The sequence below is a fragment of the Arachis hypogaea genome, chromosome 11 (genome assembly GCF_003086295.3).
Source record: "Arachis hypogaea cultivar Tifrunner chromosome 11, arahy.Tifrunner.gnm2.J5K5, whole genome shotgun sequence".
NCBI lineage: Eukaryota > Viridiplantae > Streptophyta > Magnoliopsida > Fabales > Fabaceae > Arachis > Arachis hypogaea.
In genome coordinates this window covers 135395236-135539414 of record NC_092046.1, presented here as the reverse complement: position 1 = coordinate 135539414, position 144179 = coordinate 135395236, and the positions used below count along the sequence as shown (strand labels likewise).

At 37.2% G+C, this 144179-nt stretch overlaps 6 protein-coding genes and 1 pseudogene across 13 annotated transcripts; 3 read left to right on the top strand and 4 right to left on the bottom strand.

The window, feature by feature from the left end:
* Nucleotides 1-34262: 34262 nt before the first annotated feature.
* On the top strand, nucleotides 34263-36883 carry LOC112722795 (uncharacterized; annotated as a pseudogene).
* Nucleotides 36884-39503: 2620 nt separating this feature from the next.
* On the bottom strand, nucleotides 39504-51336 carry LOC112722794 (protein MICRORCHIDIA 6). 7 transcript variants are annotated; one of them, XM_072207498.1, is made up of 15 exons: nucleotides 51040-51336; nucleotides 50224-50947; nucleotides 49906-50143; nucleotides 49520-49598; nucleotides 48106-48234; nucleotides 44695-44793; nucleotides 44495-44599; nucleotides 44279-44419; nucleotides 43903-43995; nucleotides 42518-42569; nucleotides 42120-42231; nucleotides 41057-41201; nucleotides 40668-40747; nucleotides 40413-40455; nucleotides 39504-39954 (listed from the first exon to the last, which is right to left on the bottom strand). In XM_072207498.1, the coding sequence occupies exons 3-12, from the start codon at nucleotides 50127-50129 to the stop codon at nucleotides 41093-41095; spliced, it is 1143 nt and encodes a 380-aa protein (XP_072063599.1). In that variant the 5' UTR covers nucleotides 50130-50143; nucleotides 50224-50947; nucleotides 51040-51336; the 3' UTR covers nucleotides 39504-39954; nucleotides 40413-40455; nucleotides 40668-40747; nucleotides 41057-41092. The 7 variants fall into 7 exon arrangements, with proteins under 7 accessions (XP_072063599.1, XP_025629743.1, XP_072063600.1 ...); XM_025773958.3 differs by having other exon boundaries at nucleotides 39504-40455; XM_072207499.1 differs by lacking the exon at nucleotides 51040-51336 and having other exon boundaries at nucleotides 39504-40455; nucleotides 49906-49981; nucleotides 50057-50143; nucleotides 50224-50351.
* Nucleotides 51337-76191: 24855 nt separating this feature from the next.
* Nucleotides 76192-79499, bottom strand: LOC112722793 (serine/threonine-protein kinase D6PKL1). Its single transcript, XM_025773955.3, has 3 exons — nucleotides 79274-79499; nucleotides 77435-78456; nucleotides 76192-77237 (listed from the first exon to the last, which is right to left on the bottom strand). Exons 2-3 carry the CDS (start codon nucleotides 78367-78369, stop codon nucleotides 76358-76360), a joined length of 1815 nt encoding a protein of 604 aa, XP_025629740.1. The 5' UTR covers nucleotides 78370-78456; nucleotides 79274-79499; the 3' UTR covers nucleotides 76192-76357.
* Nucleotides 79500-92980: 13481 nt separating this feature from the next.
* LOC140176222 (uncharacterized) lies at nucleotides 92981-93508 on the bottom strand. The gene has a single exon (XM_072206147.1). The coding sequence runs from the start codon at nucleotides 93506-93508 to the stop codon at nucleotides 92981-92983; it is 528 nt and encodes a 175-aa protein (XP_072062248.1).
* A 209-nt stretch (nucleotides 93509-93717) lies between these two features.
* LOC112721880 (uncharacterized) lies at nucleotides 93718-96574 on the bottom strand. Its single transcript, XM_025772902.1, has 7 exons — nucleotides 96494-96574; nucleotides 96335-96387; nucleotides 96000-96253; nucleotides 95746-95929; nucleotides 95214-95629; nucleotides 94170-94637; nucleotides 93718-94052 (listed from the first exon to the last, which is right to left on the bottom strand). Exons 1-7 carry the CDS (start codon nucleotides 96572-96574, stop codon nucleotides 93718-93720), a joined length of 1791 nt encoding a protein of 596 aa, XP_025628687.1.
* A 12239-nt stretch (nucleotides 96575-108813) lies between these two features.
* Nucleotides 108814-112355, top strand: LOC112722792 (DEAD-box ATP-dependent RNA helicase 21). Of its 2 annotated transcripts, none has more exons than XM_025773954.3 (2): nucleotides 108814-111321; nucleotides 111829-112355. In XM_025773954.3, the coding sequence occupies exon 1, from the start codon at nucleotides 109040-109042 to the stop codon at nucleotides 111209-111211; it is 2172 nt and encodes a 723-aa protein (XP_025629739.1). In that variant the 5' UTR covers nucleotides 108814-109039; the 3' UTR covers nucleotides 111212-111321; nucleotides 111829-112355. The 2 variants fall into 2 exon arrangements, with proteins under 2 accessions (XP_025629739.1, XP_025629738.1); XM_025773953.3 differs by having other exon boundaries at nucleotides 111823-112355.
* A 24928-nt stretch (nucleotides 112356-137283) lies between these two features.
* LOC140176221 (uncharacterized) lies at nucleotides 137284-138678 on the top strand. Its single transcript, XM_072206146.1, has 2 exons — nucleotides 137284-137757; nucleotides 138046-138678. The coding sequence occupies exons 1-2, from the start codon at nucleotides 137284-137286 to the stop codon at nucleotides 138676-138678; spliced, it is 1107 nt and encodes a 368-aa protein (XP_072062247.1).
* The last annotated feature ends 5501 nt before the right edge of the window (nucleotides 138679-144179 follow it).

Genomic DNA, 144179 nt, shown 5'->3' with positions numbered 1-144179 from the left:
AGTACAACAGACAACAAAAGAAAAAATTAATTATTGATGCAAAGTACTACTTGTGGGATGAACCCTATCTCTTTAAGAGATGTGCGGATGGAATAATCCATAGGTGTGTGCCCAGAGAAGAAGTACAAAAGATCTTATGGCATTGCTATGGGTCACAATATGGAGGCCATTTCGGAGGTGAGCGAACAGCCACCAAGGTCCTCCAATGTGGCTTCTACTGGCCTACCCTCTATAGAGATTCCCGAGAGTTTGTATGTAACTGTGACAGTTGCCAGAGATCTGAAAATCTGCCTCATGGCTACGCCATGCCTCAACAAGAAATCTTGGAGATTGAGTTGTTTGATGTATGGGGTATTGACTTCATGGGGCCTTTGCCACCATCATACTCAAACACTTATATTCTGGTTGCAATCGACTATGTATCCAAATGGGTAGAGGCCATTGCCACACCCACTAATGATACTAAGACAGTGCTGAAGTTCCTTCAGAAACATATCTTCAGCAGGTTTGGTGTCCCTAGAGCCCTAATTAGTGATGGGGGCACTCACTTCTGTAACAAACAGCTTTACTCTGCTATGGTCTGGTATGGAATTAGTCACAAGGTGGCAACTCCATATCATCCACAGACAAACGGGCAAGCTGAAGTCTCTAATAGAGAACTAAAAAGAATCCTGGAACAGACAGTAAGCACCCGTAGACAGGATTGGGCAAGAAGCTTGGATGATGCTCTGTGGGCTTACAGAATAGCATTCAAGACTCCTATAGGGACCTCTCCATACCAGCTTGTGTATAGTAAGGCCTGCCATCTGCCCGTGGAACTGGAGCACAAAGCCTACTGGGCAACCAGATTCCTAAACTTTGATGCCAGATTAGCTGGAGAAAAAAGATTGCTCCAGCTGAATGAGCTAGAGGAATTCAGACTCACTGCTTTCGAAAATGCCAAGCTTTACAAAGAGAAAGCAAAAAGGTGGCATGACAGAAAGCTGTCATCTAGAGTCTTTGAACTAGGATAGAAGGTTCTGCTGTTTAACTCTAGGCTCAGGCTATTCCGCAGGAAACTGAAATCCCGGTGGAGGGGACCATATGTGATTACAAGTGTGTCACCATATGGCTATGTGGAGTTTCAAGACATTGATTCTAATAAGAAGTTCATTGTTAATAGACAGAGAATCAAGCATTATCTTGAAGGCAATGTTGAGCAAGAGTGCTCAAGGCTGAGGCTAGATTAAAAGCTCAGCAAGGTCAAGCTATTGACATTAAAGAAGCGCTTGTTGGGAGGCAACCCAATGTTATTTAATGATATCTATTTATTTTCCATTGCTATTTTATGTTTTCTTTAGGTTGATGATCATGTGAAGTCACAAAAACAACTAAAAAATCAAAAACAGAATGAAAAACAGCATTCAAAACAACTCACTCGGGAGGAAGAGCTTACTAGCGTTTAAATGCCAGTAAGAAGCATCAAACTGGCGTTTAACGCCAGAAAGAAGCATCAACCTGGCGTTAAACGCCAGAACAGAGCATGGAATTGGCGTTTAACGCCAGAAACAAGCAGCAATCTGGCGTTAAACGCCAGGATTGCACAGTAAGGGCGTTTTGTACGCCTAAAAAGAGCAGGGATGAAATCCTTGACCCCTCAGGATCTGTGGACCCCACAGGATCCTCATCTACCCCCCCTCTTTTTTCTTTTGCTCGCGGACGAGCAAACCTTTTTAGTTTGGTGTGGTAAAAGCATTGCTTTTTGTTTTTCCATAACCATTTATGGCACCTAAGGCCGGAGAAACCTCTAGAAAGAAGAAAAGGAAGGCAAAAGCTTCCACATCCGAGTCATGGGAGATAGAGAGATTCATTTCAAGGGTCCATAGCTCAGTAGTAGAGCATTTGACTGCACATCAAGAGATCCCACTCATGGACCTCAACAAGAGCATGAGGAATTTCCTCATCAAGAAATCCCTGAGATACCTCAAGGGATACATTTTCCTCCCCACAACTATTGGAGCAACTAAGGATAGGAGCACCAAAAGCACTAAGGATGGAGCAACAAAGGCAAGGAAGAGACATTGAGGAGCTCAAGCACTCCATAGGATCTTCAAGAGGAAGACGCCACCCACACTAAGGTGGACTCATTCCTTAATCTCCTTGTCTATTTATTTTCTGTTTTCGGTTTTTATGCTTATCATGTTTGTCTATGTTTGTGTCTTCATTACCTGATCACTAGTGTCTAAGTGTCTATGTCTTAAAGCTATGAATGTCCTATGAATCCATCACCTCTCTTAAATGAAAACTGTTCTAAAAACAAAAGAACAAGAAGTACATGGTTTCGAATTCATCCTTTAAATTAGTTTAATTATTTTGATGTGGTGACAATACTTTTTGTTTTTTGAATGAATGCTTGAACAATGCATATGTCTTTTGATATTGTTGCTTATGAATGTTAAATATGTTGGCTCTTGAAAGAATGATGAAAAGGAGAAATGTTATTGATAATCTGAAAAAATCATAAAATTGATTCTTGAAGCAAGAAAAAGCAGTGAATACAAAAGCTTGCGAAAAAAAAGGAAAAGAAAAGAAAAATAGCGAAAAAAAAGAGAGAAAGATAAATAAAAAGCAAGCAGAAAAAGCCAAAAGCTCTTTAAACCAAAAGGCAAGAGCAAAAAGCCAATAGCTCTTAAAACCAAAAGGCAAGGGTAAAAAGGATCCAAGGGTTTGAGCATTAGTGGATAGGAGGGCCTAAAGGAATAAAATCCTGGCCCAAGCGGTTAAACCAAGCTGTCCCTAACCATGTGCTTGTGGCGTGAAGGTGTCAAGCCAAAAGCTTGAGACTGAGTGGTTAAAGTCGAGGTCCAAAGCAAAAAAAAGAGTGTGCTTAAGAACCCTGGACACCTCTAATTGGGGACTTTAGCAAAGCTGAGTCACAATCTGAAAAGGTTCACCCAGTTATGTGTCTGTGGCATGTATGTATCTGGTGGTAATACTGGAAAACAAAGTGCTTAGGGCCACGGCCAAGACTCATGAAGTAGCTGTGTTCAAGAATCAACATACTGAACTAGGAGAATCAATAACACTATCGGAATTCTGAGTTCCTATAGATACCAATCATTCTGAACCTCAATGGATAAAGTGAGATGCCAAAACTATTCAAGAGGCAAAAAGCTACTAGTCCCGCTCATCTGATTGGAGCTAAGTTTTATTGATATTTTGGAATTTATAGTATATTCTCTTCTTTTTATCCTATTTGATTTTCAGTTGCTTGGGGACAAGCAACAATTTAAGTTTGGTGTTGTGATGAGCGGATAATTTATACGCTTTTTGGCATTGTTTTTACATAGTTTTTAGTATGATTTAGTTAGTTTTTAATATGTTTTTACTAGTTTTTATGTAAAATTCACATTTCTGGACTTTACTATGAGTTTGTGTGTTTTTTTGTGATTTCAAGTATTTTTTGGCTGAAATTGAGGGACCTGAGCAAAATTTGATTCAGAGGCTGAAAAAGGACTGCAGATGCTGTTGGATTCTGACCTCCTGCACTCGAAATGGATTTTCTGGAGCTACAGAAATCCAAATGGTGCGCTCTCAATTGCGTTGAAAAGTAAACATCCAGGGCTTTCCAGCAATATATAATAGTCCATACTTTGCCTAAGTTTAGACGACGCAAACTGGCGTTCAATGCCAGTTCTCTGCCCTATTCTGGTGTTAAACGCCAGAAACAGGTTACAAGTTGGAGTTAAACGCCCAAAACAGGTTACAACCTGGCGCTTAACTCCAGAAATAGCTTAGGCACGTGTAAAGCTTAAGTCTCAGCCCTAGCACACACCAAGTGGGCCCCGGAAGTGGACTTCTGCACTATCTATCATAGTTTACTCATTTTCTATAAACCTAGGTTACTAGTTTAGTATTTAAACAACTTTTAGAGATTTATTTTGTACCTCATGATATTTTTAGATCTGAACTTTGTACTCTTTGACGGCATGAGTCTCTAAACTCCATTGTTGGGGGTGAGGAGCTCTACTGTGTCTCGATGAATTAATGCAATTATTTATGTTTTCTATTTAAACACACTTGTTTCTATCTAAGATGTTCATTCACACTTCAATATGATGGATGTGATGATCCATGACACTCATCACCATTCTCAACCTATGAACGCGTGCCTGACAATCACCTCCGTTCTACCTTCGATTGAATGAGTATCTCTTGGATTCCTTAATCAGAATCTTCGTGGTATAAGCTAGAATCTATTGGCAGCATTCTTGAGAATCCGGAAAGTCTAAACCTTGTCTGTGGTATTCTGAGTAGGATTCAGGGATTGAATGACTGTGACGAGCTTCAAACTCACAAGGGTTGGGCGTAGTGACAGACGCAAAAGGATCAATGGATCCTATTCCAGCATGAGTGAGAACCGACAGATGATTAGCCGTGCGGTGACAGCGCACCTGGATCATTTTTACTGAGAGGACGGATGGTAGCCATTGACAACGGTGATCCACCAACACACAGCTTGCCATAGGAGGAACCTTGCGTGCGTGAAGAAGAAGATAGGGGGAAAGCAGAGATTCAGAAGACAAAGCATCTCCAAAACTCCAACATATTCTCCATTACTGCATAATAAGTATTATTTAATCCATGCTCTTTTATTCTTCGCAATTCAAACTGATAATTATAATTGATATCCTGACTAAGAGTTACAAGATAACCATAGATTGCTTCAAGCCAACAATTTCCGTGTGATTCGACCCTTACTCACGTAAGGTATTACTTGGATGACCCAGTGCACTTGCTGGTTAGTGGTACGAGATTGCAAAAGTGTGATTGTGATTTCGTGCACCAGCAAGCAATGACTATCTTGCAGATCCCAGTCAGGCGATTAGAAAAGATGATTGTTTGTTGAAAGCATAAACAAATAATAAAAGAAATAATAAAGAAGTGGTGTGAAATCAAGGGTGGAAAACAGTTAAGGTTGCAGAGATGCTCATCTTTCCGGATTAATACTTCTTACCATCTACTTTAACCATGACAGATTCTTTCTATGGCAAACTGTAAGTGATCGAACGCCACACTAATGGTCACTCAATCTCCTCTAATCCACATCAAATGCCACGCTAATGGTAATCCAATCTGAATGAGGGTGGAGCTCTGATAATTCAATCTCTGATGATCCTACTCAAAACGCCATAGACAAGGTCGAATCTTCCGGATCGGAGAATGATGCTCATGATTCTAGTTTATACCACAAAGGTCCTAATCATCCCAGATCCTGGCTGAACTGATGTCTCCAAGTCCCCAACAGAATTGTGAATCAGCCGTCTAGGAGATGTGTTCTCAAGCTTTAGTTCTGATGATCCCGCTAAGGACTCATCAGAACCCATGGAACAAGGGGTCATACGCTAGTTCCACCCTAGATTCATAGAGATTAAGAATGAGTCACACCTTAGAAATTGAATCAGACATAGATTAAAAGTAGAAAAGTAATAATATTATTCCATAGAGATGAACAGAGCTCCTAACCCTAACTTGGGAGGTTTAGTTGCTCATAGTTTACAGAATAACACAATGGAATTCGAAAGTGGGGGAGAATATCCTAAACAAGGTTGATTTTCTCCATAAATATCCTAATCTAATAATGAAAGGAATACAAAAATATGATAAGCTTCACTAGAGGTGCGAAAATCCACTTCTTGGTCTCACTTGGTGAGTGTTTGGGCTGAGCTTTAGGTGAATTCATGTGCTAGGACCCCGTTTGGGGCGTTGGTGCACGGATAGGGTGTTAGTTGGGCTTTCAACGCTCATTTTGGGCCCTCAATTCCGAAGCAAAGTATAAAATATTATATATTGTTAGAAATCCCAGGAAGTTAGCTTTCTAATGTCGTTAAGAGCGCATCATTTGGACCTCTGTAGCTCCAGAAATGCTTGTTCGAATGCGCGGAGGTCAGAATCTGACAGCCTCTACAGTCCTTTCTCTGTCTCTGAATCAGGCTTATCCAAAACTTGCCAGAATCACTCAAAAATCACCTAAAATCATATAAAAATCATAAAAACTCAAAGTAGCATCCAAAAAGTGATTTTTGCACTAAAACTTCCCAAAACTTAATAACACTTAACAAACATGACCAAAAACAATAAGAAAATAGCACTAAAAAGTGTATAAAATATATGCTCATTAAACACATTCCAGCTTCCACGATGGTCACCGCCCAGCGAACGCCACCTCAATCTAGCGGCTTGTGGTATCACAAAAACCATTCTATCGTCACAGGATGGTAGGGCATGATACTAATTAGTTAGCAAGGTCGAGCTTTGAGGGGAGTAATTATGGTGTTAGATGAATTCCAGAACAGGTGTTTTGGTGTTAGCTTTGAATGGTTTCAAAATTTGGTGTTCGGCTAGTTGTTGCTCTTTGGTTTTGAAGGAAAAAGATCCCAACAGTGATAATGATGCGATTTTGGTGACTAGTAAGAGTGAATCAAATTGAATCAATGCTAGATGGAAGAGAAAAATATGGTGAAAGCAAAACTGTTACAGCTCAATGCCACTTAAATGAATTATTGATTTCCAATATCTTGTAGTTCTTTTTCTTACTGTTTTCCTTTGTTTTCCCCCAATCAATTGCTTGTCATATGCTCTGTAAGAACTGCAAATTAATTAACCAATTAATTAACGTAAAATAATAATAATTTAATTATCCAAATTAGGTTCAAAATTTTAGAATATTAATTAAAAAATTTTAATATGATATTTGGACTCAATAGATTTTTCTGAGTTAGAAAATATAATTTTTGCAAAAAAATCGCGTAAAATCGCAAACCGACAGATGAACCGGCCGAACCGATTTAAGTCTATTCGATATTGAGTGAGAATAATAAAAACTGTAGAAAAATCTTAGAAAAACATTTTGAATTAAAAATCGGGCACTAATTTTAAAGGTTTGGCCCGAAATTAAGCCAAACAGGCAAAAAATGCTAACGGATTAGACCGGGCCCAAGTTGGGCTTAAGCCCAACATATATAACACATATTAATAAACCAAACCCAGCCACAAACATAACACATGCAGCTGAGTTGAGAAGGAGAGCAAACCCTCCATTGTTACTATTCACCATAAACTTTCCAAGCTCATAACTTGAGCTACGGAGCTCCGATAGCCGTACCGTTTGTGGCCACGCGATCACCACGAAGAGTTCTACAAAACCCATCCAAGAAATTGGTAAGAAAATTTCGATTTCCCTCTCTTCCTTTCCTTCCATAAATTTGAAAATGGGGTTTTGGTATTGAGTAGAATTTTATGATTTTGGGTCTTTAGGTACACTCTAACATTTGATTCCTATTGGGTTTTGACCCAATCAATATTGGGTAAGGTGAGTTTATTCTTAACCCTTGTGAAATTATGATTATGATGAACCCTAGGTTGATTTGGTTATGAATTATGTGCATATAGCTTGAAGTTGTGATTGTTGGTGATTGTTGGCATTTATTTGGAGCCTTGGATTGATTGTTGGTGCTTGGAATCTTTGTTGGAGGTTATTTGGTGATTTAATTCATATTGGGAATCGGGTAAGGTATGGTTTCGATTTTTTCTATGTAATATGTAATATTTCTGGATACTTAGGCTAGTAAACCTTAGGATAAGATTGAATTGGTTGTTGATGATTGTTGATGTATAATGATTGTGATGATTGTGATGATTTTAATGGATGATGATGTTGATTTATGATGGGGGTGGATAATGAAAATTATGAGGCTTGTGGATGTTGATAAATGTGAGAAAGGTAAAATGATGGTTTATGATGTTAAATTTTTTAGCTTTGAGTTTTATAAGTGGGATTTGGTGTGTGACATGGATGATAATATAGATTGCTAAGCTGTAAATTGATGAGAAGGTGTATGCAAATAAATTAGGTGCATTAGATCTATTTTGAATATGGAATAAGTAATTTTGGATTGAGAGTTTGGTAAAATTGAGGTTTAAAGATTTTTGGTAAAAATGGATTTTTGGTGAACTTTGACGGATCATATCTTAAGCTACAGATTTTGAAATTGAATGAATTTTATATCAAATTAAAGATAATTCAAAGAGCTTTAAAACGGTATAGATTTTGTAGAAAGCCAAATTTTGTAGAGAAAGATATGATCGTTAGAAGTTGGTGTCAAAAATCTGATTTCAGTGATGTTGCAGAAATTATGAATTTTGGCCTGTGTGTGCACGCACACTGCTGTGCGCGTACTCTAAACAGGGACTGTGTCTTGACTTGTGCGTACGCACACCTATGTGCGCACGCACACCCCGTTAAATTTGGAAAACGTGCGTACGCATAACCTTGTGCACATGCACACACAGGGGTATGCCTACTATTGAGAGCATTTGCACACTCTGGTGCGCACACACACCCTGCGAAATTTGCAAGTTGTGCGTACACATACTCATATGCATACGCATACTGCCTATTTTTCAATGAAAACCTTGTTTTTAACTGTTTTACCTTCCCGGCAGGCTTGTAAACTTCTGTAACACTTATCTAATATTCTTTAACTTGTTTTTAGGCTTTGAAACATAGAGAATACCATAATTAAGTTAATTAGGTAAATTCAGGTAAAAAATTTAGAAGACAGAGCCTTAGGATTCTGGAGTACTGAGGGTGGATTAGCTGAGTGAAGTGGTAGAGTACTGTAAAGACGATTAGTAGGATGGAATTGTGGAGTTGTGGATTTGAGATTACTTGAGACGAGTTTAGGACTCGGGGTGGAATGATGGCTTTACTGAAAATGATTTTTGAAAACCACTGAATTATTGTTTTATACTGCTATTGTTGAGACGCTATGCGCCAGGCAGGGATGGGGTTGGATCCCGCCTGTCGAGGTTGCGGCAGTGGCGTAAGGGCGGTGGTTAGTCCCGCTTACGTTGAGATGTGAGGTCCGTGGCAAAAGTATCCTGCTCGCATCCTTTCGGAATCACTAGAGTGTGTAGGTACAAAATCCTGGACGGTGTTCCGAGCACCATATCTTGGGGTTCCCAATATGATATCCGAAAGGCAACATCTCCATCGAGGTGTGTCGGGTTGGCAGTTGAACTGACGATGTGATATCACAACCAAATAGGACAAGCATTTATCATATGCATATTCTATCTGTTTGTTTTCTTTGCCGACTTGTATTATTTGCCTAAGTGTTTAACATGCCTAAATGCTTATTGAATTACTTGATATACATGCTTACACTTGTGCTTTACTTGCATTGTTATTAATTGTGTATTATACTTGGATTGAGGAGATTCGGAAGGTGGTGGCGATAGGATCGCATGGCGGTTAGGCTGGCGAAGGCCATGGGACGGCGAAGATTTGTTAGTTTAGAATTTCCTAAGTTAGATTACCCCTTTTTCATTGTGGTTTTAAAGTTATGTCTTAAAGTTTACTTATGTTTTAAGCCTGAATCTCATGATGGATATGAAGTTCTAGGATTGCCTCTGGTGTTCCAGAGTCTTATATCTTACATCACTGGGCACTGTTACCATACTGAGAACCTCCGGTTCTCATTTCATACTCTGTTGTTGCTTTTCAGATGCAGGACGCAACCCACCTCGGTGAGTTGCTTGATGGCGACAGAGTGGAGGATCTTTGCTATGTTTTGAAGTCTTTTGGGTTATTTTGCATTAGTTCTCTCACTTTTGTATTTATTTTGCCTTAGAGGCGTACTTTGAGAGGAAGTTTGTACAAGCTGTTTTACTTTCTAAACTCTGTATGTCTGTATATAACTAGTCGGCTTAAACTCTGCGGGATGCGGCTAGTACTTTATGACTATTCTACTTATATATCTACCTGTGTCATGATACTTTTTATCTATATCTTGTGCCTTGATTCGTGTAGCTTCGTGTGAACGTTTCGCGCTTTTAAAATTCTGTTTTTGAGATTATTTCTTCATCGTGCTTCTAGAATTATCATTCCTTTCTAAATATATTCATGTATAAGCGTTAGGATTGTCGTAACCTTTGATTAACCTTTGCTTTACGGCATGGGATAAGGCTTAAGGTAATTAGGGTGTTACATGCTCTAATAATATGATATTTCGTTGCATAAAAATAGCATGTCTATTGAAAAGTATTTGGGAATATAATCTGAAAGTTGAAGATGAAGAGAAAGGGAAAGGAAGAAGATACATTTTTGTTTTGGTTGGGTTTAGGTTTAATTTGTATTTTCTTGGGTTAATGGTTGTGCTATACATGATGCTTGGGCTTATGCTTCGATATGGTGCGGAAGGAGAGAGAAAATTTTACTGTGGTAACTTTACATTAATTAATGCTATTAGTGACTTTCAAATTTGAGTCAAATCTAAATACTGAATTCAAATCCATGACATGTGTATGCATTATAATGGTGGATCTATCGTAGTCATAGTAGTCACCACTATACATGACTAAATTTTTATAGTGGTATCTGAGATTGACGTCGTGCATCAAAATTGTCCCTGAGATTTTAATTGCACCAATTATATTTTTGAGATTGGAAAAATTGCACTATATTAGTCCCAGACCCGTTTTCCGTTAACGACGTGCTGACGTGGCTTGATGACGTGAACTTTGGTGACACGTGTCACCTCATGATTTGGCCACATATAACAAGATGATGACGTGTCGGTCAACGGCATATAGTATGCTAATGTAGATGGTTATATCACGTGTCACAATGCTATTTTCCATGTGTCACAATGTCTTTCAGAAAGCACGAATACAGGTGGTGGAGAGATGCTTTGCGAACAATGAAGAGTGTGGCTAAGAATTTGCGAACAATGAGAACTTCTGGAGTAGTACTCTTATTTTTTTTTCTACTTTATATCCTATCCTATTTATTTTAGTATTTGAATATATCTTGTTTGAGTATTTTATCTTTTGTTTCTTGTACATTGTACTTTATTCCACTTTATTGTGTTGAGTTTTTTTCGTAAATAAAAAGTCTTATAGTTTTTGGACTAAAGTTAAGTGTTTAATTAATCCAATATTATTAAAGCTAATTAGGCTGACACCACATGGTTTGAATGTTGCACACCAAAACTCAAATGGTTTTGACTCTTCAAGATTAGTATTGTACTAATATTATGAAGAGTGATTGACCAAAGCCAATGTGGTTGTTTTGTGTCTCGTGTTTTCTTCTCATAATTTAATATAAGATTAGGTGTGTTTAGGTTTGTGAAGAAACAGATGCCTTAACCCTCTATAATCAATTTTGATAGTAGAATAGAAAAACACATATAGAACACGACGATGATGGCACCTAATACTGTCCTGTGCATAAAGGAAGCAAATTAAAACTAGTTAGGAAAATAAAAAATTAAAAAGGCAAATAATCTTAAAGAATAAGAAAATTAAAAGAACGTAAGTGTAAAAAGTTAAGCTCGTTAGTCACATAATATTTTTTCGAATTGTGGTACATGCACACCACTTTCAACCACTATTTTTAGCTACTGTATTTATATACGTATACAATATAAAATTCAAAAATTAAAAATCAAAACCTCACTCTCAACCTTACTCTTACTCTTTACATGCATTGAAACAAACGTTCTTCTTTCTCCTTTCCACACTCTCATTCTCACTCTCACTCTCCGACGCGACTCCTTCATTCTCATTCTCAACGATGATTCTCCTTCTTTCTCTCTTCGGCTGCACCATTCTCCTTCCCTCTCTCTCCGGTGACACGATTCCCCTTCGCTCTCTTTCAGGCGCGGCTGCAATTCTCCTTCTTCTGTCTCGGGCGCGGTGCTCTTTGTCTTAGGCGCGAATTTTATCGACTGCATTTTTCTTGTTTGATTCTGCAAGGTAAATTTCTATTCCTTATTTAATTTTGCATTTTCCTTGTTTTATTTTATTAGCTTTTTCAACGGCATTTTTTTTCATTTTGAGCTTCTATCAGCTTTTTCGACTGCATTTTTCTTAGAGTAAACACCCAACCCGGTCCCTGTCCATTTCTAATTAGGACAACGCGATCCCTCACCAAAAAACTAACCCACGCCGGTCCCTGTCTATGCAAAAAATCACTCATCGCGCCCCCTCCCGTTTATCCCCCGTCCATAGTTGACGGAAAAAGCTGATGTGTCACTTACCGGCGCTGATCTGGCAGTTAGGCCAAAGTTAAGTGCCAAGGTGGATAAGTGGAAATGGACAGGGGTCGATTTGTCCCCCTGTCACATTAAAAAAACGGTGTCGTTGGTAGGTTAATAAGAAGCAAACGTCTCCTTCATCATTTCATTCCCCAACCTCTGCACAAAGTATTCATAGTCTAAAGAAGAAACCCTAGGGGACCATGGTTGGAAGTGGAGAACGTTGTGCATCCTCCAACCTGCGAGCTGGTGATAGTTGGAGTTATAGCATGAACTCTAATGAGAGTATTGTAGGTAGAAGGAAGAAGAGATGGGTCTCCCCAAAATGCTATTGCGGGTCTGATGCTGTTCTGTTCATGTCTGGGACCAAAAGTAATCCGAATAGGTTATTCTTACGGTACCCTAAATTCAAGGTATGTTCATGTAAAATTTTGTGTTGAATGTACAAAAATTCTATATTTAGTTCCAGGTCTGTTCATAGTTTTAACCTTTTTGTATCTGTCTATATGTAGACTGCAGAAGGATGTTGCTCATTTTTTGTATGGCTAGATGATTATGTCTCTTCCTTTAATGAGCATTTTTCGAAGACAACATCAAAAGGGGTATTGCAGAAGAACCAGCAGCGATTTGAAGGCCTTAGTGATGCGGTGGATGACAAAGTGGAAGAGTTAGAAATGAGGTTGATTGAATTAGAAAATCAATTGGGAAAGAGCAGGAAAAAAATGGGTGAAAGTAGATGCTTGGGGTTAGGTTATAGTATTTTTGCATTTTTAATTGGGGTGCCTATTTATTTAGGACAACTATGTATGCAACCTAATGAATAACTTTAGGGTATCTAAGAACTGTGTGGCAAGATGAGATTGAAAATGTAAACATTTTGGATGTAAGTTATATGAAGATGAATTATTATGATGAGTGTTTAAAGTTAGTTCCCTGGTCTTAATGCAAATTAGAGAAGCAAATATTTGTGCATGTAACATAGATTGAAGTAAACCTTGTAAAGCATAGCAAAAAGTACTATTATATTCATATTGTCAAGAAAGATGTAACTCATATGTTCACAGTGATAATATCAGTGCAGAGGCAAAATGACCCTAATCAAAACTTAGACATTTGTAAATACCAAAATACCAAAATAACAGCAAAACATTTGCTGACATAATTGTATCCTTCAAACTAAAGTATCAAAATACCAAAATAACAGTATCACATATCTCAGTATCACAAATCTAAATTCCTATTACAAGTGTCACCCCTGCTTAGGAGGCCGGTAGCCGGGTGTTGGCACAAATTTCAGAAGTCGTGATGCTGTAGTTGAAGTTGCAGCTGCCATCGTCTCTTCAGAAATCGCATCATGACTGGTTCCTGGAGTAGTCTTCCCAGCTATTGAGTCATTTGATTGGAGCTGTGAGCTGTGAGGCATCAAGTTTGGGGCTTGGGAAGGTTGAGATTTGAACCATAAGGTTGGTCACGGTGCTGGTATGGGTGGAGGCACGAAAGATGGAGCTGGAGGCCTAACAATCTGCTGTTTCTCCCTAACTGTTGGAGGGTTGTCATTGGAGTTTTTTCCTGCAGCCTGTAACAATGTATGTTTAGCAGCTATATGAATGAAAACTTTAAGGGATTGAGATTTAATAATTTGTTGGATGAAACAGGTTTTGTTTTTTTAAACAATAGGAAAAAAAATTACCTCCTCAGCTGGTGGTGCAGATTGCGAAACTGAAATTTCTTCTCTCTGATTTTTGGGTAGTTTCTTCTTAGCTTTTCTGGCTTTGCTCTGTGACAAAATTCAATTTATTATAGAAAGTAAGCAACAAAAGGCAATTCTCAAACACATTCATTGTACATAACACAGCCATTCTCAATCAAGCAACATTTAAACATAATCAGTACATAACACAGCATTTCTCAAGCAAGCAACAAATAAACATAATCAGTACATAACATAGCCATACTCAACCAAGCAACATATAAACCTAATCAGTACATAACACAGCCATTGTACCTCAATTCTCAAACATAGAGTAAAGAAGTTATTGTTTAGAACAAGTCAATTCTTAAAGCTAACACATTGTACCTGATCAGTGTTTGTGGCTGGAGCAGTGTTTGTTGCTGGATCAGTGCTTGTTGTTGGATCAGTTGATGATTTGTGAGTTGTTGTCTTCTTCTGTGCTCGTCTCTCCTTTTTAGTCATAGGCTTCCAGTTGGGATCTTGTGCTGCATTCGGACATGTCTTGTAGTAATGGCCTGTTTGGCCACACTTAGAGCAAGTAACAACAAATGTCTTCTTCGCCTTGGTGGTGCTCATCTCTCTCTCAACTGGATCGGCTCTTCTCTTCATCTTAGGTCTATGAGCAGCTCTCTTGATAATGGGAGGCAGTGGCCTTGGTGCATTAGTAGGTGTCCAGTACTCTTCACTGTTGACTGGTTTAATGCAATGTGAATAAGTTGCTCTGATGGCTTCCATAGTTAGCCACTTATGCACGAAATCCTCAGCCTTAAGACCCATTTTAGCTAGTGCTGCAACAGCATGTCTACAAGGCATTCCTATGTACAATAACGAATTGATGTAGAATCAGAAAAATCCAATGAAAATATAATGATAAACCAAAAATTATAACAACTAAATAATTATCCAATGACTATATAACCAGACTTACCAGTCAACTGCCATACATTGCATGTACATGTCCTCTTGTGAAGATTCACACCCACTTTATGGTTTTGAGAATGAACCTCAAAGAGGACTCTTTCCGAATCACCAGCCCATATAGCTCTCCATTTATGACTCTTAGGCTTGATAAATTGATCCAACTTCTTATGTTGGACTGGTGCAAGTGGTCCAATGTGAGCCTCTAACTTCTTCTTGTGCGTTGCCATCTTTCTCATTATGTAGCACCGCAGCCCTTCACACATGCTTAGAATAGGCTTTTCCCTATGCTCCACAATCTTTGCATTCCATACTTCACACATATTATTAGTTATGTTGTCCACTTTCGGCCCATGACTAAAGTACGCCTTACACCACACAGCCGGATCAAATTTTTGCATATACGCCTTACACCTCACCCTCTTCTTTTCATTCTTTAGATACATCACATCCTTCTCTTCATACACAAAGTAGTCCTTTAGTGCATTCTTAAAACTTTCCATTGTGATAAATGTTTGCCCCACCTTAAATTCAACTTCCCCATATTCTGTCTCCTCATTGAAAGCATCAAATGCAGTCCTGTTTTCATCATCGTCAGACACCGGACTGTTAAATGCTTCACTCTCATATTCATAAGGCTTTTCATAATCTGAGTCTAGCTCTTTCCCAACAATATCAGAACTTGATGCCATTGTATCCCCAGCCAGTCCATGTCTAGCCTCCACACCACCACCTACTTCAGGCCCATCAACTACTGCACCTTCTGCCCCAGTTTTTCCATCCCTCAGAATATGTTTTCTCCTCCTACCAGAATACCTCTTGGAAGCCCGTTTCTTAGCTGTCTTTGGAGAATAACATGGACCACCTTTACTTGGTCCAGGCTTATCCCTATTTTTTGTTGGGTCATCCTTGCTTAAATCCCTATTTGGGCCAGACTTAACCTCACCATCTGGTCCATCCTTCACCTCCCCAGCTGGACCCTGAGCTCTCTTCCTTGGTGACACCATTTTCTTCTTCTTTTTCTTCAATCTCTCCTTCCTTTTCTGTACCTCACTATCGTCACTGCTATGAGTCTCTTCATATTCTGGAGGAGGTGGCTTATATGGCTCGTCCTCAGTTGTTTCATACCCATCACCTAAGGAAGATGAGTCACTCATAATAATCTCCTCAGCTTGCATCTCCTCATCCACAACTTCTGGCACACTAACCGGGTGATCAAAGTAGATATGAATCTTGTTTGTCCCCTTGTTTTTAATCTTGTTAGACCTCATGTCATTTATCTCAGTATCACCCCTCATTACATGTAAGCCAGATTCCAAATCAGGTGCCATGCAATCAAACCAAAACATAGTCTTGTACTCCCTATAACCCAACTCCTTCAGTAACGTTTCAAAATCAACGAAGTTTACTAAATCAATGTCTAAAGGTGGCCACTTCTTGACTTTTCCATCAACATATTCTAATTTGCCCTGTGCATTCCTCTTAAAAATTCCTCCATGATGGAAAACAGGAACTACTTCAAGCTCATCCATCTGAAAATTATTTTTACTAATCAAAATCTAATTCATGACAGTTTAACATCACTGTGCCAATCATCTAAAATACTGACAATTAACATGAATAATTTAACAAATTAACTAATAACTTCAAAATCCATTCAGTATCACAACATTTATAATAATAAACAATCAGGCAACCCATTTCAACCTACTGAACACTAAGACACCCACATGCAATTTAAGAACAGATATTGGATTAGAATGATGTTTTTGATGCCCAGAATCATTACTAACCTGAATGCCGACTCAAGCTGCCTCCACTGCACGACGTCAGTCACTCCGTCAACTGCGGCGTTAGAGAAGTCCTCCGAGTGCAGCCTTGTCAGCACCAACAATTGCTACTTTCACCACTCTCTGTCCTATCGCGCGAAGAAGGTTGAGGGGTTTTGGTTATTCTGTAAATTTGAGTTAGGGCTTGGGGGGTTATGAAATGATGAAGGAGACGTTTGCTTCTTATTAACCTAGCAACGACGCCATTTTTTAATGTGACAGGGGGACAAATCGACCCCTGTCCATTTCCACTTATCCACCTTGGCACTTAACTTTGGCCTAACTGCCAGATCAGCGCCGGTAAGTGACACATAAGCTTTTTCCGTCAACTATGGACGGGGGATAAACGGGAGGGGGCGCGATGAGTGATTTTTTGCATAGACAGGGACCGGCGTGGGTTAGTTTTTTGGTGAGGGATCGCGTTGTCCTAATTAGAAATGGACAGGGACCGGGTTGGGTGTTTACTCTTTTTCTTCTTCATTTTGAACTTCTATAAATCAATTTGTGTTGTGCATAGTTTATACTAAAAATATTTAAGTTAGGGTTCTGAGTTGAAGTCTCAGTATGCTAATTTTAACAATTGATTATTAGTAGACTATTAATTGATTATAACTGGTCGTGATTGGGCTTGGAATGCTTATTCTGGACTGAGTGTGGTTAATTACATATCAATCGCGAAACGCAACTTGATCAGTAAAAAAATAGCTAGCGATAATAAGTAGGAATTTGAATTCCTTCAGACCGTCAACTGAACTTTCACTTCACTCGAAAAAGGAATTCTGCATTGAACTTAAGTTTAATTGTGATATGAGTTGGAGTATGTTTGATTATTATACTGAATGAGTTTGATTATGCTTAGTTTTTAAAAATTATATTATAGAATAATTGATATCTACAGCATGTTTGATTATAACTAAATTTTTATGATATGATTTTGAGTCTATTTGATTATGCTCAGCTTTTAAAATATGATATTACAACATGTTTGATTAAAGCATACTTGATATTTGATTATTGAGTTTTAGCTTTTTTTTTTTACTTTTTGAATTTGATTGGATTTTGGTTGTTTAATTTGCTAGTTTTGAAAAATGCGAAAGAAAACTGCACTAAAACGAGTAGAAAGAGAACCAGAAAATAGGAACACCAAAGAAAAAAAAAGATAAAATGTATCCAAAAAAACTTCGAAGGAGATGGAGTGAAGAAAGGTATTTTATCTTTATTTTTTTTATCTTTTATGCTAGATTTTTTTTTCATCTGATAAGGTATTTACATACTCTGATTTTATTATGCAGAGTGTATTACTAAATATTAGTTTATATAACGAAATGAATGCTACTTTAGCTAACACATACTGTATTTTAGTGTTTGATTATTATCTCTGAATTTCAGAGATAATAGCCACTGAAAGCAATGTTGAATTCAAATCTTTTATTTTGCCACTTTAGCTAACACATGCTGTAAGTGACGAATCCAAAGCATGATACATGGCTACCGCGTGTGCAGTAAAGAGAAGTGTGAGTTGCATGTGGTTTGTAAATGTCTTCATTGTCATAGATACATGACAATGGTTCTGATTCTTTTGTTTTTTCTAGGAAAGTGCCACTAATAGAAACTCTAATATGATCCTTTTTTTTCCTTGTCAATACAGTAATGGTAATTAATAAGAAGGAAAAATGGGGTATTCAGTATTCCACTATTTTCATTCTATATAACAACTATATAGTTTAATTACAATGTTAGTTATATAGATGTTACATTATTGCCTTATTCTTAAAACTTAGATTTGATTCTAGAACTTAAATTTGAGATTTTTGATTAAGAGACTGAAATATTTATTATTTTAACTAATTGCAAGTTGGTAATCTGAATTAAAACTGAGCACGCTACTACTTTATATCTATTATTTGATTCGAATATGATTAGTATTTTTATTAATATAGTGCTATGATTTAATTTGGTTGTTGAATTTGTTTGGTATGTATGGTTTGATTTGAATAACAGGATTATTGCCACAGATTAAGGAAGAAATCATCATGCAAATGCTCCTATGCCCACAAAATGATTGCTGAACTAATATTTTGGAGCTAGCAAAGGGTTATCAGTTCCCAAAGATTGCCAATAAAAAGGAAAGAAAGAAAAAGGAAAAGAAAGCTTTGGATACCCCGAAAGAGGAAAAAGCACCAAGACAAAAAAAACTAGGAACCTCCCAAGTTAGTCCATATGCAAATGTTGGGACGAGAACCTTAGAAAGAATAATTGGAGATGAAAGAAGAAAAGTCCGAGAAAAATTTAGGATACATCGAGGGGGAAAGAATTGATTATATAAATTTTCTATTGAATTTTTACTACTAAATTTGACTATCATGTTAGCAATTTTTTTAGGGTTAAGTACTTTTTTTGTCCTTAACGTCTGAGGCTAAAATCAAAATCGTCACTGACATTTTTTTGTTATTAAAATCATCCTCAACGTTATAAAACATTATAAAATCGTCCTTTTTTACTTCAATTTTATTTTTTTTTACCAAATTACCCTTAATAATTAATAAAAATAATATTAAAAACAAAAACAAAAACAAAACAACCCCCTAACGCCCCCTCCCCCGGTATCTCTTCATTTTCTTTCCTCCCTGTCCCCTTCCTCCAACCCCTTCTCCATCCCCTTCCAGAGACTCATTATTAGCTGAAGATGACCACTTTCCCTCCTCCATGGCCGGATTATCCATTTTCCGGTCACCACTCTCAATTGCTGCTACAGCGGCCTGCCTCACCCTTGCAAGGGACTGATTTGTTCCTCTCCTCCTAGATGGGCTCCGACCCATGATAGATCTAGTTGCTCCGTTGTCGGTTCGGGTTGCCGGAGACCTAGAATGCCGGCTGAGTCTGGTTCCTCGATAATTCGTTCCCCATTTAGTCCCTGCTCTGAACAAGCCTCACCGACCCACCATTCCTCTTCCCCGGAGACTGCTCTGACCTCCTGACTAGAGATTTCCCGACCATCCTAGCGGTGAAGTCATCGGAAAAGGAGTGATTTTTCTGTGTTCTGGCGGGTGATCTATTTACTATCTTTTGGCGCGTTTCTTCTTCGTTGAAGGTTGTATTGGAGACACTCTCGCTCATGCTACAAACTTCCTTAGAGAGTTGGGAGATCTCTTGGGATTTGGTGGTGCCCATTGTTGCAAATAATGCACCAGCATCGTCGTTCTCGTAATTCTTCATCATGTTGTTGTTCTCTGTATGGAAGGTTTTGGGTTTGCGGGGTTGGAATTTGGAGAAGGTTGGTGGTGGGTTCCATTTGGGTGTCTCTAAGAGGACTTCTTTGGAATTGGGGGTTCCAAAGAGGGGTAGAAAGAAGAAGATGGGGAGGAAAAAAAGTGAAGAGATACTGGGAGGTGTTTTGTTTTTGTTTTTTAATATTATTTTTATTAATTATTAAGGGTAATTTGGCAAAAAAGTTAAAATTTAAGTAGAAAAGGACGATTTTATAACGTTGAGGATGATTTTAATAACAAAAAAAGGTCAGGGACGATTTTGATTTTGGCCTCAAACCTTAGGGACGAATAAAGTACTTAACCCATTTTTTTACTACTGAATTTGATTATCATGTTTACTGAGTTTGATTATACTCAAGTTTAGTGCTATATTTGACTAATGAGTTTGATTATACATGTTTACTGAGTTTGATTATACTCAGGTTCAGTACTTGACTACTGAGTTTGATTATACATATTTACTGAGTTTGATTATACTCAGGTTCAATACTTGACTACTGAGTTTGATTATACATGTTTACTGAGTTTGATTATACTCAGGTTCAGTACTTGACTACTGAGTTTGATTATACATATTTATTGAGTTTGATTATTGTCAGGTTTGGTATTATATTTGACTACTAAGTTTGATTATACATGTTTACTGAGTTTGATTATACTCAGGTTCAATGCTTGACTATTGAGTTTGATTATATATGTTTACTAAAAACTTTTCTTAAAAAAAGTAAACTTCTTAATAGATAGGAGATCCAGCACCATCAAAGAACATTGAAAACTTAAGTTTGGGCAAAATCATACTTCTTGTTACGTAACATAAGAAGCTAGCAATAAACTAATTTTTATAAATAATGGAACATGATTTTATTAATTTTATAAATAATGAATTGAAATGACGCAAAACACCTCAAAGTGACCAAATCAACCCTAACCTTTGTTCACAATACCAAAATTGTTCAGTTTAGTGTTCAACTCAGAAAAAAGGATTATGTTCCTAAGCCAATAATAACTCAAAATCTCAGATAACTCAGAATGTGAGTGTAAATTCACTAACCACATGTAAAATCAAAATTAAAACTATTACAAAGAGAAAAAATGCAAGAGTTCCATTGAAATATGTAACAAATCTATTACAAAAAGAAATAAAACTATTATTCTTTCAAATGGTGGCTTTGTTGCATTGAGTTCAACAAGGATACAAAGCCATATGGTTGGTTAGAGGTAATGCTCAACTCCGAAGATAACTCCACAAGTGGCTAACAAAAATAGAAATCAATAAAGTGATAATAAAGCATTTTAGTAATAATAATAAAATTAATCAAATACTGACCTTGCCTGTGATCTCTCTTTCACATTCTTTGTATGCTTCTTCCTATCTTGTTCAACAATTTTTTCTACAGTAGATTGAAGCATTTTCTTATGTCTACTACCTTTTCGTGATACTTGTTGGGGGTTGTGAATCTCTAAATCATTTGCATTTTTATCTATCTCATTCGAATTTTGATCATCTATATTATCCATTGAAGAGGCCTTTGATTCTACCAACATAACCCACTTAGTACTTCTTATATTCTATGAAAAACCGACCCTCTTTGCATAATTGGTATAAAAAGTTTCATAATCTTTTACAAAGGAAAATGTCATTCTTATGCTTGGAACAACCGAAAGTATAGATAATCAAAAATTTAGAATCAAATCAGGTATAAAAATACTCTCAATTTTCTATGAATGAACAAGACAAATTAGTAGCTAGAGATGAATGGAATGAAAAGGCTATCATCAACAAAAATTGTTCTCCAACAACCAACATAAGCAACTTCAAATTATCCTATAAATATAATCAAATCTAAAATTTTTCGCATAATAAAACAATCAACTATTTGTAAATGTTGTGCACCATAGCCAATGTGTCTCATTAGGAACAATCAAGATCTGATTCATATTATAAGGTGCTTAATTTGTTGCAATTATGCCATAGACTAAAAGCGTTTTAACTAAGTGAATTTAATTAATTAATTAATTTTGGGAGAAAAATACTAATTAGAATTGAAAAAGAATTTTATTAAGAAGTTATTAACAATGTTAAAAGCACAAAATACGTTTACGTGTGCATATTTGCATAAGAGACTGAACATCTTTCTTTTTTTTTTCAATGGATAATAAAAAATTAAAATAAAATTAAAGTCATATGCATATGTAAAATTAAAATCAAATTCAATAGTTAAGCACTGAACCTGAGTATAATCAAACTTAGTAAACATGTATAATTAAATTTAGTAGTCAAACATAACATTGAACCTGAATATAATCAAATTCGATAAATATAATAATCAAACTCATTAATTAAATATAACACTAAACCCCCCACACATTCATAGAATCAGCATTATCATCTAATCTAAGCAAATTCAGAAATTTTAAACATGTAAACTACCAATTTGACTTCAATCCAAGAGCTAAACATTTTTCTCATTACACAAATTTATAATATAAATTTTTCAGGATGTAATCACACAATGTACATTATGTAAAAGGACCTAAATGGCATAATGAAGCCACATATTAGAAGCATATGCCAAATCAGAAGCATTTGCATAACTAGATAATCAACAAAATTAAAATCAAATCACGAATAAAACATGGATAATCAAAAAATTAAAATCAAATCAAGAATATAAAATTAACATATGAAGTAAATTAAACACAAACCTCATCATTCGATCTTGTGGATTCTATTGAATTAAAAGTTATAATCAAACCCTAAAATAACAAGAACAAAAAACGACGCTGAGAAGAGCTTTTGTGAACTGCGAATGGAATGAACCCTATGCATAGTGACTCACTTTCTCATGTATAATCATGCATATGCTTGAAAGTTGAAAATCTTTACTAGTTTTATTATTAGAAAACGATAAATAGATCCTTGACATATTATCTTAAAGACAAATATATAGGTTCTCAACTAATTAAAAATATAAAAATATATTTCACTTTTAAAATATGAGACGTTTAAGTCTTTCTGAAAAATCTACTTATTCTTATATATTTTGAATGAAAGAATTTAAATATCTTATATTTTAAAAAATAAAAAATATTTTTATATTTTTAATTAATAAAAAACTTATGCATTTTTAAATTATAAATCCATGACCTATTTATCTTTTTCTCTCATTATTATTCCCTTCATTGATAACTTGAAGAATTTTATCACGGCAATCAGACACAATATAATGGCAAATCCACGGTATGTCATGTTTTAAACATCGTAAGAGGAAATCTTAGTATTACGATGGTATAATGTGTTTGTACCAATGTAGTTGAAATTTTCTGATTTCGAAATTAATGGTACTCTTAGCTTGTTAAGTCAAATCATGCTCAAGTTTCTTGATTTATTTTCTGTGATCCAAAATTATTTCTTGATCCGTCCGTTACATATTCGGCGTAATAATTTGGCATTATGTGTCATAAGTCGACAAGTTGACGTTATAGTTCGGCAGTTCAAATAATCTCAACAGACATTTTAGAATCGAAACGTCCGATTAGATTTTATCACCCAATTACTACTCTTCAATTCAGACGATAAAACGAAAACATAATCGACCTGTCTATCTTCACTTATAAAAGGTATAGTCTTCTATCCCTAGAGGACACATTGAATTCTCAATACTAACTTAAGTTTCGGAGTGCCTTTGCAGGTACACTCCCCCCTGTTTTTTGTTCACACTCTGCACGATTGGACATCTCCCAAAGCGTGAAGTTCGGACTTTCTCAAGGCTTATAGATCGACACCGAAGATAACAACTCGGCGCCGACTCCCAGAAGCCGAGTCCCCTTCCAGGTATCCACACAGGAACAATTGGCGCCCACCATAGGCCCGAGAATATAATTCTTTCTCTATATCATCGGCCTCGACGTTCTCGCCTGGAGCCATGGCTGAGCAACTTCCACCCACACCATCTAAACTTCTTCAGATGGTGACTGAGTTACGGCAAGCCAACCAGTGCATGGCCGAAGAGAACCAAAGAATGGCAAATCAGATTGCTAATTTGAATAATACCCGAATCGAAAACAACAATGATCGACAAGAACGAACGGAAGAAGCCGAGCATCAGTCAGGACCGACGCACGTCTCTGAAACTGCTCGACAAGAAGAAGAGCAACCCGAGCACAATGAAGAAGCTCAGCCAGAAGATGAGGATGACAACCTAGAAAGCTCCCTTGGGCCATTCACGGCCGAGGTGATGAATTTTCTGTTACCCAGAAGGTTCACACTGCCGACCACACTAACCCCCTATGATGGGCTAGGTGATCCGAAGAAATACATTAAAAAGTTCACCTTCATAATGATAGTGAATGGTGTATCTGATAAAGTTTTATGTCGTTGTTTTTCATCTTACTTAGACGGTCCTGCACTTGATTGGTTTTGTTCTTTGCCTGCAGGTTCTATTTCTCGATTTCGAGACCTATCAAAGCCCTTTGAGGAGCATTTCGCTAGATCGGCCATCTATCTACATGACTCCGATTACTTGAACACAATCAAACAGGGCCATCATGAAAGCCTTAGAGACTACATGACGCGCTTCACAAAGATAGCCATGAGTATACCCGACCTCCATCCCGAGGTGGAACTGCACGCAATAAAAAGCGGACTCCGACTAGGAAAATTCCAGGAGACCATTGCCATAGCCAAACCTAAAATTATGGCCGAGTTCCGTGAAAAGGCAAAATGTCAGATTGACATCGAAGAGCTCTGACAAGCTCGAAAAGCAGAGAAACCACAATACAGAGACGATGACAAAACACGAGATAACAAGAAAAACTTCAAACCAACTCCCCGATATGATTCTTATTAGGGGTGCACATGGGCCGGGTGAAGCCGGGTTTGATGTGACCCAGATCCGACCCGAAATATACACCGGGTCTATTTATTAGATCCGAACCCGACCCTAGACCCGATGAAACCAATACACTTCCGGGCCACAATTATACCGGGTGAAAACCGGGCCGTTAACATTACATTACGTTGATACCTTCTTGTAAGCTAGCATGTAAAAATATCCAAATTTTCAAGACTCCAACCATTATTTAACATGGTAAAATTCACTTAGAAAAATATAACAAGAACCAACCCTTTTTTTAAATTAAATCATAACCACAATCAATACTAAAGCAAAACCACAATCAATACTAATATTGTCTAATAATACCAAATATTTAAATCAATACAAATAACACAATATTATGCATTAGTATAAAGTCTTATGCATTCTAAATATAAAACCTTAACTTATAGTCTTATAATGACTAATAACACAAAATATTAAGGTTTACAATACTTAAATTCCACATAAGAATAGTCATGATCCATCACTAATAACACAAAATATTAATTGTGTATGATGATCGGGCTACCGGGCCGACTTCGGGTGACCCGAGCTATGGCCTGGACCCGACCCGAAATAATGACCGGGTCTATTTTTGAAACCCTTACCCGGCCCTAAACCCGATGAAATCACACCAAATTAGCCCCTAAAGTGTTCGGGACCGGGCCGGGCCTTCGGACCGGGCCGGGTCTGTGCACCCCTAATTCTTATACTCAGTTTAACACCAAGCGCGACGACATCATCAAGGAGATCTTGAATTCAAAGTTGATCAATCCACCAAGAAAATCCGGCAGCTACCCAGATTCAAAAAGCGCAGACAGATCAAAATATTATTCTTTTCATCAAAAGCACGGACATACTACTGACGAGTGTGTCATCGCCAAAGACCTTTTGGAGTGGTTAGCTTGACAAGGTCATCTCGACAAGTATATCGGCGGCCACATACAACAACGCGCACCTCCCCCTGGTGACCAAAGCTCGGCAACACAGCATGGCCGAGATAAAGATCGACCGAACACCAATCCTCCCGACCAACCAAGACGTATTATTAACTGTATTTCTGGAGGTTTTGCAGGTGGATGGGGTCACAAGCTCGGCAAGAAAGCGGTCTTACCGAGCTATGCTTTCCATAGAAGCCGATCAACATCAACAGCAGACACCTACACGCTTTCCTTAGATAAGATTCCAGACATTCGACCATAATACTAATGTAACAAATCTAGACGACCCGGTCGTGATTTCCCTGCAGCTTGGAGATCTCCTAATCAAAAAGGTTTTACTAGACCCTGGGAGTAGTGCTGATGTTCTCTTTTACTCCACATTTCAGAAAATGAAACTGAGCAGCAACATCCTCCAACCTTCCACTGGAGACCTGGTTGGTTTCTCAGGTGAGAGAGTCTCGGTTATGGGCTCTGTGTGGTTACAAACCACACTCGGTGAGGTTCCCTTATCAAAAACTTCAGATATTCAATACTTAGTTGTTGACTGTTTTAGTCCTTACAATTTGATACTTGGCCGACCTTTCTTAAATAAGTTCGGCGCCATAGTTTCTATAATTCATCTCTGTGACAAGTTCCCTTTGCAGGATAATACAATTGCAACTATTCACAGTGATGTTCGAGAGGCCAGAGAATGCTACAACAACAGTTTTAAAAGACCTAACATACAAGCTCATGTGCACAACATCGGCAACCAAGATGACCTACCAGCTCTGGCCGACCTTGATCCTAGGGCTTGAACCCTTGAACGACCAACCCCGACAGAAGACTTGCATAAAATCTATTTTGCCAATAGCTCAGACAAGTTCACTTACGTCGGTTCCACATTAAGTTCAGAAGAGAAGGCCTCATTCCGAGCATTCCTACAACAAAATGCCGACCTGTTTGCTTGGACCCCAGCTGATATGCCAGGCATTGATCCATCCATCATATCCCACAAGCTGGCATTAGATCCGTCTGTCTGACCTGTAGCACAGAAAAAGCCGAACCTCGGCCATGACCACAAACAAGCCTCTCTGGAAGAAACCAAGAAGCTCATCAATCCCGGCTTCATTCAGGAAATCAGATTCACAACATGGCTGGCGAATGTCGTCATGGTGAAAAAACATAACGGTAAATGGCGCATGTGTGTTGATTTCACCGATCTCAACAAAGCATGCCCCAAAAACTTAGCTTTATGGATGCATACTCTGGCTATAACCAGATCCAAATGCATCCATCCAATCAAAATAAGATAGCCTTTATTACTGAATATGGAAATTATTGTTATAAAGTCATGCCGTTTGGCCTTAAGAATGCAGGTGCAACTTATCAACGCCTAATGGACAAAGTATTTGCCCAATAGATCGGCAGGAACATTGAGGTCTACGTTGATCATATGGTCGCCAAAACGAAGATCGGAAACAACCACCTTGATGACCTCACAGAAATCTTCGGTCAAATCAGAAAATACAACATGCGGTTAAATCCCGAGAAGTGCGCATTTGGCGTGCAAAGTGGCAAATTCCTTGGTTTCATGCTCACTAGCGAAGGTATTGAGGCGAATCCAGAAAAGTGCCGAGCTGTTTTCGACATGACAAGCCCACAAACTATCAAAGAAGTCCAGTGGTTGACAGGGAGAATTGCTGCACTTTCTAGATTCTTACCCTGCCTAGCTTCTAAGTCTTTATGTTTCTTCCAAAATTTAAAAAAGAAAAAATCTTTCCAATGGACTAATGAATGTGAACAAGTGTTCACAACCATAAAAGAAACTCTTTCAAAACCACCAATTTTACAAACCCCCCTTAAAGGGGAACCGTTATTCTTATATTTATCTGTGACTAACTGGGCTATAAGCTCCACTCTTATTGCAGAAAGGCGAAAGCAGCAATTCCCGATCTATTTTACCAGCAAAACATTACAGAATGTCAAACTTCGGTATCCGAGTATTGAGAAGCTGGCTCTAGCTCTTGTCTTCTCGGCCAGAAGACTTCGGCCATACTTCCAGAGTCATGTAATCTATGTTCGGACAGATCATCCTTTGTGACAAGTCCTTCAAAAACCAGAACTGGCTGGCCGACTAGTAAAATGGTCGGTCAAACTTTCAGAATTCGACATCAGATACCAAGGATGATCATCTATCAAATCCCAATTCTTGGCTGACTTCATTGCCGAATTCACAGTCCCAGACATTGCCGAATATTCAACAGAATGGACTTTGTATGTAGACGGCTCCTCAAACCTACACAGGTGTGGCGCCGGGATCATACTTGATGAAGGAAATGGCAATGTCATTGAGCAATCCCTACACTTCTCCTTCCAGGCGAGCAACAACCAGAGTGAATACGAAGCTCTTATTTCTGGCCTCAAACTAGCTTCCGATCTATACATAGCCGAGCTTAAGGTATATTGTGATTCTCTACTCGTTGTGCAACAGGTAAACGAGCTTTACCAGGTAAAAGACCCTCTATTATCCAAATACCTTGCAATTTTTCAAACTTTACTTTAAAAATTTCAAAAATGTGACATCGAACATATACCTCGGGAGAACAATAGCCGAGCTGACATCCTCTCTAAGCTCGCCAGAATAATTCCTCCCTCTACCAATATACATTATTTAAACCCAGTATAGAATTAACAGAAATTCTAAGTATAACGTAGGATGCAGATTGGAGAACACCATACATAAACTATCTTCGGACAGGGGATATTGCCAGGCGAAGTCGAAAACATTCGGCACTTTCGTTGACAAGCTTCCTTCTTTACAATTTATAACAATTGCCTATATAAACGAGGATTCCTTCGTCCTTTACTAAAATGTCTTTGCAGACCAGAAGCCGACCTTGTGCTGTCCGAAGCACATGAAGGTATCTGTGGTACACACCTCGGAGCTAGAAGCCTATCTTCAAAGATCCTCCGAGCTGGTATTTATTTGCCGACACTGTAACAAGATTGTAAAACAAAAGTCAAAAGTTGTGACAACTGCCAGAAACACAGTCTGATCACACACCTCCTAGCCGAACTCCTCCATTGTTCCGAGGTAAGCTGGCCCTTTAACCAATGGGGTATAGATATCCTCGGCCCCTTCCCGACAGCAGCAGGGCAGGTAAAATTCTTGGTTGTAGGAATTGATTATTTTTTAAAATGGATAGAGGCCCAACCTCTAGCCAAGATTACCTCACAATAAATGCTTCCTTTTGTATGGAAATATATTATTTGTCGATTCGGCATACCTCGGCACATTATCACAGATAATGGTTGCCAGTTTGCCGATCATAAGTTCACATCCTTTTTGCAGAACTTGAAAATCAAACAACATTTCTCATCAGTAGAGCACCCACAAACAAATGGGTTAGCAGAAGCCGCGAATAAGGTCATCCTACACGCCTTAAGGAAGAAACTCGCCGACGCCAAAGGACTTCGGGCCGAACTCATCCCAGAGATCATATGGGGATACAATACCACCATCCACTCAACCACAAAGGAAACACCCTTCCGGCTAGTCTACGGTTCAGACGCAATGATACCCGTGGAGATCTCCCAATCCTCACTGCGCACTGAAATGGCCGACCATACTACAAAAGAAACAGCTCGGCAATCTGAACTCGACCTCCTGGAAGAAGTCAGATCGTCCACAGCAATCAAACACCTAGCTATGCAACAGCACATAGCTCGGAGATATAACCAAAGACTTCACCCAAGGTCTTTTCAAGTAAACGACCTTGTGCTCAGAAAAATCGAACAAGCTAGAAGACCCTCAACCCATGGCAAACTACCAACTAACTGGGAAGGTCCTTACCGAATCATCGAAGTCATCGGCAATGGAGCTTACCGATTACAAACCTTAGATGGTAAAGATCTGCCTAACACTTGGAATGTATCATCTTTAAAGTTATATTACAGTTAAAAGCCAGGAACAAGCTAGTACTCTTTTTCCTACTACCAAGATTTTTCCCACAATGGGTTTTGCTTAGAGAGGTTTTAACGAGGCTAGCCTACCTGGGCCTTTGAAATCAAAGGTTCTCTAATAAATTAATTTCTTATTTCATCAAGTCAATATTTTTGCATTTCACACTTCTCATTTATTTGTAACCTATTTATACTGCCGATCTATACTCTGAATCCGACCATTCGGAAACTATCAATCAAACAAATAGCCGATCTTACTCCGAAACCGACCATTCGGAATCTACCAATCAAATAAATAGCCTATCTTACCCCGAATCTGACTATTCGGAATTAATCAGTCAAACAGATTGCCGATCAATACTCGGAAACTGACTATTCGAAATTTATCAAAAATATAGCCGATCATTAAACCGAATCCGATTACACCGAACATTCTCTATCAAATAAACCCTATTCCTATTCCGATTACTCGGCATCTCACTAAACTCGGCCTACTCGGCCTTTCCTTAACATAAACCAATCTCCATCAAAATAATGGCACTTCACCATTCAAACAAATTTACCTAACACTATGGTAAGTTTTACCCATATCAAACAATTTGGCTCCAAGACATAGTCACAAATCAAATTACTAAAACAAAACAACATAATTATATTCTATACTAATCAACACAAGCACAACAGCATGTAATCAGAAGCATCATAAATTGCTTTCCTCCAAAAATAGTAGCAAAATAAAGTTACAGACATAAGTCCACCTCAGGAGCAAAATAGTTTACCAACAAAATAAATGTCCAACAAACACAACAACATCAGACCAAAACCTCTTCAACATTTTCATCTCCCTGCTCAGCAGCACCATCATCCTCCACCATAACCCCGTCCTGCACTATCTTCCCTGGATCCATCTAAGAGAAATTCACTCCAGGAGCAAGAAACTTCGCTTGAATAGAAGCTCTTTCAAAACCTTCAATAAAAGAATCCAAAATCTCACCTTGTCTGCTCTTTTCCACCCCCTTCAACTTACTCGATAACTCAATCACACGAGCACTCATACTGGAGAGATCAGCTTCCTTTTTCTTAACGTCTTCTACTTCCTTCGAATAATTTTCCTTTGTCAATTTCAATTCCTTTTGTACCTCAGCCAGCTTCGCTTCAACCTCAGCAACCCTAGCATTTCTCAAATCTAACTCCTCCTTCAACTTCGGATCAGACTTTTCATTAGCAGCTTTCATATGTTGCTTTTCTCGGCTACACCCCAAACTGGCAAGCTGCAGACCAACAACCTTATGCAAACAAAAAAAATGACTATTAACATGATCACCTGTAAATATATCAACCAAAACAACAAACAAATACACAATTACCTACATATACTGGTCAATCGCCACATCCCCCACCTCGTCAGCCAAGATAACATCGGAAGGGGTCTGCCAGACTTCATCAGCAGTAACCATGAAGGGATAATCCTTCCCCCAGAGAGACGAACCCTCACTCTGCTCAACAACATCATGCAACTTCTTCTGGTTATCATAAAACTTCTGAACTTCCTCTATTGGAACTTCTAGCCCCTCATCAAAATCTTCTGACAGATCCACCATGTCAGCTTTCTTCCTCTTCAAAATTACCTTTTTCCTCCTCGGCTTTGGTTGATCAACCTCACTAGTACCGACCTTATCCGCTTTTGACAAAGATCCTTCTTTATCAAGACCTTTACTCCTCACTCGAGCCCTCAGACTCGCAGCAGATACGCCCGGATATTTACCACTTGTAACGCAAGCAAAAACCAACATTTGTCACAAATTTCAACAGTGATACAATAACCAAATTGAAATCCTTACCCAAATAATCTATAACAGCCGCCTTATTTTTCTCCCATTGCAGCAGATCATATACAGAAATCAATTCCTTCCGATCAACAACCTCAGCCATATACTCAATTATGCACTCATCCCTTGGGGATATAGTTTCAAGCCCTAGAATATTTTGAGGCTCTGAACACCACCAAGAGAAAATTTCTCGCCCAAATATTCGTCAACATAGAACAGAAAGTCACCCTCCAAATTACTCACCTTAATATACATCTCTTTGAAGTTCTTAAAGGACGATTTGTATAACTTAAATACGCCAAACCTCGGCGAACTGTTCAAATTTATCTAACCACCTTTCCACACACCATTCGCCTGAAACAAACAGAAAAACAGCTCCACTGATGGACTTTCTTCCAAAAACTCCATAAGAATCTCAAACGCACGAAGGAAGGCCCACCCATTGGGATACAGTTGGAAAGGAGCGCAGTTCAACTGCTTCAGCACCTGACACTCAAAATTACTAAATGGAAGTTTCACCCCCAGTTCCTCCAATACACAGCTATACATAAAGAAATGTTCAAAACCCTCCCCTCTGTGAAAAATCCTGTCATTCTCAAAACAGGGAAGTAACTTCAATCGAATTCCAGAGCCAGCCCTCACAACCCTACCCTTGTCTATCTCATTCACAGCACCAACATCCAAAAACAATGAAACACGACTCCTCACATGGTCATTGACCCAGTCGTAAGACCAATCTATCTCCCCCTTCTTCTCTTTCTCATAACCCATTCGAAAATACCAGTGAAGAAGAAGAAGAATAGACAAAAGAACCACAGAATCTAAACTGAGAAGACAAGAGAAAAGGATTAACACGTACCTCTTTTACTCATTCTTTCGTTCCAAATGCCTGAGAGAGAATAATACAGCAAACATGCAAACCTTCAGGATTCCAAAGTGTTTTAATTAACACACTTAAACCAAAATTTCGGTTCCACTTCTCATCCAATCAGTTACATCAAAGCCAATAAGCCTGCATTGGAAACATGCACACTCATTAAAACTCTCATTTATCTTTTTCTCTCTCCTAATCATGACAATCTATAGTTTCAATAACTGTTCAGTAAAGCACCTTGCTCTGGGAGCTCCAAGGGCAACCCAAACTCGCCGAGCTACACCCTCCCTCAATAGCCGACTCATAACTCATTAAAAGCTCAACCTGCTTCATGAAACATATTCCCAGGCTAAGCTTTGGGTTATGATCCGTCCGTTACATATCCGACGTAATAACTCAGCATTATGTGTCATAAGTCGGCAAGCTGACGTTATAGTTCGGCAGTTCAAATAATCTCAACAGATATCTTAGAATCGAAACGTCCGATTAGATTTTATCACCCAATTACTACTCTTCAATTCAGACGATGAAACGGAAACATAACTGACCTGTCTATCTTCACTCATAAAAGGTATAGTCTTCTATCCCTAGAGAACACATTGAATTCTCAATACTAACTTAACCTTTGGAGTGCCTTTGCAGGTACACTCCCCCCTTGTTTCTTGTTCACACACTGCACGATTGGACATCTCCCAAAGCGTGAAGCTCGGACTTTCTCAAGACTCATAGATCGACACCAAAGATAACAATTCAACGCCGACTCCCAGAAGTGAGCTCCTTTCCAGGTATCCACACAGGAACACTTCTAAAAGTTTCTTTTCATATGCTATGAATTTGTACAACAACAATGTGAACCAAATTATTTTGCATATAGAAAGTGGACTATTTGTGCCGATAAATATTCGAGTTGTATTGTATTAAGGATTTGGCTTCAAATTTATAATACTGGTATAAGAGTCTTTTTTCTAATTTATGAAGAGTTTAGCTAATATGTGTTTTGATAAAATTAGTATTAGAAATTTTTTTTGAACCTTTTAGTTTAATAAATGCATAATAAAAATTTTGAGAACATAAACTTTGTATATTTTTTCTATAAAATCTTTTTAATTAGTAATTTTATCATGTGTCTTTATTTTAAAGAAATTTAGGAGGTTAATATTTTATTTTTATACTATTAAAATTTAGAGTTTAGAATTTAATACTTAAGATTTAGAATATTAACCAAAAAATAATAAATTTGATTAGTCGTATAATATTAATCTGATAATATTTCTATAAATACTTACTGAATTTGAGAACATACTTTGTTTTCAATAAAGTCGTTATTGACAAACATACCTAAACTTTTATCTTAAAAAATTGGCCTACTTTGTATAACCTTTTATCCAAGGGAATGATATATTTCATAGCTTCTGGTACTTAGTTAAACTCTTCATATTATATTCGCGAGAGAGAGAGAGGCACCAAATCCCTTGTGAAACAAAAAGGCTAGAAAGGAATAATAACTATACTTTTTTAGAAAATATAAATTACAAGTTAAGCCCTTCATTTACCACAAACAGATCCATGCAATTTATCTGTACCATTAAGTGTCAACCTTCTATTTAAACAGAGTAGGCATGGCTGCTTCAGTAGAACTACTTTAAAAGGTGGATCTCACATCCTCATAGCACTTGAATCTTTGTCACTTTTCAGTTTTCATCATTATTCTTCCTCCATATCCTGTTCTCCTTTTTTAAGTACTTTCATTTTCATACTCAGCATCTTAAACTTGATCTTTTCCCTTCTTTATTCTCTACAATTTTACATACAATGGATCTCTTAGCCTTATAGCATTCCATTTGAACCATTGATCAGGTTTCTGAATCTCCATAATGAAACTTACGTTTGGAAAACACTGTGCAATGAGTTACATTTGTTTGAGCCATTTCTTTCTGTTTCTGGCCATAATTGGCACTGATTTTGTTTCAAGTATGGCCAATAATGAAACAGATTCCTATTGGCTTCTCAGAATCATATCAGAACTTATTGATCCATTAGGAGCCTTGAGCAACTGGTCTCCAACAACACACATGTGCAACTGGAATGGTCTAACATGTTCACTTGATCAAGAACATGTTATAGGTCTGAACCTTTCTGGTTCAGGAATATCTGGTTCCATCTCAGTTGAGTTTAACCACCTCTCATATCTTCAAACACTTGACTTGTATTCAAAATCGCTTACTGGCTCCATCCCTTCAAAGCTTTTTAAGAGATAGGTAATTTGAAGAACTTGCAAGTTCTTAGAATAGGTGACAACATGTTGGAAGGTGAAATTGCATCTAGTATTGTTAACAAAGTTGACAGTGTTTAGGCTACTGCAACTTCAATGGTAGCATACCGTTCGGGATTGGTGAATTGAAGAATCTGGTTTCTCTTGATTTGCAAAGTAACAGCTTTAGTGGCACCATACCTGAAGATATTCAAGGCTGCGAAATGCTCGAAAACTTTGCAGCATCAAACAACATGCTTGATGGGAACATTCCCTCCTCTATAGGCTCTCTTAAATCATTCAAAATTTTGAAAATGTTGCCAACAATACTCTCTCTGGGTCAATTCCTAAAACCCTGAGTCATCTTTCCAACTTGACATACCTGAATTTGCTTGGAAACAAACTCAATGGAGAAATTCCTTCTGAGCTCAACAGTCTAACCCAGCTGCAGACATTAGACTTGTCCGAAAACAACCTTTCGGGACCAATACCACTCCTCAATACCAAATTACAGAATCTCGTGTCCCTGGTTCTGTCTGATAATGCTTTCACTGGTAGCATTCCAAGCAACTTCTGCCTCAAAGGTTCTTCAAAGCTTGAGCAGCTTTTCTTGTCTCAAAACATGCTGTTTGGAAATTCCCCTTGGAGCTACTCGACTGTTCCTCAATCCAACAGTTGGATCTTTCTGACAATAGCTTTGAAGGAGAGCTTCCATCCAACCTTGACATGCTGCAGAACCTCACTGATCTTGTGCTCAACAACAACAGCTTTGTTGGATCTTTACCTCTGGAAATCGGAAATATTACTAGCTTGGAAGGCCTTTTCCTGTTTGGTAACTCTTTCACAGGTACAATCCCAGTGGAGATCGGAAGGCTTCATAGATTGAACACCATTTACCTCTATGATAACCAGATGTCTGGAACCATACCGAGAGAGTTAACAAACTGCACAAGCTTAAGGGAAATCAACTTCTTTGGAAACCACTTTACTGGGCCGATTCCAGAAACTATAGGCAAGCTTAAGGACTTGGTTGTTCTTCATCTGAGGCAGAATGATTTGTCTGGTCCAATCCCTCCAAGCATGGGGTACTGTAAGAGTCTTCAGATATTAGCATTAGCAGATAACAGCTTGTCCGGTTCGATATCACCCACATTCGGTTATCTTTCAGAACTCTTCAAAATTACCCTTTACAACAACTCCTTTGAAGGACCTCTCCCTCGTTCACTTCTTGCTCTCAAGAACCTCAAAACCATAAATTTTTCCCACAACAGGTTCAGTGGAAGTTTCTCTCCTCTCACTGGCTCAAATTCTCTAACTATTCTGGACTTGACTAACAACAGCTTCTCAGGTCCCATCCCTTCTACATTAGGCAATTCCCAAAACCTCAGCCGTCTCCGGCTCGCATACAATAATCTCACTGGAGCCATTCCTTCAGAGTTTTCCTACCTTACTGAGCTTAACTTCCTCGATTTGTCATTCAACAACTTAACAGGAGACGTGTCACCTCAACTCCCGAACTCTCACAAAATCGAACACATGCTCCTGAGTAATAACAGGTTCACTGGCCAACTACCTCCGTGGTCGGCAATCTTACAAACACTTGGTGAGCTAGATCTCTCATACAACAACTTCAATGGCAGGGTGCTTTCTGAGCTTGGTAAATGCTCAAATTTGCTTAAGCTCTCTCTCCATCACAACAATCTCTCAGGGAAATCCCACAACACCAACAACAAAGCCTTGTCCCACTAGGTGGGGTCGGCTACATGAATCAAATGACGCCATCAAAATCTCACTTGCCTCAATGACTTACAAAGCAATAGTCTCTCCGGCCGCATCCCCTCAATGATTCGGCAATGCAGCAAGCTTTATGAGCTCAGGCTCTTAGAGAATTTCTTGACAGGTTCCATACCAGAAGAGATAGGGGATCTTGCTGAATTGCAAGTGATCTTAGACTTGAGTAAAAATCGATTCACGGGTGAAATTCCATCTTCACTTGGAAACCTTATGAAGCTAGAAAGACTAAATCTCTCTTTCAATCAGCTACAAAGCAAGGTTCCTTCATCACTGGGAAAACTCACAAGCCTCCATGTAGTGAATCTTTCTAGCAACAATCTTGAAGGCCTGATTACCTCAACATTTTCGGGGTTCCCAAGAAGCTCATTCCTCAAAAATGAAGGCTTGTGTGGCCCACCATTGGTACCATGCTCCACATCACGGGAAAATGCAAATGCAGCTATCAAATATGCAAGTGGCGGCAATCATAGTAGCAACTAGTATTTTTATCCGTACATTACGGAAATATAAATATTTTAAAATTATATCGGTTTTGTCCTGACATTATTGATTATAGTAAAAAAAATTTATAAAATCAAATTAAGAAGTCTCCTTAGCTAAGAAGATTAGGATCTCTATGGATAAAAAATCAAATAATAAGATTTTTAATTATTATTTTCATGTGAAAGAATTTGATTTATTACTAATAATTAATTTTAATATTCGTTATCTAAAATTTGAAACGATTTAATTTGTATACTTTTGATTAGGTGTTAAGTATGTTGCACAAATAAAAATAATTAATTTTTATGCTTGCTATTTAAAAATAATATATTTTTCTCTGTATATATATAAAAATATAATTAGATATTAGCATGAAAAAAATTATATTGATATTTATAAAATTAACTCAAAATTAATTTTATTTAAACAATTGAATCTTGATTTTAATTTTTAATTATAACATTAGCATACTTTTTAAATTATATTTAATAAATATTTAAAAGAAGAAAAATAAAAATATAGATTAAAAAGATAAACAGTGAAAATTTAAAATTAAACAAAAAAACTAAAAAAATATGTATATAATAATAATATTTTTTATTTAAATTATATTATTTTGTTAATTTTATTTTTTGTAGAACAAAAAGATAGAAAAAATAGAGAATGAGAGAAAAGAGAGAGAAATATAAAGATGAAGACTGAGAGAGAAGATTTATTAATTTTGAAAAAAAAATATTTTAATTATAATAAAAAATATCTGATGACACATTTTGATTTGTCAAATTACTAATATAAAATATAAATTACAAATTATATATAGAGTGGAAAGAGTAGATAGAAATAGAAAAAGGAAGAGAGATAGATGAGAGAATTTAAGAAGGGAATTTATTAATTTTAGAAGGAAATATTTTTTCTCAATTTGAATAAGAGAATGTCATGTGACACATCACACATTTGGTTATTAAATTAGATAATAATATATAAATATATCAGAATTATATATAGAGTGAGAAAGGTAGAGAGAAATAGAAAAAATGGAGAGAGGTATATGAGAGAATTTAGGAAGGGAATTTATTAATTTTAGAAGAAAATATTTTATCTCAAATTTAATAAGAATGTCATGTGACACATTTTGTTATTAAATTAGATAATAATATATAATATAATACAATATATAATATAGTTATATTTTAATTTCAATTTTAATATTTTAATTTTAATTTTAATATAATTAAAGAATGTGATGTTGTATATTTTGATTGTCAAATTTATAATTATTCATTGATAATGATATATAAAAGAGATAGAGTGGTTAAAGAAATAAGAGGGATAGATAAAAAGAGAGGGAGGAGGGAGAACTCTTTAATTTTGGAGGAAAAGATTTGATTTTAATTGCAATGAGGAAATGACATGTGACACATTTTTTGTTATAAAATTAGTATGAACAAGGGAAGAATTCTTTAATTTTGGAGGGAAAAATTTGATTTCAATTGCAATGAAAAAGTGACCTATGGCACATTTTAGTTGTAAAACTAAAATTAGATATATATATATATATAATAGATTGTTTTCACTTCCACAGTGATATGTTTGGTTATGATTTACATCATGTTGAGGATATGGTGCAATTGGAGCAAAGTTTCCATTTCAAGTTCAGATGGTGGCGCTGCTGCAAAATGTGCTAATAACAATAATAATAAAACAGGGAATGGTGAGTATTGGAACACGAACATGAACTCTTCCTCCTTTGGGTTGATTCCTTCACCAGATAAGAAGAATAATTCAATGGCAACAACAACAGCAGCAATATGCTTCTTTGATATCAAAAAGGAAGGTGTGGATAATACAAACATATAAACTGTTAAGTTTTTATTTTTCTCTTTTCCCACAAAGTTTGTGTTTTTAAACATTTTAGTTAGCGGGAACAGTACTGGTACATCATCAAACGCTGACTTCAAGTTCAAACACACTAGTGAAAAATTGTGTGATACGCCATTGTTTGTATGTAGTCATTGTTGATTCCAAATTTGTGTCTCCTCTATCATTTTCCCACGACAAAGTTCCTAAATATAATAATTTTCAATATATTAAACTGTTTTTGGTAAAAATAAACTTTAGTTGAGGTTTTGTTTACTTTTTTCTTTGTTATACAAAAATGTAAGTCCTTATATTTTAGTTCCCCATAGATATTGTTTTTAATACTTGAATATTTATGATAATTTAATTTTAGGAAACTCAAACTAAAATTTTAAAAAGGTTAAACAAAACTAACATTTTCTTGGATATATGATAAATTTCCACCAAATCAACATGATACCATTATACCAATAAGATGAATAGCAAATTAGCAATAATAGTTGCCGACAACTTGATTTAGCAGTATTAAATAAGTGTCAAAAGCTTGTTTTAAAAACTGTGATATCAATTTCAATATTTTAAAGACCAAAGAAATACTCCATCAAATAATAACATGGCAAGTTTTCGATCAGAAAATGAAGCATGCAAAGAAATTAAGAACATAACTGTTACCCAAACCAAGATCTGGAATTCGGATGAGAAAACCAAACATTTTTTCTAGAGGTGAGAAAGCCACGTGCATACAAACCGTTTCACATGATCCAACAAAACCATAAGAATGTAACTTGTAAGGATCCAAAGGAATCCCTTTAGGGGGAGTGGTAGAGAAGCTCAACTCTATCCTCCTTTATAGAATGGCATTAATTACTTAAAGCTCACAGTATCATATATCTAAAAAAGGCTAGATATTAGGATGTATCTTACTTTCATATAATTACAGGTAAAAATAGTTATCTATATAGACTGGGCTAAACTCTCACATAACTTTCACTATATATTATATTCTCTTGCGAGAGCTATATTGGGGCCAAAAAAATCTGCACATAACCATGTTTATATTTTCACATGAAGAATCCATCCCCATATCATACAACATTGTTTCAAACTAGAGAACCTTCCACCAAAAAAACAAATTCTGGAGAAACAAAGCTAGGCTGCAAGAGGTGTACCATCTACACTACATGTTAGCATCAGGTCCTGGTAGTGCACTTGAGACAAAAGGCTATTATACTCAAGCTTAGCGTCTTGAATTTTGCTTCTAAGCTCTGTCACCTGTAAACTCATGATTCCTCTTGAATGGTCAAAATTGAAAAGGTCGAACAACAAGATTTTCATTCTATGGAAGGTTCTAAATTTAACAGATTCCAAATAACTGCACAAACTGAAAAAAATTGGCTAGATTTCAATCCTCTCGTGAGATTTCTGTACAACTGGGTTAGAGAGACATTGACAACAACCGACTGAGTGGGGCAATTGTCTATAGATAGACATTAACACAAAAAACATATGAACGGTAAAACTATGGGGCCATCTCTAGAAACTTTGGATCCCTACAGGCTACGGCTTCGGCTACACTGTTTTGTCTCTATATTTTGTGGTGATGGTTATGTGAAACTACGATGTAAATTCAGCAACGTCCTTTGATAAATATGAAAAAGAGGGAAGAAAACTGAAAGGGTGTTTTCTGATTGTATCCCAGTACCCTTAACAACTGGGTAAGAATTAATTACCTTGTGACAAAGTTCTTCATTTGTCTTTTCAAATTCCAAACACCTGCAGGGAAAGGGGAATAAAGAGAACGAGTCTTTGCATCATAGAGCTGCCATGCTATATTTTAGATGCCAAGGCAAGAACAATGGGTGTTGCTCAATTCTAGATAAGGTAAGAATTATAAATATGGCATGTAGCAACAAGAATTGTATAACTGCATTCCAAGTAATCAAATGCTGGCAATGACTATGTAAGTAAATTTTTTTTTTATTCACCTTGCACGGAGTTCTGTGTTCACTTGTATCAAGTGTATAGTGCCTTGGTCTTCCTCCTGGTCTTCAGAACATGCAGTAGTCTACACAAAAAGCAAGGGTGGAAGAACCATTAAAACAAATTTCAATGATTTACAATGCCAGAGCATGAAATATAAGGAAATCAAGTGGAACAAAAGGAGAAATGACAGTAGTTCTCCAAATAATAATAATAATAATAAAGGACAAGATAAAAATGACTAGAATATGAAGACTCTTTGTTTGAGTAGTATTAATTGTAATTAGAATAATAACTTGGAAAATGTTTGGATAAAAAAGTTTCCTAAAATAACATGCATGAATATTAACAAACCAAAGTCAAAACATTACAATCAACATTCTAATGCAGACACCTTGCTCAAACGTGCTATGTGGATAGGTACTTTTGTTCAATGCCACGGTATTTCAAAGCCAGGTGGTTTTGGCGGCAAAGTATCAATGGGGACCTGAGACTTAGGCCTCTTTTTCTGATACCCAAGTAGTTGACAATGACAATCCCTACAAAATTTTACAAGTATCCAGGCATGACAAATATTAATGCTTAACAATTGTTAATTCAACCATCCTCGAGTGCATAAATCGGGAGTATGGATTATACATCCAACAACGAAATGAAAATTAGATATATATAAACCCTAAACCCTAAACCCTAAGTTTGGTACAATATTGTATAAAATGTTAGGATAAAAGCATACCAAGTTTGGTACAATATTGTATAAAATGTTACACTATAACAAACGGTTATCCTCACACAGTCACACTATCACTAATAATTCTAATCTAACTAAAGCATCTATGTAACTAAAAGTAAAAGTACAATTAATTTGAGAGAATACCATTAAACTAGACCTTTATTATTTTAGAGCTAATTACTAAAAGCTCTTTTAATTATTTTAAATTATAAATTATATTAAATATTATATATGATTTATTTTAATATAGTTAATATCCTTTTAACTAATTTAATGAAATTTAAAAGTTGAACAATATATGATCCTCTATTTTTGTTGGTTATTTTGATAGTTTTGCACTTTTCATTATACTATATAATAAAGAAAACTATATTCTAAACTATTCAATATTAAGTTTAACAATACACCAAATCAAACACGACCTCACTATCATACTGAATTCACTTCCAAAAGGAAGAAAGAAATGCGAGAAAAGACATTGAAAAATATTAAAATATATAAATTTTCATAAAATAATGAGAAATGAAGTAATAAAATAGAGATATATAAAATCAATTTGAAGATACCATCATGGATATGATGTAAGATATATTGAAGATATTTTTTGTTAATGGATATCAAGAAATTACTAACACTTCATTTCTAAGAGTAGAATATACAACCAGGAGTATATTATTTCAGCAACCCATGATGTCAAATGACCACCAACACAAAAACACCATACCAGTATTCCCACGTCATTTCCTTCAAGCGATGTTCAAGCTTTGCAAACAAGGAAGTCCTCTCAAAATCTTGCTTATTATGAGTAGGCTGAATAAAATCTGCTTTCAGGACACCTGGCACAAGAGTAACATAGTCAGGCACCTATCCTCCACAAATTGATTACATCTCTAACAAATAATTATCAGGTGAACACAAGTGTAACATCTTCGATTACATACTCAAATAAAGTAAACTGTAAAAGCACAACAAATTCGGTCTACTATCATTGTTTGATATTGACTTGCATTCCTTTTTATATAAGTTCATGCAATTGAACTTGTTAAACATGTGCTCCCACAAGAACATATTTATCTCTCATATAAAGAGGATAAAAATATTCTCAAGTTATTTTCTGCTTACCGACAACTCCTCTGCCTCTACTTCTCAGATAGCTCACAACCTGCCAATAAGGCTGTAAATTAAAAAGTTAGAGCTTATATTTTAAGTGTACGAACAACAGAGAAAGATGAATAAATAAATGAAGATACCCTACCTTTGAAAACTAGTAATATCTATTTGATAGCAGGGATTCCAATTTTCTAAGATGCATATAAAGACTTCCCATTCTTGTTATTATATAGTACCATTGTGTTGGAAAATCTAATACATGTGAATTTGCACTACTGCGCTAGGCTTACTACACATTTTAATAATACAAACTTCACATGATGCCAGTAAAGAAGGGGGGATTTGTTTGTTAACTTAACCTGATCATGCTATACTTTCCTAGCTTAATTTACAGTTCCTTCGTCAAATATCAACTAATTGACGCACCAATGAACCCTCATAATTTGGAGCAAAATTTCGTATAAGGACTTTGAGATGACAAGGTTATCAATTTTATTAGAATATGCATGATTTATATATAGACTATGGTTTTCAAATAAGATTGTGTTCATGGCCTTCCTTTCTTTGCAACACATGGCTTCCATACTGCAGTCTTCCCAAAGATAAATAGCCCAAATTAATTCCCAATAAATTTTTAGTTAAATACTTTAGTCTTCAACAAATTTTAATTACCAAATCAATCCCAAACCTTTTATTTTGTTTGGCAAATCAGTCTTGTCTCAAATCTTGCCCCAACCTTCTATTTTGTTTGGCAAATCAGTCTTACGTCAAATCTTGCTAAAAAAAGGTTAGACAAACCAGTCTCCATTGTTATTTAAAAAGGACATGAAAGTCTCTGAGAATTCTTAAAATTTTCAAATCAGTTCTTTCACGTAAATGAGCAATCTAATGCGGAAGCTAATTTTGTACGAAATAAAACTTTTAAGGATTGGTTTGGTAGCATGAGTAATAGCTCAAATGGCATAGTCTCCCCATACTCAATTAAGAGGTTGCGGGCTCGAGTCTCATATCTTTGGTAAAAAAAAAAAAAAAGGATTGGTTTGGTAGCTAAAATTTGTTAGGGACTCAAGTATCTGACAAAAAATACTCCTTAGGAACTAATCTGGGATATTACTCCATGACAAAAATAAGCTCCTCTGTTCATGTCAGTTTCCTTCCTTTGACCATTATTTTATAGAGCATATCATTTCCTCTAGTGTCCATGCAACCCTTGAAGAACAACCACCGATACCATGCCTTAATCCATTAAGCAGGATCAGCTACATGAACAATATAATTGTACTCTTCCAAACCAAAATATCAAAATAGATGTGCTTATAATAGTTTTTCTCATTGTTCTACTTAGACATCCATTTGATCAGCTTTTCTTATTAGGATCTCAGTTGAGTTATAATTACCAGGATCAGCCGATTTTTGTGATATATATTGAAGCCATGGACATTGACTTCAGGAGCTTCCTTAACGAATCCAATTGTTGTCACAACAGCAGACTGCAGTTAATCCAAAAGGGGAAATATTATTAGCTTATTGAAATTTCACAGAAGCAACTCACTACCCTTAAGTTTGAAAGATTAATTGCCAATATCAAAACTATCATATATGCATATCTAGCCTATAAAGAATCAACTCTCCTAAAGGAAAAAGCTGTTAGGTGAAGGATTATGGTAAGAATCCAAGATAATTTTTCCATTGAGACAATATAGTTAAAAAGAAAATGAGAGAGAAGGAGGAGGAGGAGAAGGGGAAGCAGCCTTTCAAAAGTTAGACAAGAACCTCGTCTGAACTATGTGGTTTATACAAGATAAATTCAGGATACTGAAGATCGTCTGCAATGTTATGTAGATCCACAACTTGCCCTCGCAATATAATTGTAAAGCTTTCTGGTAACCTCAAGTACAATATGGACAAGTAAACCTAAAGAACATCAGAAAAAAAAAAGTATCAGCCCTTCTTAAACCATTTGGATACAATTTACAAAATCAACCATACACGTAGAGAATATCGAAGCCGGTTAGCTGTGTGTTGTTCATTCAATGTCTCCCAGGAAGAAAGTGCATCAACCTCCCTCTTGATATCCCCAGCAATACAAATATCCTACATCCATAATATTAATATCAAAGTTCCATACAAGAAATTAAAGCATGATCGTTTGGGAAAAGCTAAAAAACCATAAAAACAAAAAATATCACCTCAGTATCAAAATCAAAATCTAATTCCATATTGCTATCATCATTGAACCACAAGTTGTAGATAATAATTTTAGTACCATGACATCCAATTTCGTCAAGCTGCCAAAAATAGAATTTTCAAAATAAATCACAATCCTTGAAGGAAATGTGCAATTAATCGATAAATTGGGAAAACATACAAGAATATAATGTTATATTAGCAAGTAATAATTTCGAAAAGGTTGTTCATGAAAGCAAATGAAATCATGAAATCTATTGCAAGAATTTGTGACTTGATTATATGTCCAGGCACCTGAAATTCTTTAAGTGGAATAAAGGAGTCACCAGATAAACCAAAAAGGTTTCAGCCTTACTCACTCAGGATAAACTAGCATAAAAAAGGAACAAAATTTAAAAATAAAATTATCTAAATACACTGGTTTCATAAAAGTTATCAGACTGCCGTATTATTCCACATGGGCAGTAGGTAAATTGCAACTATAATTAGTGTGCTTCTTCCTTCTAAGGGGGGAATTATCAGTGGAAGTTGCATGTTAATGACTCTTTATTGTAATATCTGAGCTAATAGTCTCAAAACTTTATAGGACTAAATAATTGTTTCCTAACTCCTCTTAGAGGAGATTGTTGTGCATGCTGTTAAATAGAAGCAAAGGTTTATGAATTGTACCGATAAATTGGCCTATACTGGCTATTACGTTATGTGATGCATCAATCCTTTAGGTAGCGTCAGGACACGGAGACATGGACAACACTTGTTTAAAAAGTATTTGGAAGCAGAGACATGGACATTGGACATATTGTCTCCGAGACACTTTTTTATACGTCCACTCTTTCACGAAGGACAATTTTATAAATTTTGTTTTCTTTTTTTTTTCCACTATTACCCCTTCTTATTTTTCCTATCCCTTCTTATTTTTCCTATTGCGTTGTTCAGAGATATTTCTTCCTGTTCTTCCTCTATCTCTTTCTTTTTCAGGTACTCTCTCCTTTCTGTAGAATTTTTTATTGGGGGTAGATAATTCTTTTCTTTTTATCGTTTTACTTCAATACCATTTTAACCTTATATTATATTATTTGATTTGTAATAAAAATAAGGGATAAGTACTTTTTTCGTCCCCAAGGTCTGGAGTCAAAATCGATTTCGTCCCTAGCCTTTTTTTTTTTGTTAAAATCATCCTCAACGTTTAAAAACGCTTTAAAATCGTCCTTTTCTATTTTTTTGGACCAAATTACCCTCATCATCATCATTCTCCTCTTCACCACCACCACCACCACCACCACTCCCTCACCCTTCCGGTAACCCCACCCCCCACCCCCTCACCCCTCACCCTCCACTCGTCACCGCCTCCCCTCACCGCCTCACCTCACCCCCACCCCTCACTGCCTCCCCCTCACCCCCTCACCTCATTCCCCACCCTCACCGTAACCCCCCTTCACCTCACCCCCCACCCCTCACTGCCTCCCCCTCACCCCCTCACCTCACCCCCTCACCGTAACTCCCCCTCCCACCCCTCACCCCACTCGGTCATCATCATCATCATCAACAGATTTCATCAACAACAACAAATTTCATCAAAAACCACAGAAGAAGAAGAAAAGAATAAGAAGCAGCAGAAGGCAGAAAGCAAAAACAGAAAAACAGGGGCAGCGGGGGGCTGGACGCAGGGGCGACGGCGGGCTGGACGCGGGGCGGCGACGAGGGGCTGGACGCGGGCGGCGTGGAGCTGGACGCAGGGGCGGCGGCGGGGGGCTGGACGCGGGGCGGCGGCGTGGGGCTGGACGCGGGGGCGGCGGCGGAGGGCTGGACACGGGGCGGCTGCGGGTTGGGGGTGATGGAGTGAGGGTGGGGGGTGGGTGTAGGAGGAAAGGAAAATTGTGTGGGGGGGAGGAGAGAAACGAAGAGATCTGATGGCGGGGTGAGGGTGGAGTTTTTTTTTTTTATTTTTATTAATAGTTAAGGGTAATTTGGTCCAAAAAAAAATAGAAAAGGAAGAGTTTTTAAACGTTTAGGATGATTTTAACAAAAAAAAAAAAGGTTAGGGACGAAATCGATTTTGACCCCAGACCTTGGGGACGAAAAAAGTATTTATCCCTAAAAATAATAACAAAAATAATTAATTTTTAAACTTTTGAAAAATAAATATTAGCAAAAGTAAAATTAATCTTTTAAAATGCTAAAAAATAATTTATAAATTGTAATTGATTTTATATAATTTAAAAAAAATCAGTTTTTTATAAAGAAAAATCAGTTTTTAGATAAAAAAAATTAGTTTTTTTTTTAAATAAAAATAGATTTTTATATGCAAAAACTAATTGTTTTTTCATATAAAAATAGATTTTTTTAATTAATTTTTTATTTAAAATTAATTTGGCTTATTAACTTAAACAAAATTTTTTATTAATCAAACTCAAATTTATTTTTTTTGTTAATCTTAACCATATATATTCCTACATATTAATAATAAATTTTAAAATAAAATAATTATATTTATAAATTTATTTTAATATAAATACTAATATATTTTTTTATTAAAATTTTTTACCTCTTCAAATATTTTTTTCAAATTCCGTCTTTACTCCTACGTACTCTTATTTTTTATTAAATTAATTTGTATTGATGTAGAAAATTTGGAATCACAGGGCTATTTTAGTCATTTCATATAATATTTTAGTCTTGTCCATGTGTATCCAAACATAATACTAAACATTACATTAGTGTCTTATCCATCGTATCCAAACACAATACACAAAAGATAATTTTTAGTGTCTCCGTCTTATTGTCTCCGTTTCAGTGTCATGTTCTGTCTTGTTTCTAAAAACAAACGCAGCCTTAGGTATGTCTTTCCACTTCTTTTATATCCTCCTTCCTTTGATTTTATCAACTTCTTCAATCAGCTTTCTTCGGAAAATATCATTAAAATTGCACCCTGTTAACATTAATTTTTGATTCTTTGTTCCTAAAGGCATCAACCCTGAGCTCATATTTCATATGTTCGTAAAAGACAGTCCTGATTCCTGAACATTTAAGCACTAGAATGCAAACTGCAAATTGCAAACCCTTTTTACTATTTCTCAAACCCACCAATTTCTATCTAGATATGCCTGAGAAAACAATGCTTATAATTGCAATGAAACTCTTTAGTCTCTCAGAGAATTTGTAATAGAAAGTGAAAACACTAAAAACAAAGTATAGACTGACCCAATCAACTAGACACCACAGCTATGCTAAACAATAAATTCCCTCCCATAAGAAAGAGCCTCCGGCTCTCCTCTTCAAAATTTGACTAGCACCTGCTACAATAGCTCAATCTATTGACAGCAAGACACCAATATGACAAAAGAAAAACCAAAGAATATAAAAGATAAGCAGTTTCAGCAAAATCACGATCAAGAGATAAATAAGAAACTAACTTGTTTCAAAAGTTCTATTTCTGATGTGAATGGAGACCAGTGCAACATTATGGACAAATTGGAAATAAAATGCTCTTGGTCATTTAATATTTCGAAGGAAACGCTTGATGTATTGATCTGATAATGCACCTGATATAGACGTGATCACTTGGTCAATAAAACTGAGAGAGAGAGAGAGGCAAAGCATGAATAGCACCCCCGTACATTCAATCCATTAAAAAGATTATGAAAAATCTAATCATAGACCCATGAACCATATACCTACTAAGAACACACAAGATGAGATAGCTCCTCCCATTATTGTTTCCACCAGCTGAATTCTCGTTTACTTTCCCATACAAATTGTGTATCTTTAAAGCATGTTCTTTGTTGCACACTGTATTCCAATCAAACCTTATTTCCCATGAAAATGAATTAATCTTCTTCCCTTCAAGTCCATCAAGAATGAGTCTCGATTGTACCATGAATTCCACCTCCTCATTTGAGATCTCTAGCTCCTCAAGAACAACTTGTAGCAACTGCTCCAAGGTAGCATCAGTCATTTCAATCACCATAAACTTCCAGCCCCACTCCCCTTTCTCAAAATATCCACCAACCCCATACTTTCCATTACCAGGTAAATAGCATGCACACACCCACCATCTTTTCTAACCATTTTTCCTTAGTTTTCTTTTTTCCTCCACCAAAACTCTGCTCTAATACTCCACTGCCTCCCATAACCCCCCCCCCCCTTTTCCTTGGTATTTTATTTGCAAATACAAGCTCATTTTGTGCTTTTCACACTGAGCATATTGTTGCAAAGAACAGTCCCATCAACACATTTCTTTTCACTGTTACCCTCTCCATCCCACACCACACCTCCAATGTCTCCTTTGTGTTTCTAGGCATTACCCACTCAACTACCCCATTCTGATATCTCACCCACAAAATCATCACCATATAGAAATAAGTGCCCAACATCCTCAACCTCCATCCCACAAGAACCCTCCCCTTCATAAATGATATTAAGCCTCCTCAATCTTTCTTTCGTGTTCGAATTCTCCAACACCACAGACAATACCATTAATTCCACATTTCTAGGAACTAAATTCGCACATACTAAGCCACAAAGATGGAGAATTAAGTGATATTGAGAGATATAATGGAGTTAAGTTGAGAAAAGGCTATAATTTAAGGAGACAATATATAATTTACCCAAAAAGGATACATGATAATTGCCAATTCAAGTTCAAACAATCAGGATGAAGGACACCAGAACATAGCGATAGCTAATTTTCTACATAAACCCTCTAGACGCTCATATATACAGTTATCATTTCACTTCAAATAAATAAATCAGCATAAGTACTGTTTTAATCAATGAACCAAATAACCAAGAACCCTCCAAGTAGTAAAATTGGGACACATCACTTACCATGGGTACTACAATTCTGTCAAGCTGTGTTTGCATCATGTATGTATAAGACAGAAGCCCAATGCTTTGAGTCAGTATCCTGGTCAACATAAATTCAGTATTCTTGTGAAGCTATTGCCATCCTTTCACTTGAATGAGCAAAGACAATAAGATATCAATAGACTGGGAAGGAAATAACCAATAAGATGATAAACATGTATATGCTTACATCCTCCATTGACAGAAAGTTAAAATTCGTAAGAGTAGACTAAGAGTACTTTACATATGTTCTAAATCACCTTATATTTCAGCATTTCTCCAACGCTATTAAAAGGAGAGAAAGAAAAGAAGGGGGAGGGGGGGGGGGGGTTGGGGGTAAGAAGAGAATCACTTTTTCAGACCCCTACCCATTATTCAGATGGCGGCTGAAGACAATGACATCCGCACCCAGTCTCATGGTACTATTCTTGAAGCCATTTTCATCTGTATGGCCAAATTGAAATATAAATAGAGAAGAGAATAGCAGAATCACCACAAAAATATTGCCATAGTCCATACACTGTCCAATTGCAAGTTTTGACTTATCTGAAAATCCAAAACTCATGCAACGACGCATTGCTTCTGGATCCATTCCACCACCATCATCTTATTGCCAAGTGTGCACATAAAGAGCAAACAATTAGACTCCAAAACTATAAAAAGGAACTTCCTATAAGTCAACATACCTCAATAATGCTGGACTTTTATCCTTTGGGTTTGAAATTCTATCTACAATGACATAGGTAGCCCCATTTTGGATCTAGCATTTGAACAGAAGCCAATGATGCAAATAAAGAATAATAAAATGAAAGGCAAATACGCATAAAAGGAACAGAACAGCATATGAAATAGACAATAAGAAGTTCCAAAAATCTATATAGTAACAATTTAAAAATAAAATATTGGTATAACTTGAATCTGACATCAAAGTACAGTTAAAAATGTATGTACTAAATTTGATCATATAGCATGAATGTCAAGAACCAACTATTGCACAACTGATGCATTAAAGGCACATAATGACTTTTATTATCAAGACCAAATGTTATCTGCTTAATTCAACCTCTATTTAGTGGACACCTGGTCTATGGTGTTATGAAATGTTGCTTAAATTTTTTCCCAAGTGAAAAGATTCTTACAGTTCTTAAATTTTTACAATTTTCCTCCACTGCTTAAATGGTCTATGGTGTTAAATACTGCCAAATCAAGACCCAAAAAGAAAACTAATTGTAGGGTAGGGAGATAACAAAATGAGAAGAAAAAGCTATTCATAACTAATAGCTTAGTTAGCCATACAAGGTCAAAGAAAATTATATAGCTTAAAACCCATTTAAGAATTCAGCTAATTTCATAGCTCATGCATTGAAAAAATCATCTCATCAACTGCATTATCCAGAAGCTCAGCTATGGCTGCAAATGGAAAACAAAGGAAAAGACCAATTATTCAATTAAAAATAAAAAATTCATAAAAGGGAAAGTTTACATGGATCATTAGAGCATACCACCAAATGCCCACTTATGTGAAGTTGCATTTGAACGAACAGAGGATGGACATTGAGATAGTTGCCTGCATCTACGATTCGACAAGAGAAAGGTGTAGCAACAAGGATTAAGTGAGCTAAAATCATGGAACCAATTAGAAAAAGGGGTAAGTATTATTTTGGTTCGTAAGGATCACAATCGAACAACGTCTCTAATTTTTTATTTAAAATCGTCCTTAACGTTTTATTTTGGTATTAAAATTTAAAATCGTCCAGTCACCAAAAAAAAAATTTTAAATCGTCCTTTTGAATAAAATATTTTTTTAAATGACAAAACTACCTCTTTCTCCACTATTTCACTCTTTTCTTATTCTTCCATTAAGACAATTCAGAACTACAAATTCTTCTTCCTCCATTTACAAAATTAACAAAATTCAAAACTATAAATTCTTAAATACAATTAACAAAACTCAAATCTAATTTCAAGAATCAGAAACATAAAATCAGAAACAAAAGTCCTTCCAATATTGTTTTGTTGATTTTTAGCAAATTGATGGTGGTTCGATATCTAGTGGTCTGAGAGCGAAACCTACTCCTCTTTGCAAGTACCAATTTTCTAAAAGTGCATCAAAGCGTCTTCGATTAGACCGGGATTGGGAATAAAAATAAATTAAAATTGATAAATAAAAAAAAAAAGAATAAAAGGAAGGTTTTCAAAAGAAAACATATTGAAAACATAAAGGTTGGTGTTGAAATTAAAGGAAAGCGATAAAATGTCTTTGACTGGATCAAGGGACTTTGAATTAGAAGTCAACAATGCAAAAATGTAAATTGGACAGAGATGAAGATAAAGAATACTTGAAAAATAAATTTACTTGAAACATAAAGTTTACAGAAAGAATGAAATGATGGAAGGAACCTTACAGAAAAGTAGACTCAGGAATTCTTTGGGATGTGAGTGTCCTTGAGTGTTTTCTGAGTAAAGTTCCAACTCTGATTTTCTAAGACTTCCTAGTATTTATAGTCTGTCTTTAGTAACTAGCAATTAATTATAATTAATTACAAATTTGAACTTTTCAAATACTTTTCCCTTGGTAACAGCTCCCGCCATTTGGTTGGAGATGTTTCCCATGATTTCCTCATGTAATAAAAGCTTTTAACCGCTCCACTACCGTGACTGTTCGATCTTCCATTCGAATGCTCAATTCAATTCCCCCTCTCGAGAAGGTTTAATTGAATAACAAGTCATTCGAAATCCAACTAGCGCTCATTGTTCTCGATCCTTGCTTATACATGCATCTTCTCGAGAAACTGTCTCTGACTCATTCCGAATCAATTTGCTTTCATCGAATAATATTTTTCGATCAACAAATTGCCCCCTTGAATTAATGTGTTTGCCTTCGATAACATCATTAGAAGATAAAACACTTAATCCAAAACTGAAAATGTCAGTTCTCAAATCAATAATAATTACCATTTAAGCTCCCCATTAAAACTGACCCACTCGACACGTTTTCCGAAACTTATTCATTCTCTTTCTACCACTTCATCTTCTTCACTAAGTTACCTCTATTCATATCCCTTTCACGGTAATTGTTCACAGTAATGCTTTAAATTCATCATTCCCACTTTTATTCAAAATCTTTCGAAACTTATTATCCCTTCGATTTTTCTTACACCAAAAAACTTCTTCACAAAAATCCTTAAACTTCCAACCCCTTCTTCCTGTGTTCAACAATGACTAGTTCCTCTTCTCATGCCACTACTCAAGATAAGGGTAAAGGTCATGCAATAGCACCGCCATCTCCGCCAGCTCTTCGCATTCTTAATCAAATCAATGATGAAATCATTAACGATCCCCATTTACAGGTTAACGACACCAGAATCTTAATCCCCTTCACAATCAGCGCAGATACACACTGCTTCCTTGGACCGATTGAGACTCTTGATAGAGCAAACAAAAAACTCTCTTTCTTCCCCAATGCTGAAGGGGAAGATTTACTAATAAACCAAACTTTTAACATCTCTCATTTCATCAACCAAAAATCCTTCCGAAACAATCCAAAAATCAATCCTCGAGGGTTCGATTTCACAACTTGGTACCAACGCCTCGAACCCACAAAGAGTGCTATCTGGGGAGCCCTAGGAATACAATAACTACTAAGGCTTTCTCATTTCTCACTCACTACATACCCTTGGATGATTGGGGCGGTGACTTGTTTCTGGAATAGAACAACCAACAACTTCCACCTTCCTTGCGGAATGATCGGAAAGTCTCTCCTCGATGTAGCTGTCATTACAGGACTTCCAATAAATTCTCCAGATTGTACCCCTGACATGCAATATAAGCATCAGTATAATGTTGTCTTCAACACTTCTTACAGTGAATTCATCGCCCACAACATGGGTGAAGATGGTACAGAGATCATAGACAATGAACATGTAGCCTTCTTGTTTTACTGGTTAAATACAATTTTGTTCTGTTCTCGAAGCGTACAAATGTCAAAGCTTTTCCTTCCCCTGGCTGCTCTTTTACATGAAGGAAAAGCTCTCAACTTGGCCAAGCTTCTTCTGAGGCACATTTTTGAAGAGCTTAGTCTATTCGTCTGTGACCTCCGAGACAATAAAATAATCAATACAGGAGGTCCACTTTGGCTCCTTCAATTATGGCTTAATGCCATTTTTGAAAACTTTATGACGAAACCTGAAGGTGGCAGTATTGATAAACAACACATTGAGGGTTTCGTTTATCTAATTACAAACCCAATTTTCCAAACACCCAATCAGATGAAGACAGATTCTGGGCTGTTTTCTCCCTCCTTCATTCTTGCAAGGATTTTGACAACGATCAATTCAATTTTACTCCTTTTTTACGTCGCAATTGCGGTCCTGCCTGGCTTGATCATTTACTCTTCCCAAATACTAATGAGGAGAGCGAACTCGCAAATCGAGCTTGGGCAAACCTGTTGGCTGTTCAGGTGATACCAATAGGGTTACCACAGTATGAAAAAGAAAGGTTCAAGATAACCCTATACGCTCCTCACTTAACCACCAGACAACTGGAATTTTCTCAAGCTATCCCAACACCACAACCTCGACACAGTGAACCATTTTGCCATATTACTCTGTTATCTCAAGAAGATTTCAACACTTGTCTCTTAAAAAATCAAAAACGAAGAGACCACTTCAACTTCTTGATCTATGAACGCAGTTCATTCATCACCAAATCTTGTTTTGAATGGTGGGCTGCTTATTATTCAAGGTATACTCGTACCTTAGAAGAAATTCAACAAACTGCTGTTCGAACGGCTGTCATTGAGAATTCCCCAAAAAGAACTCACAAAAGGAAAGCTGATGCTGCTCGACCACCACCACATAAGAGCAAAAGAACTCCTACCAGAACCTCTCGAAAAGTAACTCTTCTATTCATAACTCTTCCTTTGAACTCGAAATATTCTTCAAATTGTATTTTCTTAACTATAATTGGTTCTAAACTTTTTATCAGCTAGTGCTGCCATCATCAAGCGAAAGCGCTGATGAAAATGAACCAACCAACAAGGACATTCTTTCTGTCTCCTCCCAATCGGAAGATGCAACCGATTCTGACCCTGGCTCTCAGCTAGTATGAAGATCCAGACTTTCTCAGGTAACACATTTATCTCTACACACATTTCACTTAATTTAAAATAAATTTTAAACTCATAACTGTGTACCTTTTGTATTAGCCCATTAATGTTGCCCATTCGACTTCATCTACTGGGGCTCTTGATCAACCAATTTTGCAACAACAAAATGAACCAGAGCATTCCACATCACATGATTCGATTCAATTCACAGGGTCCCTTCAATCAATTTCAGCCGCTTTTCCACCTCCTTTCCATACAACATAGGTGGTTGACCCAACAACAAATCCCTTGCAACATTCTCCAGAAGAAACACATATACTTGAGTCAATTTCACCAAACAATCAAGCTGCATTCTCTGCAAAAAACCTAGCAATCCCAAACTCTGATTCTGCTTCTAAAGCTACTGACACCATCAATTCAGATTCTTCTCGATCCCAAGTTTTAGAAACTCCTCCAGAGTTGCAACCTAGTCCTTCATTCCAAGCTGATATTCAGACCCCTCCAGGAACAAGACCTAAAACATCGAGTGCTCCTACCACTCCAACCAGTGCTACCTTGAACGACTTGATCTCTGTTTTGAATAAAGTTATCCAAGAAAATAAAGTTCCAATGCCTGTACCAACAATCTCAAGACCTGCTACACCAAGGCCTTCGTTCGAACTAGATCCTGACACTCGGGAATAACTTCGATCACTCATCAAACTCTTGGATCATCCACTACTACATGGGTCAATGATCCAATTCTCAACCAACTCTTGACTGATCTTTTGAATTCTTCTTTTGAACTTCCAGCTGACACACCACATTCTGCCTCAATTCAAGAATTCAAATAGCTTCTCAATGAGAGCGTTACATCTCAGTTTTAACTCCAAGAAACTTAAAATGAAGAAGCCACAACCAAATCTAATATAGAAAATTGTCTTGTAACTGCTCAACCAATCCAAACCTCTCGTGAGGAATTTGATCTGAGAATCTCCCGTGCTATTTCTGTTCAAGCTTTTCATGACCAAGAAGAAGCAAGACTCGAAGCAGAATTAGCTCAGATTAAAGAACAGCTTGCCACAATATGCCAAAGTTGAGCCACTATAGCCAAACCTCTGGAAGCAGCCCAACAAGAACAACACCACCTTATTCAGGAACTTGTCTCAATTGATACCAAGCGGGGAGAATATGAAAAACAACTTGAGAAAATCCAAGCTGACAAGTTCAAACAAATTGAAGTGCTTTTAATTCTGGAAAACAAAAGGGCAAAGCTACACTCCGATTTGGCAAAACTAGTGGCACCTTGAATTCCTTTTTCATTTCTAATATTATTTTTGTAATAACTTCCATCTTTTCTAGACATATGCATGTTAAATTTCTACTTTTGCCAACAATAGTACTGCTTCAAGTATTTTCTATTAACCGAATTAACTACTCTTTCTGATTCAATATCTTTAATCTGGTAAGCATTTTCAGAATATGTTCTCATTACTTGGAATGAGCCTTCCCAAGTATGGGACCACTTACCAAGAAATCTCGATTTCTTTTCCATTGGCAAAATAACTTTCAAAACCAATTCACCTACATTAAAAAACTTTTCCTTGATTCGACGATTATAACTTCGAGCAATACTTTCTTTTTGTCGAATCATATTATCAAGTGCCAAAATTCATTCTGAATCTAATTCATTCAACTCATCGAACATTGCATTCCAATAATCATCAACTGACAAATCATTCTGTCTTGATACTCTTAAAGTATTCAAATTAATTTCTAATGGTAGTATTGCATCATGACCATACACTAACTTAAATGGCGAAGTACCTATCAAACCCCTTGGTGAATTCTGATAGGCCCATAACACTTGGCTTAAAGTTTCATGCCATGTTCGAGGCCTATTTCCGATATGCTTTTTAATCAAACTTATCAAAATTTTATTTGCTGCTTTTACATGCCCATTAGCCTGTGCATAATAGGGAGTCGAAGTAACCATATTGATATTTCTTGAAGCTGCAAAACTTTTAACCCGCTGACCAGTAAACATTGTTCCTTGATCAGTACTTAACATTTGAGAAATTCTAAATCGATGAATAATATGTTCCTCAATAAAATCTATTATCTCACCCTGACTTACTTCAGTCAAGGGAATCGCCTCAACAAATTTTGTAAAATAATCAATTGCTACTAGGATAAACTTGTGTTGTTTGGATGAAGGAGGATGAATTAATCCAATTAAATCTAAAGCCCAACCTCTAAATGGTCATGGCTTTATTATCGAATGTAATTCGGATGCTGAAATTTGTTGAATTGAGCCATGTTTTTGGCATTCCAGGCACGCTTTTACATAATCAATACAATCTTTAATCATAGTTGGCCAATATATATGATTGTGATATAGCACCCATTTCATTTTCTTTCCAGCCTGATGAGCACCGCATATTCCATTGTGAACTTCACTCAAAGGAATATTTTGATCACTCTGACCTAAACATCTCGATAAACTCCCATCGATACCTTTCTTATATAACTCATCAGCCATTAAAAAAAAATTCATTGCCCGCAATTTTATCTTTCTATTAACTGGAATATTAGGCTCTTTCAAATATTGAGCAATAGACTTCCTCCAATCAGTATCCTCCCATTCATCAACACACAAAACTTCTCTTTCACTTGCAGGTACTAAAATCTGATGAATACCTATTAAAGACTCAAGAGTTCCTGAGCCGATTTTATACTTCGAAGCAATTTGGGCTAATTCATTAGCTATTTCATTCTGAATCCTTGGAATATGAACCAAAGAGATTTTTCTAAAAGAAGTTAACAACTCCCACGCGGTTGTCAAATACTTCTGTAACCTCTCATTGTTACATTTAAATTCTTTGGATAACTGCTTCAAAACTAACTGGAAATCCCCTAATATCTGAACTTCCGAGACCCCTTTACTAATCAAAATGTCAAGGCCCAAAATTAACGCTTCATACTCTACTTCATTATTCAAACATGGATATTTTATTTCAAATAGAAATTTCGACAAGATCCCTTCTGGTGAAACAATTAAAATCCCAACTCCTACACCATCTTTATGTTTTGACCCATCAAAATATAACTTCCAATAATCGATTTTTACCTCGATTATATTTGCCCCCTGGTCATTCATATCTTTCGAATTATCCATAAGAAAATCTGTAATGACCTATCCTTTCACAGCCTTAGCTGGAACATATTGTAAATCAAATTCCGTCAATGCCAAGATCCATTTCCCCAAACGTCCCCTTAACATAGGAAAACTTAACATATACTTAATTAGGTCAGTTTGCGCTATAACTTTCACCGACTTAGCCACCATATAATATTATAATTTCATACAAGCATGATATAAAGACAAACACAATTTCTCGATTGGGGAATACCTTATTTCAATATCAGTTAATACTCGACTAAGGTAATAAACCGCTCATTTTTGCCCATTTTCATCATCTTGGGCTAACATACACCCTATAGTATCTTCAAATGCTGCAATATATAATTTCAAAGGTTCAGATGGTCGAACATTTGCCATAATCGAGGCTTGAGACAAATAAGTTTTAATTGAATCGAACGTCGATTGATGCTCCGTTGTCCATTCGAAATGTGAATTATTTTTTAATTTCACTAAAGGTGCGAACACCCTAGTTCGATCCGAAAGATTCGAAATGAATCTTCGAAGATAATTCACTTTACCCAAAAATGATTGCACCTCTTTCTTCGATTTTGGTGCAGACAATGCCAATATCGTATTTGCTTTATTTTTATCAATGGCAATCCCTTTTTTATGAACAACAAAATCCAAAAAATTTCCGGCCGACACACCAAAAGCACATTTTAAAGGATTCATTTTTAAACCCTTCTTTCTCATAGTAAGGAATGCTTTCCTTAAATGATCAATGTGCTGGCTTACCGAAATCGATTTAACCATAACATCATCGATATACATCTCCATAAATTTCCCAATAAACTCATGGAAAATAGCATTCATTACCCGTTGATATGTTGCTCCATCATTTTTCAAACCAAAAGGCATAACTACCCATTCATACCCAATGCCCCAGGACAACAAAAAGCAGTTTTAGCCACATCATCTTCCGCAATGAAAATTTGGTTATATCCAGAATAACCGTCCATGAAACTAAGTATTTCATTTCCCGCTGCAGAATCGATTAACATATCTGCAATAGGCATAAAATATTTATCTTTCGGAGTAGCATTATTCAAATATCAAAAATCGATGCATACCCTCAACTTCCCATTCTTCTTCATAACAGGGACAATATTCGACACCCATTCAACATAGCGTGCAGTTCGAATAAATTTTGCTTTGATCAAACGTTCGATTTCTTCTTTAACCGTTATATTAATTTCAGGAGCAAATCATCTTGGAGTCTATTTCACAGGTCGAGCATTAGGTTTCAATGCTAATCGATGTTCCACCAGTGAACGATTGAGACCAGGCATCTCATGATAATCCCAAGCGAAACAATCTTTAAACTCATGTAAAAGATTAAAGAGTTCAGTTCGAAAAGAATAAAAAAGATCTTTACAAATATATGTAATTCGAACATCATCAGAAGTCCCTAGATTAATTTTCTCTAAGGGATCTTGGGATTTAAACCCTTTATAATAATCATCATCATTTACTGAGTATTTTTCAAAACCCAATGGTTCGAGATCATAAATGCAATCAAAAGTGAAATCAATAGAATTATCAGAAACAGAAGAGACTTGATCATGGATAAAAACATCATTATTTTTACTTTCTGCATAATGAGCCTCTGCTATTAAATCGGCAGTCCGGCTTGCATCACTACTTATATTACAAGAAATAGGGAAATTATAATTAAATTCGACTAAAGATGTCGAATCGGACACATCATAACTACTAGTATTACTAACCCTATGTGATTCAACTTCATCAGCAGAACCAAATTTATTTTCTAGTAACTGAGAATTATTTAAATAATTATATAATGTTACCAAGTAGTCAGAAACTTCCTCAACCTGGTCCATAGAGCAGTTCCTCCAAAGTCTTCAAGAAAGACAATCCCAACCAGTTGGCTCCAAACCCAACTCTGGATAGCGTAACTTCACCGAGAGACCTTCCGAGGACAAGTAGCACCCTTCACAATTATAAGGGCTCAGTGATCGATCAACATTTAAGGGCTTTAACTTACGATTATAAATCCTAAAGTTGACATGCATTTGTTCGACATATAAATTTGAATCTGCCTTGACAATTTCAGGTTTTCGCTCCTTAGTCCATAGGAGCACGCTCTGATGCACAGTAGAAGGTACGGACCCCACACTGTGGATCCAATCTCGCCCCAACAAAGCATTATAACTTGCTCTTGAGGGAACCACCACAAAGACAGTATTACGCTCATACGAGCCGACTTTCACAGTTAAAGTAACCAATCCTCTGGCTGGGGTCGAAGTCCCACTGAAATCCGTCACAACAATGTTTGTAGGGACTAAATCGTCAAGATACTTTCCCACCTTGATTAACATCCTCTCTGGCAACAAACTAATTGCAACACCACCATCAATCAGAACTTTATTTACCTTTATCCCACCCAAAGTAGTTGTTATATGAAGTAGGCGGAGATGAGACATTTGTTTTTCAGTAGGCCGCAAAAAGTAACCCGGCTCATCCTCGATTCTGATAAAGGAAAAAGCTTCCTCATCCTCCGAATCATAATCTTCATTGGGGTCACCTTCATACTCCCCCAAATATTCGATTGGAATGATCGAAATTGTCCTAACCATGTCATCATCGCCCTCATCGAAATATTCCTCATCAACATCAACATCTTTGTTTTTATCAATTCCAGAAGATTGGGCTATTGCTTTGCCCTTTTCCATCTTCGCAGGTGATGGAATCTCTTTAGGATAAGTTTCTCCATCAGAAGGAAAAACAATTCTAGAATGCACAGAAGGCGTTGCCCCCTTGCTTAGTTCCTTGCCTGACTCAATCGAAAGTTTCTTGTTCTGATTAAAACTTCTCCTTCCTCCTCTTCCTCATGGATAACCTCTGGTACGACCTCGATAATAGGAATACTGATTTCGAGAAGGTGCTCGATGCCCCCCACTGTGAATTACGTCAATACAAATGATCACGTCTCTAGAATTCTTGGCAATTCCTAATCCATTGAACACTTATGGCCTGAGAACGGCTTAAAGGCGTAGATACATTTTCTTGAGGGGTCTTTGAACTAGAACCCTCCAAACGCCTAATTGGCTACCTCTGGCGCGCTTGCTCTTCTCTATGAGCCAATTCCTTCTTCATCCTTTCCTTTTTAAAAGTTGCTGCTGCTTCAGGATCAAAAACAGTATTGCACCGCGGACACAGAGATATGTCCCGGTCTTTGATCTTTTGCTGAACCAAGAAATCCAGCAAACCATCCCCTGTTCTGGGGTATACTGGTCTAACCTGTGACTCAAAATCATCAAGAGCCACATCAAAGTCATAGGACATGCCCACCATGTTCACTCCAAAGCAAGGTTCGACATAACTGGCATCAACCTCAAAAGGATCCACATCAACCTTCATCTCTTTCTTGCCATAATCGAATTTCAACCGTCCCTCCATTATCGCTTCTTGAATTAAGTCCTTGAAACGGACACAACTGTTAGTCGAATGACTTGTTGCTTGATGTAATTTACAGTAAGGCTTTCCTTTTAAATCTTTCATAGAAAGCAAAGTTCTACCCTTAGGCAAAATTAATTGTTTATCTTTAAGCAACACATCGAAAATCTGATCAAATTTCGAAATATCAAAACTATATTTCTTTCCACTTTTCAGTTTTGAATCATTCGACTTTTCATTACTTGGCAGTTTCTTCAACAAAGAACAAACATATGGAGGACCTTTCTTAAGTTCGGCCAAATCGACTTCTGTTTCGAAATCGAATTCCTCCTCTGAGGATTCCATGGTCACATAAGCAACCTTTTCTTTTCGAGTAAAGGGTTTACTCTTTGATCTTTGTTCATTTCTATACTTTTCTTTCTCTTTTTTCATGAGTTCGGTCTGTCAAACCTTCTCAGCCAAATGTCAGGAATATGCACATTGAGTAGTTTTCTGCGCATATAGAATCCTAACCCCATAGTTGCTACTTTCACTACCTCACTTTCGGGTAATGACACATAGCATCTACTCCTAGAGTTTTTGAAACGTATTAAATAATCATCGATAGTTTCACCATCTTCACGTTTCAAAGTCACTAGATCAGTAACTGCTACATTCATTTCCCCTCGATAAAATTGAGCGTGAAAAGCAGTTTTTAAATGATTCTATGTTGTAATCGAATTTGGTCTAAGATTCGAAAACCAAGTAAATGCATTCTTTGTCAACGAAGAAGGAAAAACCTTCATTTTCAATTTTTCATAATTAGCTAAGTTTCCAATCTCAACCAAATAACGAGTAACATGTTTAGTAGTTGATTCTCCAACTTCACCAGCAAATTTTGTGACTATTTTTGGACTTTTTACCCCTCTTGGCACTTTAGCCATCTGAACAACTTGGGGAAAAACGGACACAAAATGTGAGTCGATTCATAAAACCAACATTAAGCCCAACTCGATTCAAGACTTCTTCCACAATTCTAGTGACTTGATAACGTTCACCACCATGATTAGCACGTAACCTGGCTAAAACATCATCAGCATTTTGACCTCGGGGAATTACATAAGGGTTTTCTTGATTTAAAACATTCTTTTCATTTTGAAAACCATTTTCTACTCCTTCATTATTTTCCCTGGTATTATGCCTTTCACCATCATCATAATCAACAATTCGAGCAATCCTCTCGACTTGTCTAGCAAGACGTTCGAATTTTGATTCATGATCGGCCATCATAGGATTCAGAATTGTAGTCATCTGTTGGGTCAATAAATTGACTAAGTCATGGTGATTTTCCTCCATTTGTTGTCAATATACTGCCATTGAATTAGCAGCATTCGAAGTAGAGCCCACATTATAATCACGAAAATACTCATAATATTGCTGTGGATTTTGAGTATTATTAACTCCATTTGCATTCCCAAAGCGGATAGGTGGGATAAAACCACCCACCGGTGGAGTATAACCACCCACTAGTGGGGTATAACCAGGAGGAAGACCATAGGGAGGCCAACCAACGGTTAATAGAGGCTGATACGGTGGCGTAGGGCCACGTGGACGAATATTACGTCCAACATTTCCAGTCTGAATAGTTGTAACTACTATACTTTCAGTTCCAATTGCAGCCTCCGAACGTGAAGACACGTCGGCTTGTTGCATAGATACTGGTATGCTATCATTAGTGGATGAACCACCATTCACAATCGATATCTCATCAGCCATGTGAATGATTTTTCCACACCGTAATCGCATACACTAAGTAATACTGGAAAAAAGATTGTTTGACACACTTCAATTTAAAAACTGTCCCACCGGGCGTGCCAATTTGTTTTGTCGATTTTTAGTAAATCGATGGTGGTTCGATATCTAGTGGTTTGGGAGTGAAACCTACTCCTCTTTGCAGGTACCAGTTTTTTAAAAGTGCATCAAAGCGTCTTCGATTAGACCGAGATTGGGAATAAAAATAAATTAAAATTGATAAATCAAAGAAAAGAATAAAAGAAAGGTTTTCAAAAAGAAAACATATTGAAAACAGAAAGGTTAGTGTTGAAATTAAAGGAAAGCGATAAAATGCCTTTGACTGGATCAAGGGACTTTGAATTAGAAGTCAACAATGCAAAAATGTATATTGGACAGAGATGAAGATAAAGAATACTTGAAAAATAAATTTACTTGAAACATAAAGTTTACAGAAAGAATGAAAAGATGGAAGGAACCTTACAGAAAAGTTACTCGATTGCAGACTCAGAAATTCTCTGGTATGTGAGTGTGCTTGAGTGTTTTCTGAGTAAAAGTTCCAACCCTGATTTTCTAAGGCTTCCTAGTATTTATAGTCTGCCTTTAGTAACTAGCAATTAATTATAATTAATTACAATTAATTACAAATTTGAACTTTTCAAATACTTTCCCCCTGATAACTGCTCCCGCCATTTGATTGGAGACGTTTCCCATGATTTTCTCATGTAATAAAAGCTTTTAACCGTTCCACTACCGTGACTGTTCGATCTTCCATTCGAATGCTCAATTCGATTCCCCCTCTCAAAAAGGTTTAATCGAATAACAAGTCATTCGAAATCCAACTAACGCTCATTGTTCTCGATCCTTGCTTATGCATGTATCTTCTCAAGAAACTGTCTCTGACTCATTCCGAATAGATTTGCTTTCATTGAATAATATTTTTTCAATCAACAACTATCAAAACAAAAGTCCTTCCAGCTGTTACTCACTCTACGGATGGAGGGGAAGAAGTTCTTTCACTAGTGATTATAAGCTAGGTGCCTTAAAAGAAAAACAAGAACAATCCAAAAGCAAGAATAAAAACAAGAGATTCAAAAACAAAACAAAGCAACAACAATTCAGAAGCAACGTCAACGGAAGCAACAGCAACACGGTGAACGGAAGCAGCTCCTTTCTCCTTGCGCGGCTTCATGGATGACCAACCATGGCGAGACAAGGCTGAACGGCGGCTGGGCGCGACGCATTCCTCACCTCGACGGCGACGTGTGTGACGGCGGCGACTCTTCCCTCCTTGGTCACTGGCTCGCGTCCCTCTCTCCCTCTCCCCTGGGTGCGACACGATGGTGACGGCAACGTGTGTGACGGCGACGACTCCTCCCCCTTGGTCACTGGCTCACCGTCCCCTCTTCTTCCCCCTCTCTTTTCTTCTTCTCTGATCAGCTCTCTCCCTCGTGTGTGACGGTGGAGATGAAGAGAAGATGGATTTGGGGAGTAGGGATAGAGAGGTGAGAGAGTAGGATAAATGGAATAAGGGTAAAATGGTCTAAAAGACTATGTTAATACGAAATAAAAGGTTAAAGATGATTCTAAATAAAAAATTACGACGGTTTCGATTCAGATCCTAGAGACCAAAATAATACTTACTCTTTAGAAAAACTACACTGGATCGATTTGGGAGGAATTATGTTTGATTCCTTGGGACTCTGACTTTAGGAACAAGTCCATTATCATAATTTCCAGCTTTCCAAAAATGCCTACAAGGTAGTGCTGCACAAATTGGTGATGAATCAGAGAGGCCTGCGTCGTCATCAACTGGCAAAAAACCTTGCTCCAAATCACCAGAACAACTATGACAAGAATTCGGACGGCTGGGGGTCATATTTTCTTCAGAATTTTGTATATTAGAACGGCTTCGAGATCTCTGATGTTTGGGTGTGTGGCCTCTGTTGGTCACATTCTGTTGCTTTGCACCACTAGCAATATCAGAATAAAAATGGAGAGCCCAGGAACCAGCTTCACCCCCTTCATCATCACTAAATAAATCCACAATTTCTGCAGTGTCCGTCTTTGAGCTACTCGTCTATTTCTTCTAGAAATTCAACAGAAATAAAGCTAATTAGAATCTGATTGGTTTCAGTGTTTCATGTTTGCATTTCAGTTTCAATGTTTGTGTTTTTGAGTCTTTTAGGAAGAAAAAGTATTAAAATAATAAAACAATCTTCGATATCTAGTTCAGATGCTTACATTCGTCGTAGTTTGATAAAGGATTCCATACTTTATACATAGAAATTCATTATTGAATAAATAATATAACAAACACATTATTGAATCTTGGAAAGGGTATAATGCCTATTTTTTTTTTTTAACTCGTTGTGTACTCACTAGCTTATCAATTCAATCTATACAGCAGTAAAATACTGATTATAAAACAACAATTTTAAAAAAAATCACCGTAACTTGAAAATGAAAAACTAGGTTCAGCAATGTTGCTTATTTTCTAAGATGGTTTGCACTTTGCAGTAGATGCATGCAAAAATAAGGCTCAAAATAGCGAAGAGCGTGATCGGTGATGTAAAAGAGGAGAGAGTGTGAGAGTGTGAGAGATATGGGCCAAATGCGAATTCTTCTTCTTGTTGCCGCGTTGATGAAGTAGTACTGAAGTCAGTCTCTCAGGTAAGGTAGTATAACTCCTTTTACTCTACCTGTGTAACCGTAACTACTTATGATCATATTTATTGCCTTGGTTGGAATGTGGGATGCAACTTCATTCTTCAATCCTCGAATGGTCATAGTGTATTCTTCTTACAAGATCTTCATCCCTTAGTAATGTTTGAGTATATGTAAAATATCTATTTTACCCTCTCTGTTAAACCAAAGACCGAACAAATCCTCGACACTCGAGCTTCCTTCTCCGACCCTCAGGATTCGGTGGTCTAGGAACCTTTGGACCTCTTAATGGTCCAAATAAAAAACATGTTTTTGAAGTTTTTTTATCAATTATTACGTAGTCCTTGAACTAATTTTAATTACAAATTAACCCCATATATTTTATTTAATTATAAAAATAATTTTTTATTTTATAAATTATTATTTTATCAATTATCTATTATATTTATTAACAATCAAATACAAAAATAACAACCAATTATATCCTCCATTCATCCTAATAATTCCAATTGATTAAAAAATTAACTTTGATCTCGTTACGTTCGTTCATGGCTTCCAAATCGTGTTTCCTTGAAATTCAATCGATTTGTTTTTCAAAACAATCGATTGAATGATAACTCAATCGATTGGTTTACACTATATCACAAACAATCGATTGAAAGTTGTAAGATAGAATAGTAAAAAGCTTAAACCAATCGATTGTTTATACTTTCCAATCGAATGAATGCCTCAAAGTAATCGATTGTTGTTGTTACTCAATCGATTGAATTCACGAAAACAACATGGATTTGCCAAATACAATCGATTGGAAAGTGATGACATTGAAGTTTTAGCCAAATTCAATCGATTGGTAATGTAATCCAATCGATTGGAAGGTGATGAAGTTGAATGTTTTGCCAATTTCAATCGATTGGTAATGGTACCCATCTACTCAATCAATTATTTTTTATTATTATACCAATAAGCTATTGAACCAACTTGGTTAAATTTGGTTACCAAAATAATTTCGTCACGTAGTATCACGGATTTAATTAATACTAGTAGAAATACATTTCCTTCGTCCAAACTAGACCAAACTACATGATCAATTATTTAAGTTAAGTGATAAAAATTGTTCTTATGTTAATACATTGATATTGGTGCAAGAAGATAATAAGATTCTGATCATGGTGATTGAAAAAAAAATTGGATTAATGAGAATTTGTACAATCTATTTGTGATTTATGAAAGTAGAATAGAATAAATTGTGCAAAATCCTACAGAATTCTGAAAAATGAGAACATTACCAATTGATTGAGTAGATGGATATTCCATTACCAATCGATTGAAATTGGCAAAACATTCAACTTCATCACCTTCCAATCGATTGGATTACATTACCAATCGATTGAATTTGGCTAAAACTTCAATGTCATCACTTTCCAATCGATTGTATTTGGCAAATCCATGTTGTTTTCGTGAATTCAATCAATTGAGTAACAACAACAATCGATTGTTTTGAGGCATTCATTCGATTGGAAAGTATAAACAATCGATTGGTTTAAGATTTTTACCATTCTACCTTACAACTTTCAATCGATTGTTTTGTGATATAGTGTAAACCAATCGATTGAGTTATCATTCAATCGATTGTAAAACAAATTAATTGAATTTTAAGGAAACACGATTTGGAAGCCATGGATGAACGTAACGAGATCAAAGTTAATTTTTTAATCAATTGGAATTATTAGGATGAATGGAGGATATAATTGGTTGTTATTTTTGTATTTAATTGTTAATAAATATAATAGATAATTGATAAAATAATAATTTATAAAATAAAAAACTATTTTTATAATTAAATAAAATATATGGGGTTGATTTGTAATTAAAATTAGTTCAAAGACTACGTAGCAATTGATAAAAAAACTCCAAAAACATGTTTTCTACTTGGACCACTAAGTAGTCCAAAGGTTCCTGGACCACCGAATCCTGAGTCCGCTTTGTGCTGTCAGTGTACATTTAAAATCCAAAATATAATTAATTGGATAAAAAATTATAATTAAATTTTGACTAATTAATTTAATAAAATAATTTAAAAAATTATATTCATATTATTAAAAAGTGGTTAATCAAATTTTAAAAATAGATTTTTAACCGATTAATCAAAACTAAAATTAAATTTTATACAATTTTTATATTTAAATTGGTGTTTTTTTTGTAAAAATCAGTTTTTAATCGATTAAAATTGGTTTTTGGTTAAAAATTTATTTTTAACTTTTTTTAAAAAAAAATCTAATTTTTTCTATGTAAAAACTGGTCTTTTTTAAAAAAATTAGTTATTTTTTAAAATTAATTTTTATTTTTATAACCGATTAAAAATTGATTTTAAAATTTTTTAACCAGTTAATAACCAGTTTTATCATGTAAAATTAATTTGGTTAATTAACTAAATCATGTACAACCCTATTGCACACTCTCCTCTCATTGTTGGCTGCCTTCTCACCAGAACAAAGCCACCACCGCCTGTGGCTCATCTTGATTTTATCTCGCTGGTAAGTTTTAGGGATTTTTTATTTAAATTAATTAAATATATTATTTACCGAAATCCTACTCAACGTTATACATCCTAGGAATTGTGATCAAATTCAAATTAAATAGATATCTCGAATAGTCAGTCATCAGAATATGACACAACAAAAATTTTATATGTTTTGGATACATCCGAGACAAAGCACAAAACAGAAAATAAGTGCTCAGTATTCGAAATATGCGTGTAAAAGAATTGAAGTCACAGTACCCAAGATATGTGCATATAGAAATTAATCAATTTTATTTTTCCAGTAATTTATTCCAATGGAATAATAAAAAATTATGAGAAAAGAGTGATATTTGAGTGTAGTTCATTTGTAATGTTACGCACTTGTTGTGTTGATTCTCTAGATACACTAAAGAATGTCATACTGATCAGCATGTGAGGTTAACGTTCGACGTACATGCTACGCTAATGCCGCAACATGTGATGGAGTGGTATGCTGCGGTTCGTGACATAGGTAGTGGTTGTCGGTTGTCCTCGTCGATCTCGCAGGTAATTTCGTTGGAGGCAAGATCGATTTACATCACCCAGACTCGAAATAGTGTTGAAGAGGACGATAATGAGTCTAATTCGGATTATGTTGTCAAAACCGGGTCATCCAACGAGAGTAATTTGTATGAGGAGTATGTGTCAAAGATTTCGACTGGTGAGGGTGCTCAATCTTTTCTTCCTCCTCTTTTGGGAATTCCACAATTATCAGAAGTTACAAGCCATTATCACACTCTGAATTTTGACGCAATGTAGCTGGATGATCCGTTCAACCTTGGCAACAGGGAAGATTACAACATGAATAATGGTGTGAAATTTTGGGTGGGCCATAGATTCAGGGGTAGGGATGCTATTCTGATGACAGTGAAGAACTACAACAATCAAAAGAACGCTGAATATAAAATTTTGGAGTCGAATAGGCTGAAATACCATTGTCGATACGAGCAATTCTTTGTTGGGTGTCCATAGAGTCTTTTCGTAGCATTTGGATAGAATTTGAATTACTGGTAAATGTTGTCTTTTGCCCTTTATGAAATTTACAAGTAAATAGTGATTATGTTATATATTAGATGATGAGGTCTACAAGTAATTTTGTAGGAAGGTGCGTAGGTTTGGGGTCACATACCCCTTAACTTAATTAACTGTCAATTCGTTGATCAATTAACTATGATAAAAGTTTAAGCACCGTTTCGAATTTAAAGCCGCACAATTCTTAAGATCCAACCCTAATTGATTTTATATCATTTATCAAAATTAGTCTCGGACACTCAAAGAATTATGAGAAGGAGTTTCTAGCCTAATTCCAAAGATTAACTCTTCCAAGATACTAGAAGAATTCAATTCAGATTAAAGTTATTTTCCAATACACTCTAACCCTTAGGATGAAGAAAGAAACACACTTCTTGAATAAAATATCAATGTATTAATCAAAAGTAGAAAAATAATAATATTAATCCATTAAAGTAAACAGAGCTCCTAACCTTAATCGAGGAGATTAGTTTCTCCTGATATGCTTGAAAACAAAAACAATGAAGTAACGTGTGTTGTAAGATGTGTTGTCCGTAGACCAGTTCCTAGACTTATTTTAAAAACCTAAAACAATAGTCTAAAATTCGAATTCAAACTATATCAAAACAGAATCAAATTATATCTTAATCAAATCTTTTCTAATAATTCTTAACTAACTAGTAATCTTCCTTGTATTTGAAATTCAAAACTTACTGTGTCACTTTATTGAGATCATGGGCTTGCAACTTGAATACTTGATCTTGAGTCAACAAAGCAAGTACTTGAAGTTTGAGAGTTTGGTGAAAGATTGTGATATCCTTGGGAGTTGGCCCATGAAGTGCATTAGACGTAAGGAGGGGCACGTTCAACGCAGGGCCTAATTTGGACTTCTTGAGGCTTTTGTATTGGTTGCGTTGGACGTAAGGGGTGGCATGTTCAACGCAAGGTGGGTGGACAGCTACTGGAGATGCTTCTAGAGGTTGCGTTCAATGCATGGTGTGGCTGCGTTGAACGCAAGTGTTCTGTACGTTGAACACAGGTGGCTACTGCGTTAGACGTGGAGGGAGCTGAGTTAGACGCAACTGTGCTTGGATGGAGATGGAGCTGCGTGGAACTTGGATGAAAGTTGCATTAGACGCAGCTAGTACTTAGGCTTGAGTGTGGCTACGTTCAACACAGGAAGAGGAAGCGTTACACGCAAGTCCACTATAGATATATGTATATTGTTTTGAATCTTTGGATATTAGTTTTCTAACGCCACTGGAGCTGCTTCATTTGGACCTCTATATCTCAAGTTATGCTCGTTGGAGTATGAAGAGGTCAGAATTGACAGCATTTGCAAATTCACTTTGCACTTCTCTGGGGTTTGTTTCCTTTCTTGGTTCCTGGAGGTTGCTTCCTTTTGCATGCCACCTTTTTTGGTTCTCCCAGGGGCTTCTTTGGTTGTCCTTCTCCTCCTTTGTTCTTGCCTAAAATCTTTCACAATTTTCTACACATACCAAAGCTTAAAGTAACTCCAAGAAATATTGATTAAAGCATAAAAATCTCAATTATAACAAGAAAATCACTAACTTTATTCAAAAAATTAATAAAGAAAACAACAAAAGATGATCATGTATCATTTGGGTTATATTATACTAAAATTAGTACTACTGAATCACATACTATTGTAAACCAGAAGTTTACTAATTCGAATGAGTTCATTATTTGGCATGACCGATTGGGTCATCCTGGGACAACTATGATGCGAAGAATTATAGAAAACTCCCATGGACATTTACTAAAGAACCAGAAGATTTTAAATTTAGTAAATTTTGTTGCGTTGCATGTTTTCAGGAAAAGCTAATTTTAAGGCCATCACCAGTAAAGATCTGATTTGAGTATCTTGAATTTCTAGAAAGGATTCAAGGCAATATTTGTGGACCAATTCATCCACCATGTGGATATTTTAGATATTTTATGGTTCTAATAAATGCATCTTCGAGATAGTCACACGTTTGCTTATTGTCTTCTTCAACCTGACATTTGCAAGATTACTTGCTCAAATTATTCAATTAAAAGCATAGTTTACAGAAAATCCAATCAAAATAATTCGTCTTGATAATGCTGGTGAATTCACCTCTCAAGCTTTTAATGCTTATTGTATGGTCAATGGTATATGTGTTGAATATCCAATAGCTCATGTTATACACAAAATGAACTAGTAGAGTCACTTATTAAACGGCTTAAATTGATTTCTAGACCCTTACTTATGAGAACAAATCTCCCACCTCGGTTTGGGGCATGCTATTTTACATGTCGCAACACTTATTCATTTAAGGCTAACAAGGTACCACCAATTCTCTCATCTGCAATTAGTTTTTGGTCAACAGCCAAATGTTTTCCATTGAGAATATTCGGTGTGTGATATATGTTCCAATTGCCATGCATAATCGCACCAAAATGGGATTCCAAGAAAATTGGAGATATATGTTGGATATGATTCTTCCTCTATAGTAAGGTATCTTGAGAAACAAATAGGAAATATATTTAAAAGTCCGATTTGTAGATTGTCATTTTGATGAATCAATATTTTCAACACTAGGCAGAAAAATAAGCTTCTTAAAAAAGAACTTAATTGAAATGCATCATCATTGATGCATTTAGATCCTCGATAAGGACAATGTGAACTAAAAGTTTAAAAGATTATACATTTACAAAGAATAGCAAATGAATTGCTTGATGCATTTTCTGATACGAAAAGGATAACTAAATCCTATATACTTGCTGAAAATGTTTCAATTCAAATTGATGTCCCAGTTGGACAAATGGCCACGGAAACAAATACACACCAAAAGCATGGTAGACATGTTGGTTCCAAAGACAAAAATCCTTAAAAAAGAAAAGAGATAAATTATAACAGCCTAGTGATGCAAGCCAAACATCGGTTTAGAATTTTCACAAAAATAATCTCATCGAAGTATAGTTCTAAATCGACAGTTGACTCAAATCAAAGTTTAATTTGTTTGTCACTTAAGTCAAACTAATAAAAATATCGAGAGTATTAGATCTCGGGTCATCTCTCAAAGGAATTGCAGCCTGCAGAAAAATGTGCATATTATTGGTTATGAGATATTTTTGGGGTTTTGGTGTGAAGAACAAGAAAGTAAAGTTAAAACTAAGGAACTATAAATGCTAAAAGATACTCATGACAGGGATTAAGAGTCAAGATTTCCTATCCTAGATTATTGACCACAACATGGTAATTGCAAAGGGTTAATTCCACTTAGTAATCCTCTAACATTGGAGGGAGAAGTGGACATAGTTGATCCAAAAACTAACTAACAACCCTAAATTACCAATCACATTGGACATCAATGACATCAAGAAACCTAAGTCCTTAATACCAAACCAAGAGCGCTAAAATTCTATTCTAAAACTAGAAGAGGCATTTTAGGAAACACTTAGAATACATAAAAGTAAAATATGACAAATTGCAAAAATTAATAAAGGTTACAACTACCAATTGCAAGAAAACAATAATAATAACTCAAACAAGCATCAAGAAAACATAAAATATCAAATTGCATTAAAAGAAATCGAAATTAACAAGAGCGTTCATAAAACTAAAATAACATAAACAATAAGACAACTAACAAGAGAATTCTATCCAACTAAGAAATTAGAACAAGAAAATGTAAAGAAAACTAAGTTAGAACATGATTAGAAATTAAACTAAAACCCTAAGAATTCTAGAAAGAAGTTGGAGCTTCTCTCTCTAGCATCACCTAAAACATGATAAAAACCTAAATCTAATACTACTTGGTTCCTCCCTCTTCAATCCTTGGTTCAATAGCATTAGAAAATGAGTTGGATTGGGCCCAAAATGGCTAAAATTGCAGATCACGTTTTGGCATCAAGTGAGTCGCGCGCTGAATGTCACGCGCACGCATGAGGCACGCGTACACGTGACTTATCACAATTCAGAAACCAATTTAGTCAATCAATAAATTAATCATTTATCCAAAACAACTTAGTTCAATTCATAAAACTCACATAATCACCAAAAATATATTTTTACATCAATATCGATTTATAACAATTCTTCGAAATAAAATAAGTTTAAAGAAAGTGCCGCCCCTACCTCGTTCACAACTCAATTATGCGACAAAACTCCGTTTTTCCTCGGCCTGCAATGGCGAAAGCCGTAACCTCAGCTCCAAACCACTTTCGCAATAACCACAGCAACTCTAATCGCAACATGTAATATCCAAAACTCAATCCTATGGTAAATAACGCCACAAAACCTCAGCATATGATAACAAAACAGTGACTAAAAGGGTTTCTAGAACAAAAATGCTTATAGCAATTAAGAAGAAACGACTGCCCCAAATATCAGACCGGATCGGTATTGGATATGGTTCATTAGTTTTTCGGTTGAACCGGTCAGTTTGATTCGGTTTAAATAACTATAGAGACAATAATAAAATATAAATTAATAATTTTAAAAAAATAATAAAATTAAAGATAATTTTAAAAATTGAATGATAAAATTAAAAAAAATTATCGATTAGAATTATGCATAAAAATAAAAAATACTTTGAATATAATTTTTTATCTTTGATTCAAATTAAATACTGTTAAAAATAAATGAACCTAATAATATTTATAGATATTTAATTTGTAAATAATGTTTCTAAATTTTTATTTTAATTTTGTTACACATAATAACAACATAATAAATTTGTTTAATATCTTATTTAATTTAAATTTATAAATTTTATACATTCTAAAAGTTAATTTGATAATTTGGGTAAAAATTTTAAATGCTTTATATCTTACTTTTTTTAGTGAAACTTCAACAACTCATAAAAGTTAACAGAATAGATGGTTATAAATCAAAGTGATAGACAAGATTAAAAGTTGCGATAATAAGACTTTGTGATAATTAATTACAGTCGGGTGAAGAGAAGGTGGAAGGAGAAGGAAAAATAAAAAAGGAGAACAAGGTAATATAATTAATAATAATGACAATGAGACAATGCATGACAGGTATGTGTATAGAGAATAATAGTAAGAGAAAGAATATTGTTTGATATAGTAAGGGATACAATAAAAATATAAATTAATAAATTTGAAAAAATAATGAAATTAAAGATAATTTAAAAAATTAAATATAAAATTAAAAAGAAAAATAAAATATTTTTTAACAATTGAAATCATGCATGAAGATAGAGAGTGCTTTAAATATAAATTTGTTATCTCGACTTCAAATTAAATACTATTAAAAATAAATAATTAAATTTAATAACGTTTATAAATAGTTAATTTATAAATAATGTTTTTAATTTTTTATTTTAATTTTGTTACCCATAATTTTTAATTGAATAATCTTGAAGCGTTTATATAGTTATTTTTATGGTCAATAAATCTGACAGTTTTTCTAAACTCAAGAAGTTATTGATAAGGAGATGTACGATGAATTACGAAAGATTTTTTCCAGATACACAATTTTTATACCCTCCTATTTTGTTTATTAATTATTCTTATAGTTTGATATTTAAAAACGAAAAAAATAAGCATTCTCATTTATTCTATTTTTCACTATTTATAAAAAAATGAAGGCCTCTTCGTATTTAGATTCATATTTTATCCTATCACTTAAAAAATATGAAGACAAATATGAATATCCATGACATTTAAATAAAAATTATCTTTTGTAAATAACTAACGTGTATTTTGGTTTATATATACTCATTTTGAATCAAGATAATGTTATTATCATTATTTTTTGAATTATATTTTAGTTTTTAGTAATTTTAATTTTAATAAAATATGATATAAATAAAGTCACGTCAACATTAAAATAAAAGAATACTTATCTAATAAATTTGAAGAGTGAATGATATATTAACAAAAAAATAAAATTAATTTCTTAAAAACAATAAAAAAAAGCGATTGAATAGGCACTAACTTATAAATTCCTAATAAATCAGATGTAATGTCATTTAATTTATATTTTGTCATACATAAATAAAGATTAATGTCATTTTTTGTTGTCTTTTCAAAAAATTCAGTGCAAAACAAGATATCTCAATTCTCCAGGTTTTAATTGAATTAATTGAATTCGTCCCTATAACAAGGAATCAATTTAATTGAATAATCTTGAATCATTTATATAATTATTTTTATGGTTAATAAATGTGATAATTTTTCAAGATTAAAAAAGTTATTGATAAAAAAATGTATGATGAATTACGAAGGATTTTTTTCAGGTACACAATTTTTATATTCTCCTATTTTGTTTATTAATTATTCTTATAGTTTGATATTTAAAAACGAAAAAATAAGCATTCTCATTTATTTTGTTTTTTCACTATTTTTAGGAAAATAAAGGCCTCTTTAGATCCAGATCTATATTTTAGCCTACCACTTAAAAAAAAATAAAGACAAATATAAATATTTATGACATTTAAGTAAAATTATCTTTTGTAAATAACTAACATATATTTTGATTTATATATACTCTTTTTGAATCAGAATAATATTATTATATTATTTTTTAAATTATATTTTTTCTGATAATATATACCTCTTTATTGTGTGTTTTTATAATTTAACATTTTAAAAATTTTTTATAGTAATTTTAAGAAAAAATATGATATAAATAAAATTACGTTAATATTAAAATAATAAAAAAATACTTATCTAATAAATTTGAAGAATGAATAATATATTAACAAAAAAATAAATTAATTTTTTATAAAACAATAGAAAAGCAGCTGAACTAGTGGCTGTTGAATTGCTAGTATAAATAATAAGGAATAAAAAAATCTTTAAATGATTGTAGGCTCGAAACGAAGGCCTGCGTTTTCCCTTCCAACAATTTATACACTCCCCACGGGTTCCCTAATCCCTATCACGTGCATTACTGAGAAATTTTCATTAAACCTTGGATATGACAGAGAAGGCAGTCACTAATTACGCCATGCAAATTTAAAACTTAACAGCCAAGAAAAACAAACATACAATACTTCATCTGTTCCTGAAAAGTGAAAACATTAAATAACAGCCCCTCCCTCCCTAACATATGAACCTTGTTTTAATCAATATACTGGGTTGTCCCTAAAAGAAATCAAACTCAAGGTAATTATCAGAACCTTTATGATCAGGTATTGACTTATGGTGAACAGCCTTTTCACTGGCTGATGAAGCTGGGGAAGGAATCTTCTCATACTCTACTGTCTTGGGGATCTCTGGCGGGGTAGCACACCGGATCAATGCCCAATTCACACCTTCAAAAAACGGATGTTGCTTTATCTCAGTAGCCCCTCTTTTATATGCCAATCTATGCTGAGGTTCCTTGACAAGCAACCCCCTTATAAGATCCCTTGCTGCAAAACTGACAATGGGTGCTTCTGGAAACCGCAAAGGCTGGCCTACAACATTAAACAATGTAGCTCGATTTCCAGATCCCTTGAACGGAGTTTTCCCGAACAACAGCTCATATAAAAATATTCCAAAAGTCCACCAATCAACTGCACTTCCATGACCTTCACCCTTAATGATCTCAGGTGCCAAGTATTCGTGGGTTCCGACAAATGACATTGACCTAGCATCAGTGGGCTCTGCTATCAGCTCGGGTAGTGGACTCACTTGATTGCCAATTTCAGTTTTGGGTTTCCTTTCCTTCTTTGATTTGCTGGAAAAGAGTCGGGGTGAAAAACATGTAGTAGGAGCAACACAAGAAGGCTGGATGCAGGATGGCGGCTCAATACATGCAGGTTGGACACAATAACCAGGATTCTTTCTTAAAGGCTCAGAATCTGTAGATGAGGTTTTTACAAGGGTTGGACTAACAGCACAACGGAGGGAAAGGTCAAAGTCAGAGAGCATAATATGTCCGTCATCCCTAACAAGTACATTTTCTGGCTTAAGATCACGGTAGACAATCCCAAGCATGTGAAGGTACTCCAAAGCCAGGAGGACTTCTGCCACATAAAACCTGCATGGTAGAGTAAATTAACAGTTGCTGTCATCATCTCAAATAAACATCATGGCCAAATTTCACCTAAAAATTTTAAAATTTCTGTTGCACTTGTCACTGTTACTTATTTTGATCAGGCTTTTAAGAAGAAATGAAAGTAAACAAACATAACTCAATAGAGAATGAAACAAAAGCAGGATTTACGTTTAACATACTTTACTGCCTGCTCAGGAAAATGCTTCCCTGGCTGCTTCTGTCTAAGAGTATGCAAGTCCCCACCAGGGCAGATTTCCATTACCAAACACGAGAACTTCTCTGTCTCAAAATGGGTATACAAAGTTGGAAGGAAGGGGTGGTCCAATGACTGAAGTATTTCTCTTTCTGTCTGAGCACGGAGTAGTTTTTTACGACTAGCCAGGGATGCCTTGTCCATTACCTTCATTGCAAAATAACATTTAGTTCCGCTCAGTTCAGAGAGATATACACTGCCAATATCTCCACAACCCAACCTCTTCAGTAGCCTAAAGTGACCTAAACCCAGTACCCCATCTCTAGCTCGAACAGCTTGGATGGCTTCCCATCTCAAATCATTAGCCTTGTGAGGCTTGTTAATGCTGCTACTAAAGCTGCTGCAGCTACTCTCATCGCTCACATCACTACTTGTGCTCCCTCTGCAAATACTGCTCTTACCACTCTCAACAGGATCAGCTCGATCACTGATCTTGGCACTTCCACTGGTCTTTGCAATACTACTAGCCCCATCACTTATTTTGGCCGAAACAGAACTGTTCTTCACACTTCCATATACCGATGACTTTTTCTCTTGATCAATAAGGTTTTCCTGAGAGCCTCTGGTCTCATTAACAGCCTGTTCAGAACCAGAGGGTCCAGAACCAAATCTTTTACTCAGGGAATCAGACCCCTTTTTAGTTGAACTTCCCAACTTCTTGTCTTCGGAAGTTTCCCCAGTATTCTGCTTCAATGTGTTTTGTGCAAGCCTTGATAAATCTCCAGAAGCAGCCAGCTCAGGCTTGTCTCCCTTCGGAACCTGCAGATGAGAAGGCTTGGTGTCTTTTGTTTCTAAGGTTTGGATCACAGCTGTCTTGTGATGGTGTTTTGGAGGAGCTTTAGTGCTAGTCTTGGAGTCCATCAGAGAAGATAAGCAGTTCCAATTGAAATCAAATATAACAAGTTCATGGCTGAGAAGCCATTTATTTCTTCAATAATAAGCAACAACCTATCAAGCGCATCAACAGCATCAAACAGTTGTCAGCAATTTAACAGAGTTTTTATGTGAAAAGCATGCTTGATTCTGACCACAATAGCATGTGAAAGAAACTGATCTCTCATTCTACCATAACCGGAGTCAAAGACATAAACACGGTTATCATCACCGCACAGCTAGTTTGCACTCAATAGCAGAGAAATAGATCCAGTAAGCAGTAAAACAACATCAGTGACAGTTAAATAAGCACATTAACACTAACATAACTAAACTAGCTATTATTCATTTGACAAATGATGACACCCTATATGTATTCTAGAAAGAAGAAAACTTGAGGCATGCAGAGCATGATCATCAGATTAGTAAAGCTCAAATAGTGATGCTTTATGAAAAACATGCAATCACTTTTCATGTTTCCCACTGCCCTAAAACATAACAAGCAGTTAAAACAAACTGCCAACGCATCCCTCTATCCCACACAAAAAATGAAAATAAAACAAAACAAAATAAAATCTTAGAACAAACAAATAGAGTTGGAATTGAAGTCCCAACAGCAAAGCAAAGAGTCGATGGGAATAAGAGGTGAATGCAGATTTTTGTGAACATTGGTAAAGCTACAAGAATTGAGATGGGCGAAGGAGGGAAAGGAAAGAGAAGAAGGGGGTAATTGAATGAAAATGCGATCTTCACGAAAGGGAATGGAAGGGGTCAAATCTGAAGCAGATCCGAGAAGACGGAGATGGAAAAAGCAAAACTTGAAAGGTAAGGGAGCGTAAAAGGATACACAGAAATGCAAAAGGGGAAAGTTAATATGCGCAGAAAAGAGTACCTCAGCAGAAGGGTGAGAAAACTGAGGGGCGTTGGTTCAGCCGTGAAGAGTAGAAAGAGCACAGTGTAGAAAGGGAGCTGCTACGGCGTTCCCTGGTGCTCGTGCTGATGCTGGCGCTGGCTCAGAGAGAGAGAGAAAGAGAGAGAGAGAGAGAGAGAGAGAGAGAGAGTCACGACATCGGAGTGGGACTTGGCCTGCTGGATGGCGGACTAATTAGTCAGAGAGAGAGAGAGGTCAAAGGGTAAAATGGTAAAGAAATTTATTCATTATTATTATTATTATTATTATTATTATTATTATTATTATTATTAGTTCTTTTTTTAATTTGCATCGTTTAGACAAAAAAATTAACAAAAATAAACTCTATTATACTTCTAATTTCTAATACTAAAAATATATAAAAATATTAAATATATACTAAAATTAATTATTAATATATTTATATATAAATAATTAAATATATAATTTAATTTATTTTTTAATATATTTTTATATTTTATTTTTTATTCTATATTATTGATTAATTTTAATATACACTTATCATAATTAAAATATTATTAAGAATTTATAAGGACTCAAATTTATAACCATAACCAATATAGGAATAACGAATTTGGAAAAAATAAAAGAATACCAAAGTCAATGAACAATACTACAAGAATAAAAAGCATGCACCTTATATCTAAGTATTTAACCTTGTTTTTTTTTTTTTTTTGAATAACATTTTCAACTCAAAAACTATATTATTTTAGGGTAATTTACATTATTTTTTAGATTTGCCAATAAATACCTTGGTAGGATGGCAATACAGTGGGTAAAGGCGGGTTTTTGTTTTACCCTACACTACTCATTTTATAATAACTCACATTGAACTAGTAAAAAGTTAAACCGTAATCTATTTCTATGAATATCCGTTCCATCTTTATTTGTCCATACAATTATTAAAATCCAACAAATAAAATAAAATTTTAAAATTTATATAACCATTATTATATACATATCATAAATTAAAATAAAAATTTAAATATGATACAATATTATTAATTATTTTACTAATTATTTTATATATATATATATATATATATATATATATATATATATATATATATATATATATATATATATATATATACTGGGTGGATTTTACCTAAACTCGACCCATCCTGTCCCGCCCCCGTTAAAAACCTATCTCGGTGCGGGAGACGAGTAATTAAGTAGAGTGGATACCCGCGAGTTCGAAGAGTAGTGTTACCACCCCTGTACTTTAATAAATCTAATAAATCTAATTCGATTTATTTGTATCAAATATATATAATAAATTGAATCAACCTAATTCAATACATATTACAAAATATATAAAAAATAATAAAAAAATACAAACTTTATTGATTCTCTTTTTTACAAAATACTCTCTTTTTCATAATCAAATCATACATACTCATAATAAATTAAAACTATTTTATTCTCGTATTTTATCCTAAATTAATCATGTCAAATTTTATATCAGAATTTTTATTATTCACAAATAGATTTAAAATTATATTAAAAAAATACTGATTTTAATAAAAATTTGTGAATAATAAAAATTTTTTCAAACTTAATTTTAAATTTTAATGCAAAAATATATTCTTCTACTTTTATATTTTTTAACTCTGAAAGCACAATTAAATATATAAAGTATCCACGTTTTTTTTTTTTTTTTTGGTGACTAAGTATCCACGTTTAAATCCGTAGATAATAAATTTTTTATTTAAATTAAAAAAAAAAAAAAAAACATCATGAGCATAAGGGTGAGGAAAATCCCAAATAGACAATAGTAGCTATCAATATCATGATTATGTTCGCATGAAATCACCGGATGAAAATACATATTTCCACAAGTTAAGGCGACATCAAGATTTTGTGTTACCTAAATTGGGCGCCTGCTTTCACTTGCAGGCAATAAAACTCTCTAGGCAAATTAAAGGACTAATTGTTGATGAGAATGTTTGGATGATCCAATGAAAAGTAGATCAAACCTGTCTTACTGAATCATCTCAGCTATAAGTTTAGGTGGTCCATCTAGCTATACTAGCCTAGCATTACAAGTTTTGCTTATTTATATACAAAAAATACCAAGTGCCTTTAATTATTTAAATGGAAAAAAATGTGGAAATTATTAAATTCCATCTACTAATTTTCTCCAAAATTTCCATATATACAGCAATTAAGTTGGATATTCTGATTGTCTTTAGAATAAAAGCCAAGAAGGGCCCAACCTCAAAAAATGAGATATATGTATATATAGGTCCTGATGGGACAAGGAATCACTCAAGCATCACTCAAACCCTAGCCATATGTAAAAGTGATGAGCAAGGATAATACTTATTATGTGATATGCATTAGTAATAAATGAGCTTAGCTTTTCCTCATAGATTGAAACTGATTAATTTAATGACTGCAGTGCAGAATACTTTAACAAATTAAAGTAGTAGGGCTTTTTTTTCTTTTATATTTTAAGATATGTGGTCTTGCATTGGCACAAGTTTATGAGGTCCAAATTGAGTATGAAATTAAATCTATTTAATAATGACAATCAGTCTGGTCGGAATTCATTTTCTCATATGAATCAAGCTGCTAGGTACTATCCCAATGTCTTAGTCTTACTAGAAAGCACTACTTTTCCCATATGATGCTCCCTTAATCTCTACCACAAAATGAACATCATTCTTTCAGCAGGTCCCCTTCAAGCATAAATAAAATGTTTCCAAATGGTGGATTTAGTATATATTATTCATGATTATAGTTGAGCATATATATACATATACACTTGAGTACTACAAATATAGCAGATAATTGAGACTCCAAGTGTCTATTATGAAACGACAATGGATCAACTTTGGATTGTGACTCCAATCTATTAAATGCTTTGTTTGATTGCCAATGTATTGGTTCAAGTCATTGTCTAGAGTCATTCAGCCATAGCCACATAGAGGGGAGGGGAGCAGCGAAAAGGAAATTACTTGTGACCTTTGGCTTCTGCTTAGGGGTAAAATTATTTAATTAGCTAGATAGGATTATATTTTAAGTGGGATTTTGATAAATTATTTCTCTCCACCGCAGAGACCATAATAATGATTAATGAACTTCATTTCATGGAAAGGTTGGAGTGTGTGGACAAATGCATCAACAAATACTAAACTTAATACGATCTCTTATCCATGCATGCACAGAGGTGAACCCATGCCCACATGCAACTCTTTGAATTTTTTTAATGAAAACTAGCATATATATTGGGCAGGTCTTTGTTGGCCAAAGTTATATATAGTGGTTAAAACTGATTAAGCTTTAACTCATCAATAAACACATAACATGTGGAGAGTTGGATGTAAGTTGTGGAGAGTTGGATGTAAGTTGTTAGTAAAAATGATAGGCGCTTATTGTTAGTAATTATTGCAAAACAACAGAATAAATTGATCAAAATAATGTGTTTATTATGTGAGCCTTTTATTTGAAGAAAAAAAACCTGTTAGTGTTTCTTAAGTGGATAATTTCAAAACGTCAATGGTTTGAGCCTTAGTATGAACATCCATTATAATGTTGAATCAATAAAAAGTCATGAACTGTTAATGAATGAGCGTAATCGGAAAAAAAAGAAGGAACTAAATCATGTGTGATATTTATGTGAACTCCTACTATTAATATATTTGTGACATAAATTATATGGGAGTATAAATTTATAAAGTATTTAAATTTTATAAAAAATATTATTATTTTGAATAAAAATAACTATTAAATAGTATTATTGATATTATTATTATTATTATTATTATTATTATTATTATTATTATTATTAAAAGAAAAATTTTTGCAGAGGTTAGTAATTTTTAATAATTTGTCCATCTTTTGGTTAATATAAATATTAAATTATTTTTAACAAATAAATTTTATTAATTATTTGTGTTCGAATTCTGAAAAATTTGAGTATAAATGGTAATGATTTATGTGTGCAAAACTTTGATAAACATAGGTGCAAACTATATGTTTATTGTGTACAAAATCTCTCTAAATATGGGTACAAATTATTACCGACTAAGTGCTGGCAAAAAATGATAATACTTGTTAGTCATGTAACATTGTTCTTATTAAAAATTTTCATAATAATTTTATTAATAAGATTTACTTTTTTTACTTTGTGAATCCACTAAAGTTGGCATCCGTAAATCTTGAATTCATAATGTCATACCTTCAATAATTTATTTAAATAAACTAGTTGAAAATCAAGCATACTAGATTGTCTTAAAAATGAATTCACTGTTAATTTTTTTGTCTTCTCAATATTTATATAAAAGCGTGGTCCTTGTATAAAATTTTAAAGAAACAAATATAAAAACTGCAAAACTACCAGGACTTGTGAAGTAATTTGTTAGTTTTTATCAACCTTTATGCTTTTTTAAGATATTAATTTCTTATTTTTTATTTAACTAAAAATTCTTTGTTTTTTAATTTGTATATCCAAGATTATGCATATTATTTGTTAATTCCTCTAACCCAAATGTAGCAATCATGTCTGTCCAATACTGGTCAAACTCCTCTACCTCAAAATGACCATACATAACAGTCTTAAATGCAGCACGAAAATCATTATCATTGATGTTCGAAACAGCATTATGTGCTAGGTGCCAGGTGCAAAGTCGATGCGTATTAGGGAATTCTGTTCTAATAGCCTCCTTCATTGACTCGTCTCTATCTGTAACCATAATTTTGGGCTGTTTTTAATGCATGACTTCTAGGAAAGTGGCTAGCAGCCACTTATAAGATGGAATTTTCTCGTCCTCCAGCAACCCGAAACCAAAAATTATTGCCTGTCGGTGGTGATTAGTGCCAGAAAATATTACCAAAGGCCGATTGTATAGATTCTTCTTATACGTCGAATCAAAGACCAACACGTCACCAAAGCACTCATAGTCATACTGCATCACCCCGTCCGACCAAAACAGGTGACCAAGGTAGTTTTCGGGACAATATGTGTACATCACAACAGCTAATGGATCCACCTCAGTTTTTCCTTTCAAATAACTTATTGCTGCTGTCGCATCTCCCTGAACGATCCTAGAGCAATGTACATCGTCGATATAGTTGTAAACGTCCTTCTTTATGAAGTGCAAGCTTCGATACGCACCGGACAAATATGCAAAGAACTCCATGATTTGCCTGGTCTGGAATCCTACTTCGTGCATACTATGAATGTGGGCTTTATCACCTTCGTTGATGTTGCGGTGGGCTGCCATGACATTAGTAAAAGCAGGCAAAGTCAAATTATGATTATGATCTTGAACAAATGTCTTCATCCTCCACTTGCCACTCTATTTGTCTAAGAACACAACGAACTTTGCATTGCAGTTGGTCCTGGTCTCCGCCTTATACGCCCTCTTCCTATCTGCCCCGCAAGTCCTGTCGATTGCAATAGAAAAATTTTCTCACAACATTGCCTTCATCATCTTTAATGGAATCCCCTTTTCGAACAGCAAATTCAGTCGCCTTTGCAAACTCCACATATCTTGCACAAGCCTCTTCAACCCCATAAAATTCAATATCAGCCAATGCAACCGCGATTGAAAGCGTGGAAGTGTCCACATCATCACTTATTTGATCGCCTGAACCACCTGGTGACTCCGATAAAGGCACTCTGCCACCCTTATCCCCTTCACCAAATACATCAACTCTCTCTACCGACTCACTCTCCTTGTCCACTCGTGATGGTGACTCTAACCCCTTAGAGACATCTTCCTCGTCGGACTCACTACTACTCCATTCATCATTCCATTGACCCGAAAAGTTCGAGTTTCCTTTGCTGCCATTATCCATTCCAAGGCGTTATTAAGTACCTGCATTATACAATTTAAAATTAAACACACTGACAACATCGAAGATAACATAAAACTCTAACATTTGATTCACAATAGATGCCAATTCGAAAAAAGTATAATTTTCAATTATACTAAGAATTCCAATTCTCTTCAAACTAAATCAGACGAATAATAGAGTACTAATTGGATTTCCTAATTCTTTAAAGATAATTTAAAACCTTTGATACGCAACAACATTATATATAAGAGAATAAATTCATCAAAGAAAGATACAAGTTCATTTTATTTGCCTCATCAATTCTTGTGATGATTCTAGAGAAAGAAGATATTTATTTGAACTAAAAAAGGGGAATAAAAGAAGATACATAAGAGAATTTATTTGAACTCAGATATTGGAGAGGAAAGAGTACTAGTAGAACTAAAGCATAACTTAAAAGTAAAAGATTAATTTTATACGTAACAAAAATTAGAAATTAAAATAAAATAAAATAAGAAAAATTCAGATACATACATTAGATATTAAAATCTCCTTCAACCTTCCAACAAAAGAAGGAGAGAAAGAAGATAAACAGGAGGTTAATTTGAACCCAGGATATCGGACAAGAAAGAGTACCAGTAGAACTAAAGCATAACTCAATAGTAAAAGATTTATTTTGTGCGAAAAAATTGAAAATTGAAATAAACTAAAATAAGAAAAATTCAAATGGATACATTAGATACCATAGCTTGCAGTGGCATTTGTGAAGAAGTACTCAAATCTCCTTCAACCCTTTCAACAAAAAAAAAAGGAGAAAGAAGATAAACATGGGGTTTATTTTAATCCAGGATATCGGACAAAAAAGAGTACTGTAGAACTAAAGCATAACTCAAACATAAAAAGTTTATTTATTTTGTGCGAAAAGAACTGGAAATTGAAATAAAATAAAATAAAAAATTTTCAAATAGATACATTAGATTATAACTTGCAGTGACATTTGTGGAGAAGTACTCAAATCTCTTTTAACATTTCCAACCGAAAGAAGGAAAAAAATGATAAATAGGAGAGTTTATTTAAATCCAGAACATTGGAGAAGAATAAATATGAACTAAAGTATAACTCAAAAGTAAAAGGTTTATTTTGCGCAAACACAATTGAAAATCGAAATAAAATAAAGGAAAAGTATGAGGAGACAATAGTCTTATTGTACAATGCATACAATGGGATTTAATTATAATTAAAATTAAATTATAGGTCATTATTTAATTTTAAATTCTTTCTAATTTAAAATTTGAATTAAATTAGGATTACCCTGATTTATAGAATCAAACCTACCAATCCCTCTTTCAAGACGGCGTGACCTCCATTAACAACGAACTGCCGTCTGCATCTGTTTCAACCACATAGCACAGGTCATCGGCAAGCACTGTATCCCGTTGTTCTGTTTCCACCGTCCTCTCGGATCGCACAGTCCACCGCCCAACACAGTCCACCGCCCACCACCGGCGCCCACCCTCTCTCTCTTCTCTTTCTTTACTCGTTCCCCATTTCTCCCTGCCGTGTTCGCTACCCCCATGCCCCTGTTCGCGCCTGCCAGCTCCGGCGAGCAACACCCCAGTGCAACCCAGCAGCGGCTAAGTTCTATGCCGCTGCGACACCATCATTGCCCCCGTTCTTCTTTCTCTCCTTCATCAACGCAGGTTCCATCCCTTTCCTTGTCCCCGGTTCTTTCTATTTTATTTATTTCATTGCTTTTAATTCTTGTTTCTGCATATAGATTAGGCTTAGGACTAGTTAATATCTGTTGCTAGATTGAATGTGTTTGCTGGCTGAATTTTATGGGTTGATTGCTGCTTCTATTGAACTGAATGCTCTGTTTACACATGATGCACACCATATGTTCGATGAAATGCCTAAATGAAATCTTTTTGTTTAATTATTATGTATGGCCAGCATTTGACTTAAATTCTATTCTCATGAGGCATTATAATTTACAATTGTGCAGTTTTATGTGATTTCTAATTATGTTTGAGCTTGAATTTTGTTATGCACTTGTTTGTGATTTTTTTATCAAAACACCAATTTGGTTAAAAATTCAGATGTTATCAATTGTTTGGTATATTTTTAAGAAGTGCATACCATATTTTATTGAGTGATTTGAATGAAATGGTTTATTCATGTTGGTTTTGAACATAAATGATCATATGCATCATCACTCATTCTTTGAAGTTTTTGAGGAATTAAAATTGGTTTTCAACCACTATAATGCTGGTTGTGCTTTACAATCATCATTATATATAACATTTTTTTGTAGCTATTCATAGTTGTGATATTGATGGACTAAATCATAACGGTGTGAGTGTTTATATTAATGTGGTTAATTTATTGTTGTTATTGCTATTTGTTATTTAATTATGTGGCATTGGTATACATTTATTGTTGAAGCAAATTTTTTAGATATTAAAAAAAAGAAGAGTGTAACACGTTAAGAGTCACAGGAGCAATAGAACAAAAAGGGTGTATCACCATTCTTAGTTCTCATTAATCTTTCTTCATTATTTCCCAAACTATATCTCGCAGTTTCACCAATCCCTTGTTCTTATTCTTGGCAGTGGATTATATGTTCATTTTTAGAAGTGTCATAGCTTTTGGTTTGGTGCTTGTGCTTATTTGTACGATTTTGCATCAAACAAGAGAAAATCCAGTGTTCCAAGTGCAACAACACATGCACAAAGTATAAAGACATCAGTAAATGGTACATGAACTCCACCAAAAGTCTCAGAAGGATATGATGACATCATTATTTTAGGTACTGGTGTTGCTTGTGCAATCTTTGCTTTCACTCTTGGAAAGGTAGTACAAGTGCTTCTTTTCTAGTTTCTTCTATTTAGAATTTTATTTTATGATGGTTTCTTTGAGTTATAGTCTTTAAATAAGTCTTAATCATAGATAAGATCTTATACTATGGTCTAACTAAATTGACATAAATAAATGCAGAAAATGTAAGTTATAGGCGGCAAAGAATGTATATTCTAGAGAGAATAGTATTTTGTATATATCCATTATTTGTTTTTTTTTTTCTATGGCTTGGAGCTCCAATGGTTCTTTTCATGAAGGGAAGCATAGATATATATTATAGAATTTAATTTTGATGTACTCTCAGTGTAAAGTAATTTTAATATAGGTCGGATGTTCATTTTACTAGGTAGGTCGATAGTTATTTTCATTCTAATTTAGATGTTTACATGATTTGGAGTGAATTTAATATAATTTTGCCTGATTAGAAGTATTTGTTAAAAAATAGTGAGCATAGTGCCTATTATAAACTAAAATTTTACACACTTAATCTTGTTTAAATTAGTCATTTTCTTGGTGGTTTATATTGCTAATATTTATGTCATAGTACCATATGTCACTTAATTCCTTTGGTTGTTTTTTTTTTGTTTGTGTTTGATTGCAGGTCGTGGAAGTGACGGGTGTGAATAAGCTAAAAACTGATGAGACGGAACTTGGTCATATTGTAGAATTGGATTTAGTGTACCATTCACTGAATTCAAGTATGCTTGGAGTTGTTGTAATTAGATATATATAAGTGATTAAGTTATAACAGAGTTATGTGACATTTAGATTTGTAAAACAAGTACTAAATTGTATTTTTCTTTAGCTATTTAAACTAAGTCAGATGTTCATTTTATTATAATTACAGATGGTTCTTTCCATTCAAAAGTAGAAGGTTATTTTGGGCATATTATTTATCTTTTACTTGATTTCCTGTGTTTTGTTTTGTTTGCATATGGCCTGCAAGTTTTTTTATTATATGAGTTGAATTAGAATTAGTTTAATTTGATTGAATTTAAGCTGAGTTTTAGTTATGCCATTTAAACATGATGCACGAGTGGTATTGTTGGTCAATTTCTTAGTTATTTTTTATCAACTAATGTGGATGTTCATTTTACTGTTTATGCGAATTGTTCCTTTCTTTTTAAAGTGGATGTTTATTTTAGATATACCATTTGTCCTTTACTTAATTTTCTGGTTTTTGCATCCCCATGCTCCACGTGTTTCTTTTGTTTTATGGTTTAGAAAGTATAGATTAAAATAGAATTTTTGTAAACATTGATATTAAACTGAAAAATAAATAAAATCTTAATTTGAAATTAAAAGAAATTTTTTTTATTACATAACATTTACATGAGATATATAATTTATAGTTTAGAGAAATACTAAAAGGTCAACAGTTAGTCATCAAGATTTAAAAGTGTGTTAACATAAAAAGAATCTTCAAGAAATGCTGCATCATGATGACAAGTATTAAGCTCTTCAAGGCTAAGCTCTTCAAGAATCTGCTCCTCTGACTCGAACTAGAGATATTGCTCACCGGAATGACATCCCATATGACCTCAAGGTTGTTTTCCCACAGTACCTCAAGTATGTAATCCCATTTCAGTTTAATGTATGATAGATTGCCTATTTCATGCTCTTTTTTGGCAGTTACAAATTAAGCACACTATACAAAACAAGCTTCACCGAAATGGTACTCCTGAAGATTTGGTTGCAACAGAAGCTATGCTTGCTGAAATCACAAAGAACCCAGGAGAATATAATCAAGCATTTGTGGAGCAATTCAAGATATTTCATCAAGAACTCAAGGACTTCTTTAATGCTAGCAGATTTATCTTAAATTCTTAGTATCACTTGTAAACATATGTAAATTAAATTTGTTCTTATCTTAATTCAAAATATCATATTATGAGACATCTTATATGTCATGGTATTTTCTATTGAAGACATTTAACCTTCTAATGGATCACTATATCATTTGAATGCATGATTAGACATTATAAACCAATAGATCGATCATGAAATTTCATGCATTCATTGACAAGACTGAGCATGCAACTCAATGCATGCATCTGTGCAATTGTGTGGTTTGGTGAGTGTCATGCAACCTTTTCTCTTGTGCTAAGACTGTTCAGAGGACTACAAACTCTGGATTGTGACCACCAAAGTCATACAACAGCAACCTTACTGCTGCATCATACCTTGTTGTCTCTTGTGATTTCCTGTAGTTGTAAGAGAGAGAAAAAACATCATTTCTTGTTCTGTTTATGTAACTTAATTGTTGTTTACTTTAAGAGTGAACATAGTACCTTAATCTCAAAGAGATAGTCAAATCACTTTTACAGCCGACTAACTTATTCTAAAGAAAATGAACATCTGTTTTAGTTGATACTAAACATCTAACAAATTAACCAAAATTTCATCCATGCACCATGTTTAAATAGCCTAACTCAAACCCAACTTCAATTCAAGAAAACATAAACTAAGTCTAATACAAATCTTCTTCATTACTCCCAAACCACTTAACAAAAGAAAATAGTGGAGCATGTACATGCAGAATTCAGCAAATCAATGCAAAAGATCAATATTATAAGTAAAATAACATCCACTTTTCGAATAAACAAACCATCTGTATACATAGTAAAATGAACATCCATTTTAATTGATAATAAACATATAATAAATTAAGAACTTTTATTCAATTATTACATTCTTAATTAAAATTCAATACAACCACCAACAGCACAAACAGACAGCATATATGCAGAAAAAGAAAAAGATCTATCATCAAAACTAACCATCCGATATCATGCTAAAGTAACCATCCAATTAGGGGTCAATTACAAATAGACAATGGTCAGCTTGCTTACGTCACACTGTATGCAAAGGACAACCAGGTGAGGGAAAAATATTCTGCTATTTGAACCAGATTACCTAAATTTTGCGAACTTTTCCGGGCTATGCTTAAATTAATTTCAACAATCTCAGCAAACATCTTATTCATCATGTTCCTACTTACTAAAATTGCATGTATTCAGTTTTCCACCATGTACAATCAAACATCTCAGCAGGCTAAACTGTGTCTAGAACACGAAGCAACAGAAAGATGAATCCTGAAAAAAGGAAATTAACCCACTAACCGTAGATGATTGACGACGGTCGGAGATGGGGCCTTAACACTAACGAGACCCTGGACTGTTGAATGGTCACGGCATCAACTCTCCGACGCAGGAGGCAGGATCGTGGCAGCAGGCTCACTCAGAGATGACGCGCGGGAAGCAGGTCCGGGAGCTGCTGTTCGGGTCGCGCCGATGAGTGGTCCACGGCACGAGGGGACGCAAGGCTGGGATGTTCAGCCAGAACAGTGCGCCACGGTTGCTTCCAGCGACCGGGTACGGGTGCGAAAGCTGGGCACTGCAGAAGGGGTGGGTGATGCAATTCTCGTCCGAGCTGCGTCAGGTTGCGGGTGCAGGCGGCGGCGAGAGGGTTGGGGGGAGGTTGAGCAGTGACAGTGTGGGATTTTGGGGGATGGGGGGGAGAGGGTTACTGACTGTCAAAATAGGTAAATGAGGGATAATTTGAAATTGAGGGTTTCAATTAAGGTAAATAATGATTCATTTTCATTTTTATTTTAAAATGGGCCAAATTAAAATTCCATTGTATATATTGTATAGATACTTCATTGTCTCCCTAACGGGACTCTAAAATAAAATAAAGAAAACTCAAATAGATAAGTATGATCATAACTTGTAGTGGCATTTGTGGAGAAGTACTCAAATATCCTTCGACCCTTCCAAAAAAAGTTTCTAACACAAACACTCTTTATAGCTAATGACTCTCTCTAAACAATCAATGTAAACGAATAAGCCAATATATACATAGATGGTGTGATACATACATCTTCTCAGCAACAAGAAGCTAACTAACCAAACCAATAATACTTTCTAAAGATAGGAAGAAAGTCAGTAAAAAATTTGATTCATGAATGCTAAAACATGTACACATTATTGTTAAACTTTTTGTACAATCACATGCAACGTTTTGGTACTCTATTGAATTTATTCATGTTGGAAACCAACAGAAGTAAGACATTTTCATTGAAGTTTCAATAATAATCAAAAGATGGCCAATTAATATGCTTCCAAGATGCATATTCATTCAAGATACTAACAACAAAAACAGAGAACTCAACAACGGCCGCGATGATAACATACCTGAATATAGTGACTGCCTATGCCACCCACGATATCTCCATTGTTTACATTGTTTAATATTTTCATTGTTTACATATACTTTTCTATTTCAATTTCATGATTTTGCCCTTCATTAATGTTACCAACTATTATTATTTTTACTGTAATTAATAAATTTACTTGGTCATAGTATAGTCAATCACAAGTTTCCACTGCACGTGTCACCAACAAATACAGCACACATCATCATTTTACCCACCTTAACTTCTTGGCCACTACAGAAGCCCCCTATATATTATACTACAATGCCAATAAAATTTATTATTTTTGTCAGTAATTGATCAATAATATTTAAAAATATAAATTTAAAATATATTATTTAATTGTAAGACTAAAAAAATTAGATTGATAATTAAAAGTATTGTTCAAAAATAATATATATCCATATACATATATATTATATATTAATTATCAATCAACTATTAAAATATCAAAATATACATTTTTAATATATAAAATAACATACATAATAATAATAATAACTAGTGAATTTCCCCGTGCGATGCACGGGTATGGTAAGTTTAATGTAAACCATTCATTATGAAAGTGTTTTTATGTTATTAACATATGTATGAGTGTTTTATAATAAATTGGATCGTTACTTAAAAATATTTATATCACTTTAATTTCTTATAATATTGAAAGAGTATATATATGACTTTTTTAACAATTCAGAAGAAAAAACTTCATACTTTTACATAAAGCAGTACATACAAAAATTAACAATTTTCGTGGAACATAAATGTTTAAAAAATACATGTTAAATAGAATTTAAAACCATACATAATCAACAGACATTTTGAAAAACTTCTCTATAAACCACGTTAATGGTTGTATCTTTTAATCTGGTAAAATTATTCTCAATTAATACTCGTAACCCATATTTTGATGTTACTCTTGAAAGAGCAACATAAAGTTGACTGTGTGTAAAAACAGGCTTGGGCAAATATAAAACAACAGTTGTCAAAATTTGACCTTGAGACTTATTAATAGTCATAAAAAATGAGACAATTAATGGAAATTGTCTCCTCTGAAACTTAAATGGAATAGTTTGATTATTGGGTATCATGTTCATGCGTGGTATTAGAACCACTTGTCTTGCTTTTTCACCAGTTAATGTAATGCATTCAACAACATAATTGCCCAACTTGTGTACATGTAATCTTGTTCCATTGCATAACCCATTTGATTGATCAATGTGTCGTAGTAACATAACTGGTACATCTTCTTTAAGAGTCAACTGGTGAGGCGGCAAATCAGAACAATTGACAGCATTCAGAACATCCGATGTGATTGTATCTAACTCGGATTCCATGTTTCCTTCTTTTACACACAATGAATCAGAGGTAAATAGGTCTTCTTCTCGCCCACTAAATATTTCATGATGAGCTTGTTCACATCATTAACAATCTCAAGTGTAGGGTCAAGTATTGTTCTATCTCTGAAGTATAATGTATTATTTAAATTTAACAACAAATTTGGATGCACAAAATAAACCAACTGATCGAAAGCTTCGTCAGTATCCTAAATAAGGATGTCATTGGGAATGGTTACTTCACTTTCTCCATCAGTTGAATCACCTATCAAACTATCACCAATACTTAGTAACCACGTTGCGAATTCAGAAATTTGCCTTAGTTGGGATTGGTTTGCTCCAACTGTAAGGTGCATGTTGATTGTCAGTTTCAAAACTTTGCAGAATTCCCAAAGATATGATGAGTTTATGGAAGAGAGCACGATATCCTGTCGTGATCCCATTGGTATTACTGGAAGAATCTGCCTAAAGTCACCTCCTAGCAAAACAACCTTCCCACCAAAAGGCAAATCTGGATTATAACATTTCTCATACCTTCGAATATCTGGCAAACATTTGTCCAAAGCTTCATAACATAGGTTATTCAACATTGGTGCCTCATCCCATATAATAAGCTTTGCTTATACCAGCTTAGCTAGAGAAGTGTTTTGCTTGACACAACATACAGAATCCTCATTTAGATCAAGTGGTATCTTAAATCTTGAATAAGTTGTACGAACATTAGGGAATAATAAGGATGCAATCCCACTGGATGCCACATTCAATACAATTTCACCTTTACTACGTATAGTAGTTGAAGGTGTCTTGTAAAGGTATGTCTTTACAGTACTACCATATCCATATACAAAGAAACCTCCAACATCTTTATTAACAGCCTGAATAACAGTGTTGAATGCTTTTCGCTGATCTAAATTCATTTTGGGTAAGTTTCTTAACAACTCATCTCTCAGGTCAGATAAATCAAAGTTCATCTCGTCCATTATTAGACAATCTTCTATTCCATTTATAGCATCCAAGGATGGGAGAGGCATCTGATCATACTCTTTAAGCGATCTACCATTAGCTTGTAATTTTTCTTCAATCTTGTAAAGAGTTAGATTCAGAATTTGCTCATCAGATAGTTGTAACTCTGTATTGAAAATAACTAAAATTATCATTGTAAACTTAAATATGTACATGAGAATAAATAAAGTTTAAAAATATTACCTTCACAGTGTAGAACTTTCCTTTCAGAATGTAGGATGTCTTCAGAAAGTATTTGATAACATTTTTGCCAGACATTTATAGGACTGGAGATGTTGTTTGATAATAACAAAACAACAAAAAGATCTCTAATGTAACTCGTAGAAGCCCATGTGCTTGCTTCTATCATAGTATCAATAAATTCTTTATCATCTTGCAACAGCCCCTAACGCATAACATGCTTCCTTGAAGGTGGAATGAACAACATCATCGACAGTTTGAAGATCGATGAAACTCATGCAACCTTTTTGTATGTTTAATAGAAGTCTCAAGTAATAATCTTCTTCGTTGCCACAGGGCACATGCGTCAATCGACCAATTGAAAAACCTTGCTCTCTTGGCATCCACATGGATATGTCATCCTTCTATACAAATCTATTAGGAAATTGGCTATATGTAAGAGATCAACCAAAAGGAAACAATTAATTAGCCAGCATCCATGCTAACAACTTCGTCAGCTTGCCATCTACCCTTTCTATAACATCAATAATGTTTTCATGATCCTTAAAGACCGCTGGATGTTCATTAGGTAAATGGAATGGTAATCTAATGATCGAAGGTTCTTTTTGTTGTATGTTGTACCAAAATACCCTCCAAGCAGCCTCACATACTGCTATGTATCTACAATCATAATAATTATGTATTTCATCAACAACCTGTTGACAATCACCATCACTTGTTGATTGATAAAAAGCAAATATAACTCTATCATTTCCCTTGTGAACGTATTTGAAAAGATATTTTATTGTAGAAGTCTGATACTGCTCCACATTAATATGGCAACCATATTTTAACAGCAGCGACGGGTTGTTTGGTACAATGTAAGAATTGTCAAGTACAACATTCTTCTTAGAAATTGAGCGACCGTTATCAATCTTTCTATATTTCGAAAATTCAGCCTCATCAATGATAGTCCTCCTTCGAAATGGCTTTAGATAGAACTTAGAGCAACGTCCGTTGATGATGCAAAGACTTTTTTGTCATGATGACCACACGATCTATGCACCATGAACTTCTCTACTGCTGCATATAGTTTAGGCCTCCATATCTTATCTAGTATCTCAGCAGAAATCAACTTGTTAATTTGATCTGGTGATTTAGGTGTATGATTTAGATCCATGAATAACAAAATATGAGCATGTGGTAGTCTGCGTTTTTGGAATTCTATTATGCACACATCTGTCATAAATAACACCTGTTAACAATATTACATAAAAGTTAAGTAAACAACAAAATTTGTATTACTTACAAGCAGATATCTTGCCAAAGAATTTCCCTTGCTTAAAGTTCATAATAAGCTCATTCAACTTTATGTGAAAGTTTCTAGAGACTATGTCAGGACGATCTACCACTTTAAGACCTGTATCCTTTAGTAGACATTTAATCTCATCACATTCAGGATTGCATGTTATTGCGACAAAATAACTGGGATATCCTACATATTTGCAAATTGCAAAAGCATCTTTACAATTGTTAAATATGTATCTTGGTCCACCAGTGAAACTACTCGAAAGTATTATACGTTGACCGGTAGTGACAGCATTTGCTTCACCTCAAACCAATGACTCATGTAGTGCACTATACCTGTCAACCCTCAAGTTCGGTTGGTTATTCCTTATGAAGTTGAGACATTCAGACTATATCATTTTGTAAGCATCCACTAAGAATTGTTGAAATAATCTTCGAGAATAAAACAAAATTGAAGAATCTTTAAATCTCATTTGAATTCGATATGAGAAGAACCCTCTCATGCTTATATTCTTTCTCTTCTTTGTATAACGACTCCCGTATCTTGTTGAAGTTCAATGCCTGGTCTAAAACCATCTTTTTCGTACAAAAAAAATTAATGGATATTGAAGTGGCAATTACAACGGGTGAAGAATATCAATCCTTTGCAATTTCTTGGAAGTGGATTCAATGATTATATCTCTTTCTAGAATTGAATAATCAATGTCTCCAACAATTAGAATAGCAACCTCGGAAGCTGTTGGTAAGTTGTATACTCTTTCATCCTTAATCCGATTACAAATAAGCTTCATCCTAATATTTGCATGATTCTTGGTATTGAATCTATCGCTGGCAGAATGAAAACTTTTTGCAAGATGATTATGATTGTCTATCATTTTCTTGAGATGGTAAACAATCTCACTTTCAATAGTGTTCAAGGAATCAACATTACTAGCATAAATTTTAAAATTTAAAAAATAATTAAAACTTGATTTATTGCAAATTAAGTATTAATTCATGAAAAAAAATTAGTAACTTGATTGAACTGTGTACCTTACAGTAGATACGCAATTTTCAATTTCAATCTCCGTATCATAAATATAAAGTTGTGCAAATCTGGGCCTATCATTTTCGATTGGAAGTAAACTACTAATTGAATAATAATTTTTTCAACTAATTGAAAATGTAGGTGGAGCTGATCCATTGTTCAAAGTACAATTTATGTTTCCAGCTATAGAATATAGAATTAAACTTACGTACGTGTTTCCAAAAGTATTTTCCTTTCTCATTATCTGTACAGTGCAAGTCTTGAAGAATAATAGGAACTTCTCTAAGAAATGGAAGCTTAACCTTTCCATCCATGCAACATAAACCAAACTTTGCAATTTTATTTTTCTTACTTTTGGAAAGTCTTTCAGCATCCCACATTACTGCTTTACAATAAATGCAGAAATAAACAGGATCACCAGCATCCCACATATCTGAAGGTGTACAGATTTATATTTTGTATAATAGTGAACAAATATTAATGAAATTGGAATAAACACCAAATTTAAAAGAAAAATATATTTTACCTTCTTCATATGATGGAATAACACATGCAAAAGAATCTCCAGCGTCACCATCTATAAATATTTATTAGTTGAATTATAGGAAATCACTGGCGTTAAATTTTTTGTACAAAGAGAAGTGAATGAAATTAACTCACGCTATAAATGTTATGCTTGTCCACGAAAGCAGAAATGATAGAAATCTCTCCACATATCTTGATAACTATTATCTTGCATGGTTGGAAAGAGTTAATGTCTTCCATCTTAACAGAAACTTTAAATAAGATCTTAATCTTAAAAGAATCTAACTCAATGGGATACTCCTCATTTATGCCACCCTTGTAAAAAAAATAAAATGTTAGTAAAAACATGTTGAATTATCATCCAAAAAGTTTGTAGCAGTATATGATGCCCATTGGAGCATACGAAGTTAAATAGTACCTTGGTTAGCTGAGCAAGCCTAAGTTCAGAAGAAAGTGCCAAAAAAATTTGTAGTTCTTTGTCGTATAAAATAAATGATGCAGTGTCAATGTCATCAGTAACCCTTAAGTTAATGCTATACATGATTTAAAAAAAATACAAATACATGATAATTAGCTAATGTATATGATAGAATGAAATAATGAATGTGATATGGTTCTTATAAACTGATTACCTAGGAGTATGAGAAGATGGAAATGTATCACAGGTAGTATAATGATATGATGTATCACTTTCTTTCAGAGAATGGAAACATTGCTTGCATCCCTTGTACCACCAACCATTATTTGAATCGATAGCAAGAACAGTTCCAATGGTAACATAAGAACCATTCTAGAATTTTAAAAAAAATTAGAAATGCCATAAATAATAAGTCTTGGTTATTTATATGAGATGGAGTCAAACCTCAATTAACTCCTTAAGCTCACATATAAGCTTATAAGTAGATTGATTTAGGAGATCATCTTCCAGGTTATATGCAAGATCTGCAGCAAGTTGAGTGAGTTGATTGGCATGAGAGACCCCAGACATTATAATTTTGTAATAAAAATGTTAGACTGTTAGTACTATGAGAAACAAATACTTAGATGAGAATGTAAAAAAAAAATGACAATACAAAAATTAAATAAAGTCACCTCTGCCTGAAATCCTTAACCTCCTGAAATTTAGGGTTAACGTACAGAATTGAATTATAATTCGTGTTGGATATACCCATAGCTCCTATAAAATGATTGTTGATTAATGATTAGAAAAGAATTCTTAATTATGTACTTGAATAGTTATATATTTGTAATAAGGCACCTTTGAATATATTGAATTTGGCAAACTCGATAATAATAGCAAACTCAGAAATAGGTTATTTCTCAATATGTTGGACCAATCTTGTGACAAATTCATCCCAAAGATTGCACCCGATCTTACCGTGTCCACTAAAAAGATATATACGATTAGAAAAATAAAATAAGAATGTAGAATATGATTTTCACTAAACACATTCTAAAAATGACATAGAAAAAGTTATTAAAAATGTGAAAACTAACTCCATGTCATCAAGCTCAATGACAATGTAGATAGACTTTTTTCCATTCCTAAAAAACTCAATAATATCACCTTTGGTAGTAAGGAAACCCATAACATCTGATAAGATAGAATGTAAATGTAATCAATTGTGGGCTAAGAATGAAAAAAAAATCTCAATTAAATTGTGTAGTATTACATACCAATAAGATGAGATTGAGCATTAGTATGGTTAAGAATGAGATCATTGGGTACAAAACAAAAAACATTGGAAGGAAAGTTCACATCCGATACCATCCTAAGCTGAGTTTCTCTCTTGAAATAGATACAGTGAGAATGACTTGTGGGATTGTATTTTTGATCATTTAGTGCAAGTGAAAAGTTTGATAAGGTGTAAATCATCCCATCAGATAAATCACCCTCAAACAACCTTCTTTGAGGACTTCTAATTGAGCATTGGATACGATCGCCTTAAACATATAATTTAATTAAAAAACTGTAATGCAAAGAAATATCATATCAAAATCAGTAGTTTTAGTACAAACTTTAAAAAGGAAAGCATTACCACTTCATCCATAACACCATCGCAAGCATGGATTTTTGAAATTTCTGTTCCTTTGGTGAGATTGACCACAACTTTAGGACTCTAACCTTTATCTTGTAGTTTTGATTTTCATTGGCAGCTTCAATATCCTTTAGCAAGTTGAAAGATGAAGCCACTGTTTAAAATAAAAAAAAAAGACAATGGAAGAAAATATAATCAAGCTAATTTGGTGATAGTGCTGAAAGAGTTGTTTTGGTGTGGTAAAACAAACTAAAGGAGGACAATATTTATAATGTGAACAACCATCATGACTTTCACAAAAAAGATCAATAATAATAAGAAAGAACATAAAGATAATCATGGTGTACAATTAACATGATTGGCTGAAAGAAAATCATGATAGATGATTGGAATTATGAGTAATGATATTGTACACACAAAAAATAGGTAGAATATACGAATTTAAGTGACACATGTAACTAAATATGAAAACAAAAAAATAATGATGTAAATAGTAAAGTAGATAAAGAATTGAGTACTATGTACTATTATACAATAGTGAAAAAAGGAATAAAAATGTATGATTTAGAGGAAGTTTAAAATATCGAATGAAATACAAATTCATTAGAACAAATTAGTATAAAATAAGTGCCAAAACATTGATTGAGCTATTTTATGTCTAAAATGAATGAGAAGTCTCTGAAACTAATCCAATACTTTAAAGTAACAACTAAATATATAATTATGATCAATACTACAAAAATTATATACGACATAAAATTGTGATTAAGAATATAAATTTGAGTTATCATAGCAAGTTCAATATTAATGGATATATGGTTTGGGTGTATTGAGTTATAATAACTCGCTTTATGTTTAGGCATACAGGAGATATATCTATACAAATAGTTATGTATTTATTGAAGAAATCTGGTAGAAACATATTATGAGGATTATATGATTTTTCAGTAGTATATGAATTACCGTTACATATGATATAAGAGAAATTTTGAAGCTGGTGGTGACTAAGCTGACTTGATTATATGAATATGATTTAATTCAAAATTTTATCAGTTAAAAAATTGTCATATCGCTGCAAAGAATCCTCTGATAATTACTTGGATACCATGTAAGAATACAACGAAAGCTATGTATAAAGTATTCGAGAAGAAAAATTAATAAAGAAACAGAAATTAATAAAGAAGAAAAAAATGAACATGATAATTAGACTACTGTATTGAAATAAATATATCCATTACATATATAAATAGAAAAAACAATGAGAAATAGAAAGAAATTAACTGCAAAATGAATAACCAAAAAGATCTATAGTGTTTGATAGAAGAGAAAATCCTAACAAATACTAAATACTTAAAACTTCTAGATTCATTGATTTCTCATCATCAACAGGGACGTCAAATTTGACCTTGCTCCTTTCGACTATGCCATGTTGAAGACAAAATCTGCGCCATCTCCTGGAAAGAAAAACTTTTGAATCCCTCCAATGAAGTCCTGTTGTGAAAGAAGGTCCAACCTTTTGACGTATGTTGACATAAGACAACCTTGAAGGAAATGCCAACGAAGCAAATTTTGAAGGCAACAACTGCGATAGTGAGAATAAGAGGAATGAACGGAAAAAATGATGAAGAAATATAAATGATAACATAAGTTATTGAGTATTAAGTTAACACATAACTTTACCATTGAATAATGAGTAGCCTGATACTTAGATACATTTTTGACCATGGAATAAACTTTTGGACAATGGGGAGAAGTTGGTGGAGATATAACTTGAATTGTGTGAAAACAAATTATCCTTATTATTTGGTTCTGTATATTGTAAGCAAATTGAATATAGGAGGAAAATAGGTTAAGACCTTTTGGCGAATTGGAAATAGATTCCTGGCAACAACAATGAGGTTCTGGATTTTTTGCATGAACAACTACATACCAAACAAAGCTACATATGCATAACAACAGCAATAACATTTCAAATATTACCAAAATTAGAAGATATACATTAGATCAAATAATAAGGAACATACATAACTCGTCATCACAAAGTATTACGAATCCGTGATTGAAGCAGATCCCCTACAAAGCTTCGTGCCTCCGCCTGATAGTTGGGGTGTGTCTCAAGAAAGTAAACGGCAGAGACCTATAAGAACTAAAGAAGAAGAGCACAAGTGAACGGAGGAGAAAAAAATAATGGAGAGAATCCCTTTTTTAATTTTGAGGAGAAAGAGAAAAAACTAAAAACAGAGAATGGAGAGATCTTTTTTAATTTTGAATTTGAATTCAAAAATACAAAAATTGAAATTTAAGAAAAGTATGTGTATGTAAAGCAAGCTTAAAAATAAGATAGCAAAATAAGACACAGTCATGAGATGTGAAGTGTAATGAAAATAGTTTTATGTAGGAGTGGTATGATAATAAAGGTCATGATGAGTGAAGAGTGGAAACATTGATATTTTGATAGAAACTCAGAATGAACATAAAGGATAATACATTGGAGTTCTACTACTGGAATAACTTTCTTTTTAAGGTATGTTATAGGATAGGATAATAATTAGTAAAATGCTCACACCATGTGTGGATTGACCAAACATAAAACATTTAACTGTATATATAAATTTGTAAACACATAGATTTTTAGTATTCATTATTTTAAAAAATCTTATAAATATAAAATATAGTTTTAATTTTCAATTTAACAAATTGTTTTGGAAAACCACTATGTAATATATTTAAAAAAAATGAATTCTATGTAATGTTTTATTGTGTCAATTTCGAAAAATAGCAAATTATAACAACCAATTTATATTTAAACCAACCTAATTTTATAAAAACAATGGATAATTTTATTATCCAAATAAATAAATTTATTTGTAAAATCACATAAGTATAATTTTTTATATAAAATTATTAGAATTAATGTAAAAAATATAAATATATTTTTGGCTTTCTGTTTTATTTTATTAGTGCTTTATATATATTTAGTTAAAATATATTAATTATATAAATTTCCTATTAAGTATACAAAGGTAAATGCCATTTAAAAAATATTGAATTTATCTATACTATAATTTCATTAACAAAATATTTAAAATTCTAAAAATTAATTATATAGTTAAGTTCAAAATACATTAAACAAAAGACAAAAAATTAAGTTTAACAATGTCTTACTATTTATATAATTGCATGAAACTCTTGTCAATCATATATTGTATTAAATTTTGACATATATATGTAAAGTATAAAATTAGAACACATTAATTTTTTACTAATACATAAACAATTTTTATAAATTATATTTGTAAATAAACAATAGTTTGTAGTTTTATGTATATAAATATTTGATATTAGGTAATGACAATTTTGACTTTATTCTACTTTAAACATCAAAATAAAAAATTAAATAGTAAAAATTGAGCGTGTGATATAAATAAAAATTTATCATATGTATGACTATTTTGAATTTTATTTTACTGCATTTTTTTTAGAACATCAAGCTAGAATTAGTAAATTAAATAAGTTTAGAGACAAAAATACTATATTGATCTCATTGGTATGAAAAGAATCCTAAAAAATATCAGTATAATGCTAAATTATATTAATTAAGCCATTATCATAAACTAACTAATGATAACAATTTAAAATAAAAAATAATTAAATAAACTAAAGATCTATATTTAAAATAATTATTTTATATTTAATTTGGTTTTAAATTATTACTCTACCCTTTTATTTTTATTAAAATTTTTACTCTACCAAATTCTAATTTCTACCACAAACCCTAACCTTAACAACACAGTCACACTCTCATTCTCTCTCACACACACATGCTGCCACCCCTTACACCCAATGGAAAGAAAAGAAAAGAAAAGAAAAGAGGAGGGGAAAGAGAGAAGGGGGACCGAGGAAGAAGAAGAAAGGGAAAGGAGGAGACAGTGCCGACGGGACTAGGTGCCGAACCCGAGAGAGAGTGCGACGATGAGAGAGAGAGAGGAGGAGCTATCACCAATGCATTGCCACTGTTGGAGGGGATCTTCACCGCCGCCATGGTCACCGAGGAGAAAGACGCACGAGGGAGAGAGTCGCGACTAGCTTTGTCGCCGCCGCCGCTGGCCCGTCACCGTCAGATCAGTCACTGCTATTGCTAATACGCGAGGAGGAGGAGCTCGTCTTCACCGCTTCTGCCGCCATCGAAACCAGGCTCGTTGCTGTCACCACCTGCGAAGCTGAGGGGCCGCTACTGCCGGAGGAGAAATCAGCCGTGCCACTGCGCCTCTGTCGCCAAAAAATGGTGTTGTGGTCGCTGGAAAACACTGCCAGAACTGGTTGAGTTAGCGCTACTGCCGCTGATAAAGGTGTTCTTGTTTATGGTTTCCATTCTTTCAATTTCTAGGACGTTGTTGTCACTATGTTATTGCTGTAGTTGCCGCTGAGGTTTTCCATCATCACTGGAGTTGCTGTTACTTCGTTCTTTGGTTCTTCTCTGAGTACAGTAAGTCGCTCTTATCCCGGATCCCTTACTGTTGTTATTCTGTTATAAGTTATTGAGTTTTATGCAATGTTAATATCTCAGGGTTGAGTTACTGTGATTGCATGTGGTATTTGATGGCTGTTACTACCATGGTAGTGGTCGAAATTGTTATCGCTGCTATGTTACTTGTATGGAAGTTTCTTTTATATATATATATATATATATATATATATATATATATGTATGTGATGTGGTTAAAATGTATGTATGTATGATTGTGTAATGAAAGAAAAGAAAAAGTATTTTCGGTTTTTCACATGAAAAAAATGTGGTTTTCAGTTTAAAGGCTCCTGTTATGTAAAGATATATTTAAAGTCATCGTAATACTCCTCGCTATCAGAAGGACGCAGTTGAAAACATGATATTCTGATAATAAGAATGTTACATTTGGCTTTAGCTTCTTTCTCTAAATGTGATCTGTTTGAATAACTCAGCTTTCATTTTCAAGAACATCTTGCAAACATTCATAGTGACTCCATAAACTATGCATATAAGCTAATAAGCATAATATAAAACATAGTATGGATCTGAGAGATAACAATTTACCTTGTCATCAATCTAAGATTCTCTTTGAGCATGAAGAATGTCCATGATGGGACTTCTGTGGGCATACTCAAGTACATATTCTACTCTTTGAGAAATTAAATTCATACTTGAACTAACTCTTCTAACTTTTCAGAAACACATAATTTGAAAGAAAATATGTTATAAATTGCTACATTTAAGAAAATTTGCAAAAAACAAAGTATGAGTTAAATTAACACACTTTTTCATAAGAGTAATAACTATAGTTGAAAATGTAAATTTCTTTCTCCAAATAAATTTTTTTATTGATATATTATAACAATATGTAACTTGAGAAATAATTAAATACTATATCAATATGTAATTTAAATTGATATACTATAACAATATGTAATTTGAGAAATAATTAAATACTATATCAATATATAATTTAATTGACACAAGTTAAATTAACACAAATTAAATAATAATTTAATTGATATAGTATTTTAATTATTTTTTAAATTACATATTGTATAAAGATAGTTGGTTATTATGTATTGTATAATTATTTGTTACTTCTGATTTTGAAAAAAAATCAAGTTTTAACTTCTACGCCACTTTGGAGGGATATACTTTATATTAATTTTTTTAACCTCAAAAGTTTCGGTAAAGATTTTTTAGATGCTAATGAGGCAAATGATGATTTTTAATTAATTTTAAAAAATTGTTTAATGTTCTATTTTATATTCATAAGTTTATAAAAATATAAATTTTCTAGAATTTGAACTAAAACACAAAAGTTAGATTTCTATTCTTATTCGTTTTGTTTTTTTTTTTATATTTTATTTGAATTTAAACGGGAGTATTTTTTATTAAAATTTATATTTTAAAGTTAATATAGAATAAATAATCTGTATCAATATTAAATCAAATAAACTAAATTCAATTTATATATACAGAAATAATAAATCGAATCAATTAGTTTCGATTTACTATTATTGATTCGATTTACATTAAAAAAAAATGTAAATCGAATTTAGTTAATTCGATTTACATAAAGATAAAATTGGACATATATATAAATCATTTTCTTTTATGACATTAGAGTTAATATTCAAAATGACCTCTGAAATTTGATCTCCAATCTAATTTAACCCTCGAATTTTAATTGACCCGAATTATACCCTGAAATTTTAACGCGTGCCTCAAGTTGACCCTTCCGTCCATTTCCGTCACTCGAAAGCTGACCTGGCACAATTCAACGACGTCGTTTTGCTATTTGTTCCAAAACGACGTCATTTTACTCTCCCACCTCTTCTTCCTCCTTCTCAAGTAGCCATGGCTTGGGTACTGCTTTGAGTTTCAAAAATCTCAGGTATGGTCTTATCCTCAACTTTAGACTCATCTCTTCTTCTTTTTTTATTCTCCCTCCGTATAGCCGTTAAATCCATCACTCGTGCTCTCTCCTTTTTTCCATGGCTTCTCTCCAACCCATTTTCAGTGATCAAGTAATTATCATTACCTTCATCTACACACGCATGAGCAACTACTTCATTCACAACAACAACCATAACCTCTTTTACTTCCTCCATTTCACTTCAAACTGATTCTTAATTATTATTATTATTATTATTATTATTATTATTATTGAAAAAGAAACTACAGAATGGGGGGATAGGATTCCAATACAACACTACAACATCAACTCACCCTTTTCTTTCATCAAGAGTCCCCTCCACATTCTCAAAGCCGTCGACACCAGAACCATTACCCCCTCCCCCATTGACCACATTGCCGCCCTCACCTCAGATCCTAGCGCCCCCACCTCATACCCCGACACATACGATTCTGCCGTTAGCGTCGTGAGTGCTGCTCCACTTTTTTTTTACTTTCTCTGCATTGTATTCACAAATAGAAAATAAGAAAGCTTTTCATGTGATTGAAGTGACTAATTCAGATGCTGATTATTTCGGCCAAGACAAAATGGATAAGAGAAAGAACAAGAAGATACAGTATAAGGAGGAGGAGGAGAAAGAGGGGGGTGACGAACGGTGCATATCGGTGCAGTGACCAAGGTTGCACAACCAAGAAAGAGATGGCAACGATTACGAATACGCCGGTGATGAAAAGATGTTGCAGGAGCTTTTTGTTGATTTGTTTGGATTTGGCACCATGAAAATTTGACCCCATTTCAGTGATGAAGGAACAGGGAATTGAAATTTTAAAAATCGACGTCGTTTTTCTTGTGCCACTGCTAAATGTCAACTAAATTTGTCACGTTATTTTTTTGATAACGGGACGAAAAGGTCAATTTGAGACACACGTTAAAATTTTAGGATATAATTTAGGTCAATTAAAAATTCGAAAATTAAATTAAATCACGAGTCAAATTTCAAGAACTATTTTAAATATTAATTCTATTTATATAATATTGATGTTCATCATCTAGTTTATTTGTATTATATATCCTCATATTAAGTATGCAACGAACATATAAATCACAGGTTCACAACATTACAACTTGATCTCAGTATGCAGTTTTTCCTATGCATATATATTCATCAACTAGGAAAATCAAGCAGCTTCAAAATATTATATTAGGGATTTAGAAGCTACCAAAAACATTTAAATGCAAAACAGTATCAATCTATTATCAACAAAAAATAAATAAATAAATAAATAAATAAATAAATAAATTAATTAATTAATTAAAAATTAGAAAAAAAACCCAAGTTTTCATTCATACTTTTTCAACCTTCCAAATACTAGATCTAAGCAGCAGTGACATTATTCGAACAACAATAAGTATAAATGTAAGTAATTATATTTAATGGAAACCAAATTTAAGTATAATAGGTAATTATAGAAAATATATGTTAAAAAAAATTTACGGGTATATTTATTCTTTTTATAGAAAAGATTTGGTTTTTTTTTTAATTAAAATTACAAAAATTAATCTTTTTTAATAATTTTGTTAATAATTTTTTTTTTAAAAATTAAATCTTTTTAAAAGTAGTTTAATGCCAGTTTGGCTAAACTTTTTAAATAAATTCTTTTGAAAAAAGAGTTTAAAATATAAGGATTTTTATTAATAATAACTTTTAAATAAGTTATTTTGTATTTGGAAAGTTATTATAGAAGTCCTTGTTTTAAAGTTGTGCATTAAATAAGAGTAATAAAATAGTTTTTGAAAATAGGAGAAATCACATTTTTTAACTTCTTCAAAAGCTCTTAAATAACTTTTTAAAAAGTTAAAAATTTATCTAAAAAATTATACCAAACACTATTAATATAACTTTTTATAAGTCAAAAGCTAAAAAAAAAAAAATAGCTTTTGAAAATTTTCAAACGAATCTAAAATTATTTTCTCATATGATTACTTCTTAATCATACTTATAACATAATACATTGTGTGATTTAGAGCTTATTAGAGAATAAAATCACAACTCACAAGACGAATCACAAGCATAGCAGCATAAGCAATTAGGTAGCGTTTGTTTTGAATTACTGACACAGAGATTGTGAGACTGAGACTCAGTATCGTGTTTGTTAGTTCAGAGACTGGTACTAAAATTTCTGTCTCTGTTTCTAAAATTTTAGTATTCAGTACTTCCAAAAAGTAGGAACACAGGAGACTGAAATTTTTAGAGATGGAGACTGAAACTTTAATAACATTTTATACCTAAAATACTTTCATTTCAATTAATTAATTTCAATTTTACCCTTTGTGCAAATTAAATTAGAGTTTTATTCTTGTTTTAATTCCTGTCTCCCATTTTGTACCAAACAGAATACTGAGATTTATTTCAATCCCTGTCTCTTAGTCTCTGTCTCTCAGTCTCAGTCTTTTCGTCTCTATCTCTTCACCAAACGCTAAAAATTAAGAGGTAACGGGGCAAGTTATTTTTTGTTTTTTGTTTTCTATAATATCTCCCAACCTTATAGGTCAAAAACTAATTCGTCACAGATTTGAGCTTCATTTAAGAGTCTGTCGTTGGCCAATGAATTGCTGCATATACAAGAGTGGGCTGACCACACAACCAAGTTAGTTGGTAACGAGGCAAGTTAATCAAAAACCATCCTGTATGTTTTTTCTTTTTTTTTTGTCCAACATCATTTTTTAATGGACTTTAAAAGCTACATGGACCCAAATGGCAATATATGCTTTCTGTTATAAAATGGGCCTGAGCTCTGTACCTTTCAGAAATCAAACCAAAAAAAAAAGGAGGAGAAGAAAATGGAAAGGGAGGGCGAAAGGATTGAGACTGAAAGAACATAGAAGGAAGAGTGTGGAATCTTTGATCGTCGGTGTTGAGCTACTCTTGTCTTGTGGTGTGTTCTCTTGTCCCCTCCTGCAATTAACCAAGCGATCCCTTTTCCTCTTTTTCTGTTACTTCATAGGAGCACAGCCAACTGCTATGAAACCCTCAATCGATGACGTCAACTTACCCCCCGCCGCCGCCACCAACTCCACCGCACCATCCAAGCCTGTCTTCCTTACCAAAGCCCAGCGCGAGCAATTGGCACTCCAGCGCCGTCAGGAGGAAATCGCCAACCAGAAGCGCCGCCAAGAGCAGCTCCTTTCTCGTAATCGACCTTCCTCCGATTCCGCGGCCGATTCCAAACCCTCCGCTGACTCCGACCGGCGTGACCGCGACCGTGACAGGGACAGGGATAGGGATAGGGACAGGGACAGAGACCGCGAACGAGAACGAGAACGGGAACGGGAACGGGAGCGCGATAGGGCACGCGATCGGGACCGCGAGGCGGAGCGACGGAACCGAGAGAGGGAGCGCGAAGAGGAAAGTAGGGCTCGGGAACGAGCACGGTTGGAGAAATTGGCGGAGCGGGAGCGCGAGAAGGAGCTCGAATCCATCAAAGAACAGTACCTTGGTTCGAAGAAGCCGAAGAAGCGCGTGATCAAGCCCAGCGAGAAGTTCCGTTTCTCCTTCGACTGGGAGAACACCGAGGACACATCTCGCGACATGAACTCCCTCTATCAGAACCCTCACGAGGCTCAGCTCCTCTTCGGCCGCGGCTTCCGCGCCGGCATGGACCGCCGCGAGCAGAAGAAGCTCGCCGCCAAGAACGAGAAGGAGATGCGCGAGCAGATCCGTCGCAAGGACGGCGTCGAGGAGAAGCCCGAGGAGGCCGATGCCCAGCGCCGCAAGGAGGCTGCTGCCGACCTCTACGACACCTTCGACATGAGGGTTGACCGCCATTGGAGCGAGAAAAAGCTTGAGGAAATGACGGAGAGGGATTGGCGTATCTTCAGGGAGGACTACAACATCTCCTACAAGGGTTCCAAGATACCTCGCCCCATGCGGAGCTGGGTAGAGAGCAAGCTCAGCAATGAGCTTCTGAAGGCGGTGGAGAAGGCTGGGTACAAGACCCCTTCCCCCATTCAGATGGCTGCAATTCCCCTTGGCTTGCAGCAGCGTGATGTCATTGGCATTGCCGAGACCGGTTCCGGTAAGACTGCTGCTTTTGTTCTTCCCATGTTGAGTTACATTACTAGGCTTCCCCCCATGAGTGAGGAGAATGAGGCTGAGGGTCCCTATGCTGTTGTTATGGCTCCGACTCGCGAGCTTGCCCAGCAGATTGAGGATGAGACTGTTAAGTTTGCTCAATATCTGGGTATTAAGGTTGTCTCCATTGTTGGTGGTCAGTCCATTGAGGAACAAGGGTTTAAGATTAGGCAAGGCTGTGAGATTGTCATTGCTACTCCAGGTCGTTTGATAGATTGTTTAGAGCGGCGATATGCTGTGCTGAACCAATGCAATTATGTTGTTCTTGATGAGGCGGATCGCATGATTGATATGGGTTTTGAGCCACAGGTGATGGGTGTCTTGGATGCCATGCCTTCCAGCAACTTGAAACCTGAGAATGAAGATGAGGAGCTTGATGAGAAGAAGATTTATAGGACCACTTATATGTTCAGTGCCACCATGCCTCCGGCAGTGGAGAGGCTTGCTAGGAAGTATCTGAGGAATCCTGTTGTGGTGACCATTGGCACTGCCGGAAAGGCAACTGACTTGATCAGCCAACATGTGATAATGATGAAGGAATCTGAGAAATTCCATAAGCTTCAAAGGTTGCTTGATGAGCTTAATGACAAGACGGCAATTGTGTTTGTTAACACCAAGAAGAATGCGGATATGGTTGCCAAGAATTTGGACAAGGAAGGGTATCGTGTGACTACATTGCATGGAGGGAAGTCGCAGGAGCAGAGAGAGATTAGTCTAGAAGGGTTTAGGACCAAGAGATACAATGTTCTTGTTGCCACAGATGTTGCTGGACGTGGTATTGACATACCCGATGTGGCTCATGTGATAAACTATGATATGCCTGGGAACATTGAAATGTACACGCACCGCATTGGGCGTACTGGTCGTGCAGGAAAGACTGGTGTGGCAACAACATTCCTCACTCTTCAGGACACTGATGTCTTCTATGACCTCAAACAGATGCTTATTCAAAGCAACAGCCCTGTTCCACCTGAATTGGCAAGGCACGAAGCCTCCAAGTTCAAGCCAGGGACTATTCCCGACAGACCACCTAGACGAAATGACACTGTGTTTGCACATTAGACAACTTTTTTGGCTTCATGGGAATCCGCTTTGCAGGTCATACGAGGTTTTGTTCAGCAATGAGCATGAGCATGAGCATGAGCATTTTGCGGGTCTTGTATAAAATTTAGGTACAACAGACTTTTTATTCTGTTATTGTTGTTATTATTGTATCTGTATTCAACTTAGCAAGAGCTCAGAGTTATTATCCTGCTTATTATTTCTAACAGGAATGGGTAATTTTAGATGAGGACCACAACTTATTTTTGCTCCTTGGTTTTAATTTTTGTCATCAGATTCTTGTGCTACAAACGTTGCTGTCTTATTTTTAATATCTGTTACCACTTGTTATATATGTTTTGGTTCTGGACTTCTGGTCAAGACTTAAAACCAGCATCTGAAAATATGATTATGTCAAAGTATGAACGGGCTATAGTTGTGTGCGCCTAAAATACTAACCATTTTGTGTTGCGCGTGGTTCAGTTTTGGTTAATTTCACTTTTTTTTCCCCTCGGCTATTAACCCATTACGTGTTACTCCATTGCCCCAGTTTTATTTTTTGGTGCGTGTTAATTTGCCGTGAAACTGCAAGCCAACTTTCTGATTTCGTTACTACTGTCTTCTTTGTGAAGTTTCAGAGGTTAGAGTAACACAATTCACCCCTTAGGAAGCGTTCACTTCAGCATGTACAAGTTATACACACTGGGAAATAATATTCGCGAAACGTTTGATGAATTGCATGTATGTGAGCCCTTGACCCTGTTAGGGAAGCATGAAAACTTACTATTTACTATAATGCCATGGATCCACAAGGAACGGCGAATGAGAAAATAACCAGAGTTTCCATCATTTGCACTAAAGAGATCATCAATCTGTCACAATACTAATTATGCAAAAGTCCTCAAAATAAACATATTTGCAAGCAACGGCCACCGGCAAATGATGTTGATGCAGAACATGTCTCAACTCTCAAGTACAGCACAGTCCACTTATAAGCTACTGTTTCTGTGACATCCATTGAGGCTCATCCTAGTAAATTAGTTCAACCAGTGGAACAAATAACTTCACTGCATTTCAAAGATGCATCCAATATTTTTGTTGTAGAGTAATGATTTCTAGCCTGAATTGTTTCTAAAAGAAATAAACAAATAAAGTTTCCGTTCAAGATTGTGTTTTTCTTGTTCTAAAATCTAAACTGATGTTGACTGTTATGATAATGATGTGGAGACTGGTGGGTTTACATCACAATATTCAGTAGAGTACACAAGTACTGCTGCTACTATGTTAGATGAATACTAAGGCATCGCAAGAAATGCATCCCTTCCCTCGTTTGACTCAGTAACAAGATAACAGAAGAGCATAAGAAGCCACTGCGGCGCTGCCAAGCCAATGAGAGAATCTCATGCCATACATATATTTAAGACAAACTTGTCATCTACTCCGACAAGAAAGCCCATTGTTGTTTCAGGACATTCCGTACGTACACTTCTGTGTTTCTTTGTATCATCATAATTATTTGATTCAACTACATCGAACATATTACATATGATGTACTTGGGTATGCATAAAACTCTTTATATTAAATACTACTAAGTACTAACATATAATATAGGAAGCTTCTCTTTGGAACACTTGAAAATTTTCGTTTTCTAGAATGTTAATGTGCCAATAATTTTAACTATTGATCTCTATTATATATATATATATACCACTCGTAAAGGTTGAGCTGGTACTTGTAAAGGTTGAGGATCACCTTGCATCATTTGGACGTTTACTAGTATTTGGGATTGTATCTCTTGTAAAGCAATCATACTTTGTCTATGAAGATAATGTATTCTTCTAACACGTTGAATACGCTTATTCCTATAACTTTCTCTAACATTTTTTATTGATTTTGTAGTTTTAGTATGTTGTAACAACTTTTTGGTTCTGATTATTTTTTTGTTTATCTTTTTTATTTCTACTTTTAGTTCTGAACAATTATTAATCTTCTTATTTTCATTTTTCTTCTAACAAGCTTCAAAGAAGTAAGTCTTTTTTAAAACTCTTTCATGTTATAAGAATAGAAATAATAATTAAGAAATTATAAAAAAAGAAAGCATAAGATAGTAAGCTTACAGAGATGAACTTGTACTATTATTGCTTGCAAAGTTGATACAAATTTGAAGATGATTACAAATATTTGGAGAAGTTTATGAAGTAAGAAGATATAGAAGTAGAGAGAGTTCTTGAGCTTTCAAGTTTTTTATTGATTGGGAATGAACGAGGCCTTTGGTATTTATAGACCCCAAATGATTACTATTTGACTACTATTTTTCGACAGTACTATTTGCTTTTACTGTTTGCCGACATTTATTGTTTTGCCGACATTTACTGTTTGCTTCTTTTTTTTTTTTACTGAGATCATTTTCTTTATGATTGGATTTTTTTCATTGATTTCATATACAGTTTTTACTACATTTCAAATGGGTCTTCGGAGTCTTGATAGTAATGAGGCGGGCTGGACTGGACCTCTTTGTCTTCTCCAAGAGGTACGGCTTGTATTGCTGGTAGAGAGCTTTGGATATCTTCCTCTGAGGTTGCTGCTGCTAGGGCTGCCATAATTTGTCGCTTCTGCACTAAGAATTAGGTCTCTTTTTATAAGCTATTTGCTCATTGGTGGTGCTTGAAGCTGTTATTGCTGGACGCTTTTGTGATGTTGTTAACCATTGATCAATAGCTGCTTTTCTTAGCAAATTTATATCATATTTGTTCCACCACTTTATTTTTATTGTTCTTACCAAATATTGTATGCTTGGACATTCTTCATATGCGGCTGAATCATATTCCCAAGTTATAATCCAGCTTATTCCCATAGCTGCTATAGATGAAATGAATTTGTATTCTTGTAAGAATGATGACTTGCTTTTAAAGTATTCATATGCTAGGCTGGCTTCTTTTGGGAAGAAGACTTCTATCGGTCTAAAATTCTAGAACCATGATTAGAACCATTTGAAAAATTGTAATGATATCCCTTTCTGAACCAAATGAACCAAGAATGGGGACTTGGTGATAGGAATAAGATATGATTCCATGCTTCTTAGTAATCATAATAGGTATAGCTTTGAGGTTCAAATTTTAAAGAGAAGCTTTTGGACTGATATGGGGGTAATTCCCACTCTTGTAGAGATAATATTTTCATAATTTTTATTTTTAAATAAATGGGCTGTTTGGTGTTGGGATCTCTATAATGTGTCAATTCAATAGATCCAGTGTCCAATAATATGAATTCATAGAATTTTTGGGTTTTTTGTGGGTTAATAGGAATATAATGGAAAGTATTTGGAAAAATAGTCTTGTATAGGATTTTCCTATCTTTTTTGAACCACTCTTTTTCGATGGTTAATATTCTGATAGGATTAGGTTTTTCATTGTAAGAAAACTGTTCTTTCAAGGATTGAGTGTTATAGAGGTCTGATGGTTGCAATAATGTGAATTTATTATTAGTAGTAATTAAAGAGCTCTTAGAAGGTGATGATGATGATGATACTTTTACAACCTATGACATAGTCATAAGTCTTAATGATAATGATTTTGCTGGTATAGGAGTAATAGGCAATTTTCTTTCTTTTATTTGGTCAAAAAGTTGACCATAATCTTCACTGGAGGCTGATTTTTGATCCATTCTTTCCCTGCAAAAATTCTCTAGTAAGAAAGTTAGGAAGTGAATTTAATTCTCCTTTTATATGTTCAATAGTGTTACGGCCTGGCTCAGAACCCCTACGGGTCGGCCCGACCCGGATGCCACCCGGTCCGGATATACACCCCGCAACCGACCCGGACACGCGTCCAGGATAGCTCATGAGCAGCTGTGGGACAACGTCCCTAGAAACATGGGCCTGTTCTCATCGGGCCCACCTCTGACAGGTATATAAGGGGAAGACTTGCTCTTTCCCCGAGGTACGTCACATATCACACTACCCTTTCCGCCTACACATTTACTGACAAGAGCGTCGGAGTGTCTTTGCAGGTGGCACCCCCTTTTTCCACACGAAGTACTCGGGACCTCGCGTATCGTTGACCGGCAGTCCACGACTTGACGAGCCCCTACCATCATCCTGGATCACTACCCGAACCGTCCGATAACCGACCTACCGAACATTGGCGCCGTCTGTGGGGAGTCGTCCATGGACTTCGTGCTAGTAGAAACGGAAGCAAACCGCGAGGCCGTGCCCGGAGGCGACGCCGCCGGGACGGGAGCCCGACAACATCCGAGATCCCCCCGAGGGACGCAACCCAGGCGCACGAGAGACGCCCCTTCGGGGGGACTGGCGACAACCACGCCAGAATAATGCAAGAGTTACGCCATAGAATGCAAGACTTAGAGCGCCGGTTAGCAGACAGAGAACGCGACCAGCGCACCCCAGAGCAGAGTTACTCCCGATCTCGCTCCAGGAGTCGCTCCAGACGCACGCCTAGCCCACATGCAGAATCCGAAAGCGCCGGCGAAAGGGGGCGCGCGAGAAGACATCGTGACCCTTTCATTTATGCCAGAGGTGAAAGGCAACTTACCATGAACCGCGGGGACGAGGACACTCGTCGGGAAAGCGACGAGGGAAGAACGACGGGAACACGGGGACCCGTCATAATGGGAGCGACCCCATTCCACCGTTCCATACTCGAGGTCCGGTTGCCAAAACATTTTGACAAGCCAACGGACATGAGGTATGATGGAATGCAAGACCCCCTGGAGCATCTGACGGCCTTCGAGGCAAGGATGGACTTAGAAGGAGTAGGAGATGAGGTAAGGTGTCGCGCCTTCCCGGTCACCCTGGCGGGACCGGCAATACGGTGGTTCAATAACCTCCCGCAGGGCTCGGTGACCCAGTTCTCCGACATCAGCCATGCCTTCCTGGCTCAGTTCACAACCAGGATCGCCAAAGCCAAGCACCCGATCAACTTGCTAGAGGTGACCCAAAGAACTGGGGAGCCGACCAGGAAGTACTTGGATTGCTTCAATGATGAGTGCTTGGAAATCGACGGGTTGACGGACTCGGTAGCGAGTCTATGTTTGACGAATGGGCTCCTAAATGACGACTTCAGGAAGCACCTTACCACGAGACCAGTTTGGACAATGCAGGAGATCCAGTGCGTGGCTAAAGAGTACATCAACGACGAGGAAGTCATCCGGGTTGTGGCTGCCAATAAACGACAACCCCCCCCCACAACCAAACCCGGCACTACGATGGTGGAGAAAGACAAAAGGAACACGCTAGGGACGGCGGTTCGAGCAAGACGACAAAACCATTCCCTCGAGTCGGGAAATTCACCAATTACACCCCCCTCGCGGCACCGATCACGGAAGTCTACCAACAGATAGCAGAGAAGGGGATACTGTCGAAACCCCGACCTCTGAAGGACAGGACGGGGGGAAACAAGAGCCTCTACTGCGAATATCACAAGGGATACGGGCACCAAACCCAAGACTGCTTCGACCTGAAAGACGCCCTGGAGCAGGCAATCAGGGACGGAAAACTTGCCGACTTCTCCCATCTTATAAGAGAGCCGAGGAGACGCAATCGGGATCAGAAAAGCGAAAACAGGTTCCGGGCGACAAGACGACGCCAAGAACCAGAGGGAGACAACCACGGTCTCACGGTGGTGAACGTAGTAACAGCGAGGAACTCCGCCCCAAGATCAAAATCGGCACAGAAAAAAGATGCCAAGGTCCTCGCGGTCTCCTCCTCGTCTGCCAGAAGTCCCCAGGGACTCCCATCCATCTCCTTCGGCCCCGAAGACCAATGGTTCGACGAGGTGCCGAAAAGTCCCCCCATGGTCATCACGGCCAGGGTTGGAACCGACCTTGTCAAGCGGATCCTGGTGGATACGGGAGCAGACTCGAACATCATGTTTTGAAACGTTTTTGATGCCCTGGGACTACGAGACGCCGATCTGGTGACCCACCAGCACGGTGTGGTAGGGTTGGGAGACTGACGATTTGGATTTTTGACGGTTTAGAATTTCACAAGTGAAATCTCGTTGCAAGTATAGTTTCTAAACCAATCACTAATCCTTTCATACAAAAAGTTGTTTGTCACTAAAACAAACCCCTAAAATTTATAAACCGAAGTATTGGACCTCGGGTCGTTCTCCCTAGGAATTACAATAAAGTGTCTTGTTATTGATTATGAGTTATTTTGGGGTTTTGGATGAGGGGCATGAAAAGTAAATGGCAATGGAAATAAACTAACTACTATAAAAGCTCTTGGCAAGATATGAGAACTAGAAGTCCTATCCTAGTTATCCTTCTCAATTGTGATGAGAATTGTTCATTGCTACCACTTAGTCAACCCTTACTAAAGAAAGGAAAGTCAAGTGGATGAATTGACTTGAGCCACAAGTCCTAGCCAACTCCCAAGGAGAGACTAGCCTCAGTGCACTCCAAACCAATTAGCAATCTCTCCAATTATCAATCAACAAGGGAATTAGATAACTCAAGTGTCACTAATTACTCTACCTAAGCCAAGAGGAACAAAATCTACACTAAGATCCAACCAAGCATTTCATCAAACACTTGGAAGGCACAAAAGAAAAGTATAGTCAATCACAACAAGAATGAATTCTAGCTACAATTGAATGTAAAGAATTAACAACAACAATCAAGGAAATCACAATTATCATGAATTACCTCAAATTGCATTATTGAAAGAAAACCAAGGAACAACAATATATCCAAAACAAAATGAAGAATTACAATTATTAAAGCACACAACTAGAAAGAGGAAGAAGAGAAGATTAAGAATTGGTGAATGAAAAGTGAATCAAAGCATGAGTTAAACCTAGATCTAAGAAGAGAGATTAACCTAAACCTAATCCTAATCCTAGAGAGAAGAGAGAGCTTCTCTCTCTAGAAACTAACTACAAAGCTAAAACTAAGCTAATTATATCTAACTTCTAAAGTATGAAAAGTATGAAAAATCCTAAGTGATAATGATGCCTTCCCCTTAATCCTTCATCCTTTTATTCCTTTCCTTTAGCAATTTGGCGCCAAAAATGGGTTCAGAAACCCTCTCAAATCGCCAGGCACGTGTTGCATTAATGAGGTCATGTGCCAGCATCGGCGCGTGCGCGCATGGTACGCGTGCGCGTCCCTGGTCGATTCTGTAATGTGCGCGCGAGCGCCTTGTGCGCGTGCGCGTGCATGGCTGACTTTGCTTCTTTGACTTTTTATGCTTCTCTCCACTTGTATGCTTCCTTCCTTGCTTCCTTTGATCCATGCCTAGCCTATTCCAACCTGAGTTTACTAGCAAACACATCAAGGCACCTTATGGAATCAAACAGAAACTAGAATTCACCAAAATAAGGCTTAAAAAGCATGTTTTTACACTTAAGCACAATCATGGAAGAGATAACAAAACCATACTAATTCTTAGGCTAAATGTGACAAAAGGTTATCAAAATGTTCTAAATTCAAGGCAAAACAAACCGACAAATTGGGGTTTGTCAACCTCCCCACACTTAAGCCTTAGCATGTCCTCATGCTAAAATAAGAAGGAACTAAGGGGTATGGCATTTATTGAATGCAACTAAACTATGTGAGTCCTATCTAAATGCAACTATCTAAAGCAATTGGAAATGCTTAGTTCAAACAAATCAATTCCCAAGAGAGCATGTGTAAGTACAAGAGCTAAGTAATAAGGACCAAGTCCAAACCACAATTGTATTGAATTGTTAAAAAGGAGTTTAAACTTGCAAGAATATAGATAATGTGGGTGAACACATGTGATTGAACTTTTGAACCCTCACCGGATGTGTATCCGCTCTATTCGCTCAAGTGTTTAAGGGTTAATTCACTCAATTCTCTTCCAATCATGTTTTCCAAAATTTGATTTTCTTCTAACAATCAACATTTATTCAATGCATGCATACATTCATCATGAGGTCTTTCATTTAGGTCGTAATGGGGTTAGGGTCAAGGTAGGATCATTTATGGTCAAGTGGGCTAGGATTTGAATCTTTGATTAGCATAGACTTTCCCGCCTAACCTAATTAATGACCTATACAAATGCGAGCTATTCGAACTACCCATTCTTCACTTTTTCTTACATACTCATGCATTTTTTTTTTATTTGATTCACAACACTTATGCATTGATTCCTTTTTATTGACTTCACTTTGGGGCATTTTGTCCCCTTTTATTTTTTTTCTCTTTTCTTTATTTTTTTTCTCTTTTTTTTTCTTTCATTTTATTTTTTTTTTCTTTTCATCATTTTTTTTTCTTTTATATATATATATTTTTTTCTTCTTTCAAGCTAAATACAAGAACATCAATGCATAAGGTCTCTACATTTGATTAATACATGAATATGTGCCCAATTCCTAAACATAAAAGTGTATTGCCCCTTTTTATCCCATCCAATGTTCCCAAGCCTCACCAACTTTGAATAATAAAGCACTCTCACTAGCCTAAGCCAATCAAGGATCCAAACAAGGACTTTTCATTGGTTTTCCGCCTTGGGCTTGTAATGAGCTAAAATAAGAATGAGTTGGTTAAGCATAGGCTCAAAATTGGCTAACAATGGAGAGTAAAAGGTTGGCTATTTGGGTAAGTGACAAATGAAATAATGGCCTCAATCATATAAATGCACAAACACAAGAAATAAACGGATATATAGAATCAAGCAAATTAAGGATCACAATCATGGAAAGAGAACAATTTCACACAAGAATGGGAAATAAATGGTTATAAAATGTAACCACATCAATAGGCTCAAGTCTCACAAGCTTGTGTTCTCAATTCAATACATGCTTCACAAGGTATGAAATTCAAGCAAGTTTCAAAAATTTTTTTTTCAATCAATTGGGTTAATGCCCTATATTTAAACTTCTTGAAAAATCTCAATGTTTGACTAAGCATTGTTGTGATTGAAAAGTTCAAAAATTTTCTTAGTTCACCCTTTTTCTTTTTCACTTAGAATCAATATAATATGCAAAAAGGGTGCCTATGTTTTACTTAAAACATGATTTCTAATCACAACCGCAAACTAAAAACAAAGATAAACAAAATGTATAAAGAAGAATCCACTAAAAGTACGGAATCTATCATCCAAAAGATCTAAAAATATCCAAAAGCATCCAATAATATCTAGAAGCATCAAAATGTCTAAAATCCAGAATAAGCAATAAAAGTATCCAAAGCAAACTAGAAATGCAAATGCATCAAAATATATATAAGGATGTGCAAAATGAGATAACTAGGCCGAAAAAAAGTTCACCGGTTCCCAAATAATGCTACCGGTGCCCTCCCCACACTTAAAACCAAGCATCGTCCTCGATGCTAAACCGGAGGATCAGTGGGAGGTACAACGATAGGCTCTGGCTCTGACTGTGGCTGTGGGACCGGCTGAGTCTCCTGTGTCTGAGGTGGTGCCGCCATGTGTGCTGGCTCTGTAGCGTCAGGGGCATCCTGCTGAGCTGGTGCCTCCGCGCCCTCCTCCTGATGATCCTGCTCATCGGAGGCCGGAGAATCGGGAAGCGGAGGTAGCTCGGCGCCCAGAGAGATAAGGGCCTGGTCCATCCGATCCAAACGGCGTCTGACATGGTGTCGCTCTCGCTCTAAGAACCGGAAGAGGCGCTGGACCAGGAGATAGGTAGGCTCAGGTGCTGCTGGGGGGTCTGTAGATGGCGAAGGAGCTGCGACTGTAGAGGAGGATGGGGCAGCTGCAGGGGCTGGTGGTGAAGGTGTCCCTATGACAGCCCTAGCCCGAGAGCGGCGGCTAGCAGGTGGCTTCTCGTGCACCCAAACACCCCAGGGGATAGTAATCTCCCTGTCATCTGCATCAGCTGGTGGTGGTCGCACATCATCATCTGACCACGGGACATCAGCCAGGGCTGCCATACTCGTGACCAATGTAGGAAACGGAAGTAGGCCACGAATATGCGCCCGCCACATGCACTGTCGGATAAGTCTAGGGAAGGAGACATCCTTCCCTTCCATAACACACCCGATCAGCAGAAGCATCTCCATGGGGACCTCAGAAAAGTGGGTGGTAGGCAGGACGTAGTGGGCGAAGATCATTTGCCAAGTCCTGGCCTCCCTAGTCAAATGAGTGAATAACATCCCCTTTGGCTTGGTGTTGCCCGCATCCATAACCCAAGAAGCCTCCGGTATCCCAATCACGCGCCGAAGCGCCTCATAATCAAAAGTCATGGTATGGATGGCTATCTCAGCCTGATGATGGGCACACTGGTCATGCGGGATGTATCGGCAATGTAATGCCTCCCCAATGGCGGCCTCGGTGAGCATAATCTCTCTGCCCCTCAGCTGAACTGAATCCAAGGTCGGACGGAAGAAGTTGCAGTAGAATTCCTTCACCCAAGAGATATTAATGTCACCCAAATCCCGGTCAACAAAGTCAATACCTAACTCAAGGATCCGACCATTAATGCGCCGTCTCACATCATTAGGTAGGAGCAACTTCTTCTCAATATTTAGCTTCGTGGTTCGATACCTAGAGAACCGAAGCTCACAGTAGAGATTGGGGAATTTGCCAGGATTGGTAGAAGGCAACTGCTGGTTCTCTTTATCCTCGTCCTGCAATGGATTCCTAGCATAGTTCTTGTAGATGGAAGGAATGGAGGGGGTAGAGTGTTTTCTCTTTTTAGAGGCGGTGGCTATGGCCTTGCCTTTATCCGACATCCTGAAAAAAAATGTGAGAGAATATATAAAACATTTAGCATGTAACAAAGAAGACATGTTCAGGATACCATTATCAAAGAGCAATCATGATGTTGCACTGAATATGTAAAAGTGAACAAGTAAGCATAAGTGACTGAACCAAAACCGTAATCCTCATGAAAGGTAACACCTCATATGCAAAAGGCACTAATATCATCATATTCATGAAAGAATTGTTAAAGAGGGTTAAAGGTGAGTGTAAGTAAAATGGTGAAAGAAATCAGTGGGATAGAAAAGTGGATTAGTGATATGATGATATATAGGCTCAATTGGACGAGAAATTGCGGTTCATGTTCACGATGATTGTGCAAATCCGGGAAGCCAAAAAAAGGAACAGAAATTTGCCCAAAACTGAAATAAAGATCAAAATGAAACTAATTGCCTTGAAAATCGGGCAGCATTTCGGCTTAAAATTGGACGTTCCCGGATAGCAGAATAGCACAAACAGTAAGAAAGCAGCATCAATTAAGCACAGCAGCAGTGGTACAGCATTCAGGCAACAAGAAGTGCATAAAAAGCAGTCCAAAAGCAGCATACAACAGTCAAACAGACAAACGGCAAGTAAGCACATACGGAGCACTTATCAGGCCTAGAATCCTCTATCCAGTCCTAGCTACCTAACCGCAAGTATTTCTAACTAATCCTAACATACAACATTTGAATTTAGCTAACTAACATGCAATTCTAGGAACGAACATGAATGAACAAATAAAAAGGAAAAATAGAAAAGAATTAACAGAAATGGAGCAGGAACCTGGGAGCCGGGAAAAACTGAAAACGGGAAAGGGGGGAAACGACGATAGAGCAGCAGAGACAGATTGGCACCGCTGTGAACAGTGGCGCGGTGGTTCGAGAGGCTGAAGGGCGGAGGGACGGCGATGGTGAGAGGGTGAGTCGGTCAGAGGAGTAAGAGAGAAGGGAAGAGAGAGAGAGGAAGGCGGTGATGGTGGCGCGGAGGCGGAGGCGGTGGCGCGGTGGGATTTCGGCCGGGAGGAGGAAGAGAGGAGTGAGAGAGAGAGAGAATGGGTGGTGGTGAGAGGGGGAAGAGAAGGTGATGATAAGGGAGGGCGAGTCGCCGGTGGTGAAGATGGCGCGGCGGCGGAGGCGGTGCTGCTGCTGCGATGACAGACGGGGCGAGGAGAAGAAGATGGAGGTTGGGGGGGATGGGTTGCGCGACTGCGCAGTGTGCTTCGCGAGCTAGGGTTATCCCGATTTTTGAATTGGCGCGCGCGCGCACCTTGCGCGTCCGCGCCCATTGATAGAATGTGGTCCCTACGCGTGCGCGTACAACGCGCTTAAGCGGGGATGAGCAGAAAGAGGAAAGAACGCGTGCGCGTACCGTGCGCGCACGCGTGCATGGAGTTGGGCCAGGGGCTTAGAGTTGGCCCAACGCATGCCTAACTCTCTGGAGAATGGCCTGGGAGTCGCGCCACGAGGTTTGCGCGCACGCGGCATAGACGCGTCCGCGTGAATTGAGGGGGATGGAGATCCACGCGTGAGCGTACAGTGCGCGCACGCGTACATGAGATTGGGCCTTAGGCTTAGAATGGGCTTGAGGCATGCCCAACTCTCTGGTCCATGGCCTAGTTTGGTGGCACCGCGCAAGGACGCGCGCGCGGCAAGTGCGCGTCCGCGTACATTGACGAATTTGTGAAATGGCGCGCTGGCGCGATGCGTGCGCTCACGCAGATGGGGTTGGGCCTGGGGCCTAGAGTTAGCCCAGAAATGGCTTAACTCTCTGGGGTTTGGCCCAATCATCTGCAGCAGCAAATCGGCGCGGACGCGGCAGGTGCGCGTCCGCGCAAACTTCCAGGATCTAACAGTCGGCGCGCCCGCACGTAGTGCGCGTCTGCGCCCCTCCTTGGTTTTTTTTTTTTTGCTGGGGCTCCCCTTAGTGTTCACAACTCTTATTCACTCAACCATCATAGAATTCACAAAAAATGCGATTTTTGATATTATTCATCTACTACTAAACACAACATGCATGTGACTAAGCTAACAATTAAATTAAACAAATTTGTATGAAACATCTGCCTACAATGGTAACTCAAATCACTTATTAGGCAAATTTAAAAGGGAATGGAAAGAGTTTACCATGGTGGGGTGTCTCCCACCTAGCACTTTTAGTTTAAGTCCTTAAGTTGGACATTTTGAGATGCTTATTGTCATGGTGGCTTATGTTTGTACTCATCCTTGAATCTCCAAGGATCTTTGCTCCTCAATTGGTTGACAGAATTTCCAACCATATTCATTAAACTTGGGCAAAGTTCTACCCAAGATATGAGTCCCCATAGTTGGTCTTTACATAGCGAACCGGGATCCCATATCTTATCTTCACACCCGTCTTCGATTCGATCTTCGTACATTTTCTTTCCGGGTGGTTGACATGTAGAATTCTCAAAGAAGCTTCCAAACAACTTCCGAGACCCATGCAATTTGGTTCTACACCAACCATTGTTCTCGAATGTTGAGCTTACAACCATCATGAGCTTAGAATGATGTTTCCAACCACTGCACAACTCTCTTATACTTTTAACTCCACAAAGAGCTCTAAGTTGACCATCATTTTCAATTAAACCATATTCAAGTGAGAAATTAAAGCTAAGGGATAAGAGTTTTACCCACTTGAATGTTGTATTGAGTGGTGACTTGGGAAGGGAGGCTTCCCCACACTTAGACCATGCAAGGTTTACTTCCTTGTGCTCTTCTTTAGTTGTTTCCACCTCTTCACAATTCCCTTCACTTTCAACCTCATCTTCTTTGTTACGTGGCTTGGTGTTATCTTCAAGAGCTTCTTCTTGTTCAATGAGAGCCGATTCAACTTTGGATAGAAATTCATTGATGAACAAGGTCATCTCTTGATCGACCTCCTCATATTCTTCAATTTCAATATACACCATGCCAACGTTTTCCTCTTGGTAGCTCTCTTTCTCATTGCTCACCAAGGGTATGGGAGGTTGTGCACACTCGTTTATACTTTCAACTCCATGTCCAATGGGAGGGGATTCCATTGTAGAGAGAAATGCATCCATGATTGAATCCATTTCTTGATAAACCGCTTCCAAGTTTCCAACGATGATATGTCTTGGAGATTGCGCGCCCTCCTCAACATCAATATCAAGCTTCTTGGAAGAGTTCTTCATGATGCTACATTCCCATGGACTTTCAACATCTCCTAGATCTTCAACCACTTCTCCCCTTTCTTCAATGATCATAGGCTTCTCTAATTGTTCCAACACAAAATTTGACTCCTCCTTTTCCACCGAATTTTCTAATTTCTCCTTCATGCTTTGCTCTTCTTTTGACTTTTCACATGGGGTCACGGAAGTACCTTGAGTATTCAAGCATTGGTGGGCTAAAGTGTGCACCACCTTGGTCAAATTGGTTACAAACTCAAGTGTATCCCGCTTCATGGCTTCTTGTCCTTGGAGTAACAAAGTGAGAGGCTCGTCTATTGGGGCTTGGGGTGAATATGGAGGTTCATTATTTTGAAGAGAGGATTCATAGTAGGAAGGTGGTTCTTCTTGGTAAAGGTATGGAGATGGTGAGATTTGAGGTGGTTCTTGGTAGTGATCTTGATAGGGTGGTGGTTCTAAGGGTTCTTGCTCATAATGGCCATAAGGATATGGTGTGGATGATTGGTTATATGATGGATATGGATCATAGGGTGGTGTTTGGTGATGAAAGGCTTGTGAGAATGGTAGAGGTTCATGTTGAGGATGCGATTCATAGGCATATGGTGGTGGTGCTTGGAAGTCACAAGGTGATTCACCATAGCCATTGAATTGGCATGCATTAGGATGGAAATTATACCTATAAGTATCCGGAGGTTGTTGCCAATAGGAGTGATCAATTCCTTGAGGCTCTTCCCATCTTTTTTGGTTCCATCCATGGTACATGTTGCCATTAAAGTCCACATTTCCTACAACACACTTAGAACCAAACTCAAAGCCAAAGTGGTGAGAATTCATAATGAGAGAATCAAAATAAAACTAACAAAAATTAAGAAACAACAAAAGATAAACCTATTCACAATATTCACATATGTACAATAACCAATAACATAACACCATTGCTCATCCCCGGCAACGGCGCCATTTTGACGATTTGGATTTTTGACGGTTTAGAATTTCACAAGTGAAATCTCGTTGCAAGTATAGTTTCTAAACTAATCACTAATCCTTTCATACAAAAAGTTGTTTGTCACTAAAACAAACCCCTAAAATTTATAAACCGAAGTATTGGACCTCGGGTCGTTCTCCCTAGGAATTACAATAAAGTGTCTTGTTATTGATTATGAGTTATTTTGGGGTTTTGGATGAGGGGCATGAAAAGTAAATGGCAATGGAAATAAACTAACTACTATAAAAGCTCTTGGCAAGATATGAGAACTAGAAGTCCTATCCTAGTTATCCTTCTCAATTGTGATGAGAATTGTTCATTGCTACCACTTAGTCAACCCTTACTAAAGAAAGGAAAGTCAAGTGGATGAATTGACTTGAGCCACAAGTCCTAGCCAACTCCCAAGGAGAGACTAGCCTCAGTGCACTCCAAACCAATTAGCAATCTCTCCAATTATCAATCAACAAGGGAATTAGATAACTCAAGTGTCACTAATTACTCTACCTAAGCCAAGAGGAACAAAATCTACACTAAGATCCAACCAAGCATTTCATCAAACACTTGGAAGGCACAAAAGAAAAGTATAGTCAATCACAACAAGAATGAATTCTAGCTACAATTGAATGTAAAGAATTAACAACAACAATCAAGGAAATCACAATTATCATGAATTACCTCAAATTGCATTATTGAAAGAAAACCAAGGAACAACAATATATCCAAAACAAAATGAAGAATTACAATTATTAAAGCACACAACTAGAAAGAGGAAGAAGAGAAGATTAAGAATTGGTGAATGAAAAGTGAATCAAAGCATGAGTTAAACCTAGATCTAAGAAGAGAGATTAACCTAAACCTAATCCTAATCCTAGAGAGAAGAGAGAGCTTCTCTCTCTAGAAACTAACTACAAAGCTAAAACTAAGCTAATTATATCTAACTTCTAAAGTATGAAAAGTATGAAAAATCCTAAGTGATAATGATGCCTTCCCCTTAATCCTTCATCCTTTTATTCCTTTCCTTTAGCAATTTGGCGCCAAAAATGGGTTTAGAAACCCTCTCAAATCGCCAGGCACGTGTTGCATTAATGAGGTCATGTGCCAGCATCGGCGCGTGCGCGCATGGTACGCGTGCGCGTCCCTGGTCGATTCTGTAATGTGCGCGCGAGCGCCTTGTGCGCGTGCGCGTGCATGGCTGACTTTGCTTCTTTGACTTTTTATGCTTCTCTCCACTTGTATGCTTCCTTCTTTGCTTCCTTTGATCCATGCCTAGCCTATTCCAACCTGAGGTTACTAGCAAACACATCAAGGCACCTTATGGAATCAAACAGAAACTAGAATTCACCAAAATAAGGCTTAAAAAGCATGTTTTTATACTTAAGCACAATCATGGAAGAGATAACAAAACCATGCTAATTCTTAGGCTAAATGTGACAAAAGGTTATCAAAATGTTCTAAATTCAAGGCAAAACAAACCGTCAAATTGGGGTTTGTCAGAGACCACTTCATCAAGCCGAACGGAATCATCTCACTCCCGACCTTCGTGGGGCAAGGGCAGAGGCGAAGGACGGTGATGGCCGATTTTGTAATCTTACGAGATTCCACAGCTTACAACATCATCTTGGGGAGAAAAACCATCAACGATCTGGGGGCTGCTATTAGTACGAAGCTGCTCGTGATAAAGTTTGTTGCTGATGACGGATCCGTAGAATCCATCAGAGGAGACTGGGAAACGGCGGTCGCCTGCGACCACGCCAGCCTCTCTCTCAGGAAAAAGTCCAAAGAAGCATTGGGGGTCTTCCTTGCCGACCTGGACGCCAGGATAGATGACAAGCCCAGACCTGAGCCGGAAGGGGATTTGGAAAAATTTAGGGTCGGTGATGGGGACGAGAAGTTCACGTTCATAAACAGAAACCTTCCTTATGAATTAAAAGAACCTTTGATGGAGATGATCAGAGCCAATGCCGACCTCTTCGCTTGGACGCCAGCCGATATGCCAGGGATAGATCCCCAGCTCATGTCACACCATTTGGCCGTCAAACCAGAAGCCAAGCCAGTGGCCCAGAGGAAGAGAAAGATGTCACAGGAAAGGACAGAGGAGGTGGCCAGGCAGGCGGCCAGCCTCCTTGAAGTAGGGTTCATCCGGGAACTGGACTACTCGACCTGGCTGTCGAACGTAGTTTTGGTGAAGAAACACAATGGGAGGTGGAGAATGTACGTAGATTACTCCGACCTCAATAAGGCATGTCCTAAGGACTGCTACCCCCTGCCCAACATTGACGCACTCGTCAACGCAGCGGCGGGATACCGGTATCTGAGCTTCATGGATGCCTACTCAGGGTACAACCAGATACCGATGCACCGACCCGACGAGGAAAAAACGGCGTTCATAACGCCAGGAGGGACCTATTGCTACAAAGTAATGCCATTTGGTTTGAAAAATGCTGGCGCCACATACCAGAGATTGATGAACAAGATATTCAGTGAGCTTATAGGAAAGACAGTGGAGGTCTATGTGGACGACATCCTCGCAAAAACCACACGACCCGACGATCTCCTGAGCGACCTGGGGGGCGTATTTGCATCCCTCCGGCAACACGGCATGAGGCTTAACCCGCTCAAGTGCGCCTTTGCCATGGAGGCTGGAAAATTCCTGGGGTTCATGATCACCCAAAGAGGAGTAGAAGCCAACCCCGAGAAGTGCCAAGCGATTCTCCAGATGAAGAGCCCGGGTTGTCTCAAAGATGTCCAACGATTGGCGGGAAGACTGACAGCTTTATCCCGTTTCCTCGGTGCATCGGCAGCAAAAGCCCTACCCTTCTTCAATCTGATGAAAAAGGGAATGGCATTCGAATGGACCCCAGCGTGCGAGGAAGCATTCAACCACTTCAAGGAGATCCTAGCAACACCTCTGGTGCTCGGGAAGCCCAAGGCCGGAGAATCACTCTACCTATACCTGGCAGTAACAGAGGAAGCACTTGCAGCAGTACTCGTAAGAGAAGAAGGGAAAGCTCAACAGCCAGTCTACTTCGTGAGCAGGGCTCTACAAGGAGCCGAGCTGAGGTACAGCAAACTGAAAAAACTGGCGTTGACACTCCTAACTTCCTCCCGAAGGTTAAGGCAATACTTCTAGGGCCACCGTATAGTCGTGAGGACGGATCATGCAATTCACCAAGTACTCCAAAAACCCGATTTGGCGGAAGGATGATGACATGGGCCGTCGAGCTTTCCCAATATGACTTGCAGTATGAGCCCTGACACGCAATCAAGGCCCAGGCAATGGCAGACTTTTTGGTCGAGGTAACGGGTGATCCCCCGAGAAAACGGGCACACGGTGGAGGCTCCACGTGGACGGGGACTCCAACCAAACGTCCGGGGGAGCAGGGGTCATCTTAGAAAGCCCGGCAGGAGTCATCTACGAGCAATCGACCAAGTTCGAGTTCCCTGTGTCGAACAATCAAGCGGAATATAAAGCTCTCTTAAGCGGACTAACACTAGCGCAGGAAGTCAGGGCAACGAAGGTCGAAGTATGCAGTGACTCACAGGTCATCACCTCACAAGTAAACGGAAGCTACCAAGCCCGGGACCCCCTCCTGCAAAAATACGTGGAAAAGGTTAAAGAAATGACAGGTCAGTTCCAAGAGGTCATGATCCAACACGTCCCAAGAGAAAGGAACACACGGGCGGACCTCCTGTCTAAACTAGCGAGCACGAAACCAGGAGCGGGTAACTGGTCTCTCATCCAAAGCATGGTGAACGAGCCAACGGTCGCCCTCCATTTGACGGAGTCAAGCCCCTTGTGGTTGGACCCCATCACAAACTTCCTGGAACTCGGCAAGTTACCTGACGATGAGAAAGCGGCCAAAACATTGAGAAGGGAGGCGGCCAGATATGCAATCATACAAGGGCAATTGTTCAGAAAGGGGCTCAGCCAGCCCCTATTGAAGTGCTTGCACCCCGACCAGACCAACTATGTACTTAGAGAAGTCCACGAGGGATGTTGCGGCCACCATATCGGGGGCAAAGCCCTAGCGAGGAAGCTCATCCGAGCTGGATACTACTGGCCATCAATGATGAAGGACTCCAGGGAATTTGTTAGAAAGTGCGTAAAGTGTCAACAAAATGCCAATTTCCACAAGGCGCCGGCCTCCGAGCTGAGCCTTCTGACGACTACACGACCTTTCGCTCAATGGGGAGTCGACCTTCTAGGACCTTTCCCGGTTAGCCCAGGACAGGTCAAATATCTCATAGTGGCCATCGAATACTACACCAAATGGATAGAGGCTGAGCCGCTGGCCAGCATATCCTCCTCTAATTGCAGGAAGTTCATGTGGAGACAGGTGATAACCCGGTTCGGCATCCCGGAGGTCGTCATCTCGGATAATGGAACACAATTCACTGACAAGAAGTTCACGGAGTTCCTCACCGGCCTAGGGGTAAAGCAAAAGTTTTCCTCAGTTGAACACCCCCAGACAAACGGACAAGTAGAGTCCGCGAACAAGGTCATCTTACTTGGCCTCAAGAAACGCCTAGACAACAAGAAAGGCGCTTGGGCCGACGAGCTCGCTTCGGTCCTGTGGTCCTACCGAACAACCGAGCAAAGCGCTACGGGGGAAACCCCTTTTCGCCTAACATATGGGGTCGAAGCCGTGATACCCGTCAAAATCGGCGAACCGAGCCCACGGCTACTGCTCGCAGGTGTAGACGAAGCGGTAGAAAAGGACCTGGTGGAGGAGACGAGGGAGATGGCCCATTTGTCAGAAACAGCGTTGAAACAAAGAATAGCCCTGCGCTACAACGCTAAAGTCCTCAGGAGGGATTTTGGGGAAAGAGACCTCGTTCTGCGACGCAACGACATCGGTCTGCCGACCTCTGGAGAAGGAAAGCTGGCGGCAAATTCGGAAGGTCTCTACAGAATTAGAGAAGTGCTTGGCAAGGGTGCCTACAAGCTCGAGAGACTTGACGGCAAAGAAATCCCTAGAACGTGGAATGCAGGTAACTTGAGAAGGTTCTACTCCTAACTCGGGCAAACCGACCAGGAGGCCTAACGGACTCATGTATGCTTGCTCTGTTCACGTTAATTTTTAGTCACTTTTTAGCTATTTACTCTTATCGAATACTTGCCATATTAACAAGCTTGCCTAGCTGACGATTAATTTCCACTTGTCAAAATATTCTCCTACTTATCTGTTGCTTCCCAATATGCGTTTCATACGATTGCGTCCTAAAACGGTAGTCCGGGACTGATCACCCCGGGAGCCAGATGGACCATAGCTATAATTAACACGGCGACAACACGACCAAATCAGTCCGAATCGCTACCAACGTGAAAACGACAAAACGGGCACAAGCAATGAGCCCACCCCAAAAAGGCGGTAACAAAAATAATACGACGAGAAAGGCGAAAGATAGTAACGACCACTCGGCTAAACGACTAACTTAACATAAACGTTACGAAGTATCAAACTACAAAACATGCAACAAATGTTCAACAAATCTACATCAAAATGTTTAAGTTATAAGAAGTCACTTCCTAGGCATGTCGACAATCTTGCCGTCTTGGATCATTTTGAAGACCCCAATAGCCGATGTGTCGAAGTCGAGAGCCACGATCTTCACTTGGGCTTTCAGAGCATCTTCAGTCATAGAATTAGCGTTCTTCCCTTGCTCTTTGGTCGCTTTCAGCTTCTTCCGGAGCTCCTCGACCTCGACTTTAGCGGCTTTAGCCGACGACACGGCCTGGTCGCGCTCTTTCTCCAAGACCGCCACCTGACCCTGAGCGGCGTTCAGCTGGCTCTCCAAAGTCATCTCCCGCTGAGCTAAACGGGCCACCGTCTCATCGGAAGCCTTCAATTTTTCCTCGGCAGATGTCGTCTTTTCCTCGGACGCCTTGAGCTTCTCCCCCATCTCGGACAACTGGCTCTGTAGCAGCTCAACCTGCACCTTGAAGTCATTGTTTACCTTGACAGAGGACTCGAGCTTCCTCCGGAGGGCCTGCATTCCCGACAACTCAAACTCAACCTTTCGAGCTATCACGGCCCCCCGGAGCAAAGTCCGGTACATCCATCTCGCCTAACCGGCCAGGTCAGTTCCATGAAAATGCTCCTCCGTCCCAGGGATCAGCTGCGAGTCGATAAAGGTTGTGGCATCGAAATTTCTCTCCATGATGGTGAGAGTCCCCTCCAGGCTCGCAGACGCCCTCCGCCTTTTAGGGGTGTGGATGAGTTCCACATCGTCATCTTCCTGATGGGCAGAGGACGAATGCCCGCCAACGATGACCTCGGGAGGGGGAGAAGCCTGCGCCCCTTCTGGTTTCTTGCCCAACATGTTGGTATCCTGGGGAGGGGGCACAGTCTGGTCCTCCTTCTCCCCAGAAGGGCCACCCGAGTTCCCGATGTCTTTCTCCTCGGCCTTCTCTTCATCGCTTTCCTCGAAGAAGGTCTTCATCAGGTTCTCAAGACCCGTCACTGTAGTAGACATCTCCACTGCAGCAAACAAACAAACACATCAGTCGTTAGATCGCGCAAAGTCAACAGTAATAAACAACACAAAAAATACAAAGCAAGACGACTCACGGATATAGCTCCTGGCGGCCTCCCGTTCACCCATGAGGAGATGGGGATTCACGGGGTTCTTTTCAAAAAGAGCAAATAGCACATCGGCTATTCTCTTATCTACCGAGGACATCCTCTTATACGTCACTTTAATAAAAGGATTCGACCCCGCCCCAAAACTCCAATAAGTGGGGATGAGGCGTTCCCCCTCTAAAGACAACCAAAAGGGGTGGCGACCTTTAACGGGGCGGACTTTGAAAAATTTATCTTTAAACCCGTGGTAGGAGTCCTCGAACAGACCAAATATTCTCCTACCCTGGGCAGACCGGAAAGAGAGGAACCCTTTCTTCGCTTTCCCTTGTTTGGAAGGGTTGGTAAGATTGAAGAAGAAAAGGAAGACATCCACCGACACCGGCAGCTCGAAATACTCGCAAACCATCTCAAAATAGCGGATAGAAGTCCAGCTGTTCGGATGGAGCTGTGACAGCGACACGGATATCCGATACAAGAGCGACATCTGGAACTCGGAAAACGGAAGGCGAACCCCGACCTGGGTAAACATGGATTTGTAAAACCAAATCCAGTCGGTGATCTGGGGAGAGTGAAGATTGATCTCGTACAGCCGCTCATGGGGGGCAGACACGGAGGTCTCATAATTGGCCTCTTCGTCTGTTCCCCCGCACAAGTACCCGGCTTGCCGGAACACCGTCAACTCCGCCAGATCCATCTGGTTCGGCGAGTCCTTTACATCCGAGGTTACCCAAGCGTACGGATCATAGCTCGCCGTGGAAGGGGAAGCCCGGGAGACGACACGTGGCATACCTACAGCGGGGTACCATTCCGTTAGTCTACGAGGTCAGGAGTCCGGGGAAACCTAAAAACTATACCCTTTCCACTCAATCATGACCAAATACAGCTAAGAACTATACCAATCGCACAAATCACCTAGAAACCTATCCAAGAATTGTACCCCTCCCCCAACACATCTACCTAGCATCAAATGGCCACATAACAGCAAAAATGGCGAAGCTAATACATACAACAAGCATGCGAGAACGAAACAGGAAATAGAAGGATTCTAGAATTACCTGAATTGATTGCAGGATCTTGAAAGTGAAGGAAGAGGCACAGAGACGCTCGAACAAGAAGGTTTGGATATCAGGGAGAGAAGAAAATGGGAATAGTGAAAGTGGGAGCAAAGGAAATAAGAAACTGTTTAAAAACCGCTGCATAAAGCGCGAAAAGGCCAGGGGTAAAATGGTCTTTGCGCGCAGGGTTTTTCGTAACCCATTATGAGAATTTAATGCTCAGCGCGAAGAACGAAGCAACAAAATGGTCGCCTCAGCAACCAAGAGACACGCGCGCAGGGGGCACGTCCCTCCCACGGTCAGCCGACCCGACGACAACACACGAACGAAGAAATCACGCGCCACCAATGTCCCTCACGACCATCACTGGCGCATCGGGGGCACTGTTACGGCCTGGCCCAGAACCCCTACGGGTCGGCCCGATCCGGACGCCACCCGGTCCGGATATACGCCCCGCAACCGACCCGGACACGCGTCCATGATAGCTCATGAGCAGCTGTGGGACAACGTCCCTAGAAACATGGGCCTGTTCTCATCGGGCCCACCTCTGACAGGTATATAAGGGGAAGACTTGCTCTTCCCCCGAGGTACGTCACATATCACACTACCCTTTCCGCCTACACATTTACTGACAAGAGCGTCGGAGTGTCTTTGCAGGTGGCACCCCCCCCCCTTTTTCCACACGAAGTACTCGGGACCTCACGTATCGTTGACCGGCAGTCCACGACTTGACGAGCCCCTACCATCATCCTGGATCACTACCCGAACCGTCCGGTAACCGACCTACCGAACAAAGAGTAAAATCAAAACATGATAAAATAGCTTGCCATCTTGAAAATATTTGTTTTGAAACCAAATTTTTTACATCATTTTTCAAAACGCTTGGAGCTGCTTTACAACCAGTTCTTATTATAAATGTTTTATTAAATAAATCTTCCTGAAATTTTGAAACACATAATACTATGGCAAGTATTTTTTTAACTGTTGCATAATTCTTTTGAGCCTGGTTCTAAATTCTTGAATAATATTTTACTATTTGCTCTTTTGAGCTATTAGGAGGTATTTGTTTAAGAATTCCTTCATATCCTAATTCTGATGCATTTGTTTCTACAATTAATTTATCCAATGGATCTAGTATACTTATATAGGGTATTTCTTTTATCGCATTTTTTATTTTTATTATTATAAAAGTCATTTCTTCTGTCCATGGAGGTAGATTTTTTCTTAGTCTCTTATAAAGAGGTTCGCATGTGTCTCTTATTCCAGGTAGAAATTCTGCCACATAATTTAAACATCCCAAAAATCTTTGTAATTATTTTTTGTTAGTTATTTCATTTAGGAAATTATCTGCAAATTTAATGGCTCTTTTAATAGGTACTATAGTCCCTTAATAGATTTCATATCGTAAGAATCTTACTTTAGTTATAAAAAATTTCATTTTCTTTTCTGATAAAACTAATCTTTGTTCTTTTATAATATTCATAAATTTTTCTAGGTGATATATATGCTGATTTATCCCTTTTGAATATACTAATACGTCATCAAGATATACTATAGTAAATTTTATATGCAGATAAAATATATTATTCATTATTTCTTGGAATTTGTTCGGAGTATTTTTTAATCGTTGAGGCATTACATTCCATTCATAATGTCTGAAGGGTACTATAAAAGATGTTTTATATCTATCTTCCTCTTACTGCAATCTGATAATATCCTGATTTCAAATCAAATTTTGAAAAGATATTTGTTTTATTTAATCTTTTAATTAAATCACTTTTATTTGGTAAGAGATACCTAATCCATTTTAGTACCTTGTTAAGAGGTTTATAATTGATGACTAATCTTGGAGCACCTCTTTCTATTTCAGATGCTTTCATCACATAGAAGCATGTACAGCTCCTGGGTGATTTTGAAGGCCTTATTAGTCCCTTATCTAAATATTCTTGTATTTCTTTTTTACAATATTCTAGATATTCTTTATTCATATGTATTGGTTTTGCCTTTGTTGGTATATCTTTTTAATTAAATCCATCTTCATATGGTAAAGATATTTCATGTAATTTTCTATGATGAAAAGCTTTGGGGTTTAGGCTACATAGTTCTTTTTTAATTTTTTCTTCAATTCCTTTTATTTTATTTTGTATTTAAGGAGTTTGTAATTGTTCTTCTATTCTTTTGTATATAACTTCTTGATTTAAATAGTTAATTTGTCTTGTTTTTCTTTCTATAACAATAATTTGGATTGGTAGGTGTTGTAAAATTTTCTCTTGGTTTAAGTAGTTAATTTGTCTTGTTTCTTTTTCTATAATATTAACTTGTGTAGATAGACATTGTAACATATTGAGTTCATGTTGTTTTGGTTTAGTTACGGACTCACACGGTCCAGCCCAACAACACGGCGAGTCGGGAACACCGCCCCGACCCAAAGCCCGCATCACCCTCCAAACGACGAGGAAACCCGACAGGTCGGTCCCCTGCGCCCGACCCAAAGCGCGTGCGACCTGCCACCACGGCTTATCACCACGCCCAGAAAAACGGTCGGGTCGGTATCCTCGGGGCAGCACCCGAAGTCTGAAACGACCTGCTCTTACCACGTGGATAGGGACAGCTCACAAGCGTCCTGACCTGTGGGCTAGGTCATTTATGGGCCTATCCAGCACAGTATATAAGGGGAGAGGTCAGCTCTCCCCCCGACGTACACATCATCTTACCTAATTTGGCTATCATCTCGTACAGATACTGACTTGATCGTCGGAGTGTCCTTGCAGGTGGCCACCCCCTTTTTCATCCGTTCTACCATCGGTTTCGCCAGTCCCCAGCTCGAGCCTGCGAACCCGCTCCAAGTCGCTCCAGGGTTTCGCCCTCTCATCCTTCCACCATCACCAAACCCGTCGAGTAATCGGCATCCTCAGGTAACGAATATTGGCGCCGTCTGTAGGGACCCCGGAACAGACATGGAGCGACTTCCCACATCAGAAGAGCTCCGCGAAGGAGGCGGGGCCGCCTGAGCAGGGCAAGTTCGACAGCTCGTACTGGCCAACAGCCACGATCTTCCGTGCAACCAAACCAACCAATCTACACTAAGACTCCCAAAAGGCATCCTTTCGGAGGAACGGGAGCCGACAGCGCCAAGATCATGCAAGAGCTCAAAAACAAAGTACAAAACCTTGAAAGGGAGTTGGCAGCGAGGAGTTGATCCCAAGCTGACGTCAGCCGACCCCACGATGACGCCAGCCGATCCCGCACCCACACCCGCTGCCCCTCCCGAAGATACGAGAATAGAGAAAGGAGCCTAACAAAGCGCGACGAGGCGCATACACAGGCGACCTCTTGACCTACCCAAGGCAGGTCCGAGAGCCACGGGGAGTCCCAAAGAGGGAAAGCCAAGAAGCAACAGGAACCAATCAGCATGGGAGCCACTCCTTTCCACCCCTCGATCCTCAAGGTTCGGCTTCCGAAGAATTTCGACAAGCCAACGGACATGAGGTACGATGGGACAAAGGATCCCCAAGAGCACCTCACAGCTTTTTAAGCAAGGATGAATTTGGAAGGAGTAGGTGACGTGGTCAGGTGTCGAGCATTCCCTGTGATGCTGGCCGGCCCAGCAATCCGATGGTTCAACGCACTCCCACAAGAATCCCTGGGTGCATCAAAGACGTGCAGCGACTCACCGGAAAGCTCACGGCCCTATCCCGGTTCCTCGGTGCCTCGACAGAAAGGGCCATCCCATTCTTCAACTTAATGAAGAAAGGAATCGCCTTCGAGTGGACCCCGGCATGCGAAGAAGTGTTTAGCCACTTCAAAAAGATACTCTCAGAACCTCCCGTACTCAGCAAACCTAGAGAAGGGAAACCCCTGTACTTATACCTAGCTGTGACCACACAAGCCATGGCTGCAGTCCTTGTCCGAGAAGAAGACAAGACTCAACACCCAATATACTTCATCAGCAAAGTACTCCAAGGGGCGGAGTTGAAATACACCAAGTTGGACAATTTGGCTTACGCCCTACTAACCTCATCCAGAAGATTAAAACAGTACTTCCAAGGGCACGTGATCATCCTAAGAACCGACCAGGCCATTCGGCAGGTCCTCTAGATACCCGACCTCGCGGGAAGAATGATGGCGTGGGCAATAGAGCTGTCCCAATATGACTTGCAATACGAACCCAGGCAAGCAATTAAAGTCCAAGCCATGGCAGATTTCCTGGTAGAGGTCACAGGGGAGGCCCCCAACATACCAAACACACGGTGGAAACTCCACGTCGATAGAGCATCCAACCAAACGTTCGGAGGGGCTGGGATCATTCTTGAGAACTCGGCAGGAGTAGCTTATGAACAATTGATCAAGTTCGATTTCCCAATCTCCAACAATTAGGCAAAATACGAAGCCCTGATAAGAGGGTTAGTATTAGCCAAAGAGGTCGGAGTATTAAGAGTAGAAGTTAGTAGCGACTCCTGGATCGTCACCTCTCAGATAAATGGCAGCTACCAAGCCAGGAACGCGCTTCTACAAAAATACCCGGAAAAGGTAAAGGAGCTATGCAAAAGCTTTGTGGAAGTCATAATTCAGCATGTCCCTAGAGAGAGAAATGCTCGAGCCGACCTCCTCTCCAAACTAGCAAGCACCAAGCCCGGGATAGGAAACAGATCCTTAATCCAAGGGCTAGCAACTGAACCTGCAATCATCCTGTGCGCAACCCAAATACCGAACCCCTCCTCTTGGATAGATCCTATCCTTCGATATTTGGAGCATGGCAAAACTTCTGAGAATGAGAAAGAAGCGCAAAACACCAGAAGGGAAGCCTCCAAATATGTGATCATACAAGGACAACTGTACAAACGAGGGCTCCACCAACCCTTACTCAAATGCCTACGCCCCGACCAAATGGACTACGTCCTAAGCAAAGTCCATGAGGGATGTTGTGGTCACCACATCGGAAGAAGATCGTTGGCAAGAAAGATCATCAGAGCAGAATATTACTGGCCCACAATGATGTCGGACGCCTAGGAGTTCGTCAAAAAATGCAAAAAATACCAGGAAAACGCCAATTTCCACAAAGCTCCACCTGAAGAACTTTGCCTGATGATGGCCCCCCGACCTTTCGCCCAATGGGGAGTCGACCTCTTAGGACCGTTCCTGCCTGGGCCTGGACAAGTAAAATACTTGATAGTAGCCATAGACTACTACACCAAATGGGTAGAAGCGGAACCACTAGCTAGCATATCTTCAGCGAATTGCCAAAAATTCATGTGGAGGCAAGTGGTCACCAGGTTCAGAATCCCAAAAACCGTCATATTAGATAATGGGACACAGTTCATCGACAAGAAGTTCAAAGAATTCCTAGCAGGACTGGGAATCAAGCAAAAGTTCTCCTCAGTCGAGCACCCTCAAACCAACGGCTAGGTAAAGGCAGCCAACAAAGTCATCTTAAACGGGCTAAAGAAGCGACTTGAAGGAAAGAAGGGCTCATGGGCAGATGAGCTAGCCTCAATCTTATGGTCCTACAGAACCTCCCCCCAATCATCTACTGGCGAAACCCTCTTCCGACTCACATACGGGGTCGACACAGTCATCCCAGTCGAAATCGGGGAGCCGAGCCCAAGGTTTCTCCTCGGAGGGGGAAGCGAGGTAGTCGAAAAGGACCTGATTGATGAAACAAGACAAATGGCACATCTAACAGAGACAGCAATCAAGAAAAGGATAGCCCTAAGGTACAATGGCAAAACACTAAGAAGAAGTCTTGAAGAAGGCGACTTGGTCTTACGACGCAACGACATAGGTCCACAAACCCCGGGAGAAGAAAAATTGGCCGCGAACTGAGAGGGTCCCTACAGGGTAAGAGAAGTCCTCGGAAAGGGTGCCTACAAGTTGGAGAGGTTGGATGGAAACAAGGTACCGAGAACATGGAACATGGCAAACCTAAAGAGGTTCTACTTATAAGAAGAAGCAACCACACGATCTAACGACCTCGACCCCTCCACTTTGACTTCCTTTGCATTCCTTTTTTCCTATCCCATCTCTTTCACTTGATTATGTATTACACCACCTTCTTTTTTTTAATTTCTACATATGCATATAGAATAAGTTTGTCTTTTTACAAGATTTACGTCAAAAATGACAAAACGACAACGAACGGTCGACCTAACGGAAACCCGGGACTGATCACCCCGGAAACCAAAGGGACCCAGAGAAAAAAACAACTCAAAGAGACAAGCAACAAAAACGGTAAATACCATAAAAATGGTAAACCAAAAGGCTGCGACGGCCCGGGTAAGCAAAAACAATAATAATAAAGGCAAAGCCACGATGGCCCGAGCAAGCAAGCAATAACAGAAAACGGCCTAATCAAAATAAAGTGCCAAAGTGTTCATTACAACTAAAAGGCGCCTTAAACAGGCCCAAAGATAAAAACAAATTACAAAAAGTAAGGCAAGGAGTACAAAAAGCTTAAAGAAGTAACCATCTCAAGGCTTGAGGATATCAACAATCTTCCCATTCTCAACTGTCTTGAGAGCTCCAAGCTGAGAAAGTTTGAGATCGGGAGCCAGCATGGCCACCTGAAGCTTAATCCCCTCCTTGGTCAGCTTCACGGCCTCCCGGGTCCCCTTTGCAATCTCCTTATTTTTCTTCTTCAAAGCAGATATCTCCTGACGAGCAGTCTCTGCCGAGCTCTCCGCCAATTTCAGCTTTTCCTCTAATTCCTTAACCTTCTTCTCAGCAGCGGCAGTCTCACCACGAGAAGTATTCAAATCCTTCATCAAGGCAAGGTCCCGATCCACCAGCCTGTTGATCTCTTTGGCATCCTCCTTAGCCTTCTTCTCCTGCTTAGACAACTTTGTCTTCAGAGACTCCTCCCGAGATCTTGAATCTGTCAGGTCTTTCTGGGAGTTCTGAAGTTTCCCTTCCAAAATATGATAATTTCCCAAGACAGGTTCCACCTTCTTGGCAATAGCAGCAGCTCGAAGAAGGCTGCAATAGATCCACCTCGCCTGGCCAGAGAGGTCAGCATCCCGAAAAAACTCTTCAGTACCAGGAAGCAACTGGGACTCGATGAAACCCCCAGTATCGAAGTTCTTTTCCATAACAGAAAGGGCCTTCCCGGAGTCCCGCTTCCTCTTCTTCGGGTTGCCAACGGCCTTTAAGTCGTCATCACCAAACCCCAGATCCTCCTCGTCAAAAGAGACCTCCGCCTCCACACTTGGGTTCCCCAAGGCATTCTCAGGAGGAATCTCCACCTTCTCCAGCTGACCTTGGTCAGCCCCGTCAACCCGACCACTGCCCTCCTCGGCATCCTCCTGGTCCTGACTCACCGAAGGAGTCGCCGAATAATCCTCACCACCACCATCACCCTCTTTGATGAGGTTCATCAAGTCAGCCAGGGTAGTCTTCCCGCCAGCCATGGAAACTGCAAGCAAAAAGCAAATGTGTGAGCAATAGAAGAAGCAAACACTAAAAAGTACAAGAAAAATAAAGAACTCACCAACATACGACCGACCGGTCTCCTGGTCCCCCATAACCATATGAGGGTTAAGGTTTTTCTCACCAAAAATGGCCAACAAGATGTCGGTGATGTTACGCTCTTCCGAGCTCAACCAATCATAAGAAATTTTTATTAAGTAATCAGATCCCGCCCCAAAACTCTAGTAAGTCGGGATCCGCCTTTCCCCTTCGGCAGTAAGCCAGAAGGGCTGATGACCCTCAACCGGTCTGACCTTGAAAATAGTGGACTTGAAACCATGAAAGGAGTCCTCAAAAAGGCCAAAGATCCTGCGACCTTGTTGGGCCCTGAAGGACATATACCCCTTCTTTGTCTTCCCCTGTCGAGAAGGGTTTATAAGAAGGAAAAGGTAGAGAAAAACGTTCACAGAGATCAGAAGCTCCAGATACTCACAAACCATCTCGAAACATCGGATGGCAGCCCAGCTGTTTGGATGCAGTTGCGACGGAGCAACATCACAACGGTTTGGCAAGCCCATGACAAAAGGAGAAAAGGGTAAGCGAACCCCCAAGGTCGTGAACATGGGTTCATAAACCCACAACCAATCAACAACTCGTGGAGCTAACAGGTTCTTTTGGCAAACACGCTCCCGACCAGCAGGAACATAAACTTGGTACAACGCTTCCTCGGGGCCACCTCCACACAAGATCCCAGCCTGACATAGATCCTGGAGGCTCTCCTTCGTGACCTTGGAAGGGGTGTCCCTCACGTCGGAAGTAACCCAGGCATAGTGATCAACGAAATCGGCTAGCGGACGCTGAGCCTGATTGGGAAGTACGAGGCACTCGGCCATACCTACAGTGGGGGCACCACTTAGTCAGAACGGGGGGTCGGAAACCCTTAAAGCAGTAAAACAAGCCGCAACCAAAACCACTCCGTAAGACACCCCTACGCTAACCCAGAAACTTAAACTAAACCCAGAAAAATCCAGTGGCGCCCCCTCTAAAGGAAGAAGCAGCAAAAAGCAAAAGAATCCCAGGCATGCACAAAAAACGCATGAAGGCACCAAGGGAAACTAGAAAAAGAGAAAAAACTGTAACAGCGTACCAGGAAAATGCAGAATCTGGAAAAGTTGAAGGAGAAATCCAAAAGAACCGAAGCAGCAGCAAGAACAGGGAAGAGAACAAAAGCAGCAGTAGCACAAGGAAATAGAAGAAGAAGAAAAGAAGAATAGAATTATGAGGAAGTTGAAAATTAAAAAAGCAAAAAGCGTAACTGCCGAGGAGGAGCGCCAAAAGACAGGGGCACATTCATCATTTTGTGCAAATTTCAAATCATGAAATGATGGGCATTTAATGCCCAGCGCGGAAGCCAAGGAGGCAACACTCAGGGAAAAGCGAGATGACCACGCGTGGGAAACACGAACGGCATCAGCGAGCTTTTGAGAAGAAGGATACATCCCGACTTGGCGAGTAAGTCAAACGCGCCCAGTCACGAGCTTCACACCTCAAGACTGACGCGTTGGGGGCACTGTTACGGACTCACACGGTCTAGCCCAACAACACGGCGGGTCAGGAACACCGCCCCGACCCAAAGGCCGCATCACCCTCCAAACAACGAGGAAACCCGACGGGTCGGTCCCCCGCGCCCGACCCAAAGTGCGTGCGACCAGCCACTACGGCTTATCACCACACTCAGAAAACCGGTCGGGTCGGTATCCTCGGGGCAGCACTCGAAGCCCCGACCCGAAGTCCGGAACGACCTGCTCCATCCACGTGGACAGGGACAGCTCACAAGCGTCCTGACCTGTGGGCTAGGTCATTTATGGGCCCATCCAGCACAGTATATAAGGGGAGAGGTCAGCTCTCCCCCGGAGGTACACATCATCTTACCTAATTTGGCTGTCATCTCGTATGGGCACTGACTTGATCGTCGAAGTGTCCTTGCAGGTGGCCACCCCCTCTCTCATCCGTTCTACCACCGGTTTCGCCAGTCCTCAGCTCGAGCCCGCAAACCCGCTCCAAGTCGCTCCAGGGTCTCGCCCTCTCATCCTTCCACCATCACCCGACCCGTCGAGTACCCGAAATCCTCAGGTAACGAACAAGTAAGAAATTCAAAATGAACAGGATGATTTGGAATGCGTACACAGGTTATTCCGTCGATGTCGACGTTAAAGGGATATAATAATATAGTAAAAAAATTTCCTAATATGACTTGATGAGATATATTTCTTGCTAAAAAGAATGTAATGGCAAAGCATACTCGATTTTTACAAATTTTTGCTTTAGATAATTTATAGTCTATAGTCATTCTATCATTTTCTGCTTTTAGAACTTTTTCTGTAGTTTTTTCATAATATTTTGTAGGTATTAACCCTTCTTGTATACAATTAACATCAGCTCCTGAATCTCATAGCTATGAAATCAAATTTTTCTTCTCCTATAATTAAGGTTATCGTAGTGAACCACTTTTGGCTTACTAATAAAGTTAGTATATTTATGCAATTTTCTGGTCCCATATTAATATAATTCTCTGGAATTATTATGTTACTAGTCTCTTCTGTTTTATTAATACTATGTTGCAAAGTTTGTTCTTGGATTTTTATTATATTTTCTCATTCTATCTTTAATAATCTATAGTCCATATTAATATTTTGTTGTTTTAATTCTGAAACTTCTCTTTTTAACTTTTTTATCTCTTCTTTAAGAGAATTAAGAGAGACTTCTTCTTGTGGGTTTTTAAACCGATTATAAATTTCTTTTATTTCTATTGGTCTTATTTCTTGCTTACTTTCTTCTTTTTAGTGGAGTATTTTCTAATTGGTTTATAAATTCGTCTCTTAGTGAAGCATTTTCTAACTTGTCAATTATTTTTATTAGCGTAGAAGTCTGTTCTCTAGTAAAAATATTTACAGTTTTTTCACAATTTCTACAGTTACATAATTCTATTCCTAAACAATTATTCTGCTCATCTTTTTCATTATTTTCTTCTGAACTTTCTCCTTCTGACATAAAGTCTAATTGTTGTATAAAATAATTTTCAGTCTCAGAAGAGTCTTCATAAATTGATT

What these genes read in the sequence shown, in the direction of transcription:
- LOC112722792 (XM_025773954.3), top strand. Translation starts at nt 109,040, where the DNA reads ATGAAACCCTCAATCGATGACGTCAACTTACCCCCCGCCGCCGCCACC.
- LOC140176221 (XM_072206146.1), top strand. Translation starts at nt 137,284, where the DNA reads ATGGTTCAACGCACTCCCACAAGAATCCCTGGGTGCATCAAAGACGTG. An exon ending in CCGACCAGGCCATTCGGCAG is followed by an intron (nt 137,758 to 138,045) that starts GTCCTCTAGATA and finishes TCCAACAATTAG; the next exon opens with GCAAAATACGAAGCCCTGAT.
- LOC140176222 (XM_072206147.1), bottom strand. Translation starts at nt 93,508, where the DNA reads ATGGAATCCGAGTTAGATACAATCACATCGGATGTTCTGAATGCTGTC.
- LOC112722794 (XM_025773958.3), bottom strand. Translation starts at nt 50,129, where the DNA reads ATGGATCCAGAAGCAATGCGTCGTTGCATGAGTTTTGGATTTTCAGAT. An exon ending in ACAGAATTGTAGTACCCATG is followed by an intron (nt 48,235 to 49,519) that starts GTAAGTGATGTG and finishes CGTCTATATCAG; the next exon opens with GTGCATTATCAGATCAATAC. An exon ending in ACAAAAATCGGCTGATCCTG is followed by an intron (nt 42,570 to 43,902) that starts GTAATTATAACT and finishes TTTAATTTACAG; the next exon opens with CCTTATTGGCAGGTTGTGAG.
- LOC112721880 (XM_025772902.1), bottom strand. Translation starts at nt 96,574, where the DNA reads ATGGTTTTAGACCAGGCATTGAACTTCAACAAGATACGGGAGTCGTTA. An exon ending in CTTTGGCAAGATATCTGCTT is followed by an intron (nt 95,930 to 95,999) that starts GTAAGTAATACA and finishes TATTTATGACAG; the next exon opens with ATGTGTGCATAATAGAATTC. An exon ending in TGTTATAGAAAGGGTAGATG is followed by an intron (nt 94,638 to 95,213) that starts GCAAGCTGACGA and finishes TTTTCAATACAG; the next exon opens with AGTTACAACTATCTGATGAG.
- LOC112722793 (XM_025773955.3), bottom strand. Translation starts at nt 78,369, where the DNA reads ATGGACTCCAAGACTAGCACTAAAGCTCCTCCAAAACACCATCACAAG. An exon ending in TTTCCTGAGCAGGCAGTAAA is followed by an intron (nt 77,238 to 77,434) that starts GTATGTTAAACG and finishes TCTACCATGCAG; the next exon opens with GTTTTATGTGGCAGAAGTCC.